The sequence below is a fragment of the Tachypleus tridentatus genome, chromosome 7 (genome assembly GCF_004210375.1).
Source record: "Tachypleus tridentatus isolate NWPU-2018 chromosome 7, ASM421037v1, whole genome shotgun sequence".
In the NCBI taxonomy this organism is placed as follows: domain Eukaryota; kingdom Metazoa; phylum Arthropoda; class Merostomata; order Xiphosura; family Limulidae; genus Tachypleus; species Tachypleus tridentatus.
In genome coordinates this window covers 57,663,497-57,807,675 of record NC_134831.1, presented here as the reverse complement: position 1 = coordinate 57,807,675, position 144,179 = coordinate 57,663,497, and the positions used below count along the sequence as shown (strand labels likewise).

At 33.4% G+C, this 144,179-nt stretch overlaps 3 protein-coding genes across 18 annotated transcripts in view; 1 reads left to right on the top strand and 2 right to left on the bottom strand.

Moving 5' to 3' along the window:
- The window catches only part of LOC143258003 (uncharacterized), a 44,596-nt gene extending 41,064 nt beyond the window's left edge, over positions 1-3,532 (top strand). For both annotated transcript variants that reach the window (XR_013032085.1, XM_076517047.1), the window contains exon 2: positions 2,621-3,532. Coding sequence is in view for 1 of the 2 variants with exons in the window: in XM_076517047.1 (XP_076373162.1) it covers positions 2,621-2,790 (170 nt within the window). In the remaining variant the exon portion in view is untranslated. The remainder of the gene's footprint in view (positions 1-2,620) is intronic.
- A 41,263-nt stretch (positions 3,533-44,795) lies between these two features.
- Positions 44,796-54,056, bottom strand: LOC143258002 (uncharacterized). 2 transcript variants are annotated; one of them, XM_076517045.1, is made up of 4 exons: positions 53,714-54,056; positions 51,053-51,180; positions 48,122-48,267; positions 44,796-46,852 (listed from the first exon to the last, which is right to left on the bottom strand). In XM_076517045.1, the coding sequence occupies exons 1-4, from the start codon at positions 54,020-54,022 to the stop codon at positions 46,593-46,595; spliced, it is 843 nt and encodes a 280-aa protein (XP_076373160.1). In that variant the 5' UTR covers positions 54,023-54,056; the 3' UTR covers positions 44,796-46,592. The 2 variants fall into 2 exon arrangements, with proteins under 2 accessions (XP_076373160.1, XP_076373161.1); XM_076517046.1 differs by having other exon boundaries at positions 44,796-46,849.
- Positions 54,057-64,047: 9,991 nt separating this feature from the next.
- LOC143255737 (CYFIP-related Rac1 interactor B-like) lies at positions 64,048-137,718 on the bottom strand. 14 transcript variants are annotated; one of them, XM_076511883.1, is made up of 14 exons: positions 137,330-137,706; positions 127,979-128,048; positions 115,072-115,701; positions 113,829-113,908; positions 112,801-113,113; positions 108,498-108,589; positions 97,120-97,241; positions 94,397-94,502; positions 88,563-88,699; positions 83,602-83,676; positions 80,303-80,505; positions 70,600-70,726; positions 69,748-69,818; positions 64,048-69,171 (listed from the first exon to the last, which is right to left on the bottom strand). In XM_076511883.1, exons 6-14 carry the CDS (start codon positions 108,565-108,567, stop codon positions 69,108-69,110), a joined length of 975 nt encoding a protein of 324 aa, XP_076367998.1. In that variant the 5' UTR covers positions 108,568-108,589; positions 112,801-113,113; positions 113,829-113,908; positions 115,072-115,701; positions 127,979-128,048; positions 137,330-137,706; the 3' UTR covers positions 64,048-69,107. The 14 variants fall into 14 exon arrangements, 13 of the variants coding, with proteins under 13 accessions (XP_076367998.1, XP_076367996.1, XP_076367997.1 ...); XM_076511881.1 differs by having other exon boundaries at positions 115,093-115,701; XM_076511882.1 differs by having other exon boundaries at positions 112,951-113,113; positions 115,093-115,701.
- Between the last annotated feature and the right edge of the window lie 6,461 nt (positions 137,719-144,179).

Here is a 144,179-nt window from a genome sequence, read left to right as displayed (position 1 = left end):
CAGTTGTCATTAATATTTAAACAAAAACTCTACAGAAAATGTCTACAGATCATGAATAGGTTTTGAAGGTATTCAAACTCCGAACCCGATTGGGTATTTAACATACGTTCAGAGATGCAAGAGAACACACGCACATCGCAAACATTGTACATTAACATGGCTTTTGAAAAAGCATGAAGTTTGCCTTTTTGTTGGTTAATTTTACTTTTCGTGTATTAAATCTAGAGCTAGGCGGCAAACTTTGGCCCAAAGAAAACTAAATACATTCTTACCAGAACTTGGTAGAGCCGTATTCCAGTGTTTCATAATGCAATCTGTTAAGAGTCTATAAAACATTTACAACAGATACTCAATGCCGTGTTTTTCCGAAAATAAGACAGGGCTTATATTAATTTTCACTCCAAAATATGACACTAGGGCTTATTTTCGGGGGATGTCTTATTTTGATATATTAAAAAAATGAAGTTACAAAGTAAAAATTATAAGACCTCTAAATAAATAGAAATTACGAAAACATTCAGAAACTCATTAACAGGAATTTATTCAAAAACAATCATATCATCATCCTCTGGAAAGTCTTGCAAATCATCTGTTTTTAAAATTCCTGCTGAGTTTTCATTTAACTCATTTTCTTGTAGAATTTTCGCACCTACTCTCTCATGTTGAGCATGAGCATTAAACTATTAAACTAACTGATTAATACTTAAAAAAACTAATTAACTAACTAAACTAATTAATAAATTAATTTTTTTTTATTTCTTTCCTCTTCCTGCGACTCTTAACTAGGGCTTATTTTAAGGGTAGGGCTTATATTAAAACTATCCCCAAAAATCACACTAGGTCTTATTTTATGGGTAGGTCTTATTATCGGAGAAGCACGGTAGTTCTTAATGTTTCATAACATGGTCACGTGGCAGTCTGGTACGTTATGCGCATTCATAATGATTACTGTACAGGAAAAACGAATATACGCTTGCTGTGTGAGAGAATAGTCCTATGATCCATACGCACTATCAATTTCACAAGTTCTGTACCATTGATTAAGGTAGCTTATTATTGTCAATTTCACAAGATCGTACCATTGATTACAGTAAATTGTTATTGTCAATTTCACCAGATCTATACCGTTTATCACAGTAGTTTGCTATTGTCAATTTCACCAGATCTATACCATTGTTTTGAGCAACTTGCAATTATCAATTTACGAAGTATATACCTTTGTTTTGAATAGTTTGCTATATTATCATATTAACTGGCAAAACACATTATACACTTCTTGAAAAATAATAAGTGTTCGCAATCCTTCAGTTTCTGGTTGTGTGATAAAAAATCAAATAGATAAGATGATAATTTTGAAATTACAGTTCTCCTTAAAATAAAAGATTTTTATTCATTGAGAAACCTGGTTAATGGTACTAACCAAACATTGTTATGATATTTTTAGATTTAATGAAATATAGTGACAATCTTGAGCGTAGTTTGCGTATCGCATAAAAATCAGTTTCTGTTATTAATACTTTACCTCATTTATGTAGAAAAATCTGACGAAAACATTTGTTTGAACGTAGATAAGTTATGATTCATTTTTTATATAGAACCTGAATCACTATCATTGACATTCTTTTTAGGTTGTTTCTACAGATCCTATACCTGGGATGAAGGTTTTATGTTTATTTTGTTTAGAACCTGAATCAGTGTCATCAGCATCCTTCTTAGGTTGTTTCTACAGATGTTATACCTGGGATTTAGTTTTTATTTATTACTTTTAATGACGATATATATCCATGAAAGTTTCATATATTATTTTGACAGAAACTATTCATTCTTTACTGGAAAGTCTTATGTATTATTTTAACAGTAGCTAAACCTAAAACTGATTGGAAAGTTTTATGTATTTTTGACGGATGATATACTTGACTTTAAGGTTTTATTATTGTTTTGCATGAACTACACTTGATGTGCAGGATTTTCTCTACAAAAGCAGCCTTTGTTTTATAGGCTTTGAGGTTAGTTTCTATGAAACCTTTACCTGATTTTAAGCTTTTAATAATTGTTCCTGTACAGAACGTAAATTTGAGTTGAAGGCCTTTATGCGTTATTTCTTCAAATCTTACATTTTATTAAAAGTTCCAAAGGTCATTTCTACAAAAAACACACTTGACTTGAACGTTTGAGCATTTTGTTTTAATATAGCTTGCATTATACTCAAAGCCTCCAGGAGTAGTATCTGTGGAAACATATGTTTTATGACTTTATTGAACCTTGTTTTGTTGTACAAATGATCTCGTTATTTTTTTAATGTGTCTAGAATCTATAATTAAAATTCGCTGTAGGTTTAAAGGTTTCGGTCTCTCTTATCCATATAGCATTTACCTCTGTAGTAAATACCAGATTTCACAATTAAGCCTCTAAAGTGACATGACTAGAGCCACAAAATATATAATAAATGTATCAGGTCATTCTATAATTAATGTCGTTTTTTGGGATAGGATAAGTTTAAATGCACATTTATTGGCTAAATGAAGTTATTCTCAAAGTCATATAAGTTATATGGGATGACTTGATAGCATTAAGTGTAAGCCATCTCGTTGCTTACTCGTTTTTGTTTTGTTTATTTTAGAAGCCCCAGTTATCATGGAGGTACCAGAGGAGAACATAATGTTTTACGAGTTCAGAAAAGGGAAAACTGTTACCGAAGCAACGCGAAGCATTCAAGAAGTGTACGGTAATGACATTCGAAATGTGAGGAAGTTTAAAAGATGGTACAATAAGTTTAGAAATGGTGTCTGAAGCTTAACAGATGCAGCTTGCACTGGGCACCCTGTTGAGTTTGATAATGACCTGCATCTACCAACATTTGAGAAGGATTGTGCTGTAACTGTTGAAGAATTAGTCCAGAAACTCAATTTATCTCCTTCAACATTTGCAACAACTTGGAAGAGTTTCATAATTGGGAAGATGAGTTGTCAGCTGATAATATGAAAGAACGAGCAGACATATGCACATCTCTTCACTCTCGTGAACTTCAAGCTTTGTTTCTGAACCTCCTAGTGACTGGAGATGAGAAATGAGCATTCTATTAAAATGTTAAGCGCCGCCGACAGGGGGTTAGTGCAAGAGAACCAGTTACACCACAGCCAAATGCGAACCTCCACCCTAGACAGGTTTTGCTTAGTGTTTGGTGGGATAAAGGTGATGTAATACACTTTGAGTTGTTACAATCAAACCAGACAATCACTACTGAAAGATACCGTAAGCAACTGGATCGACTTAACACTGCACTAAAAAAAAAGAGAGACCTGCTTTAGTGAATTGGAAACGAGTTGTTTTCTACCATAACAATGCACATCCTCACGTCGATAGAATCACTTCCAGAAATATTTAACAGCTTGGCTGGTAGAAACTTCCCAATCCTCCTTATTATCTCGTTCTTGCTCCTTCAGATTACCATCTCTTTAGATGTTTTTCATTCAGAAGCTTGAAACATCATCTGAATGAAAAACAGTTTATTTCTATGGTTTTGAGACAAAAAAGTACAAAGGTTATTTTAAACTCAATCATAGAAGTAAACTGTTTTTCATTCAGATGATGTTTCAAACTTCTGAATGAAAAACAGTTTACTTCTATGGTTGAGTTTAAAATAGCCTTTGTACTTTTTTGTCTCAAAACCACCTGATTTTTATAAGAGTAGTATTGAAAATGTTTTGAGACATTGGAAGACTGTTATTGAAAGTGATGGAAAATACATAATTAATTACTATTATTATTTGAGTTCTTTTCTCCTTTTAAATCTAGGTCGGCATGGCCAGGTGGTTAACGCACTCGACTCGTAATCCGAGGGTTGCAGGTTCGAATCTCTATCACACCAAACATGCTTGATCTTTCATCCGTGGAGGTGTTATAATGTGACAGTCAATCCCACTATTCGTTGGTAAAAGAGTAGTCCAAGAGTTGGCGGTGGGTGGTAATGACTAGCTGCCTTTCCTCTAGTCTTACATTGCTAAATCAAGGACGGCTAGCGCAGATAGCCCTTGTGTAGCTTTGCACGAAAATTTAAAACAAAACCAAAAAAACCAACCAAAACCGTTTTAACTCTGAGTGTTACAAATGACATTACTTACGAAATGACCTGATATTACACTACGTAAAGCTACTGGATATTCATTGAGTCTAAACATACAGGTTAGAATGTGAATTTGACATAAAGTGTTCTTGAACTGATCGCCACTGATTAGTCTGAACCAAGAATTTCCTTCCTTTTTTTATTTATACAGATTTCTTCTGCAATTTTCCAACAATGACGAATGCTACTCGTACCTTCCAAGGAAGAGTTGTACCCAATATTTCTGCTATCCTACAGCTGTTTTAACACACATTAATTCAACCCTGATGGACTCACCTTCACTTAGGATGCAAGACAAAAGCCAGCAATGTGACTCATTACTTAATGTACACCTACAAATTTAAATTTAAATATTAGTGTGTGTGTGCGTTTGTCTTATAGCAAAGCTACATCGGGCTATCTGCTTAGCCCATTAAATATTAGAAACCGTGTTTTGGCACAATTTTTAAAATGTATTGAAGAACCACAAATACATTATTTAAAAAAAATAATTCACATTTTTGCTGATTGTACGAGAACGAAAATAAAGCACCAGACGTAAACTAGTGTATCCAGAAAGAAGGTCGTGTCCGTGGTACCAGAAACCACCTACAGGTTCAGTAAATCTCTTCAATGTCACGGTTTTTGTTTTTGCGGAAAGAAGCCTAGAACTCGCTGCTCCGCAGGGTATAGAGAAGGTTACACTAGCGATCCTTGCTGACTGAACTTACTGTTTGTTTGTTTGTATTTTGAATCTCGCGCAAAGATACACGAGGGCTATCTGCGCTAGCCCTCCCTAATTTAGCAGTGTAAGACTAGAGGGAAGGCAGCTAGTTATCACCACCCTCCGCCAACTCTTGGGCTACTTTTTTACTAACGAGTAGTGGGATTGACTGTAACTTACAACGCTCCCGCGGCTGAAAGTTGAACTTACTGTAAGACATTTTTTTTTTACATTTATAAATCACATCTATTATTTCAAGGCGCAAATCATCTATTTACATGACAACATTTAGAAAAGTACTTGACTATTGTGTGTATTCTTCCCACGCTTTATTTTTCTCTTTTACTTTGACGAGTTCCTGTATATATAAGGAATAACAGTATTGCCCAGATACGGGGACCATGAATTTGCACTCCTCAGAAGAACAGCAGCATCTGATGTGATATGTATCAATCATATTTGCAGTAAAAGTATTGTATGTGTTTTGTTAAAGTTACTAATGAAGATCCAGCACTGTTTTCAGTTTTGACTGACAAAATTGGACAGTTTGTTCTTCTCTAGAAGATACTGGAAGATGATTTGTGATTTTCTAGATTTCAGTTTGGGTTTATAAACTTCTTTCCCAATCTTGTTATAAAATATAGTGAAAATTAAACCCTTTTTAATTGTGTTTCTTCTAGTCATTGAGCATCACATTAGTATCATAAGCTATTTAATTTTAAAAACACATATACTAACCTTATGATAGAGATCTGAATTTCGAAGCTGCTGAACCGCTTACGAATTACAACGATACTGCTAGATGTATTCCTCACTTTTAGTTGTGGTCACGTTATAAGAATTATTGAAATTTTCACTATTATGTCTGTTGCTCTCTGTCTACTAAATAATCACTCTTAGTAACTTTAAACACTGTTTCCACTTTAGGCTTATTGTAGAAAAAAAAACGATTTGTTTATAATATCTGCACTTTTTTGTTGTAAGTCGATATTTTTATTTTTATATATTTTTCCTTTTGCACATAAACCTCATTCTTCTGGCTGTATGACATAACTCCAGACTTTATTTGATAATACCAATCTATTATTAAAGGAAATGGGCTTAACAAATAAAAGAAAGAAACATATAGAAACTTAAATTGTTGGTTGCATATTAACTACTTGACAATCCATTCGTAATTATAAAGAAATTATAAATAATAAAATTGTGAATTTCATTGAAACATTCATGAGTTGTGGTGTAGTTCTCTGGGTGAGACAGCAGTAAGGTTACAGACTTACAATGATAAAATCTGTGGCTCGATTCCCCACGATGGCAACAGCAGATAGCCAGCCTAATGTGGGTTTGTCGTAAAACGAATTTAGAAATCAATTTATTTTGAAAACAGTGCCATCTAGGGAAATAAAAGTTAATCACTAAAGAAAGTTAAGTAAGTTGCAAGTTTCTTGGAGTACTCCCCTTTCCAAACGCATTTTTCTTCTCGTGATCAAGATTCTGGTATACGTATACCTCCCGCAGCTAATTTTGATGCATTGGATTTACAGATTCCTGCCAAGATGTTGACCCTGAAAAGAGACCGTCACGTTACAGTCGAACATTTTCGTCTGCTAAACTTTGCCTCTTCTATCGCCGACCACTTTTCTCTGACTCCATTTCTAAAGTTCTAAAACTAATTAGCATTTCCAAAGTAAGTAACATGGTACAAAACTTAAATTCTCATGATAATATTATTATATTCACCAGTGAGCAGGGCGAAGGGGAATACTAATATTCCTAAACACCTCAGTTGAGGAAAGCCCTACTTTACTTTGAAACCAAATATCCCTGCAACGATATATTAAAAAAAACAAACCCGTTAAGTAAGTGTTGATACTGGACGAAATGCCTCGTCGACATTGGATACAGTAGAGATAGTGCGGTTGAAATTTGTTATACATATCTTATTATCTCACTGTTTGTTCTTAAATTTCGCCCAAAGATTCTGGAGGGCTATCTGCGCTTGTCTTTTTTAATTTAAAACTAATAGACTAGTTAGAAAGCCTAAATATAAGACTGTTAAAACCATCCACCGTCAACGCTTAAGTTACACTTTTATTGACGAATTGTGGGATTTCCCTCAACATTATAACGCCCTCACGGCTAAATGGCCAGCATATTCGGTGAACGGGATTTGAGCTTAAAACTCTCATACAGCGAGTACCCAAAGCTCAGAGTGTGTATGTGTTTGTAAGGTTCAATCCCAGCTCACCAGCTCCGAAATATAAAGTAATATCAAAAGGCCAAACTACGCCTCCTGCTGTGTTCTCATTTTGAGACTTCGGTCGAAATAATGCCTTTAATTTAGAAAAATATAGTTTTTGAGAGTTAGTACAGCCAATTTGTGCAAGGATTAGCCATATCTGTATAATGCTCAGAGAGAATGAACGAACACAGTATTGTAGTGCTACGAGTAATTGTTTGGGCTCAGGACTTACGTTTGATAAAAATGGCTTATGAAAGTAGCGCAGACAAAATCAATGTAGCAAAAGATGAAAATCTTTTGCGACATTAAAATAAAAATAAAATGAAATTTAAGGAATCAGAAGAACACTCAACGCCACCTAGAAAAGACATTACCTTTTGTTTTACTGGTAATTTAGCAAAATGTAGCGTAACATTATAGAGAATCAGACTTATACACAATAAAACAAAAACCCCACAACTCTGCACTTGTAGCTCTTTATCAGCTATATGCTCTTGCCATTTTCCATTTTCTGGTCATTCCCTTACCTCCCGCAGCCCGATATATCTAAAACACCCAACTGTCTTTCCCTGGTCATCCTTCTAAACCGCAATAAACTGTAGCAAGTGAGAAAATAATGTTCATTTACCTATAATAACGAATTTCATACAAGAGTCTACATATTCTTACATATACCAACCCCTCGTGGCACAGTGATATGTCTGTGGACCTATAATGCTATAAACTGGATTTCGATACTTGTAGTAGGCAGAGCACAAATAGTCCATTGTGTTGTTTTGTGCTTAACTTCAAATAAGCAGACAAACAAAGATGTAAACTCACAGTCAAATAAATAATTAAAAAAATAAACTACGATTCCACAGCACATTCTTTACTGGAAACTACAACGCGTGGAGCTTTTCCCACTATGAATGAATTAAAACAAAGAATCGCTAAAAAAACTCCAAGTAAATTTCAAAATATCCAGAAGTGCGAACCCCATCGAACAATTGACTATTCATCTTCAGAAGCTGAAGAACAGTTAAACTATTTGAAAACATTCCAGCTTCTGGATGTTTCGATCATCATCTCTGTTCAGCTCTTCTTTCCGTTATTGTCCAAAAATAACAGCTGAACAGGAGAAAGTTCAAACTATGCATGAAGCTATCGACAAAATCATATAAAAATAGATATATGTAACTACTGTGGACTCAAGACAGGTCTGCTAATAACAATAAATAAAACATATTACCAGTTGTTCGGCTAAATAATTTCCTGTTCACCAAACAATATATAAAATGATAACATCCAAGGTATCAACAACTTTCAACTTCATAAATTTCCAAAGTACAAACAAAATATAGAATCAATATTTTGATAGTAAGTTCAGGTCTAACCTTAGTATGTTGTTCTGAGAACTAAGACTAAGATAAATATAGATCAAGACTGAAAGAGGAATTATTTAGAATTTTCTTTTATGTTCGTAGTCATTTTCGAACACAAACCTTCGAAATATACCTAAATATATTGGATTTTTAGCAACTAAAAATACAAACATTACAAACCCACACAACAACATATATATAAAATATTATCAACAATCGAATAGATTATTCTTCTTAATTATTCAGATTTATCCATAAGTCATAACCTTTTATAAAATGTTTGATTAGCAATTTCAATTTTCAATTTTTTTAAGGTATTCTTTCAGGCGCTTAGACTAAACGAGCAGGTGAGAGATAGATAGGTCTCAGCTGGAAGACAGACATCATCACCACCAACATCCGCTACAACAAGAGTTTTGTCTCGCACTTTCAACCCAAAAACGGGATTCGCTGTAACTTCTACAATGTGTCTCAGCTTCAGGTGCTTTTTAAAAATATTTCATCCTCAACTATGGAACTCTCGATCCGCGGACCAACACACTAACTATTACACCACGTTCGGCCCGTTTATTTGGAAGTTGATAGAAAAATTGCTTTATTAATTTATTTACTCGTCTTGAAGTTTTGATCTGGGTCTAAAGAATTTAAAGTTTCTATCTTGATGTGACTCTGTCTCCGTAAACAATGTTTATTTTGACTGAGTAGTATGTTTTGTCTTTCGACTTATATCCCCGCTAAAACAATCGTAAGTCTACGAACTTACAACACTAAAATTAAGGGTTCGATTGCCTTCGGTGGAATAGCAGATAGCCCCATGTGGCTTTGCTATAAGAAAACACACACTTTCGACTTATAAATTAGCAAACAATCGTGGTTTCTATAATGGCCAAAACTAATTTTTTAATTTAGCCAGATAAATTTTGAGTGAAGTGCATAATGAAGTGCATTCAAATCTAATCAAACATAGAAGTGAACTTTCTAGATCAGTGCTTCCAAGCCTTAAAAACTGTGTTAATTTTCACACTGCGCTATGAAAATCTCGTAAAGTTATTACAATAAAATAAACAAATCCAATGTAATTTAAATATATATTCACATATCGTAACATAAAGTAAGAGGAATATGGCTATATACGGATAAATCATGCAACCCTAAGCCTAGGCACGTTTGTTATGTATAATCTGTTCTAACGCGTTGCATTAAATGTCATATTTCTCCTGACACTTTATTTTCTTGTAAGTCTCTGCTGAGTTAATGAAGTGAGCCTTGGGCAAGTAATATAATTACGACCTAGGCCTCAGTCTGAAAAAAAAAAAAAAAAGTTGGGAACTTGTCCTTGAAAGTCCTCAATTTTTAGTCCTCTTTCGGTAATTGAAAATTGATGAGACTGCCTTTAATTCCGTAAGCGCCTATCCATCTTCAATCAGGGTAGGATAATATATGACGTAATTTTTCACCGAGTTCCGTGAGCGCCTATCCATCGTCAATCAGGGGCAGTATAATATATGTCGTAATTTCTTCACTGAAAATTTAATCATTTGTTTTTTTCAGTATATATATTTGTTTGTTCAGGAATTTAAACTATGTTTCCGCCAGTTATCAGTTATTAGGTATCAGATACAAAAGTATGTTATTATATAAAGAGAAGTTCAAAACGTGGCATTTTGATGAATTGATGTGTTTATAATTCTGATAATTTAACGACATTTAAATTCCAGTTAGGTGTACTACTGAGAGAAGTTAAAACATTGAAGTTGACTATAAAAGCAAAACAAAAATTACTGTGTTGGCTCGTTGCATTTCTCATTGTTTTTAATCAATTAACTTTACGTAAGGTTAAAATGTTGCTTGTTTCTTGTTTTTGAATTTCGCACAAAGCTACTCGAGGGCTATCTGTGCTAGCCGTCCCTTATTTAGTAGTGTAAGACTGGAGGAAAGGCAGCCAGTCATCACCACCCACCGCCAACACTTGGGCTACTCTTTTACCAACGAATAGTGGGATTGACCGTGACTTTATAACGCCCCCGTGTCTGAAAGTGCGAGCATGTTTTGTGCGACGGGGCTTCGAACCCGCGACCCTCAGATTGCGAGTTGAACGCCTCAACCCACCTGCCCTAAAGTTAAGACGTCCAACCACATGGAGCTTCACTGAGCATAGTGCTCAAGTCCAACTTTTTATGATGAAGTCTTAAATGAATCCCAACCAATTAGACTGGGCTCTGTAACAGATTAAGAATAAGACGGAATATTGTAAATATGTTTTATTATATTGTTTTACTAAGCTCTATCAGATTTTAGTAAATGAAAACTAGTTCAGAAGTATGAAATAAAATAGCGTATCCAGATAAGAGGTGGCGCTCTACTTTCTTTAAAATATATTAGGTTTACAGTATTTAAGGTGTTATTTCAGAAACCACCAAAGCTTTACTAATTAAGTTATTAACAAAAGATATTAAACAGGAGACTGCATTAAAGAAAGCACTCTAATAAATTAAATGTCATGAGATTTGTTTGTTTGTTTTGAATTTCGCGCAAAGCTAAATGAGGGTTATCTGTGCTAGCCCTCCCTAATTTAGCAGTGTAAAATTAGAGGGAAGTCAGCTAGTCATTAACCCCACCGCTAACTCTTGGGCTACTCTTTTACCAACGAACAGTGGGATTGACCATAATTTATAACGTCCCTACGGCTGAAAGGGCAAGCATGTTTGGTGCGACGGGGATTCGAACTCGCGACTCTCATATTACGAGTCGAACGCCTTAACCCACCTGGCGATGTCGGGCCTAAATGTCATAAGATACCAAAACATCTAATCTCGCAGTATTTTGAATGCAAGATTTAGTTACGTTTTTGATGAGCAGAGATTGTTTTTGGTCATGTGTGTCGAGAAGTATGGAAAAGCAAGTATAAATATGTAGCTCAACATATCCTTATACATATCTCTCTTTCTTATCTTCTCTGAATTACAGTTAGCAAAACATTCAATAACAGTCAGTGTGTCCCAAGCAATATCAATCGAGTAAAGTTAGATATTCTACATAACAAGTATCACTAGGTTAGTCATGACTCAGTAGTTATAGTGCCCAGCTTGCGTAATAGTTCATGACTTGTTAACACAGAAACACCTTACCCAACTTAGAATCGTGAGTACGTTGCAAGAGTGATTCTCAAATACCTGTACGCGGCCAGGTAAGAAAAGTCGAAGAACTGGTTGTGGGTGCGATTAAATATACGCCATTCTTGCCATCCACTAACTCAAAATTAAGGACGGCTCTACGTAGATAACCGTTTCAGAACTGTTAATAAAATTCTAAATAAATCAATAATAATATTATTACAAAAAGTTTGATGTAAAATTCTAAATGTTTTGAATTTTATTTTTTGCTACGATTCTAGGTCTCTATGCAGCACGTGATGCATTTATCACACACATACAAATGTGTGTTATATTATTCAAAGGAAAAATGTTATACAAAACAACATGTCACTATAAACCTAAGCCCCAAGGACAAGAACAGATTGAAATACATATGAAAGTGTTTGTTGTTGGGATTTTTTTACCGACCTTATGTTCGGTGTTTTCACACACTTGGTACTAAATTTTTAAAAAAGCCATTCATTCTAGCCAGATAGTGTTAGGGAAACAAAATTTCATTTGTAACAGCATGTATACATAACATAAATTATGAATGCTACGGAAATATATTACATTAATTGTGATTATTACAGCTGACAAAGCAATTTGGAGAATCATAAGTATCGCCTTATCTCATTCTAGCCCTCGGGGCCAATGAATCTTCAATTAGAGTTTTATCTAACACGAATCTTGTGAAGGTCTGTTTTTTGTGAATTTTTTTTAGTGTTTGTCTGAGCATATAATAATACAAAATCTTTGAATTATATAATTCCAGCACTTGAAAAAAATACCCATGTTCAGTTGTGAAAAGTATATTATTATATGAAAGTGTTTTTTAAAGTTGTTTTCGTTTTTTAGGCGCTATATATAATAATACACTTTTATTTCTTAAACTAAATTTAGCTTAGATAAAAAAAAAGTAATGCAATGTCTGAAAAAAGTCAGTGCTGTTAGTACAGGAATCACAATAGCTACAGAGCAAGAATTTCATCAGTAGTTGAACAAAGCCTTTCAATGTATATATATATGTATGTAATCATATTACGTATATGCCTACATAGATATTAGTTATCTAAATAAGTTAGATCAAACAATAACAACTAACTTTTGTATGTGGTGAAACACTTTATGTGACCTAGGGGTTAGCATACTGGATCGTGAATAAGGGGAGGCGTAGTTCGCGCCCTGTCATTGCAAAAACCGTTTTCACAAATTTAGGTTGCTGACGCGTTTTGTAACTGTTATTAGTAACGGTCATATTTTATTATTGGAATATATTAACCCAATAGTTAGTTGGTGTTAGTTTCTGGTACAGTTAGGTACACTGTATTTGAACATAAATACACAAATTATTTTGAGTGAAAAACTAACAAATCTTAAAATTCAGTCCCAGGTCTCCCAAAATAACTTCATAATGAATATATTATTTTTTAAATTATTTTGTTAATATAGGTTTAACAGTTTGGTTTGGTTTGAATTTTGCGCAAAACTACACGAGGGCTATCTGCATTAGCCGTCCCTAATTTTCCAGTGTAATAATGGAGGGAAGGCAGCAAGTCATCACCATCCACCGCCAACTCGTGGGCTACTCTTTTATCAACGAATAGTGGGATTAATCGTAACATTATAACGCCTTCGCGGCTGAAAGGGCGAGTATGTTTGGTGTGACGGAGATTTGAGCCCTTAACCACCTGGCAATGCCGGGCCAAGACAGGCTTATATGGCTGAGATAAAGCTATTGTCAGTAGCCTTCAGTGATACCCAGACCAAATAGCAGGTGTTTGGAAGCGAGGAAAACACGAACGCTATGTTCTTTTATAAAGACGTGATAGTCTTCATCTAGACAAGAATAAGCTCGTTTTTTATACTCTGGTTTTAATTTTTTCGAAAATAGTTTATTTAGTGCTGGCTCCTGAACGAGTAAAAATGTTGGATTCAAATGTTGCATTAAAACGGTTTTAAAACTTTAGAATGGTGTGCAAATAGTTCTTTGTAGAACTTTGAAATGAAAAACAACAAATACAACATAAATAATTCAATAAATGGTACTTCACTCCAATATGAGTACATTAAAATGGGTAAGAGATACATATACAAGTATATCTTGACCAATGTTTAATTGTACAACACTTTCAGAAACATATTTTATTTTATTTGTTTTGCTGCTTCTAAACAAACTATTCGCTTTTGCACTACAGCACTATCTGAAGATTAAATGTTGTTATGACGGTTAAAAAACACAGTATTATCAGAAAGAATTACTAAATTAGTGTTTCTTTGCCAGGCATGTCCAGGTGGTTAAGGTACTCGACTCGTAATCTAAGGGTCGTGGGTTCGAATCTCTGTCGCACCGAACATGCTCGCACTTTAAGCTGTGGGGGACGTTGTAATGTTACGGTCAATCCTACTATTCGTTAGTAAAAGAGTAGCCCAAGAATCGGGGGTGGGTAGTGATGACTGGCTGTCTTCCCTCTAGCCTTTAACTTCTAAATTAGGGAAGGTTGCCGCGGATAGCCCTCGTGCAGCTTTGCTCTAAATTCAAAACAAACAAACAATCATCAGGTCTGACTCATACTATATAATCTTAGAATAGAACATGGATGACTTTTCATTGCAAGGCTTGTGTTTCATTGAAGTGTTTAGGGCCATAAACAGGTTGTGTGTGTCTCTTTCTGTACCTTTTTTAAAAGAAATATTATTACTTGTATTTATTCTAATGCTAATATCTGTCATGTGAATATCACTTACTTTACTTGAAACAGCTCACTTTATTGCTAATATGTTCTAGTTGTTACCCAGTTCGCTATTTCAAGTTATAAGTGTCATGTGATATGGCGTACTGCTATAGCTGATGCTATTGGTGGTGATATATTATTCAATCACGACATTTCAATATTGTTGATGATAGTGGGTTTCTTTAGTCACAAAATGCTAATATTGTTGATGCTGTTGAGCTTTTCAGACATAACATTTAAATGTTGTTGATACTGGTGAGTTTCTTACTCACAACACTCTAATATTGCTGATGAGTTTCTTCAGACACAATATTCCAGTGTTGTTCATACAGGTGAGTTTCTTAGTCACAACACTCTAATATTGCTGATGAGTTTCTTCAGACACAATATTCCAGTGTTGTTGATACTGGTGAGTTTCTTAGTCACAACACTCTAATATTGCTGATGAGTTTCTTCAGACACAATATTCCAGTGTTGTTGATACTGGTGAGTTTCTTAGTCACAACACTCTAATATTGCTGATGAGTTTCTTCAGACACAATATTCCAGTGTTGTTGATACTGGTGAGTTTCTTACTCACAACACTCTAATATTGCTGATGAGTTTCTTCAGACACAATATTCCAGTGTTGTTCATACAGGTGAGTTTCTTAGTCACAACACTCTAATATTGCTGATGAGTTTCTTCAGACACAATATTCCAGTGTTGTTGATACTGGTGAGTTTCTTAGTCACAACACTCTAATATTGCTGATGAGTTTCTTCAGACACAATATTCCAGTGTTGTTGATACTGGTGAGTTTCTTAGTCACAACACTCTAATATTGCTGATGAGTTTCTTCAGACACAGTATTCCAGTATTGGTGATACTGGTGAGTTTCTTTAGTCACAAAATGCCAATATTGCTGATGCTGATGAGTTTCTAAAGTCACAACATTCTCATGATTCTTCATTTTGAAGATGTTAATGTTGTTGTATTTCCTTGTTGCTGCTATTGTTGCGCCTAGACAATAATAAAACGGTCACCAGATTGACTTTAAAACTGGGTACAAGCTACCAGTTACTGTAAGTGTTCAGATATGGAATTAAATGGTTAAATTTATTTATCTTTTAAATTCTTCATGTTTTCAAGTGAAAAAATCTCTTCGGAATCAAGTGCAGAACCGCAACGACACGATCTTCATGGACAACATTACATTAAGTGTAATTCATTGACCTCCAACGTTTAAAAACAAACAAACAAATAAAATAAAAGTAACTGGAATATCTAATTTTCACGTGGTGTATACTTGAACACATTTATACACTACTACAAAGTTCTATCTGAAATGTATTTTCCAATTATTTCTTTACCTTTATTGCCAAAATGTCAAAATCCACTATGAACTAGAAGCTCTGTAAGACCCTCCAAATAATGTAATACATCACATTATATAATTATTGTTATTGTGAGCAGTGAAGATACCAGCTATTATGATTGTTCAATGCAAAGTTTAGGAATATAAACCAGTTAAATAATTATACAAATAATTTTTAGTTGCTTGATTAATTATGTCTTCTTCTTCGGTATATATTGTTAATAGATATTTGCTGATTTTTCTACTCGAGAATCAATACTTTCATAAACACAGGTTTTTATTAAATTTTTGCCAAAGTCCCCAAAACTCCGAGAGAAAAGTCGGATGCTGCTTTACTGCACTTTCATCATGATTTAATTTACTGACAACGTTAAATATTCCACAGATCTTACATTTATTGTGGTAGTTAACATACCTTTTTATCCTGATCGGTTATGGAACATTTATTATGGAAGTAAAATCTGTTAGCATTCAGTAATTGTTACCACTTCCTGTAGTTGTAATTCTACGAACCCCTAAAGGATACAGAAGTGAAATATGTTACCATTCAATAGTTTGTCACCAGTTCATATGGTTATAATTCTACGAACCCACAAAGGGTACAGAAGTGAAATTTGTTAGCATTCAACACTTTTCATCAGTTCATGTAGTTATAATTCAAAGAACTCATAAAGGGTACAGAAGTGAAATAGCATTCAACCGTTGTCACAAGTTCTTGTAGTTGTAAATCTTAGAATCCATAAGTGAAAACAAAGGAGAATATATCATGATATATAAAAAATCATGCTATATCCAGTGCCGAATACGACTGGCGCCAGAGCTCATTAGGTCGACTAGTATACGACAGATATAGTAGAGGTGTAGGTGCTATATATATCATTAATGTGAAGCAAATTAAGTAGGCGAATTAATTATTGTCAATTTTATTTATAAGCTACGAATTAATAGGGGTTTCTCTACGAAGTTAACACAAAGAACCTTGACCCTCACAAAAGTTCAAAATGCCCTTTTAACACTAATAACAATTACGAGGGGCCACATTTTATTGTTTTTTAAACAATGCCAGCTTTCCTTGAGGGTAAGTATTCGTTTTCTAGGTTACGCCACACAAAAGGAAAGAGAAATTAGGATTTCTGTTGGTAAACATATTTATTTGTTTTTAACATGTTACATCACTGAGAGGATTCCTAATTATCTTAACACAAAATTACTAAATATTCTGTTTTAACATGTAATGTAGGCAGGCTGAAAGATAAATAGAGATAAACAACTCAATTACGTTTTTAAAAATTAATAATATAAGCTATAGTTATACGGCAGTATTATCATGTGGCCAATGAATTTAAACGTCATCGAAATAACCTATTACTGGTTTGTCCCTTACCTGAAACTTTTGAATGCAATGTTGAGTATTGAAAATGTCTATAAAAATAAATTTGTATGTAATATTGGCTAATTAAACGAAACATTCACATACACAGACACACACTCCCAGTTTTATTACATGTGTTTATACAAAGTTTGTTTCTGTTCTGCAAAAACATGTGTTGTTGGAATACTTGTCCTGTTACCATGGTGACCTCTTTTAGTTGTTAAGTCCGAAATTTTATAAGTTTACACTACTTACTAGTGTCTCATTTTCTTATGAAACATGTAAGTTTATTAATACATTATTAAACACTGGAACGAACACACACAGAGAGTATATTTTTTTTAAAAAAAGAATAAAGAGTGAGTTTTACAGTAATTCGAAGAGAATTTGTTTGTTTGTTTTGAATTTCCCACAAAGCTACTCGAGGGCTATCTGCGCTAGCCGTCCCTAATTTAGCAGTGTAAGACCAGAGGGAAGGCAGCTAATCACCACCCACCGCCAACTCTTGGGCTACTCTTTTACTAACGAATAGTGGGATTGACCGTCACATTATAAAGCTGCCACTGCTGAAAGGGCGAGCATGTTTGGTGCGATTGATATTTGAACCCGCGACCCTCAGATTACGAGTCATCCAAGAGAATAATAAATGTATAATACTTGATAAAGTACGCATAAAATATTACGACGCACACTAAAAACAAAGTATGCTGCTAGACTGTTTGAGAGTCCAAAGACAATTTTTACGATAATCTGAAAAATGAATGATAAAGTTGGTAAATATTGTAAACTTACTATGCATTTGCCTGATATTATCTACAAGGAAAAGGTCTCAGTTATCTTATCAAAATGATAATTCGTCTAAAACTGTAAAATTTGTAAAATTATAAACAGATGATATAAACGAAGTGCTTCAACAAAACCTTTGTGTATTGGAACATATCTACCCACCGCTCCACCCCCAGTGACACAGCAGCATATCTGCGACTCGACTCACACCGCTAGTAACCAGGTTTCGATACTTGTGGTGGTTGGAGCACAGATAGCCCATTGTGTAGCTTTAAGCTTTATGTTCCAAATGAACATATCTACGCAGTCGGATAAGTTATGGTATTAGGTGTCAGGCTTTCACAACAGCGACATACAACAAACAAAATATAGTTGAAATGTTATTATACACATTCTTAATGACGAGAAACCCACTTGAAAGAAAAAATATATCTCAGAACGGCTGGTATGGGTATTAACCTTAACCTGAAGATGACCTAGGAAGGTGGAAACGTTGTTCTCTCCTTATCAGTAAAAGTGCTAATGCCCATACCAGACGTTCTGAGATATATTATTATACACATTTATTACTGGAAACCTGTAACTGGATAGCAAAGAATAGACTGGCATAAGTTATTATTATTCTTACTACAGTGTCATGTCATACACAAATTATAACTAAAACTCATAATCCACCATCTAAGGGCTGGTTCACCCTAAGAAATAGTTAACACTGAACTAGCCATGCCAACCAAGCTCAATAGTAGAAGATAAATACTGGTATTGTTAACTCTTGTACTATTAATCAAAGGGCAAGAGATGGCTTTTGGGTTTTAAAGGTCGTTTCCCACAGTCCAAACATTCTGTTAGACCGGTTCCTTCCGACAAAACAAATCAAGATAAGACCGAGAGCGGATAGTTCAGTTGGATAGAAATCGGTAAGAAGAGACGGGGGTTCGAAACCCGTTTGAACTAAGATTTCATTACTTCAAAAATAATTCAGATGATAATATAAGTTATGTTGTTGAGCTTACAAGTTTAGGTCTGAGGTTGAATCTTAGAGAATGGTGTTGGATCGTTGCTCACTCAGGGAAAGTCATTAATCTTTAGTTTAAATCTCGTTCAAACTGCGTTTAAACACGTGGTTGTTATAGTTCACAGAGGCCTGAAGCAGCTGCCGTTCTAGTCGACGATTATTTAGACCATACACTCGGCAGGATGTGATGGAAAAAGCTTGTCAGCTGGTAGTCGGGCCGGTCGCTAATCAAAGGCCGAGTAACCTTGAGCCCGTCCCGCGAGAGAAACAAGAGAAGCTCAGGACCTTGGGGGTAACCGAGCTGTTTTCAGGTTATCGAAGTGGGAATTTAAACAACAGCCTTTCCGCAGCTCTCTGGGTGTCTCGGTTATAAAGGTCACACCTATCACAGATTTACAGTCTAACACAACATATTTGTGTGGCGTAGTGAAACCGGGTCAGATTTTGTAAACTTTCCGTGTTTCATCACACATATATTAAGGATATTATATAAGCAGTTTAGCACTTTTAAAACACCCGATATCATGGCTACCACAACTGAAACTTCATAATATTTTTACAACGCTATTCATAGCATTATATAATATAATACCTTTTAGTGCTTTGTCAATAAGCTACATCAAAATTACAAAATGCCATCTTTCTAACACATTTTTTGAAGTGTTAATTATAATATAGTTCACTTGTTACAATTAACGTTAAACCCTGCAGTTATCATCGTAAATTATTATTCTTTTTGTTTTTCATATTCCTACAGTTTCGAAACTGAATTTTATAAATCAAATATAAAATATAAAAGCTACAAAAAAGAAGAAAAGAAAAGAATTATTCGTTCCTGAAACCACGTGGTTCAAACGCTGTTCCCTGATTGGTCCAGTAATAATTGAACTTCAACTAGGTTAGGCTATATAAGTTGTGTTTCTGAATCCTTCTCAATCTCACTTTTTTCATTTTACACAAACAAAAGGTTTGACCCTTGAGGACGATGTATACACACTATGGATTACTATAAATGTCCACACTGCTAATAGTCTATGTAGGTGATGGACGTCATCATAATATAAGGTGTCGGAAAGTCAGTGTGCAGTTTTGAAAGCAGCGATAACAGCATTCATTCAGTCTATTCCAAGCCAGCAACTGATAGCGGCGTTTAGAAACAAAATAAGAAGGATCCAAGTCTGTATTGATGCCAACGGGAGTCACTTTCAACATTGTTTATAATTGTCATTCATATTTACCTCCTGTATTCTATATTGAAACATGTCTGTTAATAAATATATAAGTGCACAGTGACTTTCCGTACACCCTGTATAATGCTCTCTTAGAATCTTGTTTGTACTTCTGAGCCACACGTACACACATGAAAATATACACAGTGGTCAGGGTTTAATATGAATTTATTAGTGACTGTACCTAGCACGTAACAAATCAGATACACACAAAATAATGCTCTCAGAATACAAACAAATCAAACTAGAAACTGCTTCAAAAGGAAAGAACCTGTGTCATTAATTAGAATCTTAAAAAAATTAAAATACCATAGAGGAATTCCGTGGATATGTGACACGTTAGTTTTTATAACAGAATCATGGAAGTGTCCGATGAAAGCACAAACCTATGTGACACATATATATATTGTTAACCCAAACTAAAATGAAATGACGAATACCTAAGACACACATTTATGCCTGTGACACACACACATATCCTTAATTGAAACCGAATTCATGTTGATTGCTCCGTGAAACCACTTAAATATATGACACATAGACTATTAATAGAGACTGAAATCGCCTGCAAAATATCCGCTACAGTATTTAGGCTTCTGACACACTGATCGTTCGTAGAAACTGAAATTGGGCAAAGGTTGTGATTGTGACAAATCACTGGGCTAAATAAATGTGAGAATAAATTCGCATAATTTCATTGAGTTTCAGTGAAACAAATACTCAGTTAAGCCTGGTGGGTATACAGGCTACCATTAGACTATTACAAGTCTTACAGTATGAAATATGCCATTCATTTGAGACGAAATAATTGGTTTGAATTTTGAGAAGTAACGACGTTGAAGCTTGTATTGCAAAGTTTGTTTTGTTGTTGTTTAATGTATAAGGTGCTTTATTCTCATAAATTATAGTTTTAAGTAAACATAACTAAAATTAGAAGATAAATTACACGTCATTATACATACTGGAAAAAGAAGAATACGTGTATCTTTCCTCTTCAGTACAATGGAGACAAACAATAAAACAAGCTTTACCTTCCTTCAGAAGAGTACATGTATCTTTTCTCTTCAGTACAATGGAGACAAACAATAAAACAACCTTTACCTTCCTTCAGAAGAGTACATGTATCTTTTCTCTTCAGTACAATAAAGACAAACAATAAAAAACCTTTACTTGCCTTCAGAAGTAGGAGATGGCTATTTGTGTTGTCAAATGTATATTATTATACACAAGTTTATATCACTATTAATATGTTTAAACATATACATACATATACATAGAGAGAAGTTGGACGAAACTATATTGTTAGCCTTGTTTCTTCTCTACAAATAACGATCTTAGTTAGATATATCTACTTAATATTTTATATTCCGTGTATGGAATTCGGTTTGGTCCAATCTGAATTATGAGAAAAGCTACACGAGGGCTATCTGCGGTAGCTGTCACCAATTTAACAGTGACACACTAGAAGGAATGCAGCTAGTATCACAATCCACCGCCACCTCCTTGAATACTCTTTTTACCAACAAATAGTGGGACTGAGCGTTACGTTATAACGCCCCAACGGCTGAAAAGGCGAGCAACTTCAGTGAAGGGAACCAAACCTTTGGCCATCAGATTACGAGTTAAGTGCAAGATAATTCTAAAATGGCATACTCCTTGCTTTCCATACAGGAACACAAATATGTAATCGGAATGAAGGTCGAAAATTTAGATTAAGAAAAATGCAGCAACCAAACAAGCAGTTGAACAGCAAGGTACTAGTTAACATCAGACAAAAGATTGATGACTAAATGGAAAAGAGAAATCGATAGTACATAAGGATCGAAGGAGCTTCGTATCTACAAAACTTGAAATGTAGTTATTCTTTGGAACACTTAACAGTTCAAAATACCAAACAAATATTCATTGTTAATAAGAAATGGAATATGGATCTTAAATATGTAAAGATTTATATAACGTACATAGTAAAACTAAAAAGTCAAAAGTTCTTTCGTGGTCCGGCATGGCCAGATGCTTATGGAGCTCAAATTGTAATCCAGGTATCGTGGGTTCGAATCCCCATCACACTAAACATGTGAGAGTCAATCCTACTATTCGTTGGCAAAAAAATAGCCCAAAAGTTGGCGGTGGGTGGTGATGACTAGCTGCCTTTCCTCTTGTCTTACACTGGTAAATTAGGGACGGCTAGCGCAAATAGCCCTCGTGTAGCTTTTCGTGAAATTTGAAAACAAGCAAACAAGTCTTTTTGTCCTCTAATTACATATACAAAGGTTGAGTATATTCTATCAAAACAATATGAAATATAGAAATCAGCAAGACGTCACAAATGCAGTCGATATAAAATCTCAGTGAAACAGAACGTATCAGAACTACATTTTCACGTTGTTTGGCGCAACGTGGTCAGTGTGATGCCACAGAAAAATCTTAATTCTTGAAAAGGGTATGTAACATTTCCAAGACCGGGATGTCCCTTATGCTTAATGGTATTGGAAAACAAAGAAATATGGATTAAACTGGGGCACCAGAATCATCCAGAAAATCATCAGGAACAAGTTGGTTCGCAGACTTGGTAAACACATTGAGGTGTTTATCATAAAAGATAATTCACGAACACAAAAGTCAGTGACAAAAGTTATACACGTGCCATCAGAAACAGAGTGCAAAATGATCAAGAAAAAATTCTGTTTGGAACGTGACACAAGTCACATGTATACAAATTGTTTCCACAGCATATTCGTTCAGCCTTTGAATATTTCAAGAAACTGAAGAATAACACGGGTATTCATACTTCTCGAATACGAAGCCACACCCATCAAGTCTGCATACGCAGTCCCTATATGTGTTTATCTGCAAATGGACTGTTGATCAGCCCTCATAAATAAATAAATTACGGAGAACCAACAGGGAGTGGTGATATTTTTAGACTTGATAGACATGAGACAGACCTTCTACGCTAGTAACTACGCTGAAGGACCATTTACAAGATGTACTGTCGTCAGATAGAGCATAACCGGACATGACTAAGTGAGCTATAACGACATGGTGAAGCTCTCTTCAAAATATTTTCAAGATAACGTACTCAACTTCTACTTATACGTAAAGCAGGTCTTCTAACGTTATTGTTAAACTATTCTGAAATACGTTAAATACGATACATATTCAAGAAATACAGAGTAAATGAATAAACTTGTCATATCAAAAACGAAAGTGTAAATGACACATTTCTAAACCTGTGATGACTACGATTTTAAAAACGTAACCATTAGGCCAAGAAAAACAAAAGATGGAAACTTTTCTTCTTGTTACAGAAACTTTGTAAGTCAGTATTATCGCTTTCAAAAACTTAATGTCAAAATTATGTCAGCTGTTTCACTTGAAAACAGCTCTTTGTTTCATAAGATTTATAAGGCAAAAACTGTTTGTGTACATTTTAGTATTACTGACTCATAAACGTCAAGAAGTTGAACTTATGTTTTCTAACCGTTGCATGAGTAAGTAATGACGTCAGATAGTACCTAGACACGTGATGTAATAGTTTTGACATACAGTCATGCTGAAATACAAAACTGTGTAACACTAAATAATGTGACGTCATTTTGATTTGTTCTAAAGTTTCCTTATAACGTCAATTAGAGTTAAGCATTGTAATTTTTGAATATCTGTATTTAATATCAAGCAAAGAAATTGTGAATTTTAAAAATAGCTTATTTATGTTGTGTTTGTTTTTTTTTTTCACGTGGAAAATTGTAGAAATTTGAATAATAGGAAACCATACTGGTTTAGGTTCTTTAAAAGTATTGCTCCTGAAAGGTCAGTGAACCGTGGTAAAAATAAAGATCATGAAGGTCACGAAAATAACGCTTTTTTCCTTCTGAAGACAGACGTTGAACTTAAAAAATATTCAGTGGACAAGACATCTTGGACGACTGATTTCGTCACTCCAAGTACATTTCATGAATGTAACCATGGTAATAAAACACATTAATAATATATATACGTTTTCTGTTCGTAGGATATATATAAAAACTGTCTATTTGTTTTAGAATTAAGCACAAAGCTACGCAATGGGCTATCGGTGCTCTACCTACCACGGGTATCGAAACCCGGTTTTAATGTGTAAGTCCGCAGACAAACCACTGTGCCAGTGGGGGGCCTGTCCATTTATATATTCCTATTTATGAAGCTTATTTCATTAGGAATACTGTAGGGTACTAAAGGGAAAATTTACAATTAAAAGCACTTTCTTGTCATTTCTGATATTTTTCATAAAAAATTCGATAAGTTTACAAGAATTACAGTGCTAATATCCGGGGTTCGATTTTCCATGGTAAATACAGAAAATAGTCCAATGTGTCTTTGCTCTAAGAAAAAACAAACAAACAAAAGATACATTTTTCAATTACGTTTGTCAGTATGGCTTTCATGTTTGTTTGTAACTTTTCATTATCTTGGGATTCCTCAGTTGAGTAACCTCACTTTCAGAGCTGTGTTCAGCTGTTCATGTAGTTAAATATTTATTATTTACAATACAAAATATTGTGTTCTAAAGACTGTTGCTATGAGTATTAAAACTTTAATTAAAATAAAGTACAAAACAACGTTTCGATCTTCTTAGGTCATCTTCAGGTTAACAAAAAGAGTTTGCAACTGACTGTTGCTAAGCTCATGTCTTAGGGGCAAGAGTGTGAACGGATACGAGATTGTAGGGGCGTTGCAGTTAGATGTTAGGCTATTAATTAATTGTTTTTTGTTGTTTTTTTTTAATTTCGCGCAAATCTACTCAGGAGCTATCTGCGCTAGCCGTCCCTAATTTAGCAGTGTAAGACTAGAGGGAAGACAGCTAGTCATCACCACCTACCACCAACTCTTGGGCTACTCTTTACCAACGAATAGTGGGATTGATCGTCACATTATAATACCCTCACGGCTGAAAGGGCGAGTATGTTTGGTGCGACGGGGATTCGAACCCGCAACCCTCGGATTACGAGTCAAACGCCTTAACCCACCTGGCTAATATTAATTAATATAGGTATAAAGATATTCCTTTGTATTGGTCAGTTTTGGTTTGAGTTATTGTATAAGTAGAGTTTATTTGATTTTGCGTTTGTATTTGTTTCTCTACTTTGTGTGGTGGTATTTGTTGTGCTTATTTGATTTGCAGTATTCAAAAACGTGTGAAGGTGTTTTTTTCTTCTGTTGTTCTTTGAACCTCGTTTCTATTTTCTTCTGCTTGTTTCTCCGATACAGAAGTTGTGGCTGTTGTTAGATTGTATTTTATAAATAATGTTGGTGTTGCATTTGTCAGTGTAGTTTTTACATAGTATGAACTTTAGTTTTGTATGTGGGCTTTGAATAAATTTAGTGTTTACTGAAATGTTGCGTTTTATTGTAAGTTTTTTCCAATGTTAGTCATTTTTTTCAGTAATATCGGGAATGTATGCTACGCAACAGTGTAAGGTTTTATTGTTTTTTTGAATTTATTATTGTTTGTTTTTTGTTGACTGTGTTGTTGGTCTAGATGTGTGTTTATAATTTTTTCAACGGTTTTTGAAGGAATTTTTTTATCTTGATGATGTGCTGTTTTATTTTGTTGATTTAGTCATTAATTTTATCAGGTCAGCATAGTTTTGTATCTGTATAAATTAGCTTTCTTAATATGTTGATTTTTTTTTTCGTGTGCTGAGTCTCAGGGAATGTATAGACCAGTATGGGTGATTTTTCTGTGGATTTCTGTTTTAAATTGTGTATCGGTTCTAGTGGTCTTGGGCCCGGTATGGCCAGGTGGTTAAAGTACGGTAATTAGAAAGTCGCGGGTTCGAATCCCTGTCACACCGAATATGCTCACCTTTTCAGCCTTGGGGGCGTTATAATGTGACGGTCAATCCCACCATTCGTTTGTAAAAGAGTAGCCCAAGAATTAGTGGTAGGTGGTGATGACTAGCTGCTTTCCTTCTAGTCTTACACTCCTAAATTAGAGACGGCTAGCACAAATAGCCCTCTTATAGCTTTGCGCTAAATTAAACAAAAACAAACTAGTGGTCTTATGGTGGAGACCTGCTATTTGGTTAGATTTCTTATATGCACAGGCGAACTTGGAGTGTATGGAGCTATTGTGGTTGAAAAAAAACTAAGTGTGTGTTCTGTAGATGTGAATCCGTCAATTACATCGTTAACTCATTTGTACCAGTATAGTGAAGGGTGTAAGGCTAATTGATCGCTTGAGATTCAATCTGTATCATGAAAATGGTGGCGAGAACTGGTGACACGGGATTGTCCGTACTAAAACCATTTATTTTTATCTAGTATTGGTCATTAAACATATAGTTACCTTTAATGGTAGTGAATTCCATAAGAGTTGCTAATTTGTTGCTGGGGATGTGTATTAATTGGTTGGGATCTGGGATATATAGTTCATAGCTGTCTTACAGGCTTTGATAGTTAGGACTTTTGTTAAGAGGGAGATTACATCAAAACTGCCCATTATTGTTCAATTGAACAAGAACAGATTTAAAGCTAAAATAATATTTGAAAGAGGAACCAGCTGATGTTACTTATTTAGAAAATGCTCACGCTATGTATTTACCAAGGTTATAGCTTACTGATTCCTAAGTCAACATTGTGGATCATAGTGGCCAATTCGTTTGTGAGGTTTGGGATGCTGTATAAATGTGGTGTGAGTGAAGCGGTCTCGCGTAGGTAGGAATAAAGGTCAGTTTTATATTATTCAATATGGTAACATGAATACACGTGCGCCGCGTCAATGCAACTTTGTAATGTTATCCAGGCACGACTGGAAGGTTAATGTAATAAAAATAATATATATATATATATATATATATATATAATTTATATGTATAAATATAAATGTATAACGTTATGAGATTTATACTGAACGTTTCTGCTTTCGTGTTATAAACTGCAGCCATTTTACAGCGAAAAAAGAATAATTTATATATATTTTTAGTTATAAAAACTAGGTGATTACAAGGTCGGTCAAATCAACAGACCATACATAGTTGGTTAAGAGAAAATAACAGACAAAATATAAAGTTTTACTGAAAACAAACGTTTAAAATGTATTTAAGAGGTTTAAAAACAAAATAATTTTTGTTATTTTGGAACGAATAATAGTTTTTTAAATCATAACAAGAAAATCAATTCACACTCGTTCTAGTAACAAAAAAGATTAAATATTTTCACAAACAAATCGTCGACAAGAATACTTTATTTAAAAGTCAATTTCTTTTTGTTTACAAAAGAATTGCAATCTTTGCTGAAAGCGAATTTTGTAAAGGTATGCATAGTACACCAAAAGTTATAGGATAAATACTTCACTCGTTTTTATTATGCTGAGCCCATCTTGAAAGGGCTAATAAAACAATGACTGTAGATATAGGTTAACGGTTGAAACATCTCCTAACGAGTTTCTGTGCCACAATATTTTCGATCTTACTAATTTGTTACAAAACAGTCTTGATGTTGTTACATAGATCCCTTCCAGGACATTGTGGAGATGACTTTTCTATATGCTGCCCACGTTAAATTTTAGTGTAATGAATAATGATAAATATTAGTATTCTAAAAGGCTATGACATTCTGCCGAAGATCTCACGTCCATAAGATTTACTGTAAAATAAAGGAGCCATTAATATCTCACTGTTTTTCTTTTTCTAGTCTGAGTGGTCACAAGAATGTCTAAAATGGTCTCCTTTTATATCTATTAAACACAATGGTTTAGTTTGTTTGGAATTTCGTCCAAAGATACACGGGGGCTACTTTGGCTAGACGTCCCTAATTTAGCACTGATAGATCCGAGGGAAAGTAACTAGGCTACACCACCCACCGCTAACTCTCGGGATACTTTTTTACCAACGAATAGTAGGGCTGACCCTCACATTGTAACTTCCGAACAGCTGAAAAATCGAAGCTGCTCGTTAAAGCGGATTGGAATCTGCGAGTCACAGATTGCTAGTTGAGCACCGTAACCACCTGGCCATTCCATATACCTCCTCCTCGAAAATAGTGCCATTTAACATAACAACATTAATTTGTTATGTATCCGCTATTATTTGCACAAGGCCAAATTTTTATTAATATAGGTAACTTTTTGAACGCCTAAAATAATTAATTAAATATAAATCAGTCATTAGTTTGCTTTACCGCATAGTATAGTTATATTGGTCAAAATGAACAAGAGAAGTGTACGCAAATAATGTTGGTCACACTCGTCTCATACATCTTTATTAAAACTATAATAAGCGTATTGGTAGTTCTGTTCTTCAAACGTGTAATGAATTCAGAAAAACTACTGAATACTTAGTACACATAAATACTACAGAGTTAATCTTTAGTTTTGTTTCGTAATAATCTTCAAAACAATCAAATATTGAGAGGGGGAGGCCTAAGCACTTTCTTATTCATGGTAATAAATTTTTAGGTTCATCATTTAGACTTTTTTCTTATTTTCCTTATTAACAAAAAATATTTACCAGCTTGAATGTTGATTATTTCTTACTTGAGGTTGCCTCCACCCTACCCCCTGTGGCTCAACGGTAAGTTTGAATGCATCTGATACCAAGTATCGGGCTTGAATACCCGTTGTGGGCACGACACAGATAGCTCATCGTGTAGTTTTGTGCTAAACAACGAACAAACAAATCTTACTTAAGATTAAAAAATAAGATTTATAAAGCATCTTCAATTATTCATCAAGTTGTAAGGTTATACTGCGAGTAATTACACGGATCTTTTTTAAATTGCTATGATGTTTATTTGTTTCACATTTTGAAATAGATCTACAACCAGGTTGTTTAATAATCTTTCCTTAAATATATGATATTTGTGACAATACAACTAAAATTATTTTCTATTTTGAGGCTTATCTTTGGAGAATAAAATCGTCTGGGGATTCAGCCAGTGTTGATAATCTTGTAACATCTTGAATCCTCTGGTTTATCGAAATGTCGTACGTACGATTTTTTATGGCATTGAAAGTTTTTATAAAATGTGTCTATATCCAGCAATATATGAAGATAGGTAAAAAATCAACTTTTGATATATTCAACTTGGAGCACAACCAGAGCTAAAGAGGTTCTATAATCTAGTACTGCCGAATATAAGAGAGAAATCCTTCAACAGCACCCACTGGTGTTGCTTTCACAATACATACACATTTACTCTAAAGAGATCACCTAAACACTAAGTTAGCGTTTTAATGTAACTAAAACTTCCTAGATAAACTAAACGATAGTAAGAATAATAAACAAACAGGAACAGTTAAAAAAAGATAAACATTAAATTAATTTTAAATCATCTTCAAGGACATACCTTCTACTTATCGATAATACTATGTAACACAAATTCTGTTCCTAGATAGTACGTGTTATTTTTTAATTGCTTATGTTGTAAAAGTACAGAAAGTGGCCATTATTCCTTTCAAACATTGTTTTTGTGACCTAGATAATGAAATTTAGAAATTAACCTATTTTCTATGTAAAAACGAGCAAATTTGCACATTTTAATTTACATAAGGTCTGAATAAAACAACATATGAATCAAGATTTACATGTATTTATACTCAAGTTATACAAAAATGAACAAAAATGTTTAAAAGTGAGTAGTTTTTAGAGATTTGCGACTGTAATGTAAATCACTTTCACGTATCAGCCCCCAAATATAGTTTCCAATCATGTTTTCGTTATACGCTCCTTAGTAGCGACGTTCAAAATCCAATATATCTTGGTGGAAGGGTTTGCCTTGCACCTCTAAGTATGTTTTCCATGTTCTCCTTGAAATTATCAAGATGAGCGTCAAGGATATGGACTTTCAGGGACATCCTGCAGCCTATTTTGCCGTAGTTCTTCATCAAAGCCTCAACCAGTTCCACATAATTTTCGGCCTTGTGATTGCTCAAAAAGCCCCAAACCACCGCGACAAAGCTGCACCAAACCTTTTTTCCTTCCTACTAAGCCTCTAGGGGAATTCTGTGCACTCCAGGATCTTCTTTATTTGTGGTCCAACGAAGACACCAGCTTTGATCTTTGCCTCAAACAACTTAGGGACGAAGTCTCGAAGGTATTTGAAAGCTGCAGACTCCTTATCAAGAGCTGTGACAAGTTGTTTCATAACACCCAGTTTTTTGGTGGGAACAACACCTTCTGGAGGTCCATTAGTGGCTCACACTTGATATTGTGCCTCCACACAGAGAACTCGGTCCATTGTGGCCAGTGCTTTCTGTTGTAGTGCACTGCAGTGTCCCTGCTGTCCCAAAGGCAAAGTTAACAGGGAAACTTGGTAAAACTTATGTGGAGACCCATCAGGAATGCCATCATTTTGAAGTCTCCGATAATCATAGTTCAAAGCTTCTAGCAAGGTCTTGACGCTGTTGTATTCCTCTTTGAGGTGCACCGAATGAGCCAGGGAAAGAGAGGGATACTTATTCACGTTATGGAGCAGCACAGCTATCAATGAAGAGGAGCTACTCGTTCGGGTTGCAAGCAATTCCAATTGCCTCGCACAGATCGGACTACATTGTAGCAGAAGCAGAGCCCATCTTGACGAGTGAAGAAGCTTGAGAAATGTTGATGACGCTTCCTCTGATTTGCGACTTGCACACTTTCATCTGACAAATCCCACTCCTTGAGCCTAGATGTCAAAAGCTCGGCATTCGTCTTTGTTAGACCAAGATCTCTGATCAAGCTATTGAGGTCTCTTTGGTTGGGGTAGTGTGAGTTTCTCTCACCAGCTTCACCTCTGAAATTGTAATCTGTATCTTCAACGTCTACCTCCTCATCTGATTTGCTGCTCTTTCTGACGATGGCTGCTTTCTCTGTGGTGGAGTGGGTACAGGGATCTAAGGGCAGGGTGGCACTGGGGCGTGGATGATGGAAGGTTCGGATACATGATAGCCCGACGTTTGGAAGGGTCTACCATGCAAAAGTAGCAATTGCAAATTGTCAGTGGGTTCACGCCAAAGTCTTAGTATAGCGAATTTATGACTCTCTTTTCCCCTCTATACCATCCTGCAAAAGAGCAAAATAAAATTGTTATTATAAAGAATAAACTTATTTCATCCACAACTAATGTGTAAGAGGTTCATGCAAAATATTTTATATGTGATATTTTTTCTACACTATTGCAAATTAAAAAAAAAAATTAAAATATTTAAATTTTAAGAGGACTAAAATTTTTATAATATAAAATCTTACTATTCAGTCAATCAAAAATTGTCCGTCTTACCTTCTAGAGTTTTTTGCAGGTAAGATAAGGGTATGTCTTGATCCCCGACAGGCATGCCGAAATATGTCTTGTAGTCTTCACACATTTTAGCAGATGCTGTCACAGAGTACTTTTTTACTCTTGTCTTGATACATTGGCCACAAACATAGCAGAATGCGCCTGGAGAACGCTTGCAGCTTCTTGATGCCATCTTTGATAAAATCAGATAGGTCTATGTGTTCACTTAGTCAGCTAGAACTAAACTGAAGTGGTGAGTGATGAGCCTCTGTATATATGTTACTATGGAAAATTCTATAAAATTCTAAAAGGTTTTTGAAATTTTTAGTAAGTTCAACAACATTCTAGAAAGTTCGAGAAAATTCTCTATCGGCTACTCAGCACTGAATCTATATGGAATGTTCTGGAAAACGGGTAAATTTGAAAATTTTATTATTCAGGTCCCAAAAGCAAAGTTTGAAGAGAAAAATGGGTCTCTTTCATTTACATTAGGCATAATCAACTGGGGAATAACACCTTCTGCGCAGGAACAAGAAAAGTAAAAATGTTGTTACACAGTGTAATATAAACGCTAGAATGTGAAGTGAAAAGAGTACAGATAGTTCATTACACATCTAAGTGATTAAACATCAAACTTCAACAATGAACATTGTATAACATATGCCTTGCCTGGTCAGGATTTGATATTAACGTTAATGAACAATGAAATACAAATATCAGTATTACGTATTTCAAATAATAGAATCAAGAAAAACAACCAGAAGAAGAAAAACTTAATTCTAGAAAAAACATCCAGTATTCCAGAATTACTTTTCTTATATTAATCACACCATGAAGTGACAAACAGCAGTATTTCATAAACTATCTCGTGACTGAGCTTAAGAAGCTTTTGGCAGAGTATTGATTCACTTCGTTATATCATGATAGTACATCTCATGTGAACATAGATTTATATGATCATTTGCCACCTTAATAATATCTGTACGTTACCGCTAGGACAACTGGCGTCAGTTTTATAATTGCATACATATTTATTCAGAATAAAAGAAATCAGCTGGAAATTTAGTTAGCGTTTGAATGTAACTGAAAATTCATAAATAAACTAAATGATAGAAGTAATAATAAATAAACGATAAACTAAACCACAAAAAAAAATATAGCCAGGAATACGAAAAACATTGATATAAAATACACTTTAAAATTCATAATTTTATTTTATTTGCAATATTAAAAAATCCATATAATGAAATACAACGTAAGTTTCAATGTTATATACAAAAGTTGATAATAATTTTCACAATACCAAAAACAGATTAAATTTAAAAGACTGCTGTAAAAAAAGCAGAAATGACTTTAATGTATCATTAAAATAATATGCTATGAAAGTTATGTTTTTTATTTTGAAAATTCAACTGTTGAAAATCATTTTAATCATAAGAACTGCGGAGCATTCAATTTTATTATGAAAGTGGTAAACCATGTTTGTGTATATATTCACCTGGTAGACAGGCAGATATTCGTATAGATATTTCAAAGTAAACTTAAGACAAGAGGGAAGGCAGATCAAACGAAGTACTCTTTACTTTACCAACGAAAAGTGGGATTGACCGTCACATAATAACGCCCCCACGGCTGGGAGAGCGAGCATGTTTAGCGCGACTCGGATACTTGAGATCTAACGAAGTACTTTTACTTGGCCCAGTTGTTACCATGCGAACCTATGAGTATTTGCAGGTCCTTTATTCCTGTCCCGTTACTGAAAAGAACATCGCATTCTCAACAGTTGAGTTGTAAGTACATTACAGATTTTCAATTTAAAATGATATCTGGCTAGTCCTTGAGTAGATTTGCGCGAATATCCGAAAAACAAATAATCATCAGTCAGGAAGTCGACGAAATATTTAGTGTAACCACTGTGTATTTTCATATAGCAAAGCCACATCGGACTACCTGGGAAGTCCACTGAGGGGGAATCGAATCTCTGCTTTTAGCATTGTAAATCTCTAGACTTACTACTGTACCAGCGGAGGATACGGAGACGTGTGCACAACTAATAAAATTATATTCAGTATTTCAATTTAGTTGTCACTAGATGGCAATAGTTTTATTACTTTAAACGTTCTACAATTATTTATCTGGGAAGGATATAGTTAAAGAAAAACCAGTTAAATATTAAATTGCTTTTCTGTCATCTTCAAGGACATATCCTTCATATCAAAATTTTATCAATAATCTAAATGCTAACGAATGAATATTTTGTAACATAAGCCTATTAGAAAGTGTTACAATTTTGGTGAAAGGCATTTCGTGATGTTAATAGTAATTATTTCCTTTAGCTCTCTGAAATGTTGTGTAGTTTTTAATTTCATCGCAATATCATTCTATTATCTTATGTCGAAAGTATAAAATAATAAATTATGAATTTAAAAACCTGCAAATAAGGATCGTAAAAAAAAAAGGTAGCAAACAAGGCTGAAAATACTGTAGATATTATTTATTCAAACTATAAATATTTATTCTGATTCCACCAAATGTAAATCTGGGTAACAGCTTGTTTGTTTGTTTTTTTTTCAATTTCGCACAAAGCTAATCGAGGGCTATCCGCGCTAGCCGTCCCTAATTTAGCAGCGTAAGACTAGAGGGAAGGCAGCTAGTCATCACCACCCACCGCCAACTGTTGGGATATTCTTTTACCAACGAATAGTGGGATTGACTGTCACGTTATAACGCCTTCACGGCTGAAAGGGCGAGCATGTTTGGTGCGTCGGGGATTCGAACCCGCAACCCTCGGATTACGAGTCGAACGTCATAACCCACCTGGCCTAGGTAACAGCATGGATCTAAAATAGCGATTTGTAGTTTGAGTAAAAAACAATTTTGTTTCTTTACTTTTTTACATTCTCGAGTTGTTGATATTTAAATTGTTTTTTATTTATATTGTTTGTTAGCTTTTTTATGCTTATATTGCTATGAATTTCTATTGTGGTTCATGATATAAGTATTGGCGCCATAAAGACATCAAATGTATAGTGTACAAATCATTTAGTATGTGCATCTCGAATAAAGCTCATCTATTACACTATGTAACAAATTTTTTTCCTAGATATTATGTGTTATTTCTTAATTAATTATGTTTCCAAAGTAGAAAAAATGGCCATTATTCCCTTCAAACTTTGCTTTTGTGACCTGGATAATGAAATTTAGAAATTAACCTATTTTCTGTGTAAAAAATGGCAAATTTGCACATTTTCATTTACATAAGATCTGAATAAAACAACATATGAATCAAGATTTACATGTATTTATACTAAAGTTATCCAAAAATAAACAAAAATGTTTAGAAGCGAGTTGTTTTCGAGCTTTGTGACTGCAATGTAAATCACTTTCACGTATCAGCCCCTAAATAAAGTCTCCCATCATGTTTTTGTTTTATGCTCCCAGGTCACAAAAGCGAAGTTTAAAGAGAAAAATAGGTCTTTTTATTTACTTTAGGCATAAGCAACAGGGAAATAACACTTTCTGCCCAGGAACAAGAAAAAGTAAAAATTTTGTTACATAGTGTTATTGGTTTGTAGTTTCTGCTTCACTCTGTACTTAAGCTTTTTAAAGAAACATCATATGTCTGTAAGAAAGCTATATTCAAGCGGTAAAAATAATATCGTTTACATTATAATTATTATGCTGTTATGTTATGTATAATATAGAAAAACAAATTGAATTTTAAATATCCCTACGACCTTCGCAGCATCTTAGTTTTTTGTGTTTTTTTAATTTCGCACAAAGCTACTCGAGGGCATATCTGTGCTAACCGTCCCTAATTTAGCAGTGTAAGACTAGAGGGAAGGCATCACCACCCACCGCCAACTCTTGGGCTACTCTTTTCCCAACGAATAGTGGGATTGATCGGATCAAAGGGCGAGCATGTTTGGCGCGACGGGAATGCGAACTCGCGACCCTCAGATGACGAGTCGCACGCCCTAACACGCTTGGCCGGGCCTAATATTTTCCAAATGGTTTAAGTGCAATATACCAATTCATTGTTGCTGTAGGTTGCCAAAAGAAATAATATTATAAAGAACTGAGCAGTTTTTAGTGAATTTCAGATTCATTCTAAGTATGGGGTAGCTAGTTTACTGTTTCTGAATTCCTTAAATGTATATAGTTTTTAGGAATACAAAGGAAGATATTGAGAGTTGTTTCGTGAACGAGTTTACTTTGTAGGTGGTTTTTCGTCGTGCGCTCTGGTAGAGGTTTTATTCCTACTGTGAACTGATATCGTAGTTCTTGATAATTTCAATGACAAATTTCCAATAGAAAACTAACCTTTAGAAACATTCATGATGTACTTTTATAAACAGTCAACATTTTGAAAAATGTGTGAATTATGTATAAAGCACATCTTCTATCATGCTGTCTCTGTAGGGTGCGATAAACTAGCCTTTTACCATTAATAAAGTTCTGAAACTGCACAGAACTTTGTGTGGTTTCGCTCGATCTCAGAAAATGATATCTGGGTCCGCAATTTTGAGCTTATAGAACACAACGGGGTGCGACCCATAGACGCTCTAATAGATAGTCCAAAACGCTAACAACTAATAATTAACAAAAAATTAAATCATTAGCTTCAGAATCTTATGCTATAATTCTATTCGCGTTACATGATGAACATCAGACTATCATTCTTTAAGCCTAGCCTAACAGTAACGAAGTTACTAGTGACGATAAGATAACCATAAGTTACTAATGAATAACGAAAAATTTAGAATTATTTAAATTTATTTGTTTGTTTTTAGTTTCGCGAAAAGCTATACAAGGGCTAACCGACTTTAATTTAGCAGTTTAAGACTATAGGAAAGGCAGTTAGTTATCACCATCCACAGTCAACTCTTCGGCTATTCTTTTACCAACGAATAATGGGGTTAACCGAAACATTATAACGTCCCCATGGCTGAAAGGGCGAGCGTGTTTGATGTGACAGGGATTCAAACCCGCGATTTTCAGATTTCAGTTTGTAAGAACGCATATAGTTATAACCTTCACCACTGATGACTGACCAGTAGAAAGAGTCTATCAAAGGTGACAGGAGATGAACAGAGAAATGGGAGAATAGATGCTACATTTGCTATAAAATAGGACAGACTGCAAAGGAATGCAATTCCATCATCAACAAGCAACAGCAGAAAGCTGCTCAACATAACGCATCTGAAGCTCTCTAAAAAAGATGGCGCTGGCAAAAATAACAAAAAAGTGGCTGTCAGAAGAAACATAATAAAAAACACTTGAGATTCAGTGCAAAAAGGAAGTATCATTCCCATGATTCATCAGTGCACGACTAATGGCCAGCTCAAGTTAGAAAATGGATCAACAGTGCCAGTAGTGATCGGAACATGTTACGAATATTGAGAGGTGCTAACAAAGCACAACATGTTAAGGACACGAAAGTGAAGGTCCTAAGAAATACTGGGTGCAGTAGCACAGCAATGAGAACCAGTCTAGTATCTGATAATCAGATGATAGGCAAGGTGTGCCTGTGTGCACTAACTGATAGGACAGTATAAAAGCTTCCAATAACAAAAGTAAAGGTTGATACCTCATATTAGGTAGGAGACCTTAAAACCATGTGTATAAATACGCCAGACAGAAAGAAAATGTACTAAGCATCTGCAGTTACTGCAAAAGTTCAAGAGAAGAAGAGCAAACAAGATATCAAGCTCTTTGTTTTTTATTTTAATTTCGCGCAAAGCTACATGAGGGCTATCTGCGCTAGCCGTCCATAATTTAGCAGTGTAAAACTAGAAGGAAGGCAGATAGTCATCACCACCCACCGCCAACTCTTGGGCTACTCTTTTACCAACGAATAGTGTGATTGACTGTAACGTTATAACGCCCTCACGGCTGGAAGGGCGAACATGTTTGGTGTGATGGGAATTCGAACCCGCGACCCTCGGATTACGAGTCGAATGCTTTAACCCACCTGGTCATGTCGGACCATCAAGCTTTTTAAAGTTTCTAAAAGTGATATCTTGAATGGAATTTAACGGAAGCTGAATGAAGCACTGAAGAAAGACCCCTCATTGCAGAAACTTTGATACAGTGGCCAGGAGAAAGTGAAGCAAAAGACAAAATTAAAAGAGACTTACAAAATAAAGGACTAGGAAAAGAGTATTAAACCGGACCTATCAAAGCAGTTCTATTAGGGAAGTCAAACCCATCAAAGGCAGTCAGAAACATTTCTATAACAAGAAGACTAAGGATGGACGTTCCAAAATCAGACAGAAGGTTTTAGTTCTGCTACCCACAGGCAACAACAAATTTACCCGGCAGGAGAAAGGACCTTTTACAGTATAAATGTGATGAACATAATGCACTATAAGGTGAAAGTGGATGTGATGACCAAGATATACCATGCCAATCTGTTGAAGAGGTACTTCGAGAGGGAGAAGATCTATATTTGTAGCTATTGGGGTATGGATGGACATGGCAAGTGTAGCTGTCATAGAAGCCAATCCTAAAGACAGTGACTTCGTTAAAAAAGAAAAAAAACTTAATAGGCCTAAGGCCACTGGGTGGAGATAAGACTTACATGGATGTCAACATAACTGAATAACCTACTGACAAACAAAAGAAAGAGATACAAGATCTATTGTGCCAATATACAGATAGATTAGGAAAGACAAACCTCAGACAACACAAGACCAAATTGAAGACAAGGGATTCTATGAATATGAATCCATACAGGAGGCTTTACGCGAAGAGAGGCAAACAAAAAAACTGTAGAAGTTTGTACAGACTATATGAGGGCACTTAGTGTATGAAATGAGAACAGTCTCTGTATATATTGTAAATATTTTTCTTGAAGCGGGGTTTATTGCTGGATATACAATACTACTTAGTGTAAGAGTTATTATTTAGTTCATTTAGTGATGTGATATTTAATTAATATTTAGTTTTCGTAACAAATCTATTAAAGTTAATTATTTTAAAGGCAACAGTTATAACAGATTTCGTTATGTAACTCGGTAAAAGTCGTATGTTGTGTGTGTGTAGTTCAATTGTTCTGGTATCGTTGAAGTCTTCTTTCTTGAAACCGTGGTTTTTCTCGTTATATGAGTATTGCTATATCATAGCGTCTCCTAGTGTGTAGAAAATTCCAGGTCTCACTTGGGCAACGTATATATATGTGTTTATGTGACCAATCGAGCGCAAGTCAAGTGAAGTTAGTTAAGAAACAAAATGTGAGGCTAGCCGGTGTATGAGTTATTAGCTTTAACGGTTGATTTATGTAGTGTGTTTCACAGCTATATTGTTACAATAGGGATAGAACAAATAATTTGTCTTGTCGGTTGGGTTCTAAAGTAATTGAACTTGCCTATGTGGACTTTTGATGGGGCAATTATTTAAAGTTCGACATACAGCTGTTTTAACCCTCGGGGTAACGTTAGTGATTCTATCGCAGATTGTACAGTATTGTAGAGAAGAAGAATTCGGCTTGTGAATTTACTTCTAAAGTAATCGAATCAACTGGTGTTTACCTTTAACAATAAAGAGAATTATTTAGAGTTTTATATACAACTGTGATATCCTACAGCGTAAAATATTTTTTGTATATATGTTTTATTTGTTTTGGATATATATTATTTGAAAATAAGTGAATTGTGTCCTGTTCGTTTATTGTTCAAATGTATCGCCAACATATCACAGACACCTACTGTAGAAAAATTCCAGCCCATTCATAGTTTAAATCCTGACAGAAGTATTAGATTTTGGAAGTGATATTTACCTCTTAAACAGTCAAAACAGTTATATTTGTTTAGTCTGATTTATTTTTGTTTATGGCAAAGCTATTAGGACTGTCTGTCGTCGACCCCTAATTTTGAGCTGTTTACTATATAGAAGATAAGCGGCCGGCAGCACCCACCACTAACTTTTGGACTACTCTTTACCCACGAATAGTGGATCGAACATCACATTACAACCCTTCTTATCCATTGCTGAAAGAGCGATCATGTTCGGTGATTGGAATCGAATCCGCCACTCAAAGGTTGCAAGTTGAGTGCGCTAACCACTAGGACATCTTAAGTCTACAGTACCGTACACAAGTGTTAGGACAGAGTCAAAAATTAGATTTTAGCCCACCTTCAAACAAAAATGGAAAATAAATCACAGGTGAATTGTCAAAATTTTATTAATGTTCACATTTAGTTCAATAGAAACTCAGTGGAAATGCTTGAGTTTAGCAAACAGTTAATAATTTGTATGTCCTCCTTTTGCTTTAATAACAGCAGTAAGCCTTCGGATTTACAACACTAAAATCATGAGATCGACTATCCTCAGTGGACACAGAAGTTATCCTGTTGTGTCTTTGCTATAATAAAAAAACACACATATACACAAATACACGCTTTAAGAATTACAGACAGTCTTTCAAGCATTGCTGTAACGTATTTAATTAAAGTGTCCTTTGGGATTTGACTTCAAATGCTTCTAATACACTCCCATAAAGTTTCTTTGGAAGTAACTTTTGATTTGTCAAGTTTTTAATCTATCAAATCGTAGATCTGCTAAAATGAGCTGAGATGGGGGATTTGTGGAGGTCACTGCATCATTTGAATGACTCCAACTGTTTATTTCTGCACAAGTCGGATGACTCGTGGGAGTCATTACATTCTTGGTGGCAGAATATTTTACCAATAATATGCAAACCATTAGGGATATCATGATGGATAGTATCTGATGGTACTTGCGATGGTCCATTATTCGATCTATTTTACAAATATTTCCTCAGCAGAATTCCCAAAGCTCATCATACTGCCTCTTCCATTCTTCATGATGGATGCAATACACTGAAGTAAATATAATTTACTTTTTCTCCGAGGGATATACAACCTACGCTTTGAATCGAATATTTCAAACTTGGGTTCCTCCGTCCATAACACCCTTTTCCAATCATTACTACTTTAGTTTCAATACACTTTAGCAAGTTTCAGTCACTTGACAATATTTGGTGATCGAAAATAACAGTATTTTTAACTGCTACGCAACCAGGTATTCAATTCTCGTCGAGTCTTCTTCATGCTGTAGATCTGGACACTTTTCTGTCTTTTGGTACACGGTCGTTTGTTTCTTGCTTGAAATCAGTGACAGTCTTTCTTCTGTCCCGAAAGCTGCATAAACAAAAATACTTAACATCAGTATCATTGAGTTTAGGTGTTCAACCTCTTCCTTTCCTAATTTCGAATTTACCGTGTCATTCTCACGATCTAGGGTGTGTTGATAGTGTCTGGGGATCATTTCAAGTCCGCAGCAATTTTTCGAAGAGTCCAAACAACATCATATGAAGTTTGTATACCAAATCTCTGCTCAACTGACAATTCTTTCGTGATGACGAGAAACTCACATGATATAACAAATTATTCTCAAGACAGCTGGTATGGGCGGCATCAAAACTTTAATTAAAATAAAGTACAAAACAACTTTTCGACTTTTTTAGGTCATCTTCAGGTTAACAAAAAGAGTTTGCAACTGACCGTCGCCGGGCACGTCTTTACTCCTTTTGAATCGTGGCGTGACAACAAAACTTAATGTTCAGTGTTAAGCAATGTTTTCATTAAGGTTTATTTGTGGAATTCTATCAGATTTATTTCTGCTAACATATATCGGTACCATATGCTAGCACCTTGTGAGCTTTTCTGTATATAGTTAAGATACTGCATAGGGTACCATGACACTTATTTCATACCCTAAATTTAATCAGTACGTTATTCAAGTAGAATTGTTAAGACATGCCCTTGGTACAAGTATATAGGAATTCTAAAGAATGATAAGTATTCTTACCCTAATTCATTCAGCTGTCAACAGTGATCAGTGAAGCATTACAATAATGTTGCAATTTACATTCCGTAATGGCATGAAGGAATTAGCCCCCAAAAATGAAAAGAATGACAAATATTCTCTTGTATTAACATTTTTGCACACTACTATAGATATGAAGATAAACGTATACATTTTATTAAGCTTTTTTATTTTTCTTTGAACTTGTATATACTGAGAGATATGGCTAACAAACAAAACGTAGACACTGATAAGAAAACGTTGTAGTGATCGCCTGAATTTCTGATGGAATATGTGTATGAATAGCCTGAAACTCTGAAGAGGTAAACAAAAATATTGAAGTTACGAAACCTCTTAGTTACTTTAAAAATAGCCACTTTATGATATCCAACTTCTTATACGTTTCCACACCTTTCGTATTTCTTTCAAAATGTCCCTGATTTTTCTAAGTATAATCTGCGAAACCATCAAAAAATCAAATTAACTATTAACGCAATAGTTTATTATAAAACGTACAATATGTTCAGACAGTTATCAAATCCTTAACCCCATAAAAACGTTAAAATATTCTCAGTAAACCATTACACTACTTTAAAACAGTTAGGTCTCTGAGACAGCCACAATTAACCTTTGTAATCAATATAAGTAATCAAGAACTATTGTTTTAAACAATTAGAACTTAACTTATAGAAATCACGAAGATGCTTCATCAAATCATTAAAACTTACGTAGATGACGTGTTCGAACCACCTAGAAATCCTATATTTTAAGACTATAACATAAATTTAGAAACAGCGGGAATAAAAACTTTCCCATTAAATATAGCATATTTACCTCTATACCATTTGGACTTACCATTCACCAAAACCTCTTAGATGACTGTATTAAATTACTAAGACCGACAAAACTATACAGACGTTTCAAAGCCTACTAAAATACACAAAAATCATCAAAGCACACGTTTTTAAACCCTGAATCAAATGATTCAGATGCCAACCTTAAATCATTATAACATATTTTAACCTGTAAGAAATCATATTAACATTAACACAAATTACTGTGAGACAGGTATAGGCACAAATTTTGGAGAGACAGGCATTAAATCAATCGCAAATGATTAAGAAACATTTTTTAACACAAACCACTGAGGGCCACAATTATAAAACATTGAGTAGCACACGTTTACATACACACAAAGTTTTCACAAATACACATTAACACTTATCACTATACAGCTCACAGAAACACAACTAAAAAATAACACTTATTAAAATATTATCCCTTCGTAACTTATTAGTCACATAGTTCTAACAATAAAACATAGGGTCACATCACTTATAGTTAAAAGTTATGAACTTCAGATCAAGGAAACCGTCACGGTCTGCGAAGTACTGTGAAACATTAGCTTTTATATTATTTCTATAAGTAAGTAACTATATTAGTTAGCTAGTAAAACATACATAAATGCATGTGTTATGAATAATATATTAATAGATGTTTTAAACTTCTTTACTAAACACATTACAATGATAAGCTGTTATTATTGTTCCATTTATCTGAGTGATTGAATTATCCTCACAAACTTGGTAACATAAACGGTTGCTAGTAACACACTCTTAAGTAAAGTGAATTGATCGGATAGCCCCGTCTTCGAGTTTTTAATCTATTAGTTTATTTTATGATTGTACCTTACATTAAAGGTACTTCTCATACTGTCTACTACTGCAACACAAAGGTTAATAGCAAGATCTAAGTTGATATTGTGCTTATCTATATTTTTAAGTAATAAATCCTTTTCTTTTAGCTATGTTTATTGTATATGTTCAACGTATTTTGAAACCGAATGGAACTAAACCACTGGTGGTAAACGAATGTCTTACATTTAAATTTCATGCTATTTTCATAACTAAGAAAATCCAAGAATAAAACGAGGACGAACTTGAGGGACATGGGTATTCGTCACATCGCAAGTCATGTGAGGCTGCATTGAAGTTTTGACCTCAAAGGTTATCTGTAACCAAATCTTAGAATTAAAACTGAACAGTGTAGCTTTATGACATTTTGCACGAATTGATGAATACGACGTTCACCTTTTAACCCCTCTAACGCTTAGTTTCTATGACATCTTAAGACGATTTGTATGTAAACTACAGTTTCCAACAGTTACGCTGAGAACACATATTGCTGGAAACCCTCCTGACACAATGTCAAAATTCGATACGATAGAACGTGATGGAAACCAGTGTAATACAACACATGTTGAGGTTGTTACTTGAATTGCATGCGGAACATATCCACTTACTGTGCTTACAGCTCAAAAATACAGATCATTTTCCATTGCTATATTAAAAGACAACATCATACTAGATGGCGTGGAGTTAAAAGTAACGTTCCCAAACATTATCCATATAGTTGCACATGTTATAAGCTGTAAGGGTACGACTAGCAGTATTAGGTGATTCAAAACGGAGTAGATTGAAATTTCTAAAATTGAAATTAAATATTAAGGATTATTGATTTTTCTTCGATTTCCATGAACAACTAACAATAAACACCTTTTCTTTTGGGTAGGGAAATAAACATAGTTCACCATACAGACATTTCCCTCTACGGAGAGAAAAGTAAAAAACCAAGATATAAGACACCTTATAATTCAGAATAAAGACGACTAGCCAACGTAATATACGCAAACGCTTGTCAGAAGCAATAGTGGTATTTCATCCTCACTGTTATAACGGACCGATGGTTTTAAAGTGCGGTGCGTGATTTTGTAAAATATTTTTTGGTGGTTCGGAGTGTTCAAACTCATAGTTCTCAGGCCAACCACTGAATGCGCTCGGCTTTTTTTATTTAATAGTATAATGGACGCATTCTATTGTTTACATTGTTTAGAAAATTTGTACATTCCTTGTTTTGTGTTATATTCAACAAAGTCTACAAATGACGAAACAAAGAGCAATAACTTTACCAGAGACTCCGTAAAACACCGCAAAATGTTTATTCAAGCTAAAATCATATTGTCACGCTTGATTCACATCCAAAATGTTTGATTTACATCAGGAAAACTAACACTGCATTACCTTAAAGGTGATTTTACAGTTACATATCAAATATTAAAGTTTACACTAGAAGCATTATATTTACGGAGTAAATTTTGTTTTTAGTTTGTAATTAACGTACTAATATTTCACTTACACTACACTAATACTTCTTGACATGGTTACTTGCTCTTAAATTCTAATATTTTGTTCGCACATTATAATTGTGCACACACACAAAAAACATTTAATTACATAGCAAACGTTTTTATTGAACCAATAAAACGTCATAGTATTAACGGTGCTATTTCGTCTTACAATGGTCACTACACGCGTATAATTTTCATTATTTTGTTTATCGTTTAAAAGTAGGAACACGAACATTAAAAACGCTTCGTGACCAAACAATCATTAAAACTAACTTGTACGAGTTTTTGGAATTTTGATTAAAGAAACATATTTCCTAAAATTATAACATTTGTAAAAAAAAGCATTCTCGCTGTAGCAAGAAGTCTGCTTAAAATGTTTGAAATATTGTCCACATCAGTTGTGTCCAGTAAGGGACAGTTAGGCCTAGGCCATACAGAGGATCCGCGGGCCATCCAAGTAAATAAAGCATGGTTCGTTGGTGTTTGTTTTTAATTTCGCGCAAAACTACTCGAGGGCTATCTGCGCTAGCCGTCCCTAATTTAGCAGTGTTAGACTAGAGGAAAGACAGCTAGTCATCACTACCCACCGCCAACTCTTAGGCTACACTTTTACCAACGAATAGTGGGATTGACAGTCACATTATGACGCCCCCACGGCTGAAAAGGCGAGCATATTTGGTGTGACCGGGATTCGAACCCGCGACCCTCGGATTACGAGTGGAACGCCTTAACGCGCTTGGCCATGCCGGGTCGCATGGTTCGTAACACTAGCAGACTATAGGTAAGAGTAAGTTACTATTATCATTAGTTTTAATAATACTAATTATTATCTGGGCCTAAGGCTCACTGAGCTTTAATCCTGGCCTGGTTGTGCCACATAACAATTCATCTTTAAACTTTCTAAAAAAAATCAATAATGTTACACGAACAGAATGTGTAATAATGTGTACAATTATCTGTAATTTATATAGCATAGTTGGAAAAATCGTATTTATGTTTGCATAAAACTTTTTGACTTCTCTTTATAGAAAATATAATTCTTACTCAATTTTTGAATTAGAAAATTACTTAAAGGTAGCTGTATAGAAACAACCAACAACGACAAACCTCTCACAAGAAAGATGGCGACGCTATGGTAGACACATTTCAGGATAATGTAATTTCGAAACAAGCAGTAATTTAATAGTTAAAATATTAATTTCAGAAAATAGATTTGTGGTATGAGGATATAATTTCAAATAATTTATACTTGTGCTACTCCTAAACTAAAAAACAACAACAAAAATATATAAATTAATATGGTATTTCCCCCTGTGGGACAGTGACAAGTTCATCAACTTACAATGTTAAAAGATGGAGTTCGATTCCAGCATTGGGCACAACAGGTAGTCCTATGTGGTTTTGTTCTAAAAGCAAACGTAGAATTAAAATTTACAATTTATCGGGGGTGTAAAAAGATTATATTGTATATCAGGTGAAAAACACCTGAAAAACAATATACAATACTTAGTTTTGCGTTCCTTTTTTGTTTTTGTTTTTTCTCAAGGGTTCTTTTGTTGTTTCATTCTTGTATAAAAAACAGATTATAAGTTGTATCAGTTTGTTGCTGGATGTGTATTTTGTTTGTTTGTTTAGAATTAAGCACAAAGCTATCTGTGCTCTGCCCACCAGGGGTATCGAAACCCGGTTTTTAGTGTGTAAGTCCGCAGACATACCACTGTGCCACTGGGCGGTCTGGAGGTGTATAGCTGCCTAACTGCAAATACGTTCGTGTATTGATAATTTGTTTGGATCTGAATAGGAAACATTGCTAAGTTAGAAATAGCTAGCGGAGATAGTTCTCGTGTAGCTTTGCGCGAAATTTAAAAAGGAAAAACAAATAGTCAATCTTTCAGTCCTTCCCATTAAAGTTTAAGAGCTAAAATTGTTTTAAATATAAAATGTATTTAACAAATAAGAAACCATTTCTTTGTTTAAACATATATATAAACCCTGCTACAAAACATTTTAGTCTGTATCTGATGATACCTTTACTGGTGCAACCATGACCGTAATAACTGATGTATTTGTGAAATGTGCAATTGTCTTGTTTTTCCTCAACTCTGTAAATAACACATTACTAGCAGTGAGATATTTGAAATGGCAAAGGATATATATAAACACTGTAGAATCATAGCTCTAAATAAACTACTTATGTGCACTTGTTATCAATATTATACTAAACTCCTTACCGTAGCTGTTGCATACATTACATAAATTGAATATTCCAGAACTCGAATTTAGAAATTTTGTAACATATTACAGCAAGTTATACGGAATGCTCCTGTAAGTCTAAACACCCCAACCATTGCTGTCAAATGTTTCTTATCGTTTGGACATTGAAAGTTCCATATCTCATTAACGTCTTTTGTCCCGTTTGCCATCTCAGGCCCTGATGTTATTCGAAGACAGTTAGAGATGTCGATTGACCATGACGGCTTCAGTCGTACACATTTCTGATTGTCTATGCTATTATACCTTAGGTTGGCATCCCACACTGCTTTAAAGAAAAACGTTTTGATTAATTAAGATTTCAATGCTTAACAATATAACAATTCAATGTCATTTCCATTATTCTACAAACTTGCTGTAATGTTCTGCCTGTAAAAACTGATATTGTTTAACTCATTAGTTAAAGAATATCTTGATTAATAAGGTTAAACACACTTCATATTAATCCCGGACTCTCAATATTGTTCAATAAACAAAATCATAATGTACGCATAACGTTCATAAGTCGTGATTTTGTTTATTAAACAATACCATGATTAATAAGGTTAAACACACTTCATATTAATCCCGGACTCTCAATATTGTTCAATAAACAAAATCACGACTTATGAACGTTATGCGTACATTATGATTTGTTTATTTTGAATCCTTGCACAAAACTACAGGAAATCTATCTGCGCTAACTCTCCATAACTGTAAATTGATAGACCAGAGAGAAGGTAACTAGCAAACAGCGCATACTACCAGTTACTCTAATCAAATAATGTAATTTGATTGTCACTTTTGCAACGGACCCACGACTTCAAAGTACGGAGGGTGACTTTACGGCTTTGGGCCACTAATCACCTATTTTTAAAGGCCATATCACAACTTTCTATTATAATTTAAATTTAAAACAATTCACTAACTTATTTAAATATGTTCTTTGTCATTGTAGTTGTTTTCCAACGCATGTTTTTATATGAAGCATTTTCAGTAAAGTATGATTTTCTTTTAGTTCTCTTCTTTGTATTTTGTTTCATGAGTAAAACATATACAAAAAAAATATAACGATACATGACTTAACATGGATAAAAGGATTTTATTAATCATAGTATGACATCGTATGACGGAAGATTAAGACACACCAGAATATTATGACATTATTTGTAGATGATCAATCCTACCAAATAAAGATTGTCATTTAAGCAGAACATTACGTAAACACACTTTCTTAAGTTACATAACGTTTTACTTCCCAGTGGTACAGCATCATGTCTGCGAAACTAGAACACTCAAAACCGGGTTTCGATACCCTTGGTGGGTAGATCACATATAGCAAATTGTGTAGCTTTGTGCTTAACCACAAACAAACAACAACGTAAGATTATTATATTTATAAATTCTATTTTTCCAGTACGCTGAAGATAATTTATTATAGTTTAACCTAAGATGCTTTCATATATTATACACATCAATCGATAACATGTAACAGAATGTAGTGAAACTTGATGTTAAACCTGTTCAACTCAAAATTTTCAAAACGGTTTGTAATTACCAGTGACTACGTAATCACGTGGGCATTCGATCGCTGAGGTTGTATTAATGACTACAAAATCTGTTGTATCCAGTAGTGTTCTCCAGCCAACTCTGATTTTAGAGCACTTAACACGCTGCATGTTTGTATTGGTGAAGTATCGATGCCTGGAAGTAAATAGAAACCGCAAAAATAAACTAGTCACCAAAATTTATTTATCTTCAGAGTAATTTAAGCTTATTGATTTTATGAGTAATTCAAGCTGGATTTTCAGCTAGGCGTACGTACGTTAAACATATGATACGCGAAATCTTTAATGACCACCTTAGTTTGCACTTCTTATTCTATATTTATGTTTGTCCGAACTGCAGCCACTAAACCAAAAAGTAACGAATGACAAAATTTTATACATCTATCTGTTCCTTAGCATCTGAAGATATTCTTTCATCTGCGATAAAACTTCTTCTGACACAATTTCCCAATCTTGATGGAAAACTAAACTAATATTTGAACAGAACTAATGATAAACGTACATCTACCTCTATGATTAGCCCAGCATGGCCAGATGGGTTAAGGCGTTCGGCTCGTAATCCGAGGGTCGCGGGTTCGAATCCCCGTTGTACTAAACATGCCCGCCCTTTCAGCAGGGGGAAGGGGCGTTAAAAGGAAGGTATATAATATTATAAACTGGGTTTCGATACTCGTGGTAGGCATAACAAAAATAGTCTATTGTGTAATCCGAGAGTCGCGGGTTCGAATCCCCGTTGTACCAAACATGCCCGCCCTTTCAGCGGGGGGAAGGGGCGTTAAAAGGAAGGTATATAATATTATAAACTGGGTTTCGATACTCGTGGTAGGCATAGCAAAAATAGTCTATCGTGTACCTTTGGGCTTATGTACAAACAAACAAAATTACAGACGACTATCCACAAACAGAGCTTTGTTGAAAATTTTAAAAATTGTTACGTATTATAATTTTTCTTGGAGGAGTCTCCGATTTGTTTTGTAACGAATGTTCCGTATTACGATTTCAAACAGCCAGAAATTTAAAGTTAGAAGTCAATTAATATGTGTCATATTTATGATATTTACCATCAAGATTGATACACATAATTTTCTTTCTTAATACAAATATATTTTAATATACAAACAATAATAGAATTTATAATAACGGTTACTACAAATAATTATTTATGTACAACAGTTTTACAAACTTACAAGGCCCGGCATGGCCAGATGGTTAAGGCACTCGACTCGGGTACTTCGAGGGTTCGAATCCTCGTCACCTCAAACATGATCGCCCTTTCAGGACAGGGGGCTTATAATGTTACGGTCAATCCAACTATTCGTTAGTAAAAGAGTAACCCAAGAATTTCGTTAATTATTATAATTATATTAGTCTCAGCCAAATAAAAGATGATTTTTTTTTATTTTAAGTAACTCAATTTTGTATTTTTAAGATTCTTGTTTTAATATTCTTTGTATAAAGTTTAAATGGTACAATAATTGCCATATTTTTGTGCGCCAGAAATTCCAAGCGTAGGGCGCACTAATACGTGATTCCATTTCATTATTCACCATGATCTTTACTAACCTACCCTAAAATCCTAACTCGGAGTACTTTTAACAAGTTTAAAATTTGTTACATAGTGTTTTTTAAGAAATGGTGTAATAAACCTCGTGTAAAAATAAAGCTAAGACGATCACATGTCTTTTAAAAAAACAATAAAGGAACCCCACAAACGGCTGTCTCTAATTGTTTTTATTATGCTTTGTTTGTTTTGAAATTCGTGCAAAGCTACTCGAGGGCTATCTGTGCTAGCCGTCCCTAATTTAGCAATGTAAGACTAGAGGGAAGGCAGCTAGTCTTCAACACCCACTGCCAACTCTTGAGCTACTCTTTACCAATGAATAGTGGAATTTACCATCACATTATAACGCTCCCACGGCTGAAAGGACGGGCATGTTTGGTGCGACCGGGATTCGAACCAACGACCCTCGGATTACGATTCGAACGCCTTAACACACTAGGCCATGCCGGGCCGATTTTGAGAAGGAAAAACATCGATGAAAGAAAAACGTAGTGAAAGTACATATTCAGGAACTCAAGGACAATCTCTTCGAAACTCAGAACATCACTGCTGTATACGATATAAATTAAAAAGAAACATCAACTTTTTAGACAAAGGGGCTTTTGTTGCACTATTTTTAAACTGGTTTTATTGCACTATTTTAATATAACTCACCACGTGTTGTTGCACTGCTTTATCCACAGTTATGTCAACAATGTTTATTTACACACTTTGTTAAACAACATTGTAAGGTAATTAATTATATGCCATTTTACTGTTCATTATTAATTTCTTGTTGACTGTATACTTGTATTTTTGTTAATTATAGTAAAACACGGTGCTTTTATATACATGTAGTAGTTATTACTTGGTTAGCACGAACCGTTACTTTTCTGGATAATACGAAACTAGAATACATGTATTTTTAACAGCGTAACTTTTCGGACCCAAGAAAGAGCGTTCTCCAGAAATGCGTGCTGTTATAAATATGTTATTAATATTACCCTGTTTCATTTTTTTTACATGTCATTTCCTTCCCCCAGTAACACAACGGTATGTCTGTGGACTTGTACTGCTAGAATCGAGTTCCGATACCCGTGGTGGGCAGACCTCGGATAGCCCTTTGTTTAGCTTTGCTCTTAATAACAAACAACAACAATCCATGTCATTTTCTACGACACCGCTGGTTCACTTTACTGTATTTCATTTAAACCGTTTATTTTCTAATCAATTAAGCTTAGCTTTTCCCCTGACCAGCTAAACATATCTAATACTCGTAGTTAACCAAAAACTTTAAGGTGATGGAAAAATCCTGTTAAATCTGTTCATTTATTTGTGTTATGATATACATTTGAAAATTACAATAGCGAAAAAGCCTTACCAAAAGCCAATAAGGATACCGTGTTTGCCCTCTTCCTGGTTGTAATTACAATCCACTGGCCAGACACTGTCGATGCTAGACCCATTTCCTGCAGTGCGGAGCCAGTAGTAAGAAAATGTGGGATATCTCTAGAAGAAGAAAAAAATTTTTTGTTATGATCTACAGCTTATTCTCAAAAAGACATAAAATAATTTGCTTACGTCACCTCAGGTTTCTTTTATTGCACCAAAAGCTGTGCAAAATTACATCGAATTCACTATTACACTATTAGGCAAATCAAACATAATAACAAATAGAAAAATTAACACGAACTAAAAGAAAAATATGCAAAGAAAAGGCAACACATATATATCTTCTCTAGGCGTTGGGTTTTTTATCAGGCTACGTGTGTACTTTCAAACATTCCATTTGGTAGCACTTCTGAGTTATTGTACTGTTTATTCCTCCAGGTCGATTTAATTTATTTCAATTGAGTGGTAGAATTTGACTGTCACTCACGTCCCCAAAATGTGCAGCGCGATATTTTGAAAATGAAACGCACACCATAAGCTCCAGATTTCACAGTCAAGCACTTAAACCCTTGACCCACGCTTGACTCACTGGAGAAAGAGATGATATCAGTAAAGTAAAATCTGATCACCCACCTAAAGATAAATGTCGAACTAAAATTTTTAAAGATGCAATGATTCCACTTGCTATATTTCTTACACATTGCTAATAAACATATATCAGTCATCCTTCAATTCGCCTTCCATATCCAGTTTCTTACAGAATGTATACAGCATAAATGGGGGGCCATTTTTCCTACGTTTGAAAGTAGCAAATGAAAAACTTCGGAAATCATCTGCATACGTCATCTGCCATGACCGACTTTTAGAGGACGAACTTAAAGTTAAATATAAATCTGCCGACAACATCTATCTAATCTAGAATGCCAACGTCAAGATCTTCAAAAGTACATTTTGTATATTTGACACGTTTACCAGATAGGAACAAGTTCAAAATAGAAAGCTCTAAAACTATGACTTTGTACATCTTCATCTCCAGGTTTTAACTCTGACAATGTAATATTTAATCTCAGTGATCTTCAACTTGATGATCTTTGTAAACAAGCTCTAATCAAAAGCCTTAACTTTAGCATTCCAACTTTCAAACCAAACTATTCTAATTATATTTACAATTTTGAAAAAAAACTTACAGAACCATCACTTCCTTCTCAGTGTTAACTAATTCGAACAACGATACAACAAAAAAATTGCCTTTTCCTCATTCTACAGGTATAATTCCTATCATCCTAACTTTCCAATAGACAATGTTGAACTATAAGTTCTGAAAACTCCGTCTAAAAACAAATATATTAAAGTTATTAAACCAGCCAAAGCTGGGTTTATTGGTCAAATAAACTTCCAGCTCAATTATCCTTGTAAATTTAACTTACGAGATACAGACTTGTTCCTCAGAAGTCAACATATTATCTTTGAAACTACTTTACCGGGTTTGGTATTCTTTATGACCTACAAAAAGTACACAAAACAGGATATTTTCTCTGCTCTATTCCCTCAGCTGTAGACTTATCGTTCATATCCATAAACTCCTAACCTGGAATGCATTTAAGATTACCGATTATTTTACCTTTGCTTCTGAAATCTCTAAAATTCCATCTGATGATTAATACGTTGTGGCCATTATTGATATTGAATTTCTACATCCCAATAACGGACCTTCTCTTTCCCAACTGAACAATACCTTGATTTCACCCCTACACAATTCTAGGAACTTCTTGTCCTGTCCATAAAGTTAAACATTTTCCTCTTTAAATACCTTATTCACAACCAAAAAGATGGAATCGCCATGATATCCTCGCTGGGTCTGACAATAGCTTATAGTTTACTATGCTATCATGAACGCAAGTGGCTGGAAAATTGTCAAATTTTCCTGAACTCAAACCTTTTTGCTTTAGTATTAAGTGACATATGGGCCATTTGCGCTTCTCATGCAGCTGTGATTTGGACCCAAGTTTTCAGCCTGAAAGGTAAAAGATAATTTTACGAAGGACAACTCATATATCTTAAAATCATTCGTTTTGAAAATGTTTTGTATTAATAAAGGATCTTTAAGCCCCATAATGTGGCCCTGTTCTCCATTACTAAAGATTTTACTCGAGCTATATATATTAACTTTAAAAACAAAATATTCATTTTTAAACAATGAATGGCAATGTTGATTTGCAAACAGATAGACTTTTATGTATTATAACTACTAATACGAACATTTATTTGGAATAAACGGAGAACTTGTTTTTGAATTTGTTTTAACTGCTGTGGCCCGGCATGGTCAGGTGGTTAAGGCAGTCGACTCGTAATCCTAGGGTCGCGGGTTTGAATCCCCGTCACACAAAACATGCTTGCCCTTTCATCCGTAGAAACGTTATAATGTGACGGTCAATCCCACTATTCGTTAGTAAAAGAGTAGCCAACTCTTGGGCTAGTCCTCGAGTAACTTTGCGCGAAATTCAAAACAAAACAAACCAAACAAAAAATAGTAAGAAATACTGTGTAAACAGCTTAATAGATTATTCTATATTATACATTACACAACTATAAATTTTAGGAACCATAAATGTTTGGCAATAAGTATTTTGCGACAATTTGTTAAAATTACCGAATAGATTTTCCATCCGGGACTTGTGAGTAAATCTGAACTGTTCTCGATGCTAAGAAGCTCACACGTCCGGCCATCAGAAACATGATGTTCTACTGAATTTAAGGCAATGCCGTAACATTGAGCAAGTTTAATACATTTTCGCCCACAGTAAGTAGCTGAGGATTGGAAGGTTTTGAAAACAGCCGTCGCTGAAACCCGCATGTCTTTCTGGCTCAAAGTGAAAAACCCTGTCTTTATTTCTACAGTATAAACTAAACAAATACAGAAAAGTAGAATTATGGCGAAGCTGACAGTATTTTCACTCATTATCTACTTTGGATACAAAGTGATATGTCAAGATTGTAAGTCTACGAATGTTTGTTGCAACTGTGATTCATTCCAAGTATAAATGTTTATCAGACCAACCTTTTAAACGAAATATTGATGGTATTTCTTGTCCGTAACAAAGTTTTGTTGTATGTTTTATTGCTTTTCTTCATGTGGTCAATAATTCATAATATAATCTTGTTGCGAAACAACAGAACATGATGCGCAGAAAATATTTTACCTTTCTTTGCTTCTCTTGTAATATCGAGAAAGCTTTCAAGGCATTACATTATTATTAGACGTTCTGAACGTTTGTTCAGAAGAGTGAATTAATAATTACCTGTCTCTAGACATTTGTTACATTTCTGAAGCCATTATAAAGTAGAATCTTTTTTGTATCTCCTCTAAACTCGGTTTTCATATTCCTACAGTTACACCCTATTTATGCACGCATCAAACGATTACCAATCTGTCAATATCTTCTATGGGTTAATAAAAAATAAAATAATTTCAGAGAGAAAATCCAAAATTTTGCTTCATTTTTTGCTGATACTGTTAAAACATGTTTTCTAAGTCTCTTTAATAATTTATTTATTGCTTCCAATCACATTCTTACTCAAAGGTGTTTTTTTCACTCTTTAGGAAATCATATACAGAATGTCACGATAGTAGCAGTACACATGGCAACACTAATTGTTCTGAGTTCGTAAGGAAGAAAATAACATTTCAACAATCTTTGGGGAATATATACTAAAATCTTGATCTTTCAGACTTGAATCTGGACTTTTGTTCTAGAACGAAATTAATAAAGCACGACGTTATGAAAGTACTTTATATCAATAACATAATTAACGGTGTTTAACGCAAAGCATTCAAACAATGAAACTATTCGATGTTTGAAACTTCCGAAGCTTTGACAACTTCAGAGAACAGAAAGCACACATCATTGAAATACAAGCAAATAAATGACATCACGATAACTTATTTTGGAGGTATTATTATACATCAGTAAAAGTTAAACGAAGCTTTTACTATAATAGTTCGAGTAGACAGCAAGTATTTCTGTTCTGTAGGTAGGTGTACTATATTATATATTTATTGTTACATTCGTTCCCAGTATTGATTATACTATTTGGTACACTGAATGCCATTACTTTTAATGTTCCATTAATGTTTATTACTATAATTTTAAAATAAAGACTGTTCTCCATTGGTAGCTTAATATGTCATAAGTACGGTAGTACTTATAGTTAGTATGTGCCACATATGCAAAACAAAAATAAATCTGAAACACACCGCAAACAGCATGTAAATAAAACATTATGAGCACTTTATATACATCTTTGAGTTGTAAACAAACTAACTTCAGAGTAACTAGCCTCCAAAGCACTTTCGAAAGTCGGTAAAATCAAGGATTTCATAAAATCACAAATTTGTCAATCTGACTGGTTAACGTTGTTGGAAAGATTTAGCTCTCATGTACTTTCACCTTATGAAAATGTAAATGAACGTGACCGAATTACTCTACCTTGTGTTAGAGTTTTATTTTAGTGCCTACGTTCGTTTCTCTTTTCCAGGATGGGCAACTCATTTTTCATAGTGGCCACAACTGCGGCTAATGAAAACAACTTTGACCGAACTATTAAAAATAATAATAATAATTGAAAGATGTTAGATTAATCAAAAGAATTACATTTCAACTAACATTCAATGTGAAAATTGATGGGGGTTTTCATCAACAAGTTTTGTGAAATCCGGCTTAATATCCATGCTTAATGAGCATCTTAGTTCTGCCTCTAAATTTATGTCAGGAAGCCGAGATCTGTACCTAGACTTGAGAAAATCTAGCATTGAGAATGTCAACTCACACACCCATGTGGATCCAAACATGGAAAATAATTTTAAAATTGCTATCTTTTAATTTGAAAGACTCGTCTATTAGAATAGTGAGCCACATCGCTCTGATAAAACATTTTTGTTTACCTTTCGTGTGTTCTACACTTTGCAGGGTAAGCATCTCGTCTGCAAATCCACACTTATCCAAAGAGAGAAAAAGATGTAATTTCCTTACTGAAATTTCCTAAGTGAAATTGAAATGAATCATGCAAAAACTCAAATATCAATTTCAAATTCTTTTAAATTCGGAGTAACGTGATTCAAATTTTTGAGATAGATTTTTGATCCAATTTACATAGAGATCATCTGTAGCATCAGAGAAATCATAGTCATTATTTTATAGAAAATTATTCAACTTTGCAAAATGTGTCAAATCATTCTTTTGTTGTTGTTCTGAAAGGAGATTTAGCTTTAATTGAAATTCATGAGTAGACTGTGATTGCTCACTTATTATTTTACCTATTCACTGAAGCTTCTTGTTCAAATTATTCAACTGAGCCATCATGTTGCACAGAAGGTGCAAATCACACTACGATAACAAGGCTTCAATTTCTGGGAAATTTTCAATCTTACATTTTTCAACAAGATACTCTTTTATTTGAGGAAATAAGGAAGTAAATCGTTCCAAGACTATTTCTCTACTTAATCATTTTACATTTGCAAAATCAGTAAGATCATCAAAAATACAGTCACTGCTTTTCTTCCAAGACTCAACAAACTGTCGATGGATGAGAGAGCTTCCACTTCTAATGTAATTCACAATTTTTACAACAATGCCCATCACATTTTTCAGTTCATCACTTTTAGACGTCTGAGCAAATAAACACTCTCATTGCCAGTCTGACATGACTTTACTCGAGCGAGAAAGACAACTTATATAATTTACCTTTGCATTGTTTACAAACTAAGTGTGACCTAACGACACTTAGGACTATACTCAAAACGATATGATTATTAAAATATGCCTTTTAAGAAAACTGAACAAGAGAAAAAAAAAAAAAAACTTTGGTTGACAACCTTGAAAAGTCTTTGCCCCAGCAAAGAGGCCATCACTGGAAAAATAGAGTTAAGGTCAGAAACACTAATGCTGAAAATACGAAACAAGCAACACTAACAAAAGCTACTAGAAAGATAGGCCTAAAACCAAGTCACTCTCGAGGCTTAGAGTAAGAAACCTATAAGACAAGTTCAAAAATTTTAAAATAAAACAATTAGAAAATATGGATGGAAGCACCAAAAAGTAGGGAAATAAGGAATGGGCGGGATAACATTACAATACTTGATGGTGTTTGACATGGTGTAACCTCAAAGTGGGTGTGGCCATCGTTCCATCAATTCGTACTTCGTGTTTTACTTTGAACTTTGATCCAATCATAAACTTGAACGGAGTTTTATCATTGGCTAATCATTTTTCAATACTCAATAAATTTAAAAGTTTAAAAATTCAGCAGTTTTGATTCACCCCTTACTAGTCAGTTTGCTACAATGTCTCCCATAAGTCTCATTTCTGACATCAGCCACCCTACTTACGATGCCATGCAGTTCGTAAGGATCATACAATTTGAATATATACATGTATCTGTACTTGATTGCTAAAACAAAGTTTACAACAAAGAAATTTAAGATATATACACTTTTCATATAGTTTGAACAGTTATCAAGTTTCAAAACACACACAAAATAGAAATGAATGAAACGATAGGCACACCCACTTTAAGGCTACATTGTGTCAAAACCGCCAAGTTTCCTAATATTATTCTGTCCACTTCTACCATGTGTCTATACCTTTTGATGCCCTCATTCTTTCTTTTAATTTTTTAAAAGTTAAACATGTTTTGCGGTGGGTGGTGATGACTAGCTGCCTTCCCTCTAGTCTTACACTACTATATTAGGGACGGCTAGCGCAGATAGCCCTCGAGTAGCTTTGTGTGAAATTAAAAAACAAACAAACAAAAAAACCATGCTTGTCTGGAAAAGTCGCATACTTACTTAAATAAAAATTTGTTGAAATAATGAAATTTTGATTTATTTCATAAACGCTTATATAGCGATTTAGGGAATTTTATAAATACAATAAACTTTAACTTTGTTGAAACAATACTGTGAAATAGTCATTGTTAACACTCAGATAACTTAAAGGTGGTTTTGAATGGATAATTTTTAAGGCCGCCATTTTGTTTCATAACGATCTATACTATTAAGTACTATCATATTTAACCATAGTTGTGGGATTACAGTGACACCATAAGGTGTTAATGCGCCAGAAAATGTGCCGTACTCGCAATGTGACAAAGTAAAAAATAATCCAGGAACTGCTTATTTCCAAGGCTATGGAGGGTTTCAAAAACGTTCTAAAATGAAATATTGAGTTCTCTTTGAGTTAAAGTATGTTTAAATGTTCAAGAAAATATTGAAGATGAAAACAAAAGAGCAAGCCTGTTTAAATATAAAAAGAAATATATGTACAACACACACACACATTACTTATACTCTTTCTGGAAGTAGCTGAAAACGTGGTTATTTATTTCAAATGTGTACATTTGAATGTACAGAAATGTGTAAATATGAATTGCTGATTAATGCTGGTAGATAAAAAGCAAATGACCCAATATTATATATATTGTGTGAAAAGTCGTACACAAGAAAACTTGTTTTTGTCATTAGATTAACATAATTATAAAAACTCAATTTATCTCCACCTCACAGTTTGGTTTGTTTTAAATATCGCGCAAAGCTACTCGAGGGCTATCTGCGCCAACCGTCCCTAATTTAGCAGTGTAAGACGAAAGGAAAGGCAGCTAGTCATCACTACCCACTGCCAACTTTTGGGCTACTCTTTTGTCAACGAATAGTGGGATTGACTGTAACATTTTAACGCCCCAACGGCTGAAAGGGCGAGTATGTTTAGTGTGACGGGAATTCGAACACTCGACCCTCAGATCACGAGTTGAGTACCTTAACCACCTGGCCATGTCGGGTCCAACAACTTGCAACAGTTGCTTATGGAAGCGTTGCCCAAGGAAGAAAGTTTTAGGAGTGATAAAAAGCTTCACCATTGGTTAAAATTGTAGGTAGATTACTACTACAGCAAATGATGCGTCATAGAAACACACGCTTGAGAGGTAGTACATTAAAAGGACTTTCTTAATTGCAGTTAGAGTTAGGTGAAATACGCGAAGACAGAATTAAAATAATGGAATTGACAATTCTGGGAGTAGGCAGAAATTTTTCGTAATAATGCACAGTATTTTAAAGTTAGGCTGCACTATTGATGCTACATTCTTGTATAATTATATACAAACTCATTCATAATGTAATATTAACTAAAGGAATAACAAAGCCATTTATGTTAGTTTGTCTGTCGTGCTTGAGTCTGCGTGTACTAAACATAAATATTAAAGTGCGTATTTAAATAAAAAGACTGCAATGCATTATCATAATTATGATTGACAGTTTTGGTTTTTGTTTATTTTTGGTGAACCTATGGGAAATTATTTAAAAATTCCATATAATTTGAATGGAATGTCTTTATATATCATACGTCTAAAACTGATGAATGTGTTATTTTTACGCTTTCTCATATAACTAGAAAATAAAACAAAGTAGTCAATGATTCATTTATAAAGCAAGAACATCATTCATATATTTTTAAAGTAGGTTATGAGTTATCGAAAACTATAGCAGCGATTAGTGTATTAAAGGATTAATCTTAAATGTGTACTTACATCTCCAGATTCTTTGTACAACAGCCAATATTACCATATTTCTAGCTCAAGGTATGAGGGTCGATATGTAGTTACACAGTGTTGACAAGGCCAATAGATACACAGTAAAAAATACCCATACTGAGAACTTAAGAGTTTAGTATTAGATATAGACCTGTATACGCGATTAATACAGGGATTGCTGGTTCGGTTTGTTAATTTGACTCTTGAAACATTCAAATCACTGTACAGTAAAAAAAAAAAAAAAAGATCAACTCTTTAACCAAGTAACCTTCATTCATCTTTCGTGATGGCAACCGCCATAGCTTGGCGGTTAGGACAGTCGACTTGCAATCTGCCAGATGCGGGATTGAATACCCTCACCTTTGAAATATAGGAACAATATAATGTTACAATTAGAATAATGTCATTTTATGTCATTGTTTTTCACAGTGGAATTGACCATTTTGTATTTTAAAATTTCATCATCCGGTAGTTGTGAAATTTAAATACTACATATCCCACTTCTTTTATCTTGTAACACCTACATTACATGACCAAAAGTATGTGGACAACCGACCATCACACCCATATCTGCTTGTTGAACATTTCATTCCAAAACCAAGGGCATTAATATAGAGTTTGTCACCTCCTTTGTTGCCATAATAGACTCCACTCTATGGGAAGGCTTTTCACTGGATTTTGGAACATGAGTTACGGGGATTCGTTCCTGTTCAGCGACAGGAGCATTAGTGAGGTCGAGCACTGATGTTGGGCGAGAAGGCCTAGTTCGCAGTCGGCATTCCAATTCATCCCAAAGGTGTCCGATGGGGTTGAGGTCAGAGATTTGTGCAGGCCAGTAAAGTTCTTCCACATCAACCTCGGCATACCATGTCTTTATGGACCTCGCTTTGTGCAAGAAGGCATTGTCTTGTTGAAACAAAAAAGAGCCTTCCCCAGACTGTTGCCACAAAGTTGGAAGCATATACTTCTTTATAATGTCATTGCACGCTGTAACAATAAGATTTCCCTTCACTGGAACGAAATAGTCTCGCCCAAACCATGAAAAACAGTCCCAGACCATTATTTCTTCTCCACAAAACTTTACAGTTGGCACTATGCATTCAAGCAGGTAGCATTCTCCTGGCATCTGCTAAACCCAGATTCGTCCGTCAGACTGCCAGATAGTGAAGCGTGATTCATCACTCCAGAGAACGCTTTTCCACTGCTCTACAGTTCAATGGCTGTGTGCTTTATACCACTCCAGCCGACGCTTAGCATTGAGCATAGTGTGCGGCTATTCGGCCATGGAAACCCATTTCATGAAGCTCCTGACGAACACTTCCTGTACTGACGTTGGTTCCAGAGGGAGTTTGAAACTCGGTAGTGAGTGTTGCAACTGTGGACAGACGATTTTTACGCGCTTCAGCACTCGGCGGTCCCGTTCTGTGAGCTTGTATGACCTACTTCTTCGTGGTTGAGCTGTTGTTGCTCCTAGACGTTTCCACTTCACAATAACAGTACTTATAGTTGATCGGTGCAGAAATTTGACGAACTGACTTCATACGTCACAGAAAAAAAAAGAAGAGAGAATAAACACGTCTTTTACTTATTTTGGTATAGGAGCAGCAGAAACTTTCGTACCTAAATATCCCTGTAGTACGTAAATAATGAGGCCTAAGGAACAGAATTTCGATACCACTACAAGGATCCCTGGTCTCTTCCAAACAGTTTGTAATTTGTGTTTGCTGCGAGGTTAGCATATGCGTACATTATTACTGTGTTCGTTCCATAGTAATGTACTTACGTTCGCATACTGACTGCGTTCCCTTATCATTTATCTTTTTCTTAGCACTACTGTTAGGGTCCTGCGTTGGCCATTAACTCTGACAATATCGAGAATGACCTGTACTCCTCACGGCGACCCCAAGAGGTCGGATTGTCCAGCTCTAGAGAGCTTGGCACAGGGTAAATGACACATGTATTAGAGTATTTATCTGAATTCTTTATGATAAAACATATAGATTTTTGTGTGAACCAACATGAGACGATTCCAGGGCCGGTAGAGAACTAAACAAGTTAAAGAGAAATGGGCCAGTCAGTTTTTAATATCAGCGAGAACAGTGTGTCAGCCAACATGAAACGATCCAGGGCCAGTAGAGAACTAAACAAGTCAGTATAAATAGTGCAGTTTGAGTACTGCTTAGCTTTGAACCATCTGTATAAATAGGAATGGAAGGATGGTTCTGGTAGGAGGACAAAGCTATGAGGATAAGGAGAGTTGTGTGATCTCCAGTTTCAAAACTAGAGCTCAAGATTTGAAAATAGTTGTTGATCTCCATTTCTTCAAGTTTTATAGGACATATATACTTTTCAAAAAAAGAAACGCAAAAGGGATATTTTAAAGAGAAATATATGTAATACCGTTACAAGCTCAGAGTATGTGATGTTACACGTGTTAAGGCACTGATTGTCAGACCAAAATGACAATAAAAGTTGTGCACTTTGAAAACGGAGGAAAACATCGGATTTTTCGCCAAAACGCATGCGTATCAATAAATTTGTTTGAGAGATCTGCATGTTCTGCAAGTCCAAAATCCCTATAAAAGTGACGGGTTCTCGGTTTCCATAGCTCAGTGTTAAGCCATCGACACGCAATACAGTTACGCCAAGACTGACTGAAGCACAACGCCATTGGTCGCTTGGAAGCAGGCGAATCTCGATCAGATGTTGCCAGAGCTGTGAATGTCTACCCAAGCACCATCACAAGGCTATGGAATCGTCACCAACAACATGGATCAACTTGTGACCGTCCACGATCTGGCAGACCTCGTGTGACCACGCCCGCACAAGATCGCAACATCCCGTTTCGTCACCTTCGGGATAGAACCACCACTGCGACGGCTACTGCCTCAACCATACCAGGGCTGGGTAGGATTTCCGATCAGATCGTACGCAACCGTCGACGAGATTCTTAGGCCCCATGTGCAACCCATCATGGTGAACGTCAACGTTTTTCAACATGACAATGCGCGTCTTCACACAGCCTGACTCACCACTGTCTTCTTGAGACACCACAACATCAACGTTCTTCCCTGGCCCTCCAGATCACCAGATTTAATCCCCATCGAACATCTTTGGGACGAGTTGGACCGACGTCTGCGACGGCGACAACTTCAACCGCAGACTTTACCTCAGCTTGCAGCAGCTTTGCAGGCTAAGTGGACAGCCATTCCACAGGATGTGATTCGTCATCTCATCGCTTCCATGGGCAGGAGATGCCAAGCAGTTATTGGTGCTCACGGGGGTCATACTCGTTATTGACGTTGAGTAACGTTAAACTTCAACTAGTGAGCGTGGACTTCGCCTTTGCAGACTTTGGATGTTCAGCAGTGAATGTGCAAAGTTTCACACATGTCATACAGAACTACCCGGAATAAACTTGTTAACAATATGTCTCAAATTTTGCCTTTTGCGTTTCTTTTTTTGAAGAGTATATTTTTTACATTTTATGAGACACATTTGGTCACAACTGAAGGTAGAGTACCATGGGGAGCATCCTGTTACGATTTTACATAAGACCCTTTGTGTACTATGCAGTGCAGTCACCGAGATAACTGAAAAACATGGACAGTTGTAAGGAATGGGTGGGGGATTTGCTGTGACTACATCTACCATAAAATGAATCTTATCCTCCCATGTAACTTCTTTACCCAAATGCAATTACTTATTGTAATTTAACTAGACTTAGCCTATTTTATGTGTGCATAATGAAACAAAAATAAATAAATGTACTGTTAAATAACAACTTGTGTGAACTGAGTAATTTTAATATATCAGTGTTACTCAAGTGCATAGTGTAATCTGACTAAACAATACGAAGGTTATTTACGTTTATGGCATATTCTGAACAAACATATTCACACTGTTGCTACTGGTGAGATAAATGAATTCTGTAAATATAAATCTAACGAGTTTTACATTTCACTAGTGTAGTTTTGAAAAATCAAGCATTATAAGATTGATCAATGATCAAGGGAACCTCAACAGATAGTGATCTGAATCAGTTACTTGATGTAGTTTATGTATTCTAAAAATCATATGTACTTGGCTGTTACAAGAAATTACAATGTCTCAGAGTGGACAAATGTGACTTGTATGGTATCCTTGTAACCTTCATCTGTGCACGATATGCAAGTTATACAGGTTCCTTGTATATGGTGTATCACAAAACTATTGCTATTTTAGATTTCTTTATGCTCTATTCCATATGAAAATTATTTTATTTTTTACTGGTCAGTATGTTATATTCTTAACAAATAATAAATGCGGATAAAATGAAACACTATATTATGAATTATGTTACTCTTCTGAGTTAATACAAAATCAGCTAAAACAAACAAAGAAACAATTCAGTAAGCAATCCAGACGACAACAATCTTTATCATATCAATAGTATGTATTATACAGTCGAGGAAAACTGACATAATAAACAAAAACTCAATTCCACTAAACATGTTTCAGACTGGCAGTGAATACTTCAGAACTTAACTAATAGCACCTTAAGAGTCTTACTGACAAATGCAAAGCAAACATTTATAAAACACTACAGAGCCAGTCACATAGAGATAAAAATAATATAAAAGGACTTCAATTTCAGAAAAGAAAAGAAATATAACAAGAAAGTAGCATACACCCCAAAATTATGTATCCCATGATGGAATTTTCTGTATATCTATTGATGCTGTTATTAACATTAATATGAAGTGATTTTGTTATATTTTATCTCTTAAATATTAGTCCCAAACTGTTTAATGTGTTGATGAATAGAACTAGGGTATAGAGGCACTATAATAAAAACATTTATAAGTAAACTGTAAGAATTAGGTACATTACATCTATTTTTAACATAACTAACCATTAAAATATGATTGTGTAGTAAAATTCAAAAGATTTATGAATGGATCATTCTCTTTATGCATTTATGGTTGGTACAGAATTTTGGGGCATATTGTACATAAAATACAGAGGATACCTAAGTTAAAACAGGTTTATAAAACAAGATTTGTTAATATTGTGGTTCAACCACTGATGTAGCCATAGTTATGATCTAGGAAACACCTTGTGTCAGCATTACTAATTCAACAGAGCTATGATTCTAGTTTATTTTTATTTCCCAAGTTTTGTTGAAAATAAAAACAGAATAATTTTACATTAAATGATGTGATGATTGGTTTGTTAAATTACTTCAATAACACAGATGATGGATAACTTAAGAACTCATAAAGCAAAACATACAATATAGTTTTCAAAGCAAATGTCTTATAAAAACCCTGACTTCTTTTGTAAGACAATATACAGCATGTTAAATGTTGTTAAGAGTTTCATTATGGTGCTTTATTATGAATTTTCTATTATCACATTACTTATTATTCTCATCACAAGTCATTAAAATAAAATCTCTAAAAAAATGTTAAGACATTTATGAGTATCAACTTTTATAAGAATAACATCATATTGAGTATAACTAGGAGAAAAAACATTTATTAATCTAGTGTCAGAAAACATGAGATTAAGATGTCACATGATAAGACACCAAATTCTTATATAAAATAGAAGTGAGTCAGTTAACTCATGTTTACTTCATTTAATATTGGTATCAACCCAAAAAGGCATGCAGCAAATATGTTTACACAAATGAATAACATCCTCTTAACATAAAAACTGATGTTGTGATAGGTATTGTTTACAGGACTCTCACCACTACTCCACCACAGGTCATCAGACTTATTAACTAACATTTTGTAAAATACGTTAACTAGCTTTTACCTAACATGGTATGACTGCTTAGAAATGAAAACAATATAACATCAATTGTTCTTGATCTTTGAATTTCTCAAAATTATTCAACTATTCATAACCAATTTACACCAATTAAACTTATATGGGATTTTAATCAACAATTTAATTCTTAGAGCAAAGAGAACATCTTTCTAATAAAATTTACACTTCACACATTTCATAATAATAACAAATTAACTTTAAATAACTGGTGCATAAATTTTATAAACAAATAAAACCAGTTTGCCAATAGGGTTTACAACTCTTAATATTTTGGAAAATCTTATATAACCATAACAGCTACATCCTCAGTGTTATTGGGCATCTGAACCATTCTCTGTAAATGGACACACACTGAAAGAAGTGTGTCACTAAGTTGCAATATGACAGAGCAATGATAAAGGGTCAAGTAGTCATTTCCCCAGTAAAACACAAGAAATATCTATACAAGGGCCACCACTTGAAAGTGAAGACTTTTTTTTAATTTTATTTTATGAAAAACAAGACATCCACAATTGAAAGCAGCAAGGTGGACAAGGAAAAAATGCCATGGGAAAAAATATCTCCAGCTTCTAGCTTATAACAACCTGAAGCATTGAACATACAAGTCACATTCAACCTCATTCCCAGGTTACTAAAATGCAGCATGTGTGAGCTATTCATTCTTGTTACTCTTACTCTCTTGAAATAGTATCTCTTAGAAAGAATCAAATAACTTCACAAAAAAAATGGCAGTATGAGCTTGTCTGTAGAGTTATTTCAGTATTGAATACAATTATAAATAACTCATAAGAGCAATAAAACTGTTCTGAGTGATCAGAATTACTGTACTTTAACCTACTCTATGAAACAAAATACTTTGCTACAATACTCTGAAAATTGAAAGTTAGATACCAGCAATAACTCAAGGAAAACTGTATATCAACAACCTAAGATATCAAGTACACACACACAAGCAATTTACTACTGCAAGATATATTCACAAATGCAGAGTTGTAAAGATCACAAACTGAGAAAACAGAGCTATGGTATAAAAAAACCTGCTCAAATTAAGTCAACACCAACCTTTTTTTGATCCCATTGCATGGCCAGGTTTTGATGGATATATTTGTAGAGCTCATACAAAAGAGCAAAACTTGCATAGCTACTTGTTCCCATACAACTATATAAATGCAGACAGTCCCATTACAAGTTGGATCAAAACTACTGACACATAGTGGTCCAATTACTTCACTGAAAGGCAGGATAATGACCTACCATTATCAAAACGTTCTTGTAGATCAGATTAACCTTCCAACAAACACTTTCACCCAACTTGAAAGATAAAGTACCTATCTAGCAAAGTGTTGTTTTAGAACTGAACTGTCAAGCAAGAAGAAACCCAAAGTCATCTGCCATGATCTGCATTCTTGCCAAGTCTTAATCTCATCAAAATATCATGCTGTATTCTTAAAATTACATCATTTTCTCACTCTGACATTCCAGAAAAAATTGGAGACAGATCTTACTTATGAATAATGTGATGCTCCAAATACACTATTCCAACACCTTACTGCTTCACTATTAAAATAAATTGGTTCTGCTCTTAAGACTTTATTATTCCTTTATTAGATAATTTTTCTATTTTTTGCATAGACCCCCCTCCTCAAATATATCAACAAGTGCTTTTTATTTAACAAACTAAATCTAAAACATAAAATAAGTTTATCAATAATTTTTAATCCTCCCCATCATAAATATAACAAATTTTGATTCAAATACTTAATGGATTAAATTGCAAAACAAGTACTACCCATCATAAAGTGTTAAACTCTCAGTTTAAAATTTATGTAGCAAAACAAAATTTCAACATAATTAAAAAACAAATTTCTTGTGTTTGATAACATTTCAGAAGCACAACTGATTTAATGAACAGGAATATTTACTGTTAGGTTAAATAAAAACAAACATTTAGAGGTATAAATTACTTAATGCACTGTCTGATATTTAAAGCAGGACAACACTAGAATATAGGCATTTGAAAAGACATTTTTAAAAATGTCTTTTTTTTGTAGTGGCTGTTCTAGGTACACAATAACATCTGCATAAGATATTTATATATTGTTTCACTCAACTGAAATAAGCTGAATATATAATGCAGTAAAACTATTTAAATGATGAACAGTATGCAGATACAAATCACTTATCAATCTAAAATTGTACCAAATTGCAAGCAAACATTTAATTTTATACAACTAGAATGTATTTTCTGTACAGCAATTTGAAATGTTTGTTAAAAAATTAAATCCTAACTATTTATTATTGTGCCTTAACTGCTCTTTAGCAGACCATGAGATCCATGTGTTTTGTTAGGTGAAGCAAGGTCTCCAAACTATCAGTGACTAAATGAAGTGTATCCTCCTGTCTTTAGCAGACCAAGAGATCCATGTGTTTTGTTAGGTGAAGCAAGGTCTCCAAACTATCAGTGACTAAATGAAGTGTATCCTCCTGTCTTTAGCAGTTTAGGGGTTTCATAAAATACTTCACATGAGAAGTTTCTTTGGAAAAATAAAATTAATAGGATAATGTGCTTCCACAGCTGGTTTAAACAAATGCAGTGACTTTTAATTGTTCAGTCTCAGGATGTTCAAATATTCTAGTCAGATCTATAACTTTGTATGACATATACAACACACATACGTTATGTATGGAGTTTCAAACAGATATCAAGTTCACACAGAGGTACAGTATGCTTATAGTGAGCTATTAAGTGTATACACTACCATCATAGAAATTTAAAATGTTACAGTGAACACACACACACACACACACACAATAGCAACATGACCAAGAGAAAAGTTATAAAAAATTTTAAAAACCCTATTTCTGCTTAATGCAATGAACTATTCATTTTTTACAAATGCATATTGCAAAATAAACCTTTCAGCAATATAAACTTGACTGGAATTATACAACTATCAAAGAACTCCTGCCAGCTACAAGACCTGTGCACTAAAAATACAATTATTAATAACTAACAAGATGAAAAAAATAGGTGTTACCATCATAAGTAATAAAAGACTAATTATAATTACAAACAAGTATCTAACATATCACACTCTTCTATTACCAAATGTAAAATTCTAAAACACTTCTTGCACAAAAACAAGGTTTTAAATAACATAATTTTAAGAGAAGCTGACTTAACCTGAAACCAAAATTGCATTCATACACATCAAATAGGTTTTAAAAACACCATTTTTACACACTAGTATCATAGTCAACAATATCAGCTACTGAAACATAGTGTTTAATTACATTTACAAAGAATGGGTATACGTCCTGTAGTAAACTTGTTTCTTGAGAGGATTGTGATATTTTCATGAAACAAACACTTTCTCCATACGTAAGTAAGTGAGGTCTTCTATGAATTCTACTCCAAATAATAATGACCCATGAGGTAAAGGCAAAACAATTTCTTGTGGAGCAAAATCTATCCCAGTATTCCACACTTGGTGTAACAGATCCTTCATAGAGATTTGTCTGTCATTTCATGCAAAGTGACTTTATAAGGTTCATCTAATTATAATCACTTCATATTACACAACACAGATTAAGATATATATATATTTCAAGTTATAAATCACAGAATATTGAGAATAATTTTAAGCTAAAAGACTTTTTATTTGTTTAGGCGTTGTTTCATCGTTGAGATGTCTTGTTGTGTATCTAAGTAAAGGTACGAAACATACAAATTAATAAACATGAATCACTCTTTAAAAAAAATCAAAAGATTATATAACAGTAAAGTTTACACAAGTTACTAACTTATTATCAACGTGTTTGGTTGTGTCACTAAAAACAAGTGATATTTAAAACAGCAAGAAACTATACATATAAGCATTAATTTTAATGTGGCTATTATTAACAGTTATTTAACACAATGCTGTGGAATAACAACTTGCACTCTCTTTGATAATGTAGCTTTCAATATACTGAATGTTTATCTTATCAAATTAACATTTTCACAAAGAGACCAAAAATCTTGAGATCAAAACTTACCAAAGAGCATTTATCAAACTTTCTACAACATCAGGTGGAAAAGCTTGAGGTCAAAACTCACCTAGAAGCATTTATCAAACCTTTAACAACATTAGGTGGAAAAGCTTGAGGTCAAAACTAACCTAGGAGCTTTAGCAAACCTTCTACAACATTAGGTGGAAATGCTCGAAGTCGAAACTCACCCAGAAGAATTTAGCAAACCTTCTACAACATTAAGTGGATAAACTTGAAATCCAAACTCACCTAAGAGCATTTAGTAAACCTTCTACAACATTAGGTGGCTGTTCTTTTAGAACTTTAATAGACCCTTTCACCTGAAATATAGGATATATACTAATGTTTTTATATGAAACATGTACATCAATTAGTTTTACAGTATAAGACAAGATAGCCTTTACCTAGCAATTCATTTACACTGATTTAAATACTTGCTTTACCAGTCATGCTTTTGTTTTTAATGTTATTATATAGAAGTTTTAATACATAAAAACAAAATAATATTTCACAATCTTAGCCATTTCTCCACATGAGTTGTGGGTATAGCAATGCAACAAAATCAGTTTGTGCTTTCTGAAAATGATTAAAAACATTCTATTTTTCTCAAGTCTAAATACATCACTTACAAAATAATTTGCTTCATTACTCTATATTTCAAACTTCTGACTTGATCACAGGAAAACCATATCAAAATCAAATATCAAGTGATGATATTTTTAACAATTAAAAACTGTTAAAGTATAGTTTTCAATTCATATTTACACAATCTTGTTTCTCTTTCTCTCTGTTTTATTTCTGATTTGGCTTTACAATAAATGACATTTTTCAAGTAATATAATCTTCGTCTCTTCATGGGCCACTGGTAAGTCTTAGAACGTATATTGCCAAAATACAGTGTTCAAAGTCCTCATTGTGGACAGAGCAGAAACAGACCATCATGAAGCTTTGCATTAGAAAAAAACTATGAACACAGAAAATTGTGAAAAAACAAACAAACTATTACTGCATATAATGAGCTGAATAATTTTTTTCTTTATAAATTTATTAAAACAAAATTCAGGAACAAAACTAAAGTTTTGTTGAAATAGTGTTACTTACATCAACATGCGATGTCTTCGCAAAAGCTCCTACTGGATGAACATGGTCATAAAGTATAATAACTCCAACCATTACTCTTAAAACAAACAAGTTGGTGTCCTCATTTTGGAACCTTGCACAGAATCCACTAGCAAAAGATGTTCAAGATGATATATCAAATATATTAAACAGCGATATTCCTTAAACAATGTACTAGTTACCAAACTTTTTTTGTATCAGATAAATCAATACTTATAGATTTATAAATCAATTGTCCAAGTGAAAGGCATATTGTTGTACAAAACTGGAGAGCAAAAACACCTCAATATACAGATAAAACTTTCAACAAAACACAGATCTACATACCAAGTATTAAAATTTATAAAAGATCTTTTAATAATTTTTTCTGAAATGTTAGTGGTTAAGTGAAGTTTTGCAGAATAAAAATGAAAAGATAAAGTTTTTAGCAGTTACCAATTCTGAATGTTCTGAAATATTCAGAACATGCACAAGTTCTGCTTTTGTGTTATGAGTAACTTTTAAAATTTTTAAACTGTTTAATCTGTTATGAAAATGAAATAATAACTCAAACTCCTTAGAAAAAAAAAGGCCTGCAAGTTTTCTCTACTTTCCAGGCTAATAATGTTAAATTATAATTTCTCTAACCATCATCACTTGATGAAGGGTAAGTATTTGGTTGTAACATTGCCAAATAAAAACAACTCAAGAAATACTGATATAGCCTTGTAGTTTTATTATATCTACAGTAAGGCTTGTCATTGCCAGGTGGTTAGGATGCTCAACTCGCAATCTGCAGGTCACAGGTTTGAATTCCTGTCACACCAAACGTGCTCTCCCTTTCAGCTGTGGAGGCATTATAATGCAACGGTCAATCTGACTATTTGCTGGTAAAAGAGTAGCCCAAGAGTTGATGGTGGGTGGTGAAGACTAGCTGCCTTCCCTCTAGTCTTACACTGCTAAATAATGGACAACTAGCATAGATAGACCTCACGTAGCTTTGCATGAAATTCAAGAGAAACCAAACAAAAAATTGCCTACAGTTAAATTTTCAGTACATTTCTTTTTTCTTTAAAAACTGTTAGTGTTAATACAAAAGCTTTCTGTAGAAACATTAAATAAATTTTTGATAAGAGTCTGAGCTCCACAATACTATTATTTAAACTTTTTTCTTTATCCTGATGTGAAACAAAACTGAGTTGCTCCATTCCTTCTTATAATTGTAGCAACTTTTTTTATGACATGGACTTATTAGTTCAATAAATAATGTGTACTTACAATGAGGTAACATAATATTTTTTATAGAACATGAAGTTTTAACCCTTTCCAGATTAATTATCACCTTTCATGTGTAGGTGCACAAAAACATTCAATATTCTAAAATGTAAGTAAAAAATAATTATTCTAAATGCATTTTAAAACATTTTCATTGATAAATATTTTATAATTGATATTATGTCACTTTATAGCATCTATTTTGCACAATTTGGAAAGAAAAATGAAAAAAAAAGTTCACTCTTGTACTTCTGGATAGATCTGAAAAGGTTTTCTTGCAAATAATGCCCTTACCAATTTTTTTTCCTAAATTTTTCAGTCTTCCCCAGAGCACAAGTTTATATTTGCTATGGAATTAGCATCCCTTGAGAATATAATTCTCAATAATTTGTTTTCATGTGATGTTTGGAAGACTTAAAATCCAATCACAGATTTGGGAATTTGTGTACATCTTCTTAACTGATTCTTTATATTTCCCAAGACATTATTGTATTAAATTATACTGCTATGAAAACTAAGAAAATTTTCTTCTGTGATAAGCCATTAGATAAGCCTTATTAGTTTTAGAGAGTACAGCAGATGATGACAAGATATTCCAGTCAATAAAACAAAGATACATAAACAACATTTTTGAATGAGACCAATCCTATTAACATGAAACCTCTTCAATTATGAATTATGTAAACAGCAAGCTTCAATCTGAAAATGACACTTCAAAAATGGAAAAACTGTTGTGTGCAACTCTTCTAAAGCAGCAGACTAACTATAAAAGGGAAATTAATAGTAGTATATGCTGCTTCAATGTGCACTCAAATAGCAGTGGAAGAAGCTGTCTTTAAACAAAATAAACAATAATGAAAACAAAAATAAATTTAGAAGACACAAAACAATTATTGGAATTAGTAATTAACAAGTGTTTCATGTTAATAACTTGCATGTACAAATGAAGGTCAATGAATTGAAAATCTATTATCTTCAGTGTTATCAACAATATTCCTCATCAGCATTGAAACAAAGGGCATTAATATGACTATATTTCCACCACTTTTGTGGTTGAGATATGTTGATGATATCTTATGTGACATTAAAGAAGAAGAAATTATGTATTTTGTGTAGTAAATTAGTAAACAACACAAAAACATAAAATTCACAAAGAGAAGAATAGTTTTACAAATTTCCTTAACATGAACATAAAAAAATGAAGCATTTAGTTTAAAAAGGCACCATAAGAACAACAACATTTATGTAGACTGATTTACCATGCACAATAAAAATAGTAAAAATTGAAACATTAAAAGGATGTATAATAACAATACTGAGACTATGCACCATTGAAATCATGAAAAAAGACATTCAAAACATAAAATTAGTACCTTATAAGAATAACTGATGGTAAAATTAAAAAAATGACAAACCAAGAAAAAGTAAACACATACAAGTACAACAAGAGAACTGATCAAAATGCATGAGAACTATCAAGTTGTTCAAAACATAATGGCAGATTTTAAATTTTAACTTTAATAAGAAATAAAAAAAATCAAAAGCAACTTCATTAATTAAAATAGAAACCTAGTGAATCTACACACTTTTGCCAACAAGAAAGGAGACTATTTATGCCATGACAATAACACCCTCAAGTCCTAGAACTCAAAAATTCTTTAAAGCCATTCTCTGCTACTGCTTTGTTGCTGAACCGTTTGTCCTGTAAAAAGTCATCCAAGTGCTTGAAAAAGTGGCAGTCAGTGACGAAAGGTCTCTGGAGTAAGGAGGATGAGGCAATGTTTCATACCCTATTTCACTGAGCTTCTGTAGCATCATTTGAGCTATATGTGGCTGAGCATTATTATAAAGCAAGATTGGTCCTCTTTGACTGACTAATGCTCATATTTTTTATGCAACTTTCTACACATTACTTCCAATTCTTGACAGTAAGTCTCTGTAGCAATATTTTGACCCTATTTTAGCAAGCTGTAATAAATAATACTGGCAGCAAACCACCAACAGTGACCATAATCTTCTGCTGGTGAAACATTGGCTTTGGGAAATGTTTTGGAGCATGTCACAGTTAAGCCATTGCACAAATCACTTTATCTTTTCATAAAGGTTTCACCTTTTGGCAAGTAACAAACCGATGAAAAAATGGGTCATTTCTGTTGCACAAAATCAGTATAGAGCACAATTCAAAATGGTGATTTTTCTGATTCTCACTAAGTTAGTGTTGAACCCATTTGTAGAGCTTTCTCACTCTTTCTGTTTGCACTAAATGGTCCAAAAAAGTGATGATGTCAACATCAAATTCTTGTGCCATTTCTTGAACATTTTGGCACAGATTTGTTTTACTACTAATGCTGTCAACTGGTCACTTTCCAAAGCAAAAGGATGTCTTTTGTCCTCCTTATCTTCACGACTCACATTTCCATTACAAAACTTTTGGAACCAACAATGTACTGTACTTTCGGAGGTGGTTCCTCTGTCCCATGCTTGGTTGATATTGTGAGCTGTTTGCAATGCATTATAACCAAGTTTGAATTCATGCAAACAATGATGTGCAACTTTTTTTTCCCGTCATTAATTGTAAGAGTCTGAAATGTTGGAAATAAAATTTTAGAAAAGAATAAAAGCACTAACAAATAAAACACTAACAAATAAAAACACTAACAAATAAAAGCACTAACAAATAAAAGAAAGTTGTAAAAAAGACAGGTTTCTTATTCTTATAAATGACTAAAATTTAACGTAAAACTGCCATTATTTTTCAAACAACCTAATATATATATAATATATATGGATCAATGTGATTTATAAGTGTTATCAGTAAAAATTTAGCCAAAAACACAAATTAAATATAAAAAAAACTAAAACACAAACTAACATTAAATAAAAGTTTTCTACTGAAGTTATATAACAGTGCAAAATGTCACAATGATACAGAGTATAAAATAAAATGTACAGACTATAAAAGTTTCTGTACAGGAGAATCATGTCAGAAAATAATGACCATGGAGAAGATGAAAAACAAAGAGAGTGAAAAACAAACAAGCATATGATTGAAAAACAATACAAAAATAAACTTTCAAAATATTAAAGTATTGGAAAAAAGAAAACCAAAAAAAATTTAGAAACACTAAAAATCAGCAAACTAAAACCTAACATTTGTAAAACATCAGGAGTGCTATTATATTTCTATCAAATTAATTAAATTTAAAAACTATTACTGTCAATAAAACATTCTATTTTTTAATTTTTCTTTCAAAAAGTTTTTGTTATCTATAATTACTGATATTATAATTGCCATTTATATTTTGTTTTTATATCCATTTTCAATAATTGTCACTAGCAATATTCTACCTGTCTTTTAGAGGTATCGTCTGTCAATGAGCTCTGGTCAAGCTAAACTATGCATCAGGACATTCTTTGATGATGGATATTTTGTTTTATAATGAATTAAAACAAAATTATTTCTAATTTATTATCTCAGATAATTTTTTAGTTATTTTTATAAATATAAGTAAAAAATGAAATGAAATAACAACTCACTGAAACTGTGCAATTGTTAAACTGCTAGGTTTGAGTAAAATAATCAAACTGTTAATTTTTCTTTTGAAATCTTTCAAACCCTTTCCACACAAATATGTTACTAACATAATGCAACAAGAGTATTACACGTTCCTTCCATGACTACGGACATGAGGATTGTTCTATTAACATATTATAATTTGTAAGATCAAAATAACTGTGATGGATTTACTATTATATATTTATTTTAATATCAATGTTTGTTTAAATTACATATATATTTACAAATGCACATAACTTATGCTGTTAAATATGTTGTGAAATTAACACCCATTCACTAAAATTGCAGAAGGGTAATGGGAAAAGGTTAGAGGAAAGTTGTGAATTTTACATAAGAAACAAATGGGCTGAAGAACTATGGAAGGCAGCAGTACAACATATATACCATCGATGAACCTTCACAGGGCAAAATCAGAACAGTCATAGGAGTATGAAAAGGGAAAAAAGTATTAACAGAGAAGTACCCTCTTGAACAGCCAAAGTTTTGGACAAATAAAGAACAAACAGGAAAGAGAAGGATATTAGTCTAAGAAAACAAACACATGATAAAAACACTGTTAAAGTATGTAAGTATGTACACATATACAAATATAGGTGTGTTGTGTTAAAGATTTTTCTACATTAGGCATCTGTGACTTGTTGGCAATAAATTCATAATAAACAAACAACATGTGCTTTGCTTGTTTTAAAATATATATATATATATATATATATTTCTAAACAAGGTGAATATACGTACAAAAATTCTTTACAATATGGAGATTATAATTGTATCTTAAAACATAATACAATTCTTTTCTTCTTATCAAAAGTGCACTTAAGCCAATTCAATTTTTTTTGCAATTCAGTTGAATAGCTGAACTATCTTTTTTTATTTCTTTCACTAAACTATCCATGTATAGTTCACTTATGTTGTCAGTGAGTTATCACAGTTGTATTCTGAGCTTCAGATATCCATCTGCTCTTTTGTATTTAGACCTATTTCAATAAATAATCCTCTGCTTTTTGTCAAAGTCCACAAGCCAGGCAGGATCAGTTGCTTTAGAACATCCTTTGATGAGACAAATTATTATAGTAAAATGTCAAAAAACTGTTAGTTTTACTTCAACATACCAATCATTAGGCTGCTCATTCCCACAATGATTAACTTTGCATTTAACTGAACTTCTCTTTCCCATGACTTTATTTTGCTTCCTTTGCCATTTCTCTTCCTCTCTTCTGTTGCTGCTCTTCTCTCTATTGCTCTCATTGTTGTTTAACAAACTTTCTCAGTTAAACTGTCTTTTAACCCAAGATTCTCCCCTTTTTTTACCCATTTAACAAAATCACCTGACATGGTTATATAGCATAATTGTAATCTCTACAACTGTTTACCACTGTAAAATCCTGGTTGGTGCACCAATTGTCAGGCAACTTACTTATCAAGTACTATATATTAAGTAAGTATATGGGTGTGTTGTGCTGAGGATTATTCTACGGTAGGTGTCTAATTTGTTGGCAATAAATTCAAAAATAAATGAACATCACACACTCCACCTGTTTTCAAAATAACATATATATTTGAACTAGTTAAATGGATGTACAACAAATTCTTTACTTCAGATCACAGGCATTTCATAAACACTGTATGTAGTTTTATTCTCATCAAAAGTCCACTTAGGCTTATTCATCTATGTTAGAATTCCAGTTGACATGACAAACTATCTTTCTCTATTTCTATCACACTAGTATTTCATGTATAATTCACTTACAATACAGAGTGAATTACTACAATAGTATGTACTGCTCTTCCAGTAATCATCTGGTCCTTGTACCTCAGATATTGTTTGTTCCTTTCGTCAAAGTGCACTCATGTTGGTTCAATTACTTTAGTACTTCCTTTTATAGAATAAACTATACTTCTTATCTCTCTTAAAACTGCTAATTTTGCTCAAACATATTAATCATTAGGGTTCTTACCTATATGGCAGTTGACTTTACGATTAACTGTTTTTTGGCCAAACTTTTAATTCCCATAATTTTATTTTCTCGTCTGCTCTGCCTATCTGATGTTCCTGCTCACCTCGGACTAGTTATATATTTATCACTTAATCATTTGCTTGCCTTATAGGAAATTGCTATATCTTTGACATCAATAAGTTTCATGCCTATTCAATAGCTGCAGCATCAGTGAATTACAAACACAAAATATGATTATGATGGAGTTGTAACTAAACTTTTCATAACCTTTACTTTAAAATAATTGCTCTTAATTCTCTTTTTATGAAAAAAAAATAAACAATCATGAAACATTCACTTACAAAATAATTAATAATGTCTACACTAAACAGTATTTTATACCATGACAAACATCAAATGTGAACACATCATAACAAGAACATTCACATGCAAACAATAACAGGAACAGAGACTAAGGAAAGGTGATTTAAAGAATACAAAGTCAAAAGGTTCAACATAATATGGAGAATAACATGTAGTACCACACAGAGGTGTTAATTTGGAAGGAAAGTAGGGCAGAAAGGTTGGAAAAATGAGAGAAACAAAATAACCATGAACAAGACTGGCAAGTGGAAAACACCAGCAAAGTCAGTAAACCGAAAAGTGGCAGATAATGCCACCTATAGTTTACAACTTAGGAAACCAAAAGACTATTCAAAAAGCCAAGGCAAAAAGGTTGGAATGCAAAGAACCATAGGATGGGCCACACCCAAAACAGTACAGGTAACATGAATGTCAGTACACCATCATGGAGGAAGAGATAATAGGATAAAAAAAAGAAGAACGCTACATGTGAAAGTCCGATCCTTCAGTCAAGGGACCTGACAAAATCACAAGTGAAGATGGAGTGCAAATAGAATTAGATGATGCATACTGGAGTGGAAATCATGTGTAAGCTTGTAGGAAAACATTACATGAAATATTCTGAAGTATGGAAAAGACATGTGGGAGAAGATGTAAAGGAGGATTTGTACATAGGTATAAAACTGAATAATCCTGATTAAGAGCAACATCCATTTACACTAGAGATGGGGAACTTGAGACCAAAATTTTAGAAGTGGTGTACTGAGAGGAACAACAAATGTGTTCAAATCTGGGACACACCATAAAACCCTAAAAAATGGGTAGACCTGAAGAACACATCATAGGGAATATTTTATAGAGATGGGATAACCAATCCACGACCAAATTCAGGACACCTGGATTATAATATGCCAACAAAGTGATGAGACAACAGTAGGCTCAAAACAAAAGATCCAGTGTGATAAAACAGAGGTCTGTTGAACAAGTACCTCTTAATGATGAACAGGATTCCTACAGAAAGGTCACAATGAACCACTAACTGGCCCATAAGAGTCTGCAGGAAGTGAAGGAAAGCCCAGTGAACAGCAAGATGGAGAGAAGACTCGAAAAAACCAATGCCTGAGCGTAGAGATACCCCCCAAATCAGGAAAAGAAGCATCCGTAGAAGGTGACATTCCAGATGAGGAGGAGGAACAGGAACACCCACAGTAGTATTGTTTAAATTCAACTATCAACTGAAGTTAGTCTGTAAGCTAAGAGATGCATCTATGGAATTCCGAACAAGACTTCAATGGTTTATCAAAGCCCACTGTCAATAATGCAAGAGAGCACAACAAAGAGGAATGAGAGCTTTGAGAGAAGCCCAAATTCCCAAAAGAGGGAGAAAGAAAAAGAAAAACCTTTTGTGCAGTGAGAGGAGAGAATGGGATGCTACTGAAGAGGGACAGGTAGGGCCTGATGGAAGGAGAAGTTGAAAAACACCCCAAAATGAACCAAAACATGTGTGGGTGTGAGATAAAATGGCTACACTTTGACAACTGTTCTGCAGAGGAAACTGAAGATGTAGAACTTAAATGTATTTTGAGGATGCAAAAAGTAGCTTCACATCCATAAATTGATAGAAACAAAGATCCCTGGAATGAAATATGCATACAAAAAACAAGATCCTGAATGAAACAGAACTGTTTGACAGTGGGGGAGATTGATGCAAGTAGATGACCAAACTTATTGCAATGACTTTCAAAACCCATAGATCAACTACCAGGAGAGAGGATAAATAAAATGCTTTGTAACTCTCCACAAAAGAGAACAAAAATGTAAAGAACAGTGCAAACAAAACAGAAAAATTAAAAAATATAAACCTGAGGATAAGTGAATCAAGCCACAAGTAAATCCATGACTACATAAAGCTCTTTGTGGGAAGAAGTAAGATATCATACCTGAAAGAAATATTTTTAATGTTTTTTTTCAAAAAAGTGGTCCACAACAAAACTTTAGAAATTTCAAAATATAAAAAAATGACAGAAAAACTAAGCCAAATGATATTATTTTATAATGTCAAAAGCTTCCTAAACTCCAGGCAACATATGTTTTTCAACTGTGATTAGGACATAGTTAAGGTATATCACTGATACCCCCCTCTGGTATTGCAACGGTTAGTACTTCCACAAAATGATTCATTCAGCTAACAACTCTAAAAACTACTCGATGATAAAATACCCATATTGAGACCAATAAAGTTTGAAGGTTTTGCAAGGTTTTGCCATTATCAGCTACCAGTAGTTTACATACACACAGAAATATATATACAGTATGGAATATGCAGGTCATACAACCAGAAACTGCTTAACAGCTTAGTAAAGGCATCTTGGTACTCTGTTTTCAGACAACAAATGCCTAGAAGACTATGCCCTTTTTAACATTTACAGTTTGCAGTAATCATTAAGTTTGGAAGATATGAGTGAGATACATAAGAACATAAGCTCATGATCTTCATGTCAATTAGAATAAAAAAAAAATTGTTTTTTGACAAAAATCATTCTTGAGAACTTACGGATTTTCAACCATTCGTTGGCAGACTTTTGCCATTGTGCCTAAAGTCTCTGTCGTATTCTCAATGGGAAGGTCTTTATTGTCTGCTACAAACTGTGTTGTTGCATCACTTAGCATCTTCAACATGGGTGTGGCATGAGCATAAAACAGGGACATTTTATTGGCCAGTTCATTTGGTACTTCAAGCTCTTCATCTACAGGGTCCTAGATGAAGTTTAACAAGACTCATTTTAATATCACTCTAATCTTATTCAGCAATGCGAAATGCAAAAATCTTAGGCATTCATAAAATTGATTTTAGTGATTCAGTAACTAATAAATAACACTAGACAAGCACATGCTGAACATTACAGATAGAAAAATAAATCATATGTATAGATTAAAATCAATCCATGATAAAATTTCAAAACTTATTGTTAAGAATAGTAAAATTAAGTTTAGCACAGAGAGATCTAATTCTATTAAAATATTTTAAAGCTGAGATATATATTAGATGCATACAATTTATGTATTTTTATGCATATTGTGAAAGACCTAAATGAAAAGTGTACTGCAAAATAATGCATTCAAAAATCAATAATACAATAAAAACTAATAGAGATGGGCCTAAGCATAATTATGTACTTTACAATGTTACACAAGTTAATGAAAAACACAAAATATCATTGAACAAAAAGACTTGTACATTTCTCCCATGAAACAGTTCTTTGGAGACTAATGAAACAACTGTTTTAATCATCTACTGCCGATGATTAGTTAGATATAATTTGATTACTTATTGTTTTTCTTTTCTGCAATTTGAACGCTTTAGAATTTTCACTCCATTATAATACACATGCACACACACATATATGTGTGTGCATGTTTAAATGAACAAAACAAGCCCAAACAAAAAAACAAAATTAAATTGGAGATACTAAATAAATTAAAAGGACCTCCAGGGTACATTTTATATGGGATATAAAATGTGCTGTGGGTTTTGGAGGTAAATTTATTACATGCTTGGACTTACTGTTTTTAACACAGTCCTTCCTTTAGATTTTATCTTGTTTAATTGTCTAAGCATTAATTATCTGTACATGTGTATGTGTATATAATATATATATATATATAAACACATATACAAACTTTTTGATACCATGGACCAGCTTACTGGCTCCCAAAACTGTCATGGAACATTATATACAATGAAAATCCTTATGATTTACTTATGAATATTCTGCCAATTATTTGATTGTTCATATTCTTGAAATTCTATAGACTGGCACCATTCCATAAACCAGTGGTTGGCATACACTGCTTTAATTTACAGATATATAGATTATAAATTAATGCCACGGTTAGTCATGCTAGACTGTTAGGTGGAATTTTGTTAAAATATCAAAAAGCCATGTGAAAAGATAAAAATAAACCAAAGTGGAGATTACCTTCCAACTCAAATGCTATGAAATAATGTACTTCATATTATGTATTTTTTTCTCAAATATATAAACAATTTTGCAAAACTTGCTGCAGAAATTAAATTTAGGCTCACACGACACTTATTAATGAAAATCCACATTCACATAACCAGCTCTTAAGTCGTCTTACCAAGACCTAATATATAATAACACTTAATACGGTGCACTACACATTTCTACATAGCACACTAAATAACACTTAGGATGGATGTGCTTTGACAGCAGAAAGCTTATAAAATTTATTAGCAACAATAAAGATTCATTATGGATAGGGAAGTTTTGTACTCATTTGTCAATATTAATGAAATTGCCAATGCTTTGTTTTGAAACATACCAGCACTCTTGTCTCCCACCATCTACACAATATTCTAAATCAAACACTCAAAAGCAAATTGTTCAAATTTAATATTTAAGTTACTGTTCCAGTGAGCAGGTAACTTTGCAATTTTACTAATTTGCTTCCAAATTCATTGATCACCATAACTTATGTGTGTAAACTATGCTACAGTCCTAGGTCTAATTATCAAAACAAGTACAAAAACACATTTTTAGCATTTTAATATGCTATAACATAAATTCTTATTTAGCCTAATAAAAACTGTTTCTGAAAATAGCATAAATATTACTTTCTATTAGTAATTTATTTGAACCATCACATTTTTTTTTCAGTTTTTTTAATGAACAAGCTTTCATTTCAATAACCTGAGCCCTCTACATGTGCAAGATGTTTAATAAACACACAATATAAATTATTATTTATCCAGTTAACACCTTTATAGTATTAATTAGTGAATTCATCAAAAAAAACAAACAGATAAACCTATCTAAATACAGTTGCAAAATAATTATGTTGTTAGTAACAAAGTGTAAATTTTTAATGAGTGTTACCTACAACTTCAAATAAAGAATTAAAATTATAGCAAAAATAACAGCTTACAAAAATTAGGAAATTTTTGATAGGTTATCCTTTATATATTAATGGTTTAAACTTTTAATATTATAAAAAACCTCTGAATAGCAGTAAATCAAGTCAACCACGTTAGTTATAATATTGTGAAAAAACAAAACAAAAAAACAACAGTGGTGAACAATATCTCCAAAGTCAAGTCTAAATTAGTTCAAACCAAGAGGAATGCTTACAAAAAACTATTAATAGCATCACACTGTAGTTCTAATTAAACCAACACAATCAATGGGACACACATATACCAAAACCACTTTTTGTTTTTTTTTCCTATCACAGTGAAAAATTATGAAAGCTGGTCATATCAAAAAGGACCAAAATATTTTTCATAAAATTTACTAACTACAAATACCATTCTTCCTAAGCTGCTGCTATGTGTTACATGACTTTAGGAGAGTCAAAAATAAAATGTGCAACACATGATAATTAGTATACATTAATCAAAATAAAGTTTTTCTCTTTTGTACCTCCTGGTCATACAGATGTTAAATTTCACACTAAGGACTTGACTACTGCAGAAAAATATGTTAGAAGCAAATTATTCTCAAATCCCCGATTCTTTTTCAACTCATTATGATAAAGATATGTACCTTTTTCTACTTGATTAACTAAATCACTGGATTGTAGTTCTGTGTATTGCAGAATACTGTCAACTACTATGGTGAGCCAACCAATACTGTACTACTTTAAAAGCTTAAATTGTGTTTATGATAGAAATATTCATGAATCAAATTAGAATGGAAGAAGGCAGCAAGTCACTTGATTCAATTATATCAGAAAATAGAGAACCACAACTGCCAACTCTCAAAGCTGGAGAGAGCATCACAATTGATCACATTAATTCTGTTTTATAGCTAGCAAATACTACAAACTTACTTGGTTTGTTAATCGAAGCCTGCTGACAGTTCTTCTGTAATAGCTAAAATCATTCTGTATTGCAGGATTGGTCATCTGAACAACAACAATAAAATCAGAAAAAGAAATATAAGACTTAGCAAAATTTACAATGAAAACATTTTATAATTATTTATATTGTGATCAATCATGAAACTTTTTCATAATGTGTTCAGTGGCAAAGCTTACACTTAACAGCTTTCTCAGTAATTTTATAACCAGAAATATATTTTAATGAGAAAAGTATTTCATTGAACTAGAAAATAACAAAAATTCATTTTTTTTATCCTCACTTGTTATTAATTTCAATGTAATAAATAAATATCAAACCACAAAAGCATGGAAAACTTAAGGGAAAGAATGTTGCTGTGATAAAGTTTATATTCTTAAATATTATGAATTACCATCTATAAAAAATTTTAATTTACATAAAAAACAATGTAACAAAATGTATAAAATAATCCTCCAAAGAATTTTATTAGGTTAATGTAGATCTAAAACTATCACATGAAATAAATCAAAAACTCATTTTAATAATTACAGTTATTTCAAAATCTTGGATTTCAAAACTATTAAAACATAATGGAGTTAGATTTTATCTTATCCATATTGAGAATCATAAGTTTTTATTCAGGAATTTGGATGTGGTAAAGGGTGCTTAAAAATTTTGCAGTAGGTATTCAGTATGTTTACTATCACATTCAATTAGCACATTAAATCTACCTATATATAACACTAATGAAAGTATCATCTACTCCAGATTACATTGACTGGTATTCATAATAGTCCCACACATATACTTTATTTTTAAATCTCATATTGTTAAAAGTAAAGAAATAAAAGAAATCTAGATTCTTAGGAAACACTCTTAAGAATACAATATAATGTGGATTTGAAACACCCTGTACTACATCCGAATATGGTGTTTTCATTATAATAGCACTTTTTCATAATTTTTACAGTATATATTTAAATATGTTGTTTTTTTAAATAACTGAATTACAAATGCAAACAGTGAAAACAATAAGTCTGTTTTTAAACTATTTTAAAAACTTCATTAACATTTAATATGCTTAATACTAGAATATAACATTTCATTCATTTTACCTATTGGATGCCTAGAACTCGTTTAACAAACAATTCTGTTTGCATAGCCATATATTCTTAACCACAATCATATAACTTTCTATGCACATAACCTTTTGTTATTAGACATCTAGAATTTCTACCACAAAAAATATTTCTTATGAGAATATACCATGTCTACAGAATATTAAACATCTACTAAGTTTGAAAGCTGCTAGGATATTTAAGGGTTGATTATAATAGCAAAAATTATAATCTAATTCATCCAACAGAGCCAATTACTATTCTATTCATTTTCTCTATTATACCTTTTCATCAAACATGCATTTCTATCATTTTTTTGTCTTAAACCAAAGTTACAATTTCCTCTTGTTAAAATAGATTATTCACTTCAATATCCCATATCTAGTTTTCTGGGGATTTTTTACCTATTTTTAAATATTATGGGAAATCCCTAAATGTCTAAAATATAAAGGAGGTGCTGCAAACATGTGAATGGAAGGGTTACAAAGGGAACAAAGGGTTACAAATATTAACATATCTATGAAGAAATACCTAATATTTTGGTTAGTATTAATATTGTAATCTCATGACACATTTTTTGCATATTTATCTGGATATATAACAATATAACAATTACATACATTCTAAGAGTGATATAATCAAAAAATGTTATTTTCAATTAAAGAGTTTTATTTAACATTACATATATATGCACATGCATATTTCTAATTGCATTCTTTTAAAAAGTCACATCTGCAACTGACAAAATGAGATTAACATGTATATCTGTTGTTATAAAGTGCCAGTTAACCCTTTTGTAATGGGTTTGGTATAATATAGCTTGTTTACACATTTGCACACATTAGCATTTATACTATAACTTCTGATGCAGCATGTGTATCTTAACAAAATTTGATAGACTTTTCTCCTAACAATCTCAAATATTATTTGTGTAATCTCTAACACCTAAATATATATGAAACATTAGTTTGCAGTTGGACTTTATTCTTATTTTCTTTACCCTATGTGAGGTCTGTCAATTTAACTGACTTTGTTACCATCATAAAAAAGTTAGGAAATAGATATAAACTATGTTATTTTTTGTTCTAGAAAGACTAAAAATGTGCCTAGCTAACATTATATAACTTGCATTGACAAAGCACATGTGCATTCATGTTACTGTATCCAATAATATAATACTGACCATTAGTTCTTCCTGTCTTGGCTGTGTTTTAGTGAACTAGTATTTTGTAATATACAGTCACATATCAATTATTATACATTATATAGGTAAATAGATTATTACTATTCAAAAATAAGTTATTAAACCTATTTTTCTTAAAATATAGAATGAAAAATAATGAAGTAAAGTGAACAATTATCTCTTCTAGTTATGACTTTTGAACTCATGTTGCTGCAAGACTTAAGACTGCTAAGCCTTTTAAAATTTTGCACATGGAGGATAACAAACACTTTTTAATAGGTTTATATATATGCAGTTTAATAACCAAAAATCAATTACTATACTGATACCATAGAATTCCATTATAACTTATCAAACTTAGTAACTAAGTTATATTTAGGTCTAAAAAATATGAAACTTCCAGCAGACGAAAGACACATCCTACCTCCTTGAAATCTTGACTCAAAAGAATGTGATAGCCTTTAAATAGATTAAAATGGCTGAAAAAAGCAGTATGGAGACATTCTAAGTTGTCAGTTGGTTATTTAGATATAATATATTGAAGCAAAAGTATATAAAAGATAATTTTCAAAAATGGAAAGAGAAGGTGAACAGAACCACTGTGTTTGATTCAGTATGTAAGACATATCTTAGCAAAATAAAAAGATATGAGGTTCTTATTTTATATTCCAGCTTAATCATATTGGTAATTTGAGTTTGTATTTGGTACAAAACTACAGACTTCCTACTTTGACACCACAAACTTCAAATCTGAACCAGTGCTGCATTCAACATACCAAATGAATCCCAAAAAGTAATGTTTAGGTGTACTCTTTTAATATTTATTTTTAACTTAAGAAAATGATTCGTATATAATAATAAAGTCTGAATTATAATCTACAATTTAATATAAAACTTATTAATGTAAATTCATAAAATAGTAGTTGATTAAAATTCCATATGAAAATCAAGAAATACAATGACATGACCTTTGATATGCAACATGTTGTGAAAACGTTAAACCAGATAAGAACCAGTTAAAAATTTTGGACTCTGATCTTTACACTATGCAATTTATTCTCAAGTTGATGCAATCTACTGGAAATTTATTTTACATAATTACTTCTGTTTACAACCTATACTTGTTTACCACTTACAAATATCTACTTTAAACTAATAAAGTAAATTCAAAGTCTGTAAAACCAAAATGAAAAAAGAGAGTTTACAATACTAGCACTCAAAATAAATAAAAACAGAAAGAAAAACTGTGATTCTTTAAGTTCAACAAACCACAACTCTGGTTGAGCCTTGCTTAACATCACACCAAGCTGAATAAAAGAAATATTGTGTTTCACATCATACACTAGAGTTATATTATTTGTGGTTTGCTAATTCATTTATTCTGAAGTCTTATGAAAAGAAACATTTAATAAAACCACAACTAACAAACTGATAGACATGTAAAACATTTAGTTTTAAAAACATGAAAATATGTAGAAAAATATATATTTCACCAGAACTAATAACCAACTGTAAAATGCTCAAATGCTTTTCTCTATCTATATAATAACAAGCTTGTTTACATGATTGTTATGGAAATGATGTGTGCATACATGGGTATTCAGATAGTAAGATGTATGAGCATTATCATGACAAACAAAAACTGTGTATTATTATACTAGACTACCAGTGACCAGCAAGACATCTGTGTTCAGATTAGTGCCTTTATTGTAACAGTACTTCTTTGAATACAAAATCTTTAGAATAATACAAAAAAGTTTAATCACTGACAATGAAACCTTGTAATAGTATAATTTTGCCATCAGTATGCCTAATAAGCATGTACAGTAATAATTTTACTCAGAGAAACAATGCAAGCAGGAAAGCTCAATGAACAAGTCACTACAACTACTCTATGAATGAAGAAGTAACATTAAAAGATGGATACAAGTATTCCTTATAAGCTATCTTGTACAAGAACATTAAAAGTTTGAAGTTCTTGAAAAGGTCTAATATCAGGTTTTAGAATAACATTAAGTTTATTTATGAATACATTGACCGGCATGGCCAAGTGTATTAAGGCGTTTGATTCATAATCCGAGGGTGGCGGGTTCAAATCCTGGTTGTACCAAAATGCTCACCCTTTCAGCCATGGGGCATTATAATGTGACGGTCAACCCCATTATTCATTGGGAAAATAGCAGCCCAAGAGTTGGTAGTGGGTGGTGATGACTAGTTGCCTTCCCTCTAGTCTTACACTGCTAAATTAGGGACAGCTAGTGCAGATAGTCCTCGAGTAGCTTTGTGTGAAATTCAAAACAGACAAACAATTTATGAATATTATTAAGTACTGTATAGTTTAGTCCTAGCTAAGATAATGTAAAAAATGTATAAAGGTACAGCATTAATTTTATCTCTTTATTGGAATTTGACCTAACATTAGTCAAGGTTTTAAAAAGTATGACCTAAATACAAATGTTTTTACACATTTGATGTCTACAGTTACATTTCATTTCTATTATTCTACAATTCTTGTATTTAAAGAAAATCTGTTGCAATAAAGATAATAATTTGAGAGCAAAACATTTTGTGGGTCTCTGCTAGTATTGTAATTTTGAACATTAAGTATTTAATATTGAAGATAAGATGGATTAAATGTTATTATCCTTACCTTGAGATCATCAAATTTCAAAACAAAGTCCAAGATCTCAGCAAATTGCTTGACTAATGCTTGTTGAGTTTCAAGGTGTTGTGTAGGTGTCATTGGTCCTGAACATAGATCCCACAAAATCTTTGGCACAACTTCTCCTGTAATAATGGCAATACGAAATTGTATAAAAATATTTATATTTCACCTTGAGTTCTTAGACAGAGGATCAGACTCTACTAATCTCCTACTTCATTGTCTAATTATAAAATAAAGTCACTTACTATCCTAAACATATACACAAAAAATCTTCAACTGAATTAGCAGACACAAATTATAATTTTTACTAAGTGGAAAAGATGTTACATTTGAATATTTAAAATTTAATCATACATTTAAACTTGCAAAATGGTTTAAGCAAGATAGCTTCAAATATCAAAAATACCTAAACATATTTTTATACAAATATAACATATGGTATTCCTTCACAAAATATTAATTTCAAATAATGATTTAATCATTATCTTTCAAATCTAACTCACTGGTATTTTCTATTTTGTTTTAAAAAGTATTTGGACATAAATCTCCAGAAATCCTTCAAAACTTTATTCTTTTCTCCTTAACAACATTATTGAAAGTTGTGGATCATTTACTTAAATTCTATACAAGCATGCATAATAATAAACATGTACACATTTAATGACAGTATGATTATCTTTAAATTTTGAATTTTTCACTGAAATTTAGTTCAAATACTTAATGACTATACTATAACAGAAAATCATTATTGCCATATTCTGCTTCATGGATGACCTTAAATTTCGTGATGAACTGCTTCAAATTCCTTTAGAATGTTTTATGTCATTGAAATCATGCAATCAAATAACAGCAAACATTAGTAGGCTCTTACTTTCACAAAAAACATTAAGTAACAGCTTAAAAAAGAAATTATGTTGCTCAGTTATCTAACACTAATAAATAGAGTATAAATATTACAATATTGCTTTGTACATTTTGTATGTTAAAATAAAACGTGGTTTATAATTTAATTGCTTTATGCAATTTAATTTGTAACTATATCAGGCTCTCAAGTCTGGGACATGGGGTCTAACACATCAGAAAAATAATAAATTACATTTAATTATTCTACAACGTTAAAACGTTACACAGAAACTGTAGTAACAAAACGGTGTATACACTTTCTTTACCAGTAAATGTATTTCACACAGATACTTTACTCTCTGCCTGCACTGCCATGTAATATCCTACATGTACCTTAAGCCTTCAACAAAACTCTCTCACCCCCTACACATGCCAAAGTGTGTTGCACCAAACCTGTGATATAATAATCATTACACTAAGCCTTCCACTAACAGGAGGGTGACATAGACTCATTCTTGATGGCAAAACTAACTGCATTTAAAGAGAGGTGTAAGGGTAGGAAGTGGTGCAGAGAGATTGATTGGTTGACATTTATTGGTGCAAAGCACTAGTCTAGGCTATCTGCACCAAACAACTGGCAAAAAAATAAAAGTAAAATTATTAAAATACATTAAAAGGAATTATGTTAAAACAAAACAAAGTACAATTTTCAAATTAAAAAGTTAAATAGAGTGAAAAAAGGCCATTGTCCCTTAAAAATTTAAAAACACAACTGCAATAGACATTTTAACCATCGCCAATGACACTGTCCAGCGTTAAGGGTGAACCCGTGGTAAAAATATATCTTAAATGGTGCCATTGCTCACGGTTGTAATGATGACATGACAGTAAAATGTGAGCTATTGTGACTTCAGTGTTACATAGATTACACACTGGAACATAAATACCAGATAAAAGAAAAAAATTAGTTTGAAAAACCATGATCAAAGCATAGTTTAGTTGCAACAACTTTCTCCTTTAGTTTTAAAGACACCAAAGAGCAATAGGAGGTTTAATCTGGAAAAGCTTGTTATCATGCTGCTCACTCCAAGTTGGCTGCCAAGCCTTGAATACAGGACTGCAGTTCATGTGTGGAACAGGCACAGCCATGATAGAACCAGAGCAGATAGACTTAGCTGCAATGTCAGCGAGCTTGCTTCCATAAATACCAACATGGCCTGCTATTCAGAAAAACTGGATAGAAGTAGATGATAGAGAGAAATGAGCCATTAAGTTTTGAATATAGATGAGAACAGGGTGAGAACTAATATCAAGCGATTCCACAGCCACTAGAGAGCTAAGGAAGTTGATACAAATAGTACTGTTCATGTACTGCATAGCTTCTATGTGATTCAGGGCAAGAGAAGTGGTGTACAATTAGGTAGTGAACATAGAAACTGTAAAGCAGGTTCTGTGTGCAACCACCAAACCCCAATAAACCATGGCAGATCCCACAGAGTCATCCAGTTTCAAACCATCCCTATAAATGGGAATAGACGGATGATTTGAAAGATGTTATCAAACATGCAGAGATGAGTATCTATCTGAAATACATTTTCAGGTGTCAAAAAAATAACTTATGAAATGCTACTCTTCTTTGCACCAAAAGTGCTAGAATTCCACAGTACATATGGTGGAGAGATCCATGCAGAAAATTATAGATATGAACTCCTTTCTGAAAGCAACATGAGAAAATGGAAGCCCATGAAGTGTGACATTCATGAGGCAGGGGTAGCCTAGTGGGATAGTACTCATTCAGAGACAACATCCATCCCAAGCAGGGATTACTCTTTGCTCAAAAGGAGTAACAGAGCAAAATATATCATATAATAAGATTATTTTGCTGTGTGCTAACATGCCACTAGGGTGAGCTAAAAGCAAATAGCACAGCAGTTCATTATCTAACAAGCTGATAGTTAAACAGTAGTGTATAATATGGTTAGAGTAGCATCATTCTGCTGGACCTAACACTAGGAATAACTTGCTTCATAATGTAGTACAGTGTCCTGTATTATGGAATCAGGTAACATCCCAGCTCTATTGCCTAAGGAAGAATCGGGGAAGTAAGCATTCTCCTATGTTCCACAAGAAAAAACAGGTGAAAAATTTGCAGGGAAGAGAACACTAGAGAATGTCATGGACTGTTGTAAACAAACATAATTATCTCAAATAAGGTCCCTCACTGAAAGACAATGTACTTGGTTCCCAGGACTAAGGATAACAGGCATGAACCAGGCGTGAGATCAAGTAGACACTTGGTGCTGTCATTTTGTTTTGCAAATGCAGAATGGTATGAAAGAAATATATATAAACACCACCTATGCAGTCTTGCAGAAAAGTCATCTCACCAGCTGACACTGAGAATGATCTTAATATTTTCAGTACTTCCTCACTTCATGCAGATTTCGAACAGGTATTTCCTGTGAAACAACACCAGCTGTTCTGTGGGTTTTATTGTTTCCATAATATAGATATACATGTACAGGTAGAAGAAAGTGATTGTATGATGTGAAAAAGACAGGAAAAAATAAACAACACACTATTAGAGCAACTGTGAATAGTAGAGAATGATTACTAGAGGGAGACAATAGTCAGGGTGTAAGTAAAAAGGCATAAATCTGTCAGAATTCATCCACATCCCCACCAGCAAGATCTCATAAGGAGACACTAATGGCTAAAGAAAAGCAAAGATATGATAAACATGCTGGGAGGAGACATGCAAAATAAGAAAAGGATAATCACTTACAGGAAATGAAACTGGTCACAAGGAGCATATAACTCAATCAGACAAAGTGGGAAGAGATAAATTACTCGAGGAAAAGGAAACCCATAACAAAAAAAAGACATTAGAAAGGTTCCTAAAAAGGTGCAGTATGAATGAGATAATACTGAATAGAACCATAAATATCAGAGGATATGATTTGGGTTGGAATTATCATACAAGGAAAGCAGAAAGCATCCTCTCAAACCACCCACAGATTGCACAGTCAGGGTATAAGATGAACCTATTCCTGTGGCAAATAGTGTGAAAAAAGACCAAGACAAAAGTGTAAAAATGAGAAGAAGAAGACAATAGAAATGCAGTGATGACAGGATGCCCATAGTGGATATAGGCCTCGGTGAGATAGTCAATCCATAATTAGAACCTGAACATTTGAGACATGAAAGATCAACAACTTATTGTGATGGTTGTGAGACCAACAGAGAAAGCCTAGAACTAGAAAAACAAAGGCTCCAGAAGCAAGTGCCTCCCTGTCGGAAGAACCCTGAATCCAAGATCAGAATTGAATCAACCATGTGGCTTACAATAGTGATAATATCTCTGACCCTCACTGTCTCCAGTTGTGAGGACACAACTTGATAATTCCTGTGAAGGTGTTAAAATCTCAGGAGACAACTGAAAAAATGTAAACATGAAAGTATAATCCTGTTAATCCATAAAACTGAAGTTATGTTGGTCTAGTTTTGTAAAATACAGAGAAAACATTGTTTTGTTTCATTAATTTTTTTATTGGTTAGAAAATGAGCCAGATATGGCAATGGTGCATAGGCTTAATGATGACTTGGAAGAGAATGGGTTTTATATGTTGCAAGGAACAATAGACACAGACACTGTGACATGTGTGCTCCAAATACAAAGCTTATTAAAATTAAATTAAAGTGATTGTAATTCAATGAAATTTCTGACTTATAAATTTAAAATTTAGTACCATTCTTGCATATAATTAAGAAAAGAAAGGCTACTTGACTAGTAGTGACCAAAGGTTAAAACAACAAATGAAAAAAGTCTGGTAAAATGTAATGAAAAAAATCTTAAGAAAAGCACTGCTGAGGAAAGAATAAGCCTTTTCACACATGCTACTGCTCATGGAAATTAATGTGCCTAGAGGATATGTCTCCTGCTACTGGTGGAGAGTTATATTCTAATGATGATTGCACCATAGGCTGACCCAAGAAACATTGAAATATATATAGAAGGTGTGGGTTTTTCTTATAGCAAAGCCACATCTGGCTATCTGCTGTGTCCACCAAGAAGAATCAAACATCTGAATTTAGTGTTGTAAATCCAAAGACTTACTGTTATTCCATTGGGAGACTAGATAGGAGGGAACTTTATTCAAAGCTTGTATCATGTGAAGGAAATTACACTGCAATGCAAGTGGGGTAAAAGCTTTTTGCAGTGCAAAAGTGTTAATTAACACTTCTTAATTAATCTTAATCACTGTTATCAATCAATCTTCCACATTTTGTTGTTAAGAAGCTGGAAAAAAAATACAACAAAAAGAATTATTAAAAGGATGTATCTTTCACACTCAATGTGTAATACATTTAATTTGAGAAGTGTTTGGAAAGTTGCTAAGACCAAGGAAAAAGATCAAACACACCAAAAGAAAAACAGAAAAACACAATACCGGACAGCAAAAAAAATCACATAAACTGAAAATGATTTTTTTTATTATTCTAGCATAATTAATTATTGAAAAAATAATTTAACTTTGTGAAAAATTTTACCATATAATGTACATTGCTGGACTTTCTAGCACAGATTTACTGTAGTATTATGTTCTAATCCAGGCAAGAACTTTTAAAAGTCTTTAAACTAAATGCTTTATTCAGTACTATTGTTACATAGATTTGGGGTTTGTTGAGTGCAATGTATAAATTACATTTTTAAATAAAGATATTTCTCATAAAATAATTCTGCAGAATACAACAATTTATGTTTACATGAGCTCAAAACAGGATTATAGTTACTGTATTAAATAGCTTTTGATATATATTTATAGTTTTATAATGATATCTTAATACAAATTAAGTTTGGTAAACTTAGATAATTTAAAAAAGTAAAATCTTTTGCCAATGAAAGTTTCTCTCAGAGCTCTTTTAAAAGGTTCCAAAATATTTTCAATACTTCAAAATCATTAAATACGACTTACCTAACTGTTGAGAAAATTCATAAAACTGCCTGAGTTTAAAAACAAGAGGAAGAACCGATTCCCAAGCTCTTATCTGCTGGGTTCCATTTAAAGGATTTGCAATAGCCTAAGTTAAGAATTTATTGAAAATTAAAAATAAATATAGAATACAGAATCTGTAATTCATTTGTATTCACTAAGGAAGTGGTAAAACATTCCACAATAACTTTTCTGATACTGTAGGAAAATATTAATAATAATAATAAAATTGGTAGAATATATTTTAACCCACACAATTTCAAATGGATGATGATAATAGCCTTTAACTATGAAGTGACAGAAATAATTATAACTGTATGAATATATCAAATTATCAAATTTCAGCAAACAATTTAAAAATACATATGTAGATCAAAAAGCTTCCTTACTTTTCTCTAAACCCTACAACATGAAAGCTCTACAGCATTAAAAATGAATATCATAAAATATAAAACTAATACAAAGAGGAGCTCACAATCTATGATATCAATACAAGGATGATTGTCTTGACCATACAGCTCTTTTTCCCAAAGGTGTTGTATGTGATAACTAAAATTGGACTATTGCACTACAGCGTAAATTCCAGTGCAGAAAGCTTTTGCACAATGCACTGATAGTAGATAGTTTTGAAGAGCGAAAACTACTCTATCAAATAGATTGAGACAATTTTTTCTGTTTTAGTAGAAGCTATATAGAAACTCTAAGAAGGTACATGAAACTAGTACTACTGATAACAGAAACACTCATAGCAGAAAGCCCAAACTTTTCAAAAGTGATGTTAGGTAAATCAGAGTATCTCTTTATGGGAACACCACAAACCAGTACAGATTCTGTCAGTGACCAAGCTTACGTACAGATGTAATTATTATCTCATGAATAGTAAGAGACAGATTAGCATAAAGTAGTCTCAAAGGATATTTAGCTGCTTGAAATCCCCTGCTTAGGAAAGATAACCAAACCAAAAGGCTAGAATCTGCCATCAGGCTTCAAACAATGGGATGGCAAAGTAGAGCAAAGTAGCAAGATTGCTATTCATGTTTGGCAACAATCACCAATAGTTTGTTCAAAGGTGGAGAACAGTTTTGAGGTCAACATATAACATCTACAATGAAGCCTGCTATGTGACCAATATAGCTGTAGGTTGCATCAAAGCCAATGGTGCTAATTATCTACATAAAATGTATAGCACCCTTACTGCTGACAGCAACAAACAAATTAATATCATAATATCATTTCAACATAAGACTTGCTAGGCAAGGATCTAACCATGCAGCAAGTGTGGTAAAATGATACCTGATGGGATAAAGACCAATGGAACACCTGCAATTCATAACCTTATGGCAGCATACAAACTAAGGGCTTGTATGGAAACTTAGAAGCTCAAGCAGCAAATCAATAACTTGACCAAACTGTAGGGTGTAATAAAAGACATTGGTACAATATTTTACAGTCATGTATTGATAAACTTATGGTAACAAAAAACAAAATGTAATACTCTTTTCAGAGCAAATACAAAATACTAGTACAATGTACAGCTTAATCACTTGTATTTAGTTCTTACTATAACAATGTGCTTCAATAATGACCAGTGAAATATATGGATGTAATAATTGTTTGTCACTCCTGTGTGTGCATTACCTGTGCTTTCAAAATTTCATTTTTCATAGACTGTGTATATATATATTTTAAATTTCAAATTATATACTATTGTAAAACTAAACTTTTAAGTTTTCTCTCACTGCTGTACATATAGCAAAAATCACAAATTTATATTTAAACCACAGCATTTCAATCCACAGATAGAAAATATTTAAAAAATTATGTAGGTATATTGCAATTTGCCTACAAAGTTTTGCATAACAGATGTGTTGACTAAAGAAACAAAATTAAGGCATTCAAATAAAATGCTTATGTTTTCTAATACTTTAAATATCACATATGTTATTTGGAGTTCTGACACAATTACATTTCAAAATAAGGATACCTAAAATTAAATACATTATACACACGTACACCAATGGAGAAAAAAACTATTACACTTCAATAGTAGACTTATCAACAATAAATTAAAATATGCTAACTGATATTCAGAACTGAATTAAGGGTTTCAGGTAGGAGACGGATAACTTTTGTACAGAAACCTTCGTAATCAGAAATGAATTTTATCGGTAGATCAGACACAATCCAATACTATCAATTAATTATATTTTGAGCAATACAAACATAAGTTACAGATAGGTGATATAAAAATTACTAACTAAAGTATTTATAATAAATAGAAACCAATGAAAACCAATTTCTTTGTTAAAAGACCAAAGAAATACTTATGAAATCATAAGATTTATGGATGCATTAATTAAAAATGGCAAAATAATAGGTTTATACAAAAATAATAAAGCCACTGTTGTCATAATGACACAACAGCAAGCACATGATTTCAATGAGTTTTGATTAATTTTTTTATTTTCTCTTAGTTGGGAGAGGGAGAATCAATCAAGGGGGTCAAGGCACGTGCACTCATATTACCCCCTAATCTTACCGTGATGAGAGTCAAGAATTTTGTTCAAATTTTTATAGATCCAATACAAAGGGTAAACTTATTTTGAGCATTTTATATCATTTACATTTAAAAAGAAAATGGACAAATCTATTTTTGATTTTGTAATAAAGAATGTGTTCATTAAATATTTAAGCTCTTGACTTACTGCACGTATCTCATTTCCTGCTCCTTTGTACATCTGTAGCTCTTGTAGAATATCCTTAGTGTGCTGCAACACTTCCTGAACAACCAAATAGGTATCTTTCTCAACCTCTGATGGTTGAGCATCTGAAATTAAATACAATACTGAAATGTGACTAATAAAAAGTTTGGAATCATTCATTAATCCAGCTTGACTTCCACAAGCCCTCTGCTTAATTTGCATAGAACTTCACATAACAGCTAGCATTGTTAAACTTATAATGTAATGTTTAGGGAACAACAATGGACCTGTTGGTCCATCTCAGCTGTCTCATCCTCCAAACCAAACTAAAACTATTAAATAAATAAATTTTAAAAAAATTGAAGCCAGCCCTTATCATTTATACATCTATCAAGTTTTCTATTAAACTTACTCAAATTTACTGTCTCCACAAGATCCAAAGGCGACTAACCACCTTATTTGAAAAATATAATTGTCTTAGCTAAAGGTAGCTTCCAGCTTGCTAAATCTATATCTGTATCCCCTAGTTCTATAATCATTGCTGTTAAGTATGAAAAATATTAATGCATCAACATTATCAATTTCTTTCACAATTTTAAACATTTCAATTAGACCACCTCTACTTCTTCTTCCATAAAAAACAAATTTAAGGGCCTTAATCTCTCCTCATATGCCAACCCTTTCATCCTATGTGCCATTTTAGTAACCCTCCTCTGAATCATTTCCAAAAATTCAATCTCTTTCTTATGGTAAGGGGCCCAAGACTGAACACAATACTCCAAATGTGGCATAACCAGTGACCTACAGAATAGCATTATAATCTCTTATAGGCTTGTATTCAATATTTCTGTAGATAAAAACCTAACATTTTATTTGTCATACCACTAACAACAGTACTCTGCCTGGATAGCTTAAGAGACTGATCAACCATAACACCAAGATCCTTTTCTTTCATAACACTCTTAAGGTTATTACCATCCTAACTGTACTTACAATTCAAATTATGATAAACTACATGCAATATCTTGCATTTATCATAATCAAAATCCATATGCCATTTATTTACCTAACTCACAAAATGATCTAAATCATTTCATAAAGCAGCAACATCCTTTACAGAGCCAGCAATACCCATGTCTTTAATAGCATCAGCAAATGTAAGTAATTTATTGACCATTCCTTATCTATGTCATTAATGTAAATCAAAAAGACCAGTGGTCCAGACTGAGCTATGAAATACACCACTTGCAACATTACTCCAGTTTGATTGAAATCCTATGCTTTCTTCCATCTACTACCCTGTTAGCTAACTCATCCCCCACACTTACACAGATAAGTTTTTCACAAGCCTTTTATACAGCACTTTGTCAAATGCTTTCTGAAAATCCAGATACACCAAATCTACACCCTTACCCTCACCTACATATGCAGTAACATTTTCAAAGTATGTCAAAAGATGTGTAAGGCAAGATTTCCAATAGTGAAGCCATGTGGACTATACAACAAAATTTTCAACTTTGTTAAATGACTTTGCAAAGTAAATTTTATCAGCCTATCCAAAAATTTACCAACAACTCATGTAAGACTAATAAGCCTGTAATCACTGGGACAACTTCTATTACCTCCTATGAAAATAGGAGTGATATTAGTAAATTTCCAATCTGTTGGTACTTGTCCACTATTCAAGGACTTATGAAAAACTGTGGCAAGTGGATCACATATCCAAACCTTGACCTTCTTTAAAATCCTCAGGTAAATATTATCCAGTCCAGGATCCTTATCATTCTTTAAAGTTCTCAATTTCATTTTAACAAGCTTATAATTTATGCAATTGTCTTATTCAATTTTGTTTTTGTTTATCAATTACGCAAAACAAGAAATACTTCTTAAGTCTTCATTATTAAAATCTAAAGAAAAAGTAGAATTTAACAACCTAACCATTTCATAATTATTAGACACAAGCCTTCCATTGCCATCCCTGTTCTGTCAGTCATGTATTCCACCTGTGCCCAGAGTAGTATAATATAACTTTTGTCTCCCCTTTTACCCCTACAGACTATTCTATCCACATGTCATGCCAAAGAATCTCCAATAACTATAACCTCTTTATGTTCATAATCCATATCATTCTCTAATCATTTTGTTTTCCCTCCCTCCAATAGTTCCTTGTGTACATAAGCCAAGGGCTGAAATCGGTTGCTCAACAGAATAGATCTTTACAATTAAGTTCACTACTTAATGCTACTCTTTCTAACTTCCTGAATGTCATTGTTAATCTTAATTAATGGTGTCTTTGTATGTAAAAACTAAAGCTCCTTTTAAGTCCTGTTGTCGTCTCCACAGTTTATACCTCTCTTTAATTATTTTCTCAACTTTAGTTAGGATAGTTTCCAACTTTTCCTCCAACCTGAAAATTCTACATATAAATTGAACATCCTCACTACAGTGATGTATTTAGGTAGGGGTTAGAGGGGATTCAGCCCCAGGGCCCATGGTCTTAAAAGGTACCCATAAAAAATACTAGCCCTTAGGCCCACACAACCTTAAATCTGCCATTACCTCATTATTAGCTTCCTTAAAAGTGCATAGTAATCCAGAGTTCTCAAATAAAGCCCATTTGTTGCACATGTTGCAACTAACAAAGTGGAATGCTTAATATCTGAACTAGTCTTAACCATTGTATTAATTGTAGAATTAAAATAAGCACTCAATACTATGATTAAATACCAGTAGTCTGTTGTCAAGTTTGATAATTAACTTGTTTTTAAGCTGTTTTTATTAACTAAAACAATGTATTTAGTTTGTCTTACAATTTTGCTGCAAGTTGAATTATAACTAAGCTTAAAGAACCATTACACATATTAAGCCTAATCTAATATTATATTATACATTACACTATTAAAGTCTAAATTAAAAGCTTATACCTACTAATTTAATTCCCAACCTTACTAAGTCTAGTTACTGTTTTGTTATTCAGCTCTTATGTCTAAAGATGAAAAAAATAAAACCAAATAACATTCAAAAATTCACATTATCATCAGAACTTAGCTTTTTATTATATTATATTTTCAAATATTGTTCTTGATACATTATTTGCATTATTGGCCATGGGTATAAATCATGGTCATATAAAAACACCTGGAGCAGATTTCGGAAAGAAGGAGACAGAGATGAATAGGCCAATCTAATGAGTTGTCAAAACCAACATGTGAGGGTAGGAGAAAGGTTACGCACAGAAGGTCATTGTGAGGGAATGAAAAGGCAGGAACAAGAACCATGGAAGGAAGTCATGCAGACAATGTAACAATGAGACCATAACAGAATGTAGCAGTCTATCTGGATCTGGCTGGGAATAAAGGTAGGAAATAGATAGAAGTGAAATTGATGAGAAGGAACAATGCCCTTCATGAGTTGTTGAAGTTTTGGGGAGGAAATATCAATATGGATAAAAGAAAACATATGAGGAATGGTACAGAGTAAATGAAATGTTGATAGCAAATCAGGAAAGAATACAATAAGAGGGAAATAGCATGAGAAGAAAACACCAAACAGTGGGAAAAACAAAAAGTGTTAAATAAGACTACTTAATGATCAGCTATGGAAAAGATAAAAACCACACAATCAAACAGCCAGGTGAGAAAATCTGTATGAAGAGGAACTGTCAGCCAAGAAGGAAACAACTTTGAATCAAAGATCAATATTCCAACTGAACTGGTAAACCTTAAGAGAGATAGGGCAAATGAAATTTTTTGAAGTTACATACCTAAGGAATTCAGATCTTCTCAACATGGTTCTGATAAATGCCAAACATGAAGTTGGAGGGCATGAAGGGCAGAATGAAAGACCAGTGATAAAGTTTAATGGAGTAGAGATGGAGTGAAAGGAAGAGGCAATGAAGGGATAGTTTGGAGTTGAGTAACACAAGGAAACCAAGGTTGTGCTGGCTAGTAAGGAACAATCAGAAGAATGAGTGAGACAGTGAGTGAGTTTGAGTGAGACAGATCAATCACAAGATGCCAGTCCCTGATTTTCTTGGAGACTGAATAAAGCTTGGAGTAAAACCTGGGAAAGGTTTGCCAACAAGTTCAATAGCTTTCTGTAATAAAAGAGTTAGCACAACCTCAGATAGAGACCTACTAGTAGCAGGATTCCAAGATAATAGGAAGGATATCAGTACAAAAACAATGGTGTAGTGGAAAGAAAACAAATGAAAAGTCCTTCTAGTAACACTTTGATCACCCATTGACCAGTAGTGAATTCCATCCATAGTGAAACAAAACTGGCCAAATGCAGTCCACACTGAACCAGAACTCAACAAACTATCACCAGAACTGTTGGCAGCAAATAAACCAATGTTGAGAAACATGATGATTTGTCAAATCCCTAGTGGTAGAAACTAGTAAAGGATGGGAGGGTACAGGATGAGAAACAAAAACAGGAGAGGGTATGGAAGCAATATGAGACAAATGAGTGGCCACAGATTAAAGGGTAAAGAGCTGTCCCACAGATTACACATATGATTTCAAAGACTCAGAAGTGTCTACAAAAAAAAAATCTAAGAAAAAAGGAGCCATTCATAAGTCATAAAGATAAGTGGAAGGTAGGCAAAGCTGTGACGAGTCATCATCCCTCCCAGTAAGATCTCAAGAGCAAGGAAACCATGTGTAAAGAGGCTGAAAAGTACAATCATGCCACAGGAGTGCCTCAAAAAAATGTGTATCATGGACCAGTACCATAAAAGAACTGTAATGGTAAGACAAAGATGGAAAAACAGTACCTGGGATAAATGGATAGGATTTTCAGAGTCATGCCACCACACAGAGGAAAATTACTCCAGCTGCTGGGAGTCAAGAAAGGATTGATTAGTCTAATGATAAGACAAAGCACAATGATAAAAAGCCCTTGAAGGGTGAAGCATGGTAGCACCCACTCTGAACTAATAAACAAAATGCTCAATAAGTCAGGAGTAGGAGGGAAAACAAAGTACTCTTAGGAAGGAGTTCATAACAAAGAAGGAACAGGATATTATGAAATTAAGTAAATGGATGAAACTGAACACATCTGAGAAATCTTACCCATAGTTTGGAAATACTTTGATGTCTCAGTGTTATCTAGTTAATTTTCATAAAAAAAGTTAGATACATATTTTTCTGATTGGCATACTGGTATATCACTTGAATTATTGGATTATTATTCTTGCATAGAGGCCAATCAGGTTATATTTGTCAGGTTTTACATAAGAGGGTTGGGAAGGTACAGCATAGTTAGATGGAGGGAAAAGGCTGTCAAAATCCTCCTTGTAATGAAAAGTTTTGGAAGATTCAAGAGAAGATCAAACATTATCAGGAGAAGAAGGTTGACCCACATAACAGTCAATCTCTCAATAAAATGACAACCTAAAAATCCTCACTCAAAATCCCTAGAAGCCTCAATAGTTAGAAGAATATCAGAGACTGTGACACAAAATTCATCAGAAACGGTGAAAAATTCAAAAAATAGAAAAAGCATTAATTAACATAGGTAAGTTATTGTGGCAGAAACTAGAGAAAACAAATTGTAGCAAAAAATAATTAAATTACTACTTCACAGAAAAACAAAAACTGAATAAACATATTAATAGAGCATGATATAAACATTTCTGCATGAGATCACTGCCAAATAGAAGTGATAGCTCGATCAAACAGAATAGAGGGGACACATTCATTGAGATGGTGTTTCACTCTTACTGGTAGAGGGTTGTCACATGATGATTTACAAACAAAACACAATAGACCACACTGATCATGGGATACATGGGAGCTCAGGGCTTGTCACATGCAAAATTGTTTTTGAATATAGAAGGTAGCACTGAGGATAATTAGCTATACATGTGACTGAAGATGATGTACAATATTAGAATTCTTTACAAATTCTGGAACTTTACCAGTTCAACAGGTAGTACCAGAATAATTGGGCATCAGTTACTTTTTTATAGTTAGTAGTGTATATGAACACCAAGGTCCAATTAGTACCTACAACTAAAAAGCCCTAACTAAAAACATTCATGATGTCAGAGAAAAAACATGTACACGTTAGCTCAAGAAGTCTTAATATAAAATGATAAAAACCCTATAACCCAAGCACCTTCTAACAGTAGACCTTTGTTCTTCAGGGGCAAACTGGGAATATTGGTGTAACCAAATAAGTAATATATAAAGAGAGTTGAGTGACATCATGAAGGTAATCTGAGCTTCCAGGAAGTGTTTTTTATATTTTTTAATACACTGTTGCAGGTGCATTTCATTTCTGTAGCAATATAGCAAGAAACAAGAGCATTACATAAAAAAAAACATGTTAGAAATGTTTTCCTTTTCAAAATGATCAAGAAAAACTATACTTAAGCATTGTTAAAGTAATTATTCTCTTATACTAAAAATCTATTTCAGATATGTACTTACCTGCTTTCACAGTGAAACCTATTATATGCAAAAAAATTTCACTTCAGAAGCCTTGAACTTCCATATATCCCACAATCAACATGGTTTGAGTGCATCTCATACATAAACCAGCATGCAAAACCCTCCACCAGTATGAAAGCAGCACACCCTCCTGATGCCAGGAGGAAAGTCTCCAAAAACAGACTGAAAAAAGGAACCACCCTGAAGTCACAGAGATAACGTGAAGTTAGATGAACCTGTGAAAAGACAACATCCTTCTAAACAAGACCCTAACAGCAATAAGAAATGAGAAGGGGAGGGAAAAGTGTATTGCTCCAAAAACCCTCAGGGAATTGGGGAAGTGCCTCAGAAAGGAAATGTATGTTTGTCAATTACTGTAGGAGATCTGTATGGAATACAAGAAGGTGGGAAAATGAATATGGAGGTAATGGATAAGATTATTAGTAGCAGGCACCAAAATGAGCAAAACTGACTCCAACTGCTTGGAGTTAAGAAAGGGTTGATCAGTTGCTGATAAGTCAAAGCAAAATGATCAGCAGTCCGTGCAGAATAAGGCATGCTAACACCAGCCCTCAAATGAGAAACAAAATACTCAGTATGAACCCTAATGTCAGGAGAAGGAAAATAAGAGACTCTAGCAATGAGTGTCCCGTAAAAAAGATGGAACAGGATCATATGAAATAAGTGAAAACTGAACACACCTGAGAAAGCACATTCAAAGTGGAAGAGTCAAGCCTAGTAGATTCAGTAGGAGATGCATGGGAAGGCATGACATAGGTAGGAAGAGGAAAAATTGTCAAAATCCTTCTTTGTCATGACTAGGTTCAGAAACTTCAGGAGGAACCTGAACATGAAAATAATGCCTCATATACTGATTAAACTCCCACTAAATGATAGCCAAAAAATTATTGGTCAAGATCTCCTTATCAATGCCAGTAATGAGACTCTAAGTAGCAGTAATAATATCAGAAGCTGTAAAACACAAACTTTGGATTTCATCTTTATACAAGGACCAAGATTTATTTCACAAGGTTGAACAGTATTTAAATTAGCAACCCAATAAGTTTCTTTCACCTCTCTATCAGCTTAAGTTTTAAAGCTGGCTTCAGTGCTGAAAAGAGTACATGACATGGTTAATAGAATGACTGGATTGGTTGAAATTTTGAGCAACAGAAAGATCTTTATGTTTATTAATAGAAAACTTAAGGTTGCTGAAATGTTCTCCAAGAGTCATTTGGGTATGTCCTAAATACTGGTGATTGCATTTTGTACACTATATAGGGTAAAAGACATTCTGTGTTCCACAAGTGATTTCTTTAGAACAATGGAAATGTCAGGAAATATCTATTTAAAACAATCATTCAGTTGTAGGAAATAGAAATGTTTTATCAAATGCATAAAATGTTTCTGAGTTTAAAGTGATAAGTCATAAGGAGGAAAATTATTTTTAAAATATTAGAATTACTCTGTTTTAGGATTTTTTTCACTGAGTGTTGTCAGTTTTTATATGTCTGTCAATTTTGGTATCGTTATATCATCTTTGTAACATCATTTGTTTCAGATCTATAGTGTTTTCTATGATTTATTTCATTTGAATATACATTTCTAAATCTCAGCATAACTGTAGGTAATGCTCCATTTAGTACAAGTGGGATGAGAGATTGTATAGTAAAGTATTTTGGTCTGTCTGTAGGTTTTTTTGTATAAGTCAGTCTTTGAAATTCTGTAATTTATAAGACAGTAATGCCAAGAAAGTTAATTTGGCTAGGAAAGTAATTAAAGATAAACTTGACTGTTTTGTGAAAAATGTTTGATAAATTCTTTAAGTGATTCAAAACCAGCTGTCCAAATGAAAAATACGTCATCAATAGAATATTTCCATGTTTGAGGTTTTTGAGGGATCAGTTGCAAAAGCTGGCTTTCAATATGGCCCATACAAATATTGATATAACGGAAAATTGTTTTGGTACTCAGTACTGTACCGACAACTTGAAGGTATAGTTTGTTATTGAATTCAAAGTTATTCAGAGTTAAGACTGGCAAGATCAGTTACTGTTTAAGATTCTGATGGTGGAGAAAGGGTTAAGGCAAATTTTAGCATTTCTAGTCCTTTCTTACATTAAATGTTCGTGATAAGTTATATCTGAGATTCAAACATTCGTGCTATCACTATAACAAAAATCACAGCATCAACTTCTAATTTCTTACATGTCACCATTTACCACAACACACAAAAAATGATAGAATGACACAGAAAATACATTAGGGGCTTTAGCTCAGGCATCAAGGGAGCAATAATATTCTTCCTTACACTTAATCACAAAATGCATAAGATATACTATTTATATACTAACGTTGATAAATTGCTCACCTTATCAACTTTCTACACTTTCTTATTAATCAACACATTTCTGACTCCTCCTGTTTATTCTATTGTCCTTCCACCTTTCAGAAGTTTCTAGCCAATCAACTAGATTCTCCCTACTACCCTCCACCAGCCAGAAGTTATCAACTAAACTCTTCCTGTTGCTTCCCTCCTCCACAATATTTTTCTTTTCTTACCACATTAGTACAGCCTCTCCCAGTAATAAAAGTATTTCAGGAATAATCCAATACAGTACAAAACAGAATGATCTACTGACTGACTATTCAAGGATGAGGTAAATACACCTGCACATTTCAATATACATTTATTTTCCATGTAATAAATCACTAAAGAAGTGAAATATTACAAAATTACCTGTTTTATTCTATTATTTATTACTGAAATTAAGTCTAGCAAAAAACTCATTAGCACTGAACATATTAATAATGCAAACTTCAAGTCCTTGTTTGTTATCTTGTTATAGATATGCTCAGATTTAACATAATAGATTTTTGGATCAGTTGGTTCACTTTCTCTACCTATAACCTTTACTTTGTGAAGGATAGCTTACAATTTGAATTTGGAGAAAACTATGCAAGTTTGTCCTGTTCCATGATGAGCACTGTAGAAATTCTTTGATAATTTTTTTTATAATTCTATGTTATATTGATGTCTGGATATTTTTCTTCAGAAAGAATAGTCACAGGTCTCTACAATCAAAAGTAACATTTTGGAAGCATTTCACAAGACTGGGGCCACCAAAGTTTGCTTTCATATGCAGGAAAGGTGTCTGTAAGCCACAGTTATAAAACCATACTGATAGGAAAATGGTAGAAAATCTGCATATATATATATCCATATAATGTGAATGACCTTTCGTATGCACAATTCATTGTGCAAATACACTATGTTAAAAGGACAGAAATATACCAAGGCAAAATTACATTCCAAATTATTTGCCTTAACAAAAAGAAGCAACTAGAGGTCACATAATCAAATGAAACTAACATCAAATCATGGCCTTTTATTATAAGAAAATATAAAATAATTAATTTACGTTAAACTAATTTAAGTGATGCCAGTTCATTTATGAACTAAGCTTAGAAATAAGCAACCCAAGATATCAAGGTTCCCCAAACATCACATATGACAGTTTATTGGTATCCTAACTCTTCAGACACTTCAAACAAACTGATATCAAAGTACAACAAAATATAAGCAAGAGGTTAGCAGCAGACTCATCATATAAAAACAAACACAAAGAAAACATTAGCAATATGATAAAAAAAACCAAGCACAGTGAAATATTTCTTATCAGAATTATAGATCTGTAGTGACAGCTCAGCCTAGAATTTAAACAAAAAAACACAAAATTTCAGAAAAACCAGAACCAAGAATCCTCCCTAAGAAACACAAACCTCAATCTTTTGTATTTCTAAATCTAGATTAGATTAGTGATTGTCTTTATTAATATATGTAATATTTATAATTCTAAATGAAAAGTACTCTGACATTAATATCATTTCTGTAAAGAAAAAAAAACATGGCCCCAGTGAAACAATAGTATGTCTAGAGACTTATAATGCTATAAACTAGGTTTCAATATTCCTGGTGGGCAGAGCACAGATAGCCCATTATGTAACTTTGTGCTTAACTACAAACAAACAAAAAACATGTGCACATAGAAACTTTGACACTTATAAACATATCTGTTTAACAGTTGGGCTTCTGTAATGACCAAAGACTGTTACAAGTCATAGCTAGGATTTGTGAAGAAGGTCTACTGTACATTTTGCACAAAATAACTCATTTCATTGCTCATAACAAATCAGGAAAATTTCATCCACAGGATCCATGATAAAAAAATTAAAATTTACAAGTATTGTCTTGATTTATCAAAACAACTTACATTCATTTAACTCATTGTGCAGGGTTCAGCCTTGTGGATTGACTCCATATTGAAGAGGAAATGTTAATTACAATTCTGAATTTACTAAAATTATCAAAATACAATGTGGTTTGTTTTAGTAATATGTATAAGAGTGTTTTACACAAAAAATCAAATACATTATAAAACTATTTGTACTCAAGATGTGTCTATGGATTGATGATGTTAGTCTGACTCATACTTTAACATGTCAAAATAGATGGTGGTGTTCACATAAAGATTAAAAGTACTTTCATTCACTACAGTTTACATATTGCTTTTGCATAATGTACAGAACTTCTAAAAATGCATATCTCTGTATTTCTTAGCATCCCTGTATATTTTATCCAATATTTACTCTCCACTATCTTAAACTGTTGCTAAGTCAACAATAACTGGTAAAATTAATAGCTGACAAATCCAGTATTAAATATATAATACCACATTGAACAGGATTCTGTAAAAGGTTGTGGTATGTGCACATTGACCCCTACCCACAAATTTAGGGTTAAACCAATAAATTGAAGTACAGAAAATATTCATCAAAAGCTAATTCTTTTATTGCTGAAAGATAAAAACTACATCTTATTAAATTCTTACTCTTACAATTTAATCAAAGAGATAAATCAAATAAATGCATTTTTCTACTTACTTTCAAAGTCCACAAAAACGTTATATTTTGGGGTTTCATCTCTGGACAGAAGCCTGAGGAGGTTCCCCATTCTCTCTCAGTCCTCCCTTCACCTGAAATCAAATTCAACACAATGAATAATGCACACTAATTTTCAACAGAATTATTGCTATCTTCTCTTTGAAACAGACTAAAAAGTTTCACACTTTTTAAATAATTCAAAAAATGTTTGTGTACAAAATTTCTTATCTTGATAAGATACTGGAGAAAAAAAATCCACAGGATGACTTTTGTCATGTTATTTTTTACTTGAATGGCTGCTACATTGTAATAATGTTCCAACTGTTCTTAACTTGAAGTTAAATTACTGACATTGTTTGTTTATTACTCATGGATTTTCCTAAGGTTTTCCTCTTCTTTTTTTTTAAAATAGTATTTTTATGGTTCATCTTTGCAACAACAATCTTATATAATAATTTTTATACAAATTATAATTATACAAGTGTTGAATTAAGGTATTATAAAAAATGCCAAGAACATTTTCAGAAACAATATTTCAGTTTTATAATGATGCTAAAATATGCTGATATTGGCAATTTATTATCAAAGAAATTATTATTATTAACAAGTTGAAATAGTTCCATACTTTGAATGAATTACCAGACATCTGAAAGTTTCTGTACAGAAATGTAATTATTTTATGACAGCATGAAGCCCTGCATGTAAGCTTTCAAGTAATAAACTTTAATCTTGAAATTTAGTATGACTAAAAAAGTATGAACTTAGTGTAAAAATGATGTAAGAAATAATTACAAGTACATACACAAAAGTTACAGCAGTCAAGAAATTAACATTACTTCATTCTGTGCTTTAAAAATGTGCACAATAAAAAAAATCACAAAGAATATTATTCATATAGTACAGGTTTAAAGCTATTGTGTATGTGCTTAGAACCTCAGAAAGCAGCTCAGCTACCTCAGCAACTGTCTCAGTAAGAAGATTTTGTTCAGCTGGTGGTCAGTGTATATTTGTCACCATTCTGATTCATTTCATCACCAAAATTCTTAAAACCAGTCAATGTTTTCTATACAGACTATTCATTCAACTCCTTATTGACATTTTCTACTAACTAACAACAATGTATGTTTTTCATGTAACTAAAACTAAACTGGTTATAATTTGAAGTTTGTTTGTTTTTTTACTTTGACTTAACTTTGATGGTTAGTAGTTCACTAAAAAAATACAACGTTTTCAGGCATTCTTGAGCTAACAAAACAGCAAAGATACCCAACTGATGACCTAAGGCAGAGAGGTCATAAAAACTATTTCTGGTTTATCTGTTATTCACAAAGTAAAGATTAATTATTATTAACTGTAATTTGTACTGAAGATATTTAGTGTCTCTTCAGATTGAAGTTATTTTATACTTAATATCTTTATTGAGGGACTTACTATTGCCTAACCTATACAACAGATATATTATGAAGTTTCAGCTACAGACTAGAGATTAATAGAATTGAAAACTTTTTTATGTTGTTTCTTCAATCTTCACATAATAAAACACTTCAAACAGTACTTTTACATACCAACAGAACATTTCTACAATACTACATCTACATTAATACAAAACAGAATGGGTAAATACAACCATCTAAGTTGAGCCTAAAATTCTGTTATTTTTTCTGCAGTGGCCAGTACAATATGAATTATGAGTAGAATTCTAGTGAGAATAACAAGGACTTTGGGGTTCTATCTGATCAGTCTACCTATCCAAGCAATAGGCTTGTAGACTGTATCTGTAGAATTCTAGAATACAATCTTGAAGATGTTATAACTTCATTGCATATGTCAGAGTTTTTTAAAAACCCTTTTGACTTCTTCCCTCTGTAATATTTCAAGTTGTTATGACCACTCCCCCCTCATGAGCACAGTTTAAGTAAATTACTTTGCATACTCTAAAATTTCTGTTAATATAATATCTTTTCATGATCTCATGACCCTCATAGAACAGCCTTGCAACCCCCTCTTTTGTTTGGAATCCCCAATCTGAAAAATGCTGGTCTAGTTCATTGGTTGAGACTTGTTTGGAAAAGAGCTAATAGGATGATACCAGGAATGGAAAGGTTGTCACATAGAAACAGTTTAAGAAAATCTATGAATTTTTTTTTCTAGAAAAAAAAAAAAAAGTTAAGTAGGATCTGTTTGAGTTATTAAAATTGTTAATGGAATTTATAGTTTTATACATTATATATTTAATGGTTATAATAGTAGGACTAAAAGACACAAATTTGAATTTTGGCAGAGTAGAAGTCATCTTTACTTGTAGTTACTGTAAGAGAGTTTAACAGAAGGCTTGTTAAATATTTGAATAATAATGGCCAACTTTGAGTGTTTTATTTTCATTTCAAAGTATAGTCTCATAGATGGACCAACAGGTTTCTTAATGTCCTCAGACTATAAGATTTTTAAAATGAGTAACTTCTTTTTACCAAAACCTTCATGTCTATGTGCTTCTTTAAATTTTGGACAACAAATGTATTTGCAATAGCAATAAACATTATAAAAAGAAGGGTTCAGAAAGAAGGTTAGAAATCACTATACCTTTATCACCTGTTATGGTTACTCGAAAAAATAGAGCAAGTTTGGTAAATCATCAATTTTTTTTATTTATTTTTTTAGTCTTTAATACTCAAATTTTCACATTTGGTAAAACATTTATGCAATACTGTTTGTCTAAGAAGAAAAAACAACTCATGATCAGAAAGTCAACAAGAAACATCAAAATAGCTACTGACAATTCTATATGTATGAAATTTTCAACACAAAATATTATGACAGTAACTCATTTCATAATTTAGCTGTTTTTAATTGCAAGTAATCTTTGTAAGTACAGTGCCCTACCTTACAATTTAACATTAAAATACATTTACAAATCACAAAGTAATGGTGCAGCAGTAAGTCTACAGATTCACAATGCTAATATCAGGGATTCGATTTCCCTCGGTGGACTCAGCAGATAACCTGATATGGCTTTGGTATAAGAAAAACAAATGAACAAACACAAAGTAATAATATATGATAAACTAAAGTAATTTCAAATTATAACATACACAATAAACATAGCCAGTAAATCTATAAAGAACAAAAAATTTATCTATATAGTTTTTCTTCTACCATGACAGAAACACTGTAAATAATAAGTACTATTTTACCCAAAGAAATTTGTTCAACTACAAGTTATTTCTCATATAATCAAATGAAAACATTACTGCAATATAAACCAAATTATGGTCTTTACTGTTAAAACAAATTTATCATCACATTAAAAAGTATCTATTCATGGTTTAAAGATATTAAGAAGCTACAAAAAAGCCTATAAGAACATAATTTACTTGCTTCATATTAAGTTTAATTCACTTTAAGATAAGCACAAGATTAATAGCTTACAAAGCATAATCATAATAAATCATACATTAATTATTGAAAGTAATATGTAAAAGAAGCAAAACACAAAAAAATGTAACAAAAAAGAGAATCTTCCTTAGAGTTCAGAGTAATAAAACATATATCAAACAAAATACAGTAGCTCAGCATATAATGGTAACACTACTGTACATTTAGATAAACAGCTCCAAGTTACACAAGTATGTACACTTCATAAATTCCTAATTCAATACCTGAGCTCTGTCAATACAAATGTGCTGTATTTTAGATTCTGTGTATTCAAATATGAGAATACTAAAACTCTTTTACTAAATTAGATTTCTTTTTCATAACATACATTGAAATAAAATAACTGTTGAGTTTGGTTAATTTATTTATGTTAACTTCATAAACTTGAGATTTAAAATACTTGAATTCATGGAACAGTCCTGTCTATCATCATTCTTAATAAGAATAGATCAAAACTTCTTGTGATCTCCTCTGTAAAAACAAGTATTAATTTTCCTAGGTATGCTCTAAATTTATTTTTTATGCTGAGTAATTTTGAAAGTTCTCATCTTGTGTTAATATAGTAAATAATAACAATATCGAATGCTGAAAATGTACCCTGCTAGTTACATTCTTATAAAAAGAAAAAAATAATTTAAAACTCTTCTTTGCTTTTCACCACAAAGTCAATTCACTATTAATTCTTAGCTTCTGCATAAAATTAAATAACTAATTACCCTCTTATGTGAAACTTTACCAAAATCTGCTCTCATTTAAAAAGGTCCTAGTCCTATAAAAATTTGAATAGCTTGATAAAGCAAGAAAACCCTTTTCTAAAATCATTCTGGCAGTTAGAAAATTATTAATAAAACAAATACTTTTTTCCAAATACCTTCTGAAAATAGCTTCCCTGCTAATAACATAATTCAAACTAATAAACTTTAAGCTTCCTAGAGCCTCCATTGACTCTCTCACTCCAAAAATAGGCATTACATTAACAATCTCTGGAATATCAGTGTCAAGAAACTCTCAAGAAATTTACAAAGTCCTTCTAAAATGGTTCTTCTTCAACACAAACCGAACCCATCTTCAACAAGATTTATCAGCTTACAAATCTTTTATCCTACTTCATCAGCAAAAAAAGCCAGTAAAATAAAAACTATTTTGAGCTCCTACTGCATTCCTATGGATGAGGGTATAGTGCACTTTAAAAAAAAAAAAACCTTTTAAAACCATTGTTACTAGTATCTATTACAATTTATTTACCATTAAAGTAAGCACAAAATCCATTTGATGTCACATTTAAGTTTTACAGCAAGACACTTTTCTAATCTATCTTAACATTTTAACAATATATTTAACTTTTTTGGCTTATTTTTGTTTTTTTAACAAAACCTTGAATATTTCTCAATTCAAAATGTTATATGTTAAATCTGTACATCTGATAAATAAATGATCTTTAGTTTTCAAATTGTATTACATGTTCTGCTCAAACTTTTATTTCTAGTTAATTTTTAATAGAGTAAAATTTCATTTTGAATGTACTAATAGTTTCAGATTGAAAGAACAGTATACAACAGGCAAATAACTTAAGCAGATCACAAATGTTTATGCTAATAATGTACACTATATTATATTTTATCTTGCACAAAACAAATCAAAGGCTACTCCCAAAAGATATATACAAACTATTTAAATATAGTATGTCACCCATGGTATGAAAAACATAAAGAGCTAAACATAAAAATTACTATACATGTCTGTAATGTGAAGGAAAGATAAAATAGATGTAGCTAAAGATACAAAATGTATCAGTTAGCAATATTTTGTTCATGACTATATTTACATATATACAAAAAATTCCTACATATTAAAATAACAATTGCAATAAACTTAAGTTTCACTAAATCAACCACTTACCCAGTTTAAGTGAACATAATATTTTTCATATACGTATCAAATAGCTGTAGACATCTTTGTCTAGGCATACCTAATATGCACTTAATGAAAAATACAAATAGCTAAATTTACACTATATAAAGGAATAATAGATAAACAATGTTTCTTGTCCTTTAGTATGTGTGGGTAAAAATCCATGCACAATAAAATAAAAAATGAAATCAGATTAACAACAAAACAACCAATCACCAAAATTGGGTCAATGACAACATGCTTTAACCATCATTCTGTCTTCTTCCCACTCACAAGTACTTGTATATTTTTCTGGGGCATGTTTATATCAGCAAATTAGACAGTTACAGCTCAATAACTGTGTACAAATATAACAGAGGTTTTAGCCAATAAAAACTGTAGTTTTATGTTGAAAGGACTTAGTCAGGTTATGTGCCACAAGATACATGTATTTATTCACATATAAGTCACATATTTTAATCCAAACAATAAATTTTCTTTTCATTGTAATTAGAGCATATATTGCAAGAACAGAAGTGCTGGTAGCCAAAAGAGCAAATAGGTTTAATAATGAACAAGGAGGTAGTATTTGAAAAGGTTTTTAAAGTCATTTTTGTAAATAATTTATCCACCAAAATGCTCAATGTGTACCCAAACTTATTTGTCTGATGGTCATTATTAAGCACTATTATCACTAATTACTTTGGACCTCCTATGTACAATGTACTTTACATACGAAAAAAAGGGGATTTCACCCAATTTTGATTTTGTTGTAAGTTCTTAGTGTTATTGCTGATAAAAACATAAAATTACTTGACATGATATAATAGTTGAATGCACCAGTTAAGTTTTTAACTTTACAGTTAAGAGAATTACTGCCAAAAAAGCACCTCACCAAGATATACAAATATATTTGAAAGAACAAAATAAGTCATATGTATACTTCATACACAATTACTTTGTTGACAAATAACTATAAAACTAAACTATCCATCAAACCCAACACATCTGATAATTTTAAACATAACCAATCTTTCTGTACGATCTAACTACAGAGTATTAAATATTTTACATAAAAAAAAATTACAGTTAATCAATTATTTCCTATTTCTATTTCAAAATTACTTAATACTTCACAAAACACAAACTGGGTAACTCTAAATTTATTTCGTATTATTAGTTCATAAAATGTTAAAAAGAAACTGTTATACTATTATTATATGAATGGGCGCTCTATTGACTTGTATCTTACATATATTATTTAAGTTACAACCTTTTCCGAACTGACGTTATTGATCCAACTCCAAGAAGCTCTGTACTCACACACTGTTGACTGAACGTTAGGCCTGAAACTAAACACAGAGCGATTATATTGTAGCAAGTTCATAATTCAGGTAAAATCTCACACTGGAAACGTACATCCCTTTCTAGCTTGAACGCTATTGTATCCCACTGACATCTAAACATTTTATTGTTTAAATCCTATTACACCATAGAGTTATCGTATTAAGTTGAAAGTTTAAAGGTAACTATAGAAACAGTTACCGCCAGCCTACTCTGCAACTCAGCTAATCTCATACTTTTCCTTCCGGTATGCTCACGGAATAAAATTTTTCTGGGTACACATGACCATCTATCTCTACGGTTGTAAAAATATCCCTCCGGAAGTAGATGGTTGCGCCTGGTCCACTTCCTGCTAAGTTGATAAGTGTGCGTGTGTTGTGATTTATTGGCTGTCAATGAAGAGTTACTACTGTATTTTCAAGCAAGGACATTCCAGCTGATATATATATGTCACGTGCTTACTTTACATCCTTCATTGTTCTTGTTGGTAACATAACTGATTAAAAATTCAGTTATGAATCTGTTGAAGTAGGATTTTCTAAACACAAAAAAATATACAAATGATGATTCGCACAAAACAAAGGATATTTATTTTTATTCCAACGATGTTTTTGTTAAAAGACAATTATGTTTACAATTATTACGATGAATACTTTTTAAGCTGACATAGTACAGTGATAATTAATTACTCTTGCTATGAGACATCAGTATTACGCCAACATATTTTAATACTACGTTCTTTATTCAAACCTTCAGCTTCTCAAAAAGAAGTGTATTATCAGGCATCTTATAGCACTGCCTACATAGGGATGGCTAGAATTGTTTATCGAAATGGTATGTTAAATATATTCTTAATATGTCGTCAAAACTTTTCAATACTATACAGTGTTTCCTTTCATAACAATATATACGTACTGAGTGAGCTACAAGTACTGGAAATGTCTGTAAATGTCACAGCAAAACGTTATTATTTCTTCTTCTTATTTCTTTGTTTTAACACGGTAACTCAAACATCAAAACAATGGTGTCAACTAGTTTCACTGGGGCGATATAGTTAAAAACGGAGTATCCGCTTTTATTAGTATTACCAGCGTATAGTCCGTCAAAAACGGCGAAGCAAGTATTACCACACCTAACCTATAGTGTACTCTAACCTCATATTTCATAGCTAACTGACACAAATAAATTTTTTCGAAATCAAGCTTGACCAACATAGAAGCAGAAAAGTGTAGTCGAGGCAGTCAAACGTCGGTAAATTCCTTTATAAGCTAACCAAAAGTAAGATCATTCATGAAATGATTTTGTGTCGTATTCATGGAATAAGTATTGGTAAAAAGTTTGATTAACAATTTTCAATACATAAAAAAAAAACAGTGCGTTTTGGTAACACTACTTTCAACAGTAACTTCTATGTCATGTTGTATGTCCATATACCTAGTTCACAGAGTGTGGATAAATCTTCACCAAAACTGGTATATTTATTAGGTCTGAATTTGGTATGAAGATTTATTGGATCAATGGGGAGATACATGCAAATTTAAATTTTACATTTTGCGATTTGAGATCTTTATGGGCGTTTTTTTTTTTTACAATTACATAATAAATGAAGCAGCATTTCATGTCGTAAGTTAGCCTCTTATTAATCACAAATTTCCATCCAGAAGATGAGTAGTTCAGCTAGTAATAATTGTTGTTTTGAATTAAGCACAAAACTACCCAATGGCTATCTGTGCTCTGCCAACTACGAGTATCGAGACCCGGTTTTTTGCGATACAAGTCCACAGACATACCGCTGAGCCACTGGGGGCAGCTAGTAATAAAACAAACTAAAGACATAAATAGTAATAGTACAATACGGGCTAGGCATTATATCTGTTAATGGAAGGACTTCTGGATTAAATTAAAAGAGAAATTATTTAAATTTTCTGCCGTAGTTTTATATTTTTTCGATTACTATAATATAAAAGATGTTTTGTAACCTGCAACACTCATAGATCCTTTAGACCAGTGGTTCTTAACTTGGAGATCGTGACCCCCAAGGGGTCACGGAAGGTTTGAGAATTATTGGGGAAATCACGGAGCAGTTTGTAGTTTTTGTGGCAAGTGCCTCTAACTGCTCACCAATGAGAAATACGCTGAAGTGCAACAGTTGAACCGCGTCGAGATGCTTGTTGCGCAACAAACTGTCTAATTTTGAATAAAAATTTTCATATATTACAACGTTTTGAATCGCCTAAATTTTTTAACTATATAATATTAATACATCGAACTTAAAATTTAAATATCAAAGTTTCCATTGTATTTAGTATATTTTCTCATATATATATATATATATTATATTATATCAACTCTTACACTGAGTGAATAAGTAGGTTTCGTATGATGTTCAGTAATTCCATGGACTTTACATTTGTTTAGCACTTGTAGCATTTCTCAAGGTCATTTATTTGTAACATTTTCCATAAATTAGGATCTTTATATAGTTTTGTTTTATTTTACCTTTACGCAAAGTTCACCATTACAAAAATTATTATAGGGGTCATGGTAATACCCTGGAGAGTCTCAGTGGGTAAGACAATGAAAAAGGTTAAGAACCACTGCTTTAGATGTATGCCGAAACGTTAGGCAAGACAAATAAACATTTGTCTAAAGTTGTTTCTCGTCTTCATTGAAAATTATTTTGCATTGGAACTTCATTGTATTTAGAACTTTGTTATAAGTACAACCTCCCTATTTTTGTTTAAACACTGCATTGCAAACAAGTAAATAAAAACTTTTCTGAAAGGGTTTGTGTGTGTGTATTTTCTTATAGCGAAGTCACAGTAGACTATCTGCTGAGCCCACCGAGGGAAATCGAACCCCTGATTTTAGCGTTGTAAATCCGGAGACATACCGCTGTACCAGAGGGGTGCAAAAGAGGTTGTTGATTTGTTGCAAGTTGAGTAAAAGGGTACATAAGACGATAAGCTAGTGTTATCGTACAACATATATTGTTGATTCTTACCCTCAAGAATCTTCTACAATTTTAGTGAATAAGCGGAAAATTTCTAACACACTTTTAACAGCATAAGTTACATACATTGAAGCTAAAATAAACATAATAGTTTGGTTTGTTTTTAATTTCGCGCAAAATTACACGAGGGCTATCTGTGCTAGCCGTCCCTAATTTAAAAGTGTAAGACTGGAGGAAAAGCAGCTACTCTTTTACCAACGAATAATGGCATTGACCTTCATATGATAACGCCCTCACAGCTGAAAGGGCGAACATGCTTGGCGTGACGGGGATTCTAACCCGCGGCCCTCAGGTTACGAGTCGAGTGCCTACATATAATAGTAAATCCGTCACATGACAAATGAAGTTAATTATGTTTATGCATCGCCAGATTAGCAAGACTTCATACGATATCAATTGTTTATTAACGGAATGTTTACGCACTTTTAACATAGCATTTAGTAAACTGTAGCATTGTGCGAAATTTATTATTTGGCGCTATAAGGTGGACCAATTGCTTGATGATGATATTACAGAAAATAAATATGTACTTTCAAAATGTTATCCCAATGAATGGTTTATATATGTTCAGCCTGATGATTTCTGCATTTAGAAAAACGCGTTGTCGGCAATGGATATAGCGGACATAGGTTGTGTGTGTGTGTTTTCACAGGAAAACCACTTCGGACTATCTACTGTGTCCACAGAATGGAACCGATGTTACCCCTGATTTTAGCTCTATAAATCCCTAGACTTACTGCTGTCCCCACCTGGAGGAGGAGAGAGAGTGTAGTTGGAATACAATTATACACTTTTTTATTCTTTGAAAACTCTACAAAATTGAATAAAAAACGTATTATTAAAAATATAACAGACCTAATGCTGTTGTCTTATGACAAAAATAATTAATGCTGCTTATAATATGCTGTTTCTTACTTGCTTATGGTAATGGATATTGAAAGAAGGAAGAACTAAACTGGTCAAAACAAAATATATTCAATAAGCTAACAGGCTATATATTTTTCAAAGGCTGTTGTTGTTTTGCACAAAGTTACAAAATGGACAATCTGTGTTCACCAACATGGGGAATAGATTGCCGAATTTTAGCGTTGTAAATATGTAAAGTTACAGCTGACCAACCGGGACATTCTTTGAGATGTAGGGAGCTATCATTGGGAAGCAAATACTTTGTATGAATCTTCAACAACTTATCAAACTATAACTGATGAAGTAAGAAAAAGTAACCATAACTTACTTCAATGTGACCATTTTGTGGTGTTAGTTGATCAAGACACACGGTATTTGTGAATGTGTAACTTCTTATAGCATCATGCGGGTGGACGGATATTATTGATTATTCTTTGCCATTAAAGATATTGAGGGTACTGCTTACGTTAGGGGGAGTAACTTAATTTTCATAGTGGCCACAACTGCGGCTAATGAAAACAACGTTGGCCACACTATTGAAAAAAAAAAAATTGAAAGACGTTAGTTTAATCAAAATAATTGCATTTCAACTAACCTTCAATGTGAAAGTTGATGGGGGTTTTCATCAACAAGTTTTGTGAAATCCGGCTTAATATCTATGTTTAATTAGCATCTTAGTTCTGCCTCGAAATTTATGTTAGTAAGCCGAGATCTGTATCTAGACTTGAGAAAATCTAGCGTTGAGAATGTTGACTCACACATCCATGTGGATCCAAACATGGAAAATAATTTTGAAATTGCTATCTTTAAATTTGGAAAATTCGTCTATTAGAATAGTGAGCCACATCTCTGATAAAACATTTTTGTTTACCTTTCGTGTGTTCTACACTTTGTAGGGTAAGCATCTCGTCTGCAAATCCACACTTATCCAAAGACAAAAAAGATGTAATTTCCTTACTGAAATTTCCTAAGTGAAATTGAAACGAATCATGCAAAAACTCAAATCTCAATTTCAAATTTTTAGATTCGGAGAAACGTGACTCAAATTATTGAGATAGATTTTTGATCCAGTTCACATAGAGACCATCTTTAGCATCTGAGAAATCAGAGTCCTTATTATTTTCTAGAAAACTATTCAACTTTGCAAGATGTGTCAAATCATTCTTTTGTAGTTGTTCTACAAGGAGATTTAGCTTTAATTGAAATTCATGAGTAGACTGTGATTCACTCATTTATTATTTTACCTCTTCCCTGAAGCTTCGTGTTCAAATTATTCAAGTGAGCCATAATGTCGCACAGAAAGTGTCAATCACACTGCGATAACAAGGCTTCAATTTCTGAGAAATTTTCAGTCTTACCTTTTTCAACAAGATACTCTTTTATTTGATAAAATAAGGAAGTAAATTATTCCAAGACTATTTCTCTACTTAACCATCTTACAAAATAAATAAAATCATCAAAAGTACAGTCACTACTTTTCTTCAAAAACTCAACAAAGTGTCGATGAATGAGAGAGGTTCCACTTCTAGTATAATTCACAATTTTTACAACGATGTCCATCAAATATTTCAATTCATCACTTTTAGACACCTGAGCACATAAATTTTCCTGATGCAAAATGCAATGGAAAGGTTACAGCGTGGACTTCACATTATTTTAAATTAAATGCTACTTCAAAAGACAAACAAATCCTAATTTCGCCCCAGTCATGTCGGAACCACCGTCTGTTGTGACAGAAACCAGGTTTTTTAAAGTCCAGATTGAATTTTTTTGACATTTTAAGAAATTTTTCAAAGATGTTTTCTTCACACGTTCGATCTCGTAGTCCACAAAGGCCACATTTGTTCCCTCACTTAAAGATCTGAAGTTACATATCGAATCCAAAATATCAACTGTGCAGTGTCATTAACTTCTGGCCCGTCATAATCAGGTGGGTTAAGGCGTTCGACTCGTAATCTGAGGGTCGCGGGTTCAAATCCTGTCGCACCAAACATGCTCGTCCTTTCAGCCGTGGGGCGTGATAATGTGACGGTGAATTACATTATTCGTTGGTAAAAGAGCAGCTCAAGAGTTAGCGGTAGTGGTGATGACTAGCTATCTTCCCTCTAGTTTTACACTGCTAGATTAGGGACGACTAGCGCAGATAGCCCTCGTGCAGCTTTGCGTGAAATTTCAAAACAAACAAACACTAACATCTGTTGACTCATCTAGTGCAGTGCTAAAGAAAAATACAAACAGTCTTTTAGTTGTTCAAGCAATTGATTTTCTATGTTTTTTGCTAACTCTAACATTCTGCGGACAATTGTTCTTCGACTTAATTGTAAATTATTTACCTTTTGAAGAATATCATCTTTTATTTTTGAATCATAATTCTCTAACAAAGTTTCAATGACCACAATCCATATTTCGTTTACTGGTTCAGCATCAGAAAATGATTTCTTTTTTTTAGCTAGAATCCAAGTTACTTTATAGATAGCTGACGTAACTAGTTCTATTGATGATAAAAATCTTTTTAGGCCTCCTTTTTGTTCATGAAGTTGTGCATTCAGACAGCTAATTTTATTCATATGATTTTTGCTATCAACTGGAAATTTTGCATCAAATTTATCGTAAAAATTGTTAAAGTGTTGCTTAGGGTTGTATACTTTATTATTCCTAAAATCCTTGTTACACAAGAGAAATACTGGATTATTATTTGCTTCAATCACTACAAAGTTCAACTCCCAACTTTCATTGCATTCTCGTTTCACGTTTTTCCGGTCACGCGCCATTCTCTTTTTGGCAGTAATACCAGAATAAATTAAATTATCTTTATTTTCTGAGTGTTCACCATCATCTGGATTATTTAGTTTTCGAATTATTGTGGGATTAAAAACAAAATAAATTTAAACACTTGAAAGTTGCACAATAAAAATATATTTGCAAGCACATGCAAAACAACGCACACTCGATAACAATCATCCAAACCAGACTGTCGTTACAAAATGGGCGGAGTCTGTGGCAGTGATAAACCTCGCGACATTAGCGATGACGTGAGGCAGTGCAGTTGCTAATTGCCAAATTTGCGATAATATAATAAATGATGTAAAAAGTTGATGTCTAAACTCGAGCTGGCTACCATTGTGTTATCCACTGGCCATGGAGTTGCCTACCCCTAGTTTACATGTTAAGAAAAAAAACATTTCACTTACAAAGAAACATAACATAGTTACAATATAAGAAAAATACAGTAAGTTTGTTTTGAATTTCGCTTACATAATATAACATAGTTACAATACAAGAAAAGTACAGTAAGTTTGTTTTGAATTTCGCTCAAAGCTACTCAAGGGCTATCTGCGCTAGCCGTCCCTAATTTAGCAGTGTAAGACGAGAGGGAAGGCAGCTAATCATCACCACCCACCGCCAACTCTTGCGCTACTCTTTTACCAACGAATAGTGGGATTGATCGTCACATTATAATGCCCCCATGGCTGAAAGAGCGAGCATGTTTGGCGCGACCGGGATTCGAACCCGCGACCCTCGGAAAAATACAGCAAAAATTAAATTTTTGTTTGGCTTGTTTCGAATTTCTCGCAAAGTTACATGAGTGCTATCAACGCTAGCCGTTTCTAATTTAGCAGTTTAAGACTAGAGGAATGTAACTAGTCAGTCACCACCCACCGCCAACTCTTGGGCAACTCTTTCTCAACGAATAGTGGGATTGACCGTCACAAAAATTAAATTAAAATTACGTTCACCAACAAAAATTTTTTAAATCTCACAGTTTCTACCCACATGACCAAATGGTTAGGGCGATCGACTCGAAATCTGAGGGTCAGAAGTTTAAACCCCCATCCCATCAAACATGCTGGCTCTTTCAGCCATGGCGGTGTTATAAGGTGGGATCAATTGCAATATTTGGGTGGGTGATGATGATTAGCTGCTGAATTAGGGACGGCTAACGCAGATAGCCCTCGTGTAGTTTTGCGCAAACAACCGATATTTGGCAAATCATTAAAATATACACATTCACCTTAGCTAAATTATAGGAAGCTCATCACTGCCAAGTGATAAAAATTTCTCCAGTTAATATTGTATTAATACGTAATACCAAACCTCAGGATCTAAGAGGCCCAGAGATAGATAAATTCGTAGGATCGTTTTATACAAGCCAAATAATAATTGTTTGTAAATACGTGACATTACAGTATTAACACCCGCGCTCATTGGTTGTCACAAAATACACACGCTCACTTAAATCTTTTCTGTTTTACTACAGTGCGCTTATCAACCTGGCCTGGCTTGGCCTAGCGCGTTAAGGCGTGCGCTTCGTAATCTAAGGGTCGCGGGTTCGCTCCTGAGTCGCGCCAAACATGCTCGCCCTCCCAGCCGTGGGGGCGTTATAATGTTACGGTCAATCCCACTATTCGTTGGTAAAAGAGTAGTCCAAGAGTTGGCGGTGGGTGGTGATGACTAGCTGCCTTCCCTCTAGTCTTACACTGCTAAATTAGGGACGGCTAGCACAGATAGCCCTCGAGTAGCTTTGTGCGAAATTCCAAAACAAACAAACTTATCAACCTTATTATATCAATTTTTGTATATATAATCTAATTGTATTATTTTAAATTTATTATGCACATAACATAATGTTTCATTGGATTTCAAACTCTAAATGCGAAGGGGTTCCCTAAAGTGACGACTTGGCTTGCGCTAAGGTCAGCTCTGATTACACGATAATTATCGCATATAAAAATGATGGATATATTGTAATTAAACATTAGCTGCCATTTATATACGCAATAATTATTGAATATTCGTATAATAAGCAGCTCCTGGTAGCACAACTGTATGGCTGCGTACTTACAACATCAGAAATCAGTTTTCGATATCCCTAAGGTGGAGAGCACAGATACCCCATTCTGTAGCTTTGTGCTCAATTATAAATAAGTACAGCGGTAACTCTATGGATTTACAACGCTAAAATCAGGGGTTCGGTGGTCTGATCTAAATTTTTTTTGCCCTCGTTTTACCCCTCTCCTCAACTTTAACCATACACATATATACGGAAGATTTAATGTGTATAACAAGAAAACACGCTCGTGGTTTTGTTTTCATGTGCCGTCACATTATAACGCACCCACGGCTGAAAGGGCGAACATGTTTGGTGTGACGTGGATTACGAGTCGAGTGCTTTGTTCAACCTAACAATACTGTTAAAGAATATAAAGAAGTGTATTACAAAAAAATATCGAGTGCTGACTTGAAGCAATAAATTAACTGCGTAAAGCTCCTTCTTCTTGTCGCAATTAAAATTAATGAAACGCAAAATTCACATATTATTTTATGCTATAACAAAGAATTAAACTTAGATTTTACTGAAACAAACAAAATATCAATCTTACAGTTTTGATAAAGAGGAAAATGGGTATATTGATTTAGGAACACACAATTCAGTTTTCAAACAAATTTGTCCACCAGTGGGTCAGCGGCTTGTTTACAACGCTAAAATCCGTAGTTAGTTATCCTACAGTGAACAGAGCACAGCCAATTATAAAGCTCCGTCTAAGACAAAGAAACCAGTCAAATACATTCTTAAATCACATATTAATATATAATCTCTAAAAACAGAATGCATAATAGCCTGTCTCAAAATTAAATGTAAACGGTAAAGCTCTGCCGTTAACATTTACGTTATATTGATACTACAGGGTGTTCGGAAAGTCATTGTGCAGTTTTGTAATCATTTGTCTATTCAGTCTATTTCAAGTGAGCAACTGATAGCGGTGTTTAGAAACAAGCTAAGAAGGATCCAGGTCTGTATTGATGCTAACGGGGGTCACTTTCAATATTGTTTATAATTGTCATTCATATTTACTTCCTGTATTCTATATTGAAACATGCCTGTTAATAAATATATAAGTGCACAGTGACTTTCCGAACACCCTGTAGCTCAAATATTCGGAGAATTACAATTATTTTCTGTACAAGAATATTTTTACTTTATGTGTGTACAAAGTTAATTTTGTGAAAGGTGCATCAAAGGAGTTAGTCCTAAAAGTAAGTTATAGTTTGTAGACTTATCAATTAGGAGACTGTTGGTTTGAGTTACGAAGTCGTTCAGTAGCTGCTTTTTAATTTACGGTTAAAAGTAGCAATTGTGTCTTGTCAATAAATGAAGAGTAAGCTAATCGTTTGATAATCGTGGAGAAACCAATACAAATTCTGATATAAAAATATATGAATATTTAATTCTGTTGTAGATTATGTTTTGTTTTTAACATAAACATTTGTATTGTTGTTTGGGAATAGAGAGAGTTAAAGTCATGTGATAATCGAGTGGAATTTTCTCAGTTAAACTAGGATAAATAGTGATTTATTGCTGGGTCTTTTACTAAATTCAGTTGAGTCTGAAGAAGTGCGCATGTGTGTGAGTTTTTATAGAAAGCCACATCTGGCTATCTGCTTTGTCTACCGAGGGGAATCGAACCCCTGATTTTAGTATTATAAATCTGACGACTGATCGTTGTCAGCGGAGCATCTGAAGAAGTGGAATACTACTTGAGCGATCTTTGCTAATCAGTTAATAAGTAATCAGTGCATGATTTAGTAAGTTTTTCTGTTGCTGTTAGCCAATTATTAGCTCAGTGCTGTAAATTGTGTTTGCCACAAAGTACAAGGGATGTATAAAATTAGTAAAAATATTGCTGTTTATTTGTAAATGTAGATTTATTGTTAGTCATATAAAACCGTGAAATTTGCGAACGTTATAACTTGTAATCGAAGAAATGAAACTCTTCTGTTATAATTAATTGAAGAACGCATTTTTATTTACTGAATTAACCGAAAGAACCAGACCAACTCGTTAGAACAATACAAACCTTTAGCCAAAGTACTGTTTATAATAGCCATTTATATCAGTCGTTTATAAAATATTAAATCTTAAAATGTCATGTGCTTACGATGGCGATCTTTGATCCATTATTACGTTATAATTCTTATCTATCATACAAACTCCTTTTACTGCCCTAAAACCGTTTTCCAGTAAACAAAACAAAATCAAGAACACACACAAACACAACAAAAACGGGTGTACGATAGTAGCATCGCAGAACGAACGATGTTGAAATGGTATAAAACAGTTTTTTGTTTTTTTTAAATTAGAAACCAGTTTTGCGACTCTTTAGAGGGAAACTATTTAATTATTTATCACGCAGTCTTTTGATATAGCTACGTCTCTAAAGCAAATATCCGGGGTCGATTCCCCGGGATGGGCACAATGCAGTTGACCCACTGTGTACCTTCACACAAAGAAAGCAACGACATTATAGTTGCATAATGCAATTGGCCAACAGATCGTGTGGCGCTGCACCAGTTTGAGCTGTACACAACAGTAAAATTCTATATCATTGAAATAATTAGTATATGTATCATATAATTAAATCAACTTCGAGGTGTTCTTGATGGATTTAGTTGGTATCATAACACTTTTAACAAATTCAAATGAAATAAATAATATGATAAGCGAATCATTATTTGTTTATTTGCAGGTAAGCACAAAGCCATACAATGATTTATCTGTGCTGTGCTCCCCACGGGTATTGAAACCCAGTTTTTATCGTTGTAAATCCCCATATTTACTGTTATGCCACTGGGGAATTCAAAATCCAAATAAAAGTACTTGTCCATAATTATAAATAGAGTCATGCTAACGTATTGTCTTTAATCTATCTCAAATAATTCCGTTACGTATAAAATGTATGTGCACATGAAAAATTAGCAGTTGTCTCGGAATAAAAAAATAAAAAAATATTTGTCGCAGGGTAATCTTGGCTCCTAGTGTTGAGGAACGTATTTTCTGTTGAACATTAACAGTGGAAAGATATTTTTAGGTTTCTTACCTAACGCTGTGAGAAATTTACCACTGTTTCGGAATAAAGCCAAGAAACAAAGATAGCTCACATTTTCGTATACGTCTGTCTACGTGCGTTAGCACCCACACAAATCTAAATAGAAAAACAGAGTGAAGATGACTCTGCGTGCTGATGTCTCTTTTTAAGTTTTTAACAGAACAGTAGTGTAAAAATAAGCAACACATTTCACAAACAGGAAGATCCTTTGGTCGAAATGGAAGAGAATATTGATATCTCAGTTTGTTTTATTGGTTGGTAGCAAATGTTTGAAGAATTATCTAAAGCAACAAGTATAAAAACACGTGATAACGGAATTCATTTTATGTGGGTGACATCACACCCTTTTGTTATTAGGCGCCGAATGTAATATTACAATTAAGCTTACAATATACTGAATTGCACACAGTTGGCCCGACATGGTCAGGTGGTTAAGCGCTCGACTCCTAATCTGAGGGTCGCGGGTTTGAATCCCCGTTGCACCAAACATGCTCTGCCATTCAGCCGTGGGAGCATTATAATGTTTCGGTCAATCCCACTATTCATTAGTAAAAGAGTAACCCAAGAGCTGGAGGCGGGTGGTGATGACTTGGTGACTTCCTTCTAATCTTACACTACTAAATTAGGGACGGCTATAGCAGATAGTCCTCGAATAGCTCTGAGCGAAATTTAAAAACAAACAAACAAGCACACAGTCAACCGCCAGTACCCCTAATGGCACAGCGGCACGTCTACGAACTTACAACGCTAGAAACCGGGTTTCTATACCCGTGATGGGCAGAGCATATCTGTGCCCACTGTGTAGCATTGTGCTTAACTTCAAACAACCACCAGGATAATATATTGCACGTGTCACGTTTATGTGTTAAATATATAACTGGATTTGTTAGATCCGTAGACTTTTTTAGTAAATCTACACATTTACATGAATTAAAACTACTTGACAACATTTATATTAAATTGCAATTGCCAGTTATACGCTTTACTATTTAAAGCTATTTAGAAATTACCATATTTCGAAAAGAAGTAATTATACTTTCCATCATCACTTTTCATCTTGTTACTGTTGAATGATGGGAGCTGCATAAATATAAAAACCAAAACTTACTCTACAACAGTGTTCTTATCATACATATAAACAGGGGTTCTACTTTATGGTAAAGTTTCTCTAAATTGAAGACAATAAGTATTTAAGTTTCGGATAAAATTTTCTAATCAGAAGAGGAAGCAAACTCGGGTGAACTATTGTCGTTTTTCGTATAGTAAAAGAACAAAAATAAATATTCAGGTTAAAATCAGGTTTTATTCATAAAAATAAAATGCTTAAACACAAAGCAAGGCTGACTGCTCTCTCAATTTGAAATAAGTAACAAATATGTAACAAAAATTTACTAAAATAAGTCACAAAAAGGTAATAAAAATTTGCTAAAATAAGTAGCAAGTAGGTTACAAAAATGTACTGAAATAAGTAACAAGTAGGCTACAAATTTACTGAAGTAATCAACAAATAGGTTACAAAGATTTACTGAAATAAGTAACAAGTAGGTTACAAAAATTTACTGAAATAAGTAACAAGTATGTTGCAAAAAATTACTAAAACAAGTAACAAGTGGGTTACAAATATTTACTGAAATAAGTAACAGGTAGGTTACAAAAAGTTACTGATATAAGTAACAAGTAGGTTACAAAAATTTGCTGAAATAAGTACCAAATAGGTTACAAAAGGTATACTGCACTTTTTGGCCAAAATTGTGGATAGTCTTAAAAACATATTATCATTTTAAACATCAATCAGGCATTTTTAGATAAGCACCCTCTTTCTGTCAGTCTGAAGGAAAGTTAGGTACAATCAATTAAATACTTTCAAAGCAAAAAAAAAAAAAAATATATATATATATATATAGTTTTGTCACAAGTCTGTGTTGTCTTTTGGTTGGTTAATCAAACAAGCGGCATAGAGAAAAAGAGTTTACTAAACTAATCTGGTTTCAGATATCCATTAAGATATATCATACTTTGTTTTGAAACAAAGCGACATTGGGTTATCGAACCCGGATTTTATGGTTATAAATTCATAAACTTACCGCTGTCTAACCTGAAGGTAGGAGGGACAACACATATCACCGTTTGAATACAGCGCAGTTTACTAAAGAAACTCTTTACTATCGAACTCATAGTCGGAATGTAGAGCATAATTTAGGGCTGCTGCTGACGGAACTGGATATATGGTTGTATTAGTTGAGTTTTGGGTGTCTGGATGCAGAGCTTCAGTTTTTACAACTTACCCAAGGTAAAACATTTCGTTGCAGTTGTAAAACTCATGACTTAAAACTGACTTCAATAAAGGAAACAGCACTCTTGTTTGCATCCACAGTTTCCTTACAATAATATACACATTTCTTTCAGTTGTTCCTTTAATGTTTTACTTAGAGCTATGGGTAATTCGTTAAAAGACTGCCTCACACAAGCAGCATCTTTAAATGATAGTATTATTGAAATTAGACTGCAGTTTCTATATTCGTTTTTGCTGTTGTTACGTGGAAATAATTTCTTTAATGTTAGACATCTTTTTGTCCATGTCATCCTTATTCTATAGAGCCATCATCTTAACCCACATTATTGAAAATGTACGACTATTTTGTGTATGGGTTATTATTTAATTTACTTATTGATTTAATATTTAATGGCTATTTAGTTTTATAACAATAGTGTTGTAAGTAACTATTTTAAAGGCGGTTGTTATGACAAATTTCGTTACGTAACTCGGTAAAAGTTGTACGTTGTGTTTGTAGTTCAGTTGTATTCTTGTTGACGTCCTCTTTCTCAAAACGCCGCGCTATGAGAGTATTGTTACATTATAGTGCCTCTAGTTACGGGAAATTATATATATATATATATATATATACATTGGCGAAAAAGTGAAGTTAGCTTACGTGTGCGCGTTCAACCTTAACGAATGATACCTTGAAGTGAGTTTCACAGTTTGATAGAGATAAGGGGAATAATTTGTCTTGTCAAAAGAAGTTCTGAAGTGACTGAACACGCCTGTGCGGACGTTGGTGGAAAGGAGACAAGTATTTAAAGTTCATGATACAACTGTCCTGTTATATGTTTTGTTCTGTCTGCCAAATGATATTTTTAAACCACAGAAGTTGCATACAACAGTTGCGTCGTTAAGCCACTGTCACCACAAAAACACTCTAATGAAGTATCCGCTTACTAAATCAACAGATACTTTTGGTTTTCCGTCCATTATTAAAGAATTTTACTTATTTGTATTCAGAAAGCTTCATAGCCTCAAAATCTTTCGCATTATATTTCGCATTTTTTAAATGAATTGATTTATATTTTTATACCATGGTGTTTTTTTTTAAGTCAAGCACAAAGATAAGCAATGGGCTATCTATGCTGGGCCCACCAGGGGTATCGGAACTGGTTTTCTAGCGTTGTAAGCCCACAAATGCACCACTGTGCCGCTGGAAAGCTCTCTGTAATAAGCCTAACTGAAAAACAATATTGCGCGTTAAGGCGTGCTCTTTGTAATCTGAGGGTCGCGGGTTCGCGCCCGAGTCGCGCCAAACATGCTCGCCCTCCCAGCCGTGGGGGCATATAATGTTACGGTCAATCCCACTTTTCGTTGGTAAAAGAGTCGCCCAAGAGTTGGCGGTGGGTGGTGATGACTAGCTGCCTTCCCTCTATTCTTACACTGCTAAATTAGGGACGGCTAGTACAGATAGCCCTCGAGTAGCTTTGTGCGAAATTCCAAAACAACCAAAAACAATATTACCTTGCATTGCTTATAATTACGGTTGTCAACTTGTCATTGCATAGCTTTTGTAACCCTAACGTGGCACAAACTTTTTAAAAACAAAATATTTTAATACTGTTTATTTTATTCTGATCTTGTGTGTTTTAATTCTCTTTCTGGATAGTTTAGTAAAACTAACTGTTTTCTAAAATACTGTAATGATAAAATATTTTGTTGCTTAAGAAGAAAACACTATGGAATTACAAAATAGGCAGAATAGTTAATTCCATTGTACTATAAAAAGACATTTATGAAGAAAGGCCGTCCAACCATAATGTTATCTATAAGAAGATATTTTACAAGCGTAAATTCTAGCTACATATATCAGCGTAAGTGTGCGCATTCAACACGAAACGTTTTCACTTCCAGTTTAATTAAGATATTATTAGAGCGTTTAACCAAATATATAGGCGTCTTCTATACACATATACATATATTAGCGCTTTTACGCTTTCGTAACAGCCAGAAAGAGTTGAATGGTCAGGTATCTCTTTGTCAAAACATGACTATGCAGTTGTAGCTGTATGCCATTTAGTTTCAGGATGTTAAATCATGTATTTTGGCGATGAATAATTATTGATTATTTTTATAACTATACATTAGACGTTCAGTAGATACGTGGCACAGCTGTAGTAATTTTAACAACTATGACGGTTGGTTTTCCAAAGGAAGGAAAGCTGCTATATTACTATAATATGTATAAAAAATTAATTGTATAAACGAGTATGCCAGTAAATGATTCAAGACGATTCAGAAAGACCTGAAAAATCCCCTGGTACAGCAGTAATTTTACGGATTTACAATTCTAAAATCAAGGGTTCGATTACCCTCGGTGGACTCAAGAGATAGCCTAATATGGCTTTGCTGTGTTTGTTTCAAAATTCGCACAAAGCTACACGAAAACTAACTACACTAGGTGTCCCTAATTTAGCAGTAAAGACTGAAGGGAAGGCAGCTAGTCGGCATTATCAGCTACCAACTCTTGAGCTACTCTTTTACCAATGAATCGCTGGGAGTGATCGTAACATTAGAAAAGGGATTCGAAGCAGCGACCGTGAAATAACGAGTCAAGCGACATAACCACCTGACCAAACAAGGCCCAATTGAAATTCTGATATTTTACCGGTAATTATTTCTTTTAATGAAACAGTAAAACTAAACACAATTGTTCTTTTGATTTATATAATTTACACTATAAGTTACAACAAATGTATTGTAACACTGTGTTTGACGACTTGCTACACTAATTTCTCTTTGGCTCCATTGAAACATGAGTTTTTATGCTTTCGTTTATAATGCGGAACATATCTCCTGGTGTTCACACATAAGACACGTGTATACGTATAACAAGTGAATGGAAATAGTCGAAAAATCACAGGTTTTTATATCTTCTTCGAGCTATCTGGATAAGGTGTGTGTACGTATGTTTTCTTATAGCAAAGCCACATCGGACTATTTGCTAAGTCCACCGAGGGGAAACGAACCCTTGAGTTTAGCGTCGTAAGTCCGTAGACTTACCGCTGTACCAGCGAGGGACTCTTGACTGGTGAAAAAAGTTCAGAGCAAATATGGAAAATATATTTAAAATAATATCAAGTTCACAAAGAGTCTGTGAATCGTGTGTGGAATAGTCAGTTTGCAAAAAACAAACAAACTTAATTTTAAATGTTGATTCTTATATTTGTCTTTCTCAATGGTTTCCAAACTATCAGCCTATTACAATTATCAGTTTGTAAGTTATTAAATAAGTAACGTGCTTCTCACCATACTCGTACCACCAAGATCAATTGTCCTTCAAGTGATTTGTTTATTTACATGCATTTCAGGTATATCATGAAACAAATTATCACAAAGTACGGTAGTGCTTGGTATCTAGGGATGGGCCTGAAAAAACAAAATGGCTGACGCAAATTCTGTATTACTCATCATATTCGCAAATTTTTCTTGTAACAATCAGAAATTTTTTATAAACACCTAACTTAAATTTTCGAGGTTCTAAATATCTATGAATATCCTCAGTTTAACTGCCCCTGCACAAAAAAATCCGCTTGAGTAAAAAACAACGAATGGTGTAACAGCCAAATGTCCAACTGATAATTTTGATTCTGGTGTCAGAAGGTCTAACTTACAAATGTTTTAAGTTGGTGAGATGACTTACACAACAAAATGTTGCATTTTAACTTGAAAAGTACAGAAGCGGAATAACGTTTCACTAACTTCAACACATGATATCCGTGAAGACAACTCGCCAGGCTAAAACTGCTGCCATCATGGTGACTGCCACTTATCAAATATCCATCAGTATTGTTAAGAAAAGCAGTGGAAACGAGTAATAAAAGATTGAAAAAAATATGGATGACATAGGGATGGCAATGCCAAAAGATACAAAACCAAGGTAGGGATAAATTCACAACACTACATAAATATCTCTATATAAGTAACCACTGAGTCAATGATTACAGGCTTGTGGAAATTAGCCATTGCAATACTTTATATGATTATTCAGTTATAATGGTTTTATTTAAAGCAGAATTCTTTAAAATGAAAGGAATTCGATATTTAGTTGTAGATGAGATTTTTCTTGGAAAGATTTGTCTACTAATTTAGGTATTTTTGTTTGTTTTTGTGTATTCATACCTACCTTGTTTCTTTATTGTTTGGTATTGCTAATTATACAATATCGTTATTGTTATAAAACAAATTACTCATAAAGCATTTTACACTATCACTAGCTGATAACTTTTATATTAGAAACTGGAAGAAAATAATAGAGAGTATTAATATATATGCGTAAAGGTCAAATATAGCGCTCTGTTTGCGCTGTTATACGGCGTTGGTACACGATACAAAGCTACCACCTATTCAAAATTCCCAAATCCCTGGTTTATCAAGACTTCTTTTTATTAACGAAACATAAATGCAGATATTACAGAATTTTGAAACGGTTCTGTTGATTCTGATAAATTAAATAATTAATTTGTTGTATAATCATATTTCATTATCCAGTCTAAAATAGTTTGGGTTGGTGAAAAGGCGCGTATATACAAAAGCGTTTCCAAAAAAGAAAGTGCACTGAAGAGAGCAGTGGTGGATTTAGAAGTGAGTTTGGGATGACTAGCCACCCACTAAATCCATCACTGGAGGGAGAAAAAGAAAGACTGATAGTAATACCGTGTCGTCTTTGATCGCCATGCTTTTCACTTTCCTGTCCTTCCAAGGACGACTCGTGCATTTGAACAGTGCCTTATTTTAATGAAAGCAAAAACATGGATTGTAGCTCTTGCTTCAACTATGCATGTACCTTATTTCTCTAGGGATAAATGTAGCTGTTGCCTCGCTTTACCCCAGGGTTTTCATATTTACCTCATCAAACAGGCTATTCTAAATATATTACGATCTGTTGTTTGAAAACTTGTCCCTAGAAATACGTAATCCCAGTTTGTTTGTTTTTGTTATTCACTGTATAGAATGTGTCTACGCGTGCCTGGTGTTGTATTTAAAACTAGTTTCTAAAATTATTGCGCCTCAATAATTATCAACACTAGGATGCCTAACTCACAAACGTTCACTCCTCTTGATATTCATTGCATATGATATAAATACAGTAGGAATAATCACGTGCTATCAGAGATTCAAAAAGAATGAAATGGATATTATTAAGTGCTCTCAGAGAGGCCTGGGCTACTTCTTTCTCCTTAGGGTCATGGTTACAGAAAAATTTAAAAATCATGACACATGAAAACAAAATAAAACAGTTATTAGTCCAAAAGGTAAGTAAACCATAATTTACATGTGTGTTGGTGGTTTTCTTATAGCAAAGCGACATCGGGCTATCTCCTGAGCCAACCGCGGGGAATCGAATGTCTGATTGTAGCGTTGTAAATCCGTAGACATACCGCTGTACTAGCGGGTGACCATAATTTATATAATTAATGTGTACATATAATGTGCAGCTATAACATGAAAATGATGGCGTGTGTCACAACTTGGTCTGATTGGGAGGTATATGAAAACATGTCCCGAAATTTAACAAATGAAAAAAAAATTGTGTCTAAGTTTGAGGTCCGGGCCAAACGACTCCCCCCCCTCCAATTGGTCCTATTACATTTTCACTCCGTTTTTTGCAGCAGAAATGATACTGAATATTCCATACTTAAAATTACAAGTGCAAGAGATTTATTTATCTGTCTGACCTTCCTTGGGTGGTTTAGATATCTCTTACGAAACAATGGCTCTTTCTACAAAAAATATTAAACCAATAAAAACTTTATACAAACAAGAATATTTCTGACAGGTCGCAGTCCCGTCCCCACATGCGGCTTAGCGAAAAGTCTAACGGTTTATAACACTAAAACTCGAGTTTTGACAGCCGCTGTAGGCGGAGTCCAAATAGCCCATTGCGTAGCTTTGTGGTTTGGTTTGTTTTGAATTTCATGCAAAGCTACACGAGGGCTATCTGCGCTAGCCGTCCCTAATTAGCAGTGTTTGTTTGTTTTTGAATTTCGCACAAAGCTACTCAAGGGTAGCTACTGTGCTAGCCGTCCCTAATTTAGTAGTGTAAGACTAGAGGGAAGACAGCTAGTCATCACCCACCGCCGACTCTTGGGCTACACTTTTACCAACAAATAGTGGGATTGACCGTCACATTATAACGCCCCCACGGCTGAAAGGGCGAGCATGTTTGGCGCGATGGGGATGCGAATCCGCGACCCTCAAATTATGAGTCGCATGCCTTAACACGCACATATAATAATATTAATACTTCATTACATTATTCAGTTTTCGTTATTAATTGTTGTTCGTTTTACGTTCGACACTTCAGATTCAGTGGGAAGTCGTTTCATATCTTAATATTTTACTAATGAAGGTCGTTTCTGTCAGTCTTAACATTTTGTAAAATTGAATTTTAACATCTATAATAGGAATTAAAAACGACTATTAAATTTCAGTAGCGAATAATTTCATTGTACGGAGGATGAAATAGCAAAATCGAAAATTATGTTTGATTCCGAAATACAAGAGGTTTTGTGAAAGATCGAGTATCATAAATAATAAAAACATATTTTTGTGTTAGATTTTCTCACACTATCAAGCCAAAAATTAATAAACATTTGTATAAAAATGAAAAGTTATACCTAATTCGCTTCTGGTAAAACGTAGAAGAATAACATTCATAAATGCTACTTATTCAATTTATGTTTCTATTCGCTTTATATTTTTAAGAAAGACTTATTTATTTGACCCCCTTTCTAGCACTATAATTTTCTTCACTTTACGATCTTGCAAGTTGCCCCAGTAAACCAACTTATAGTTAAACAAACTTCCATTTGATGAGTATATTTACCGTTATTCGTTTATTTTAATACATATGTTTCTTTCAGTATAATCTTTTTATGCATGTGACTTATACTGTTGGATGTGTATTGCACAAGTCCTACCTGTTCTATAAATTTGAAGCAGATTCATGAAAGTAAGAATTAACAATATTTGTTTTACAAAATTGCTTGTGTCTTCGAACATTGTTGAAAGTTCTAAAATCAGGCGTGATTCGTATAAAAGCAGGTAGCCGAGAGACAGTAATAGATTTAGTATTGGACAGCTACAGCCAGTTTGCTATAGACATCGGAAGTTATAATAATTGTGATTAACGTTTATCAATCGGAAAACTATAGATATTTGATAAAAATCATTTACATATTTCGAATATTACAAACTGTTCAACTTCAGTGAATTGCTTCGGACGCTATTATTTCTACGAGAACATTAAATATCTTCCTCATTTAAAAGTGAGCACGTGACTAGTGTGAGGCCAGTCGAGAAAAGACAGCGTGAGCTTAGGCGAGGTGCATCAGTAAAACTCAGAATTAATTTGTTCGTCGTGGACCTGGATAATTGATAAAATATTCTGTTCTAGACCGGATAGGAGAGTCGATATAGTTTATAAGTTTGTAAAACTCGTGTATATTAACCAATATTTGTAATATCCATTAATATCAATTGTTATGATTATTTGTATATTAAAATATATTTGTGCTACGAAAGAAAATTGTGTGTATCAATCTTGTTGACAAATGTCATTAATTTCATACATATTAACATTTAAATAACTTCTAAATTAAAATTAACATATCCGGCTATTTGAAATCGTAATACCTGGTATAGGTAGTATGATAAATCGAAATAAATTATAATACGTTACAGTTTCACATTATACAAGGACATGTATTATCCATAATATAAAATAGGTCTTGCTGTTAATCAAATTTTCTTCGAACTTAGAAATATTTTCGAGTTTCCTATGTGTGTTGATCCTTTGGTTTTTATTTATACGTAAATGAAATGTCAAGATATGATAAAAAATATACATAGATATACAAAATAAATTATAGTATAGGGCTGTAAAGGAGAACACGCGGCTATTAGAAACCTCCCGTAGCTTCCTGAAGAAAACTATAGTACTTGTTACAAAGTTTTTGTTCTACGTGATTACAATTTGATGTTGTAAGCTAGTTAGCATTTGTTGTTTTTATCATATTATGTGCTACCAACTTACCTAGACGTACTTTGAATATGGAATGCGACGCAGCGTTCTTTCCGCACCCACGTTACTGTGAAACAACACTCAGTATTTATTTATTAGTATCCTTGTCTATCACAGCATATTACGCACAACACAACTTTGTGAATCGACATTGAAATGCTTTTTCATTCGATTCCCATACAACTGGAAAAGGAATTCATAATTATCCGTAAAATTCACTTTCAACGATGACGTAATTCTTGAATTATTTCCAAATGTTCCTCACTTAATAAGCTTTTAGAAAAGTAAAACTTGCACGCAATAACTCTCGTGAGGTACATTGGTAACAACGTACGAGACCTTTCTGCTGCCTTCTGTTTTCTTATTAACGTCAACCTGTGGTGCTACGCACGCTCGACTCAACGTCGACTAATGAACTTAAAATGCGAAAAAAGCGAAGCATTTCCGGGATTTATTCTCATGTGTAAGGGGAGTAAAAGTTTACCAAAACCTTAGTAGTGATGGCCAACTTTAATCGCCATATTTAGCACATGAAGTTGGAACCACATTATTTTCTGGCACCTTTGTTTTATGAAGTAAGCCTTCCAAAGACGCTTCATTGTTATCAACTTAGCTATTTCTTTTATCCCAGTCTTTAAGAAGTATAGTTTATCACATGGCCCTGAAACATTATTTTTATGAAATCACAGTGATCTAAAAATACAATAAATATAAAAATACATACAACGTTTACTTACAAAAACCTGCATCTTAACTACCTTCTAACGAATGCTGCATTATAATTTGAAAACAGTTATTTTTAAAGGTTGTTGTTTTGGAATTTCGCACAAAGCTACTCGAGGGCTATCTGTGCTAGCCGTCCCTAATTTAGCAGTGTAAGACTAGAGGGAAGGCAGGTAGTCATCACCACCCACCGCCAACTCTTAGACTACTCTTTTACCAACGAATAGTGGGATTGACCGACATCGTTATAACGCCCCCACGGCTGGGAGGGCGAGCATGTTTGGCACGACTCGGGCGCGAACCCGCGACCCTCAGATTACGAAGCGCACGCCTTAACGCGCTAGGCCATGCCAGGCCTGTTTTTAAAGGGCTTAAAAGCGTCTATCGAATCATATAGCTTGAGCTGTATTTTGAACTATTCTAAGAAAACGGCTTTAGCAAATGTTTTTAAGTGAGTCAAACTTTCAAAAATACTCAGACTAAAAAGTTTAGAAGGCATAGCTCCTTAAAAACTTACATTATGGTATTTTTTAAAATAATAACCTTTTGAAAATAAACCCAATTAAAATCTTAAGGGATTAATCTTTTCAAAAATTTAAATTTTTGAAGGAACGGCTTAAAAAATCTTTAGTATTGTAAGCTATATGTTTAATGTTTTAACTTAGGTGTTTGTTGTTAAAGGGAATCATCTAGGAATTTCATAAAAGTTGAGAATCTTGAAGTTTTATGTATTAAGTAAAATAATAATGACAAATTACAATGTGAGTTTTAGCATATTATTCAGTGTGCGGTGAAGAAGTGAATCAATGAGATATTCAGTTTAGTGTTAGTAGTGAATTTCACAGTAAAAGTTAGTACCGCAGTGAGTCAGACCAGGATTTCCCAAACTTTTGACCTGCGGAACTTCACATCAGAAAGAAAAAAACATTCCGGAACCTTGATAAAAAAATACAATAAAAATAAAAACAATCAGTCACTAGCACCAGATAAAGTTTATTTCAAACTTTTATAATATAAATTTATTAAAAATATCAATATTTAAAGAAAAATTCTTACTTCTACTTACTTGTTCAAAAATTTCTGCTTGCAAAATTTATATCAGTAAAAGTACAGTGTACTTATTTATTTATTAGTGGCTCGGATGGGCTTGCTTTTGTTCACAAAGTAGTTTAATATTTGAAGTTATGGTGTAAGCTCAACTCATCTTCAATATTTAGCCTGTTTCTAAATTTGGTCTTTGTATCTGTATACAGTGAAAATGTTTGCTCACAAAGATATGTTGTTGGAAAACGCATCAAAATTTTCAAAGCTGTCTCACTTATTTCAAAGTATTCTATAGCCATTTCAATCCAAAATTGTGCGATTTCTTCCTGTTGAAATTTTATTTTTAGGGTGTAATAAGTTTAAATTTCTATAAACTGTTCTTTCTGTTTCAAAGGAAAATCGTTGGTACTTGCAGAGTCAATAAAGGGATTTTGAATCTATGACAATTTTTCTAAATGAGGAGAGGAAGTTTGTTTGTTTTTTGAATTTCGCACAAAGCTACTCGAGGGCTATTTGCGCTAGCCGTCCCTAATTTAGCAGTGTAAGACTAGAGGGATGGCAGCTAGTCATTACCACCCACCGCCAACTCTTGGGTTACTCCTTTACCAACGAATAGTGGGATTGACCGTCACATTATAACGCCCCAACGGCTGGGAGGGCGAGGATGTTTGGTGCGACTAGGATTCGAACCAGCGACCCTCGGATTACAAGTCGAACGCCTCAACACGCTTGGTCATGCCGGGCCGATCCCCGAGAAAGTCATCGGACTTCAGTAAAAAGTAGCAACTTTTCATCCAAGCTTCCCAAAAAAGTAAACTGAAGATCCTGGCACTGAGTGGTTTTGATTTTATAAAATTAACTACATTTATGACATCATCCAAAACCTCTTTTAAGTCTTCTGGCATTCGTTTCATTGCAAATACATAATGATAAAGTCAGCAGTGGATTCTCTCAATGTCCGGGTTTTTAATTTTTATGCCACTGCGCCTGAAATTTTTCCAATTATAGCAGCAACTCCATCAGTGCAAATACTTGAGCAAAGCTGCCGTTGGATCTCATGTTCTTCCATAAATAAAGCAATTAGTTTAAATATTTCTTCGCCTGTTGTTTGAGTAGGTAAAGGTTTGCAAATTAGCATGTCTTCTTCAAAACTAGCTTCGTGAATATAGCGTACAAAGACAAGCAACATTGCATAACCTGCAACATCTGTTGATTCGTCCATCTGAACGAAAAAGTTGGGCTCGCTTTGGTCGCCTTATTAAGTCCTTTAAGCAAGTTGCTGACATATCCTTGATGCTTCGAGAAACCGAGTTGTCGGGAAAAAGGCACAAAATTAATGTTTTCAAGAAATTTCTCATCAATCATGCTTCCTACCAAATTTTTTGCGCATGGTTTTGTCAACTATTCTGCAATTGTATGAGCTTCACCTGCTTTTGCAGTACGGTAACTATCATGGTATGAGGCAATAGGATTACCTTTGTTGTCCTGATAGACAAACGAATGAAATGTAGCTTTTTTTGCATTTAATTACGAACACTTTCTTTTGAAATACTCAGAAGTTGGATTTTTAATTGGGAGTGTTTGATTTATAGATGCCGTTCTAACTTTGCTGGATCCAAACTACTGTTACTCAACATTGTTCCACATTCAACACACAACCCACTAGGTCCATCTTCATTACCTGTTTATGTAAAACCATATTCAATAAAACTTTCATCATACTTTCTATTCTTTCTTGTTTCGGTACTCCTTGCATTATCCTGCGTTGCAGTGCTTGCACACGACGATAACGCAGCTGAATTCGTATTAAGCTTAGGCCTAGGAAGATTTTTTATTCGTATCAGATCTATTACTGATGTTCATGATGTGCTATAAACACGTAGGTCCAAGCAGTCTTGATAAAACTGTAATAGAAACCCATATAACCCGAGCGCTTTCGAAAGGTGGACCTTTCTTCTTCAGAAGCGCTCGGATTATAAGGGTTTCTATTCCAGATTTATTACTAATATTGAGCCATGTACTCATTTTAAGAGTTACAACTAATTATTAATTTGTCTAAAAACGTGTTCTTATGTCTTTGGCACTTCAAAAGTATTTTCGCGGACACAAAATAAGCTTCTTAATGAAAACTCGTTCAAGCACTTGAGTTTTATCATCATACAATGACACGCTGACCTAAGATCAGTGTTGCCATAACGACGTCAGAAGTAAAGATCTGTGGAAAAAGGCTAGGCTGTGAGACTAATATATTTTCCAAAGTAAAAGAGTTACGTATTATTTTTACAATTTTATTTTGTTTCGTAACTGAAAATTTTAAGTCAAATAACAAAATATTAAGCCAGATCTGACGTGCGTCTAAATCAACAAAGATATATTCTATTTTTTTGTAAAGCGTATTCCGAATCAATTTTATAGTTTTAGGGATAAAAAACTAACATTCTAAAGCTTCCTCGCGGAGTTCAAGGGCTCTGCGGACCGTAGTTTGAAAACTGAGTTAGACGTTCAGTATTCTTCAGAAGTTCTGTTTAAACATTGTGCCTCCAGTGGCATAGGGATATGTCTGCGGACGTACAATTCTAAAAACAGGAAGTTAGGCCTACCACAATAACAAGAAACATAGCTAGTAGGCTAGAGAAATTGATATTTAAGAAATAAATTAATCCTTTATCATTATACGGGCCGAACTTTACACCATTTTACCAAATAATCGAAGAGAACTTGTCCAATGAAAGAAACGTCATAACATTACTCTTGCGGTTTTAAAAGGACCAATTATAAATATAGTTATTTTAGTAATTACCTAAACAAGTATTCATAGATGTAAAACTTTTGTTGTTTGAGCATACACGTGTAAAAATTATAATGGTTGAAGCTGTATGGCAATACCATTCTTATTTGAGTATACAACTAAAGTTTGACTGTGAGTCACGCTAGAATGTATGTCGTATTATTACTAAGACTTGTGAAAATAGAACTACATGAACGCTACTGCATAACAAAAATGAAATACCCGGCTGTTCATTTTGGTTTTGCTTATTTAATAAAGCCATGAGGAAATATAGTTGAAAGCGGTTGTATAATCTACATTATTCACTAGCGCATGAATATAAGGTCGAGGAAATCCTGTACTTCAAAATAATAATAACAATGCAGTAATGATAATTGGTTGACCATAGTGATGTATATGTATGTATAGGTAAATACAGAAGGGGAATGAAATACAGAAATGCTTTACACAACCAATCATAGTTTTTGGCGAATAACATTATTATTTTGTTAAACATTAATTCAGATTTTAAAATACCGTTGCGAACTGTATTATCTAATTTTATTGTAGTTTAAAGAGTAAATTTGTGAAATTGTTTCCATGATATAAGTACTTAAACTTACAATGTGTCGGTATTACTGCAATATTGTTCTTTCATTGGGCCAATTCTTTTAAATTATTTAGTGGAAAAAATGGCCACTTAATAATACTAAATTAATCCATTTCTTCCTTAATATTTCTACAGATTTGTACACAATTGTAACAATTTCACAGTTGACCGATCAGGTAAGTAAATGCGTTCGATAGCGAACACAGATCCTAATGCTTCACTCAAAACTAAAACTCAGTGCTTCTTTGATTCACTGAAAGCTTAGTTAGCTAATTAATTGGCTCATCCATAATTTGTCTACTCTAGTCTCTAAATACTCCTTGAATTTACAAGTCTTGACGTCAAGTATAGAACTATCTAGTGTCTAGGCCTATTTTCACAAACTTACTTGATCTTAACGTCATAGGCTTTCTAGCTAACAAACATAACGGGGGATATCTGTCTTTAACGAGCAAATAAGTTAAAGGCTGGAGTGAAAATATATTAATAAATAATTTAAGACTGAATTGTTCTATAAAAAAGTAAATTACACTCATGTTAGATGATCTATTGGCTCGAAATAAAACTTTTGGCTAAATGATTTAATAGCCTGCCAACTTGATTTACGTACAATAATGTCGAAAGGTAATGTTACATTCAGGAGTGAAATTTTGCTAATACAAACGTGTCCCTCGCAGGTACAACGGTAAGTCTACGGATTTACAACTCTAAAATCAGGGGTGCGATTACCCTCGGCGGACTCTACAAATATCCCAGTATGGCTTTGCTATAAGAAAAATATACTCTCAGCAGGACGAAGTGCCGAAAGTTATTTTTAAGGCGGTACTAGTACCGGTATTTATTCGAGCTGTCTTGTCGCGAAGGTACGGCATGGCCAGGTGAGTTAAGGCATTCAACTTGTAATCTTAGTGGTTGCGGGTTCGAATCCCCGTCGTACCAAACATACTGGCCCTTTCAGTTGTTGGGGCATTATAATGTACGGTCAATTCCACTATTCATTGGTAAAAGAGTAGCCCAAGAGCTGGCGGTGGGTGGTGGTGACTAGTTGCTTTCCCTCTAGTCTTACACTGCTAAATTAGGGAAGCCTAGCGCAGATACCCCTCGTGTATCTTCGCACAAAATTAAAAAAAAACAAAAACAAAACAAGCCTTGTCGTGTTTTTTTTTTTAATGTTTACACGTAGAGTGTTTTAGGTATATTTTTTAAACCAGGTTCACTTCACCCGTGTGAGTACTTCAACTTTTTAAAATATTTCATCCCTGCTTATATTTCAGTTTATGTTACAGTTATAATGAGAGTAAAAATTACAGATATAAATACTGTTTAGACAAAACTATATCATCATGCAAAAAGTGTTTATAAAACAAAAGGTTAGCCTTGAAATGCATGTCTTTCTAGCGAGATTAATTTTATTATTTTACATTTTTTACGTATTATTCTGATATGTTTTTAGCTATTAGTGCAAAATTGAACATTTGAGCATCAACATCCTGAGTAACTAAAAATTACGTTTTACCCGAAAAAGGTTCGATGACCGCAGGCCTAAGATTCGACCACTTCTTTCAAGCGTCATCGAATACATTATGCTTATATGAAGAGCAAAATGTACGCGACATCAACCATAACATAATAAACATTTAAACTGATATAAGGCTGTTCTTACAATTAGCCGTTGCTCGGAGGAGCAGTGAACGTTTCTGTATGTGTTATTTTTCTTA

Bases quoted from the DNA above. Each gene is read 5' to 3' on its own strand.
- LOC143258002 (XM_076517045.1), bottom strand. From the start codon at position 54,022: ATGAGTGAAAATACTGTCAGCTTCGCCATAATTCTACTTTTCTGTATT. The intron at 48,268-51,052 runs GTAAGGCTTTTT...ATTTACTTCCAG, and splicing joins GGTATCCTTATTGGCTTTTG to GCATCGATACTTCACCAATA. The intron at 46,853-48,121 runs GTAATTACAAAC...TTTTCTTTAAAG, and splicing joins ACGTGATTACGTAGTCACTG to CAGTGTGGGATGCCAACCTA.
- LOC143255737 (XM_076511889.1), bottom strand. From the start codon at position 108,567: ATGGGGAACCTCCTCAGGCTTCTGTCCAGAGATGAAACCCCAAAATAT. The intron at 69,819-70,599 runs GTAAGTAACACT...CCTATATTTCAG, and splicing joins CGAAGACATCGCATGTTGAT to GTGAAAGGGTCTATTAAAGT. The intron at 69,172-69,747 runs GTGAGTTTGGAT...ACCTTTACTTAG, and splicing joins GGTTTACTAAATGCTCTTAG to ATACACAACAAGACATCTCA.